General features: G+C 40.1%; 1 protein-coding gene across 4 annotated transcripts; it reads left to right on the forward strand.

Annotated features, from left to right (window-relative positions):
* Positions 1 to 8,397: 8,397 nt before the first annotated feature.
* DPB (Transcription factor DP) lies at positions 8,398 to 72,267 on the forward strand. 4 transcript variants are annotated; one of them, XM_087687667.1, is made up of 11 exons: positions 8,398 to 8,705; positions 27,977 to 28,096; positions 29,711 to 29,975; positions 30,054 to 30,133; positions 30,656 to 30,699; positions 58,387 to 58,449; positions 58,533 to 58,679; positions 58,767 to 58,835; positions 58,940 to 59,041; positions 71,033 to 71,103; positions 71,461 to 72,267. In XM_087687667.1, exons 1-11 carry the CDS (start codon positions 8,693 to 8,695, stop codon positions 71,753 to 71,755), a joined length of 1,269 nt encoding a protein of 422 aa, XP_087543793.1. In that variant the 5' UTR covers positions 8,398 to 8,692; the 3' UTR covers positions 71,756 to 72,267. The 4 variants fall into 4 exon arrangements, with proteins under 4 accessions (XP_087543793.1, XP_087543795.1, XP_087543796.1 ...); XM_087687669.1 differs by having other exon boundaries at positions 29,804 to 29,975; XM_087687670.1 differs by having other exon boundaries at positions 8,399 to 8,705; positions 27,963 to 28,096; positions 71,461 to 72,266.
* Positions 72,268 to 144,179: the final 71,912 nt, after the last annotated feature.

Consider the following 144,179-nt stretch of genomic DNA (forward strand, 5'->3'; position numbering starts at 1 on the left):
TCAAGCACCAGTAAGCGTCTTTCACCACACTTCCAAAGAACTATCTGACTTTTGTTTTAAAACACTTGATAATTTGACATGAATAACCCTTTTTTTTCCACAGAAGATAACAACAAAGCCATCATTGACAATATGCAATATGTTCGATGCTATGGCCAAGGATTGAACTTCACCACATATAAGAAAATGTTTTTTATATAAAACTTCCTTTCCACATAGAAATAGTAGAGCCTTAAATCCTTTACTTGTCAATGATTACATCCCAAAAATCTACCAATTTCTTCTTCAATTACTACTTCAAAGTAACAAGAATCTAACCACTTTTGACATAATGCATAACTATTGATTTCTTCTTTTGAAGAATCGCAATTAGTTCTTTAAACTGTGAGCTAATAGATTGAACTATATAACTAGGCAATTGACATGTTTTGACTTCCTCAAATACATGCAAGCAATGGGCTAGCACTTTCTTCTCTTTTAGCCATCATATACCCCAAGAGTACATCTATATGTTACCTTTGATGATGAAACCAATGGCTATAGGTCACATGCCATGGAAATGCCATCCAAAGAACACAAAGATGTACACCAATAGTGCTGCCATACCTTTTGAAATTGAAAAACTTATACTTTTGAGGTTACACAACCTTGATTCTAGTTGTACATAGTAGTTATGGTGTTTGTATCCAAACCAATGTACAATCCTTGGTTGTGGAGAAGGCACATTCAAGTACATTGCATATGCATAGCAATTATTCCCATGGATTTTGAGTGCATCTCATGGCCTTTGAAATTGACAAGATTTGCATGTGAGGAAATGGCCCTATGTGTGGCATGCCATCATCATCAAGTGGTAGATGGGAAGGCTACAACTAGCTTCATGGACGCATGGGCCCTCATTGTCAAAGGGCTTCCTATATCATTTTCTCCCTTACACGATAGTTTGGGTCTGATTGCAATAGATATCCCACATTCAAAATTAGTAGATATTGAGTATTAGGGACCTACATCAGAGCCTAATGGAGCAAGCAAAGTGTATCATTAGTTGGCTGGCAAAAGTTTGTGTTTCGATGTTGAGATTCTATAGTAAGATTCCAACCCTAGTACAAAGATATCTACTGGATGGTATCACGAGTTAGCTCTCCTGATCATCACTGTTTATAAGACATGAAGTCGGAATCTTTGCTTTTGTATATTTATGCTCGTCCTTAGGGTCAAGGATGGCTCACTTCATGGTTGCCTTGTCTCTTGCATATATGCTTGATGGAATGGTTAGTAGTGCATCACATTGAGTCCTTTATTCATGCATTTTGAGACCCGTAAGCATTGTCAGCCGCTTCAACTTCTTGGCCGCCCATTGTAAAGATAGTTATTGTCGATTCAACATGAATCCAAGAATGTGGTTATCTTTGCTACAATACTATTGAGATTGGACAATTTGTAACAATGCTTTGAAATGGTTCTTCACTTTTGTAAACATGTGCATGATTTGCCATTCTCTAGTTCACAATGCCTGGTGGGAGGCATGCGGTCTATCATGTAAGACTTTTGCACAAAGCAGGTGCAATACGAGTGCTTTGGGCAATATCTGCTATAACAACAATACTGCTTCAAGCCAAAATCTTTGCACAGATTGTAATGCACAACTTGGAACATTTTCTTATGGACCTCTCTACTCATATCCAAAATGGAAGGGTGAGAACAAATTAGCTTTGATACAAGGACATAAATGCCTCATAAATGGTGATCTCCTTTAAGCAAATGATGCCTAGAAGGCCATGGAACATGTCAATCTTTGTGGAAGGCATAGATCAAGGAGAATAGTTGAGATCTTAGTAGTGTACTCCATGGGAAGTTAAGAAGAAGAAGAAGAAAGTCTTCTTGAAAGAAAAGTAATAGCAGTTTTATCCATTCTCTAACTCTTGTGGTAGCCTCTTTTACCAAGAATCTTCAAAATATGCATAAAACTTAGTGACAATCTATTAAATTTCACTTGAGTATCTCCAACTTGACCATGACTCTTGTGAGATTTCCAAGAAAGGCTGCCATCACCTTGTGGTACTCCATTAAAGCTTCTTATAGCTCCTATCCTTGTTGTACCTATTTGAACGAAGGGTTTTTTTAAAAAGTAAAATATGACAAGATATGAGGAAAGGGAAAGAAGAAAGGATCAAAGACTGAAGCTTTGATACCAACCATAATGAAGGAGGTTGAGAGGAGAGACATAATGAGCAAAAGAGAGAGAAATAAAGATTAGAAAAAGAGAGAGAATGACAAGAAGAAGAGAGAGAAATATAAGAAGAGGAGAGAGAAGTTAGGGTAAGCCATGAAAGGTGAAAGAGAAGAAGATGAAGATGAAGATGAAAAGGGGATTCATATTAATTGCTTATGTAAAAATAAAACCCCATACATACCTAGCTATGTAACTTGTATTTTTTTCTATTTTCCTCAGGTATTTATATTTTCCCTTTTGTATAGCTACATCCTATCGTCTTATCACTCTAAGAATAAAAACTAAGTGTGTACATATATTAGGGTTAGTGAGCAAGCTATGCAACTGACCACATTGGCCTTTACCCCAACATTTTTAGTCAATTGACATTTCAAAATATCATGTTTCATGATTCAATTAAGGCTATATTCTCATGGGTCACTTGCTTGAGGGTTGGGACACTTTTTTAGGCTATATTCTTGTCGGTCACCTTGCTTGAGGATTGGGACACTTTTTTAGGGTATATTCTTGTCGGTCACCTTGCTTGAGGGTTGAGACACATTTAGAGGGTAGCCATTAGTAACTCCATACTTGCAAGTGGTCTTAGGAATGCTAATGTTTAATTTGCTCATTGAGGAGGTGAGCAGAAAGAAAATTTAGGGTCAAAAATCTCCAGTGCAACTTATTATGAGAGAAATGTCAAATGCCAAGTGAAACCCTTATTAGAGAGGCAAGTTAAGGAGTAAGTCTTGCAACAAGAAAGATGTGGAATGCTTCTTTTGTTATATGAAGGGATGTATGAAGAATTGTCACCAAATGGAAGAACAAGAAAAAGAGCAAAAAGTAAAATGAAGATGATTGCAAAAAGAAAGAGAAAGGCAAGGCAAAGATAGAAGGGATTGATGCATGTAGTAATGGTGATGGAAATGTCTTGATGTATCCTCTTTTTGTGATGCATTCTTGGTTGCTATGGATAATTGTGTGTTAAGAATTGGCTTTTGTATTCTATATCAACATTCCATGTCACTCCACATTGAGAGTGGCTTAGTACTTATGATGCTGGGAAATGGGGATGTGTCTATCTTAGTAATAACTACACATATAGCATTGTTGGTATTGGGGATATACATTTGTTGTGTAAAGCATGTCCCTGACTTGGTTAAGAGTTTGATTAGTATAGGATAACTTGATGATTGTGGCTACAAGGTCATCTTTGGATATCATCTATGGAAAATTTGCAAAGCGTTCTCTTGCTAGTGCTATCATTGAACAACCATCAGTTTTTTAATAGCATAACCATTTGGGACACATGTCAATTATTGAAATGAAAGCTTTAATGTACCATTTGAATTATCTTCCATCTTTGAAGTTGGTTTTTGTAAACATTGTCTTTTTTGGAAAGCAAACTAAATTGTTGTGTAAGACAGGTGATGGTACTAGAAGATCAAAGTGTATGGACTTGGTTCATAGTGATTTATATGGGCCCATGCCCATGGTCTCATTGGTGGAGCTTCGCATTTTATCCTTTACAAACTTTTATGCTAGTCATGGTATCAAAAGAGAGTTGCCAACTCCCAAGAGTCATCCTCAAAATGGTGCGACTGAGAAGATGGATAAAACCATTGAGGAAAGGTTTCATAATATGCTCTCTAAGCTAGTCTCCTAATGGGTTTTGGGAAAAAGCTATAAAGATGACAATGCATTTGATTAAAAAGTCTCCTAGTAAGCTACTAGATGGAAGAATTCCAGAGGAACTATGGTCTCGAAAGAGGCCCAGTTATGATCACTTGCATATCTTTGGCCACGAAGCATTTATGCATGTACCTAGGGACAATCATAGTAAGCTTGACCTTAAGTTCAAGAACTGTATCTTCCTTGGATATGGAGAGTCGAGAGAAATGGGATATCACCTCGATATCACTTGTGGAATCCTAAATACACAACCATGATGTCATTTTTAATATGAGGATAATATGCACATGTAGCTCATAAAAAATTTTAAAATTTGCAATGTATAGTTCAAGGAGGATGGGTAGCCATCACATGAGCTATATGTATCACCTATTCTAGACGATGTAGGGCCTCGGGCAACTAGCTAATGTTGAGGTAGTAGTTCCACAGTTAGGTAGATAGCCTCATGTTTTATAGGAAAGATAGGTGGGATAGCTAGAGGCTTTTGTTGAGCTGGTTCTACAATGATCTACAAGGGTTTCTAGACCATTTGGTGGTAGATACATTCCATCTCTCCAGTATGCCATGGTTTTATGGATTGTGTTGAGCCTTCCTATTATGTTAATGCTATGTTTAGTGGTGATAAGTGAAAGAAGGCTATGCATTCGGAAATGGATTCTTAAGTGAAAAATGCTTGGGAGTTAGTCCTTTGCTTAAGGCAAACATGCACTACCATGCAAGTGGATTTACGAGTTGAATGTATCTCCATAGTTTGATGCATTGCCTAGGTACAAGGCAAGATTGTTGCCAAGGGATTCAAACAAGAGAAGGGGATTGACTTTTGATGAGATATTCTCACCAGATGATCGGCCTTTTGTACGGTACTTGTGTTGGTGGAGCTAGTTTAGATGGATGTCACTATAGCTTTCTTGCATGGAAACTTGCATAAGGACGTTTATATTCATGGGGACTTGAAGGGTTTCTTATGGAAGGCAAGGAAAAGTGAGTGCGTAATCTGCATAAAAGCTTATATAGTTTGAAACAAGCTCCCAAGAAATAGTATTATAAGTTCAATGCCTTTATACTATCCCAAGGATATACTAGAAGTGAGAATAAATACTACTCTATATATTAGGGAGACTAGGATTAGTAGCATCATTATTTTAGTTCTCTATATGGATGACATTATTTCTGGGAGGTGAGTCATCATGGATATGGATGCACTAAACAAACATTGTGCAAAACCTTTGACATAAAGGACTTGGAAAATGCTAGTCACATTCTTGGCATGCATATCGTGCAAGATAGAGACAAAAATATACTATATTTGTCTCAAAATAAATACATTTGAAAAGTATTGGAGCATTTCAATATGAAGAGAGGGAAGATAATCTGTGTTCCATTGCCTCCATATTTGAAACTTAGTTAAGAGAATAACCCCAAGTTAGATGAGTATAAGGCTAAACTAGCCAATGTTTCTTATGTATCTATAGTTGGTAGCTTGATGTATGCTATGGTTGCTACATATCTAGACATTGCCTATGTAGTGAGAGTGGTTAACATATATATGGCTAACCTTGGTAAGAAGCATTGGGAGAGGCAGTGAAGAGTATCGTATGAGATACTTGAATGATACTAAAGGTATGCATATATGCTTTAGAATAAAGGATGCATTTGCTCTTGGATATGTAGATGCTAATTTTGTAAGGAGTGTAGACTCAAGGAGATCTATTACAAGGTTTTTATTTGCTTTCATAGGTAGTGTCTCTTGGGTCTCTCGATTGTAGCCATGTATGACTCTATCTACCATTGAGGTTGAGTATGTTATAGCAATAAGAAAGCTACATGGCTTACTTGTCTAGTAGGAGATTTGGATATCACAAGAGAGGTATCTATATGGCTTACTCGTCTAGTGGGAGACTTGAGCATCACAAGAGAGGTACCTATAATGCACTATTAGAGTGTTGTTCTCTATTGGCACAAAAACCCTGCCTCTCATGCAAAGGTAGAGAACATTGAGATGGAGTATCACTTCATCGAGGGGGTGCTTAGGGACAACCACATTGAGCTTGCCAAGATTTATACCAATGATAACCCTACAGATATTCTCACAAAGAGTTTACTTTTTGATCGCTTTGCACACTATAGAGTGTTGATGGGCATTGGATAGTATCTTTACTTTATTCTTATACTCCCATTAAGGTGCATTGGCCTTTAAGTGGGAGGTTGTTGGGGTAAACACCAACAATCGACAATTAGATGGGTACCCCATATATAAGTACACAACGTACAGTCATATCTAAGTGAAGATAACAAAGAATAAGTGTATCATTCATTATATCTACAAAACTCTCTCATGTGTTTATCTCTCTCAACCCTCTTGCACTCTATAGCTTTTGCCTCCCATCTACCCTTGCTCCCATATCAGGAAACCCTTTCTTAGCTCCTTATCTAACCTTACTTTCACTTGATTCATAAATCTACATAGATATGTTTTCATTTGCACTCGGCCTTCATCCACATCCGAATCGTTATCATCATTTAAAGAAAACTCGAGCTTGGCTTCCTTTGTCTTCTAATAGCATGAATTCACTCTTTAGAAAATATATTTTTTCATATCCTTCATTAGTTGTATCCTTAGATTTTGGCATAGATCACTTCAATAGTTCTTTCACTATTTTAACACTTGATTTTGTATGCTACATCATAGTGTTTTGTAGTAGGGATTCACATTTTCTTGCTTAGGCCCTTGTCCACCTAGAATACTATGAGGGCCATGCTTCTCATTGATATCTTCCCATAGGCCATACTCACAAGCCATCTTGTTGAACTTGGTTATCCCACTTCTCATTGTACTTATTGCTAATCTTGCCATTTATTGCTTGTAGCTTGTCCTTTAGGCTTTCCTGGGATCCCATAACCCACTTCAATCTTCTATCAAATTCTCATCATTAACCCCTCCCCCTGTGCAAATGGGCTTGTGTTTAACATCCAATTTAAACAAAATTTTCTATTCATATTGTAGTCTAATCTTGCATCTAGAAATTTGCACTTTTCAGTGTACTCACTTTCAATCTTCATTTTCCATGTGTCAACCTTGGCCAGTTAGAAAATTTTCATGTTCAGCCCATAAAGCGACCACCCCTAGCCATTAGATGCCTCCTTCATGCCCTAGAGGTAAGGCTTTGATTTGATTGTTATTTGTGCCTTTTCAATTGCTGTGAGAGTGACCTCTTTTGATGAGAACATGCATTTTCTTCCATAAATTGTACTTTCATTTCTCAATTGTCATTTGATAAGTTTTACTTGCGCCTTTTCAATTGTTGTAAGAGAGACCTATTTCAAGAACATGTGTTTTCTTTAACAATGTGTAATATAAATGAGATTGGCATGTGTATGCTATTAGATGATTGTCACTTCAAAAGCATTACTTGTATCTGCCTCCTAGGGTAGCAACCAAAGCTCGTGCTTTGCACGTTGGATATTTGAAAGGCCTATTGTAAAGATGGATCTTCGGGTGAAAGAGAGTAAGAAGAAAAGGAAGATGAAGAGAGCTTGAAAGTAAGAAGGCATGAATAAGTAGTATCAATTGAAGTGCTCTCTCTTCTAAGCATGAGTAGGAAGAAGCCAACAAGTGGAAAACCTATGTTTGTGAGCTACTAAGATTTTATGTGTATATATCAATTGAAGTGCTATCTCTTCTGAGCACGAGGAGGAAGGAGCCAACAAGTGGAAAACCTATGTTTATGAGCTACTAAGATTTTGTGTGTATATATTAGAACAACATGCAAATTGGCGATCGGGGGAGGGCATGAGCCTAGTCTTGATAGTATTTAGAGAATTGTGCTACATTTGGGGTTTGCATTGATAATTTAACACCATTGCACACAAACAATGAGATTTTTTTTAAATCTCTTGCAATCCTAAGACCTTTGTCTTTCCCATGTGGGAAAAGGGGCTCTTTTCCCTTGTTTTCTCCTATAGTGCTCAACAACATGAACTTCTACTCAAAAGGCATTGCATACCCAGTATGCAATTCCTTGTTTCACAAAAGCTTATAATGTTGTCGTTGTCACGATGTGGGGGTTGGCGGCCCCTTGCACCCACCCACACCTAGTTGGCTATGCGATCCCTCCCTTACAAAAGATCATGATGGCATCGTAATTCACAATGTGGGAATTGGGGGTGAGTGGCCCCTTGCTCCTAATTGTGCCTAACTAGGTATGCGATCCATCCCTTGTAGAAGCTCCTGATGTTAGTTGTAATTCACAATGTGGGAATTGTAGCGAGAATTTGTCTAGAAGGGAAATATAAGTCACCCAAATTCCCACTGCAATTCCCACAATGCAATGTACAAATTGTTTTCTAACTGCTAGCTAATGTGGGAATTACCTTTACATCGATAGAAAAGCTGCCCATCCGGGGCTGACCATGCAAGGGTAGTTTGCAATCGATAAGTGCCCAAGAGCACCTAGGTAATGCTAGGGCTGGTAGGCGCACACACGCTAGGCTACGAATTGTTCCCCCCTCCTTCGTTTCGAAATAAGCGATGTTCCCACCCTGAGACACAGAGAGAGAGAGAGAGAGAGAGAGAGAGAGAGAGAGAGGGGGGGGGAGGTTGTCCTTGAGTTATTCTTTCTCGCTCTGTCTGCACGAGAGGGCTTTTCTCTGCACGGGAGAGCGACGAAGAGAGATTTCCTCCCTGCTCGGCCCACATAGCTACTGAAGGCTGCCTCATCAACTCGATCAAAGTCGGGGCTTTTCCATCAAATGCATGGGATATAGCCCACCCCCCGCCCCCTTTCCAGCATGTTGCCTCGAGGTGCGTTTTCCCATCCCCCTTCTTTCTTTCTTTCTTTCTGTGCTGTGCTGGAGTCGCTTGATTTCGCATTTTCCATTCTCCTTGTTGTTCGTCTAATAATGGGGCTCGGCCAGAAATTTAACTGGTTAGGCATTCATCGGCAGAATTGGCTTAGAGAAAGATCACTTTAGTGTCTACCTACGGTTGCGAACAAGATATTGCTGTAATGCCACACTTGAACACGTCCCCGCGGGGGTGCACGCATACACACGTCCACACACACAGAGAGAGAGAGAGAGAGAGAGAGAGAGAGAGAGAGAGAGAGAGAGAGAGAGAGAGAGAGAGAGAGAGAGAGAGAGAGAGAGAGAGAGAGAGAGAGAGAGAGAGAGAGAGAGAGAGAGAGAGAGAGAGAGAGAGGCAGGCCCTCCCATTGTCAGGATTAGGCTTAGCATGTTCCATTCTTCTACTAGTTGCCGTGTTGGCATTTTGGGCTGCTTTCTTAGCTGGGTTTCGGCTTCAGCCTTCTACATCTACTTGTTTTTTAATTCATCGTTCTTCAGGTGGGAAAAAGAAAGGATTTCTCTATCGTAGGAGGGCATACTTTACATCACCCGAAAGATCTTCTTACCATATTGGGGCAGGTGGGATCCATACAACTGCACCAGAGAGTGGAGGTTTGCATCTGGTTTATGGGTTCGTCCAGTTGTCCTCATATGCTTGATTAGAACCCATATCTACTGTTGTACATGGTGAACCCATTATCCTTCACAATGTTCTAGTCCTAGTTTTTGCCTTCTCGAAATTATCCTTCAAGGGTGCGGCACTTCCATTATTTAATGTCATACTTGACTGAAGAGCTCTCTGAAGTTTACTGAAGGCTTTTATTACCAGGCAAGACATTCTCAGTGGTCTTGTCTCATCTTTATTTAAGGGCTAAATCCCTTCTGATATTCAAATACTGTGATGTGCTTCTAGATGTCCTTCTCTACCCATGCAAAAGGTAAACCTGATGTCATTGGATTTTACCATGATTGGTGAAATCAAGAGATATTAATGCTGGAATGTGCAGCTTCAGATCATCATGTTGTGTGCCATTGATCATGATATTGTATTTGATTTGTACAAGTAAAGCTCAAGCATGTAAAGATGTGTACCTATCTGAATTTTCAGATTCGTTGGCATTGAAACGAAAAATACTTGAAATGCTTGAAATGTTTCATGCCTTGAGTGAAACAATTAACTACACCAATTTTCCATCCCACACATTCATTCCTTTTGACACTTTGTCACTCTCTTCCACTTTCTTCTCTCCTTTCTCCATCCTCTCCACTCCCATACACACCCCAAGAGAAGGATATTAGGGTTCGTGGCTTTTGCATCTATCTCCAGTCAGCATTTTGCAGCTTGCATCATTTGACATTAGTCCTCCTCACCTAGCATCATCATCAGGCTTGCGTTTGCAGCATTCTTCCATGTGGTATCAATTTCCAGTATCCGGTGTCATTTGTTGAGCTACCTTTGGCATTTTTCTCCACCTCATGAATGTTTCCCACCTTTTGGTGTTAGCATTTGGGTTGCATTTTGCTGTCCAGAAACCTTCATTGGCTACATTTGGGGTTGGATCTTTTGATTTGGCAACCTATCCTTCTTCATCCTTTGGAGATCGCATCAATAGAGTTGATCTTCTTTCTTGACTCTGGTTGCATTAGAGGGCTGCTCCTTCGACAATTGTCTTTCATCTTTAGAATCTATTTCAATATTCTATTGCTTGAGAATTGTGTTTCGCTCCCTTCACTATGTGTAGATTTCCTTTAGTTAATGTCACCCTATCAGATAGGACAGGGCAATCATCTTTAGATCTTTGGCTTTGTTGTATCAGTTTGATTCACTTAGCATGATTCAATGATTCATCATTCATCATCTTTTTCTTTTGTGTTTCCTTTGAGTTTCTCCTTCTCTCAGTGTTTGCTGTGCACTTGGTGTTTCTCCTTGCAAACCCTACAATCTCTTTGATATGGTGTGAGTGCATACCATTTCGTTACATTATTTTGACATGGTATTAGAGTAGAGGTGCTTAGAGAGCTAAAGATTCTTTTCATTGAAGAAGGCAAATCAAGGTTGTGAACTTGGCATCACCTTTAGTTGTCTCCCTATATTCTATTGCATCATTGGGAGAGACAAGATGAATAGACCACTAGGTGCTTCTCCTACATCAAAAACAATCATACCATTGAAGATTGTATCGACCTTTGTTCCCTATCCCACTTGAGTATATGCGTCTTTTCCTTGGCGTTTGTCGTGCCACCTTACCCTTTTGGGCCATGGAGATCATCTTGTATTGGCTATCAAATTTTTTATGCTCATGATAATAAGATGCATCCAATGTGCACTAAGTCCTTATGAGCAAAGGAGAATCTAAGATTTCATTAGGCTCTACAATCTCTTGGAGACCCGTGCAAAGTGCTATGGAGATTTCCCCTATCCATTTTGGGGTATAGCAGATTTCTCGGCCATCGATTCTACAATCTACTCCAGTGAGAGGTTGTGGTTGCTGGGTATTGTCTCATCAATTCGCTCCTTTGCGCAGTAGCTGTTTGACTAATTCTACTCTTTTGGCTTCGCAACTTGCTCCACTGAGAGACAGTGGCAGTGGCCCACCTTTGGCTCTCTAGGAGCTCTCTATTTTCTAACCTCCCTTGTATTGCTCCATGGACACCTACTTCGATGAGGGCATCAAGGAGATTCTGTGTGATATCCCTCTCTCCACTCCCTCCTCTACTCAGGTTCAAGAGGTCACCTCTGGAAGTTGTCTAGCTTCTATTCCATTAGGGTTCAAGATACCTTCTTTGGCAATGCCAATGGCACTTCCTTCGCTGTTTGACACTCTAGAGGTTGCGATTCATGAGTTCCTTGCCTCCCAATTTGTCTTTGAGGGGGATTTAGGAGGGGCAAATTTGTGTTCCACCTTAGAGGGGGATCCCATTCCTTCTACTTCAGAGGGGGTCTCTACTCATCCTATGGATCTTCACATACCCTTCACCTTCTTGGGGTAGTTGACATCTCCATGCCATTTCATCCATTAATTCCTATGTCCATTGATTTCTATTGATACTCAAGATTTACCAATTCTTCTTAGTTTAGGGCTTTGGATGTTTTAGGCATGGCTTGGTGGCTAGGCCTTTGTATATCTTCTAGCATATGGAGTAACGGAGCTTGTGGCTTCTCTCTTGGTGTTGAGTTTTGGGTAGTATCAGATCATGTCTTTTTTCACTAGAAGTCACCTCATAGGTGGAATATTGGGATTTTAGGATTGATCCTCTTCTCTCTCTCTCTCCTTTTTGGGCTTGAGAGGGGGTGTTGAAACCAAGTCATTTAGTAAATTTCTTCTCCTTCATTCCTATTTTAATTTCCATTTATAGCCCCAAAAAGGCTTTATTTGGATCATTAGTTAGTGTTTAGGTGCCACTCTCGAGAGTTGGGATACCATTGGAGATAGTTTGTGCCTATAAATACAGCATTGGCTCCACCCATTTGCCATCCCACTCATTCATTACCTTTGACACTTTGTCACTCTCTTCCACATTTTTCTCTCCTTTCTCCATCCTCTCTATTATAGTACACACCCAGCGAGGACATTACCGTTCATAGCTTCTGCAGCCATCCCCACTTGGCACTGCTTGCATCATTTGGCGTCAGCCCTCCTCACTTGATATCATCATGCTTGCGTTTGCAGCATTCTTCCACTTGGTATAAGTTCCTAGCATCTCGTATCTTTGCTGAGCTGTGTTTGACAGTTTTCTCCACCTCGTGACAATTTCCCACCTTTTGGTGTTAGCATATGGGCTGCATTTTGCTGTCTAGACACCTTCTTGGCATCAACATTGGCTTCAAGCACTTGCTATCCCAAGAGCCTGCGCTTTGCAGCCCTTGCGCCATTTGGGGTTGGATCTCTTCATTTGGTAGGCTGTCCTTGTTTATCCTTTGGCTCCGTTGTATGAGCTTGGTTCACTTAGCCTTCACAATCATCTTCTTTTGTGTTTTCTGTGAGTTTCTTATTCTCTCATAGTGTTTGTTGTACACTTCGGGTTTCTCCTTGCAAAACCAACTATCTCTTTGATATGGTATGAATGCATATCGTTTTGTCACACTAATTTGACAATTATGAGACTTCATATACACAGAATGTGGCTCATGTAATATAGCAAACATAGATTCATTCTAATTCATGGTTTCATACAATGTAGATAAAAATTCAACATAACATGAATATCTACATGCATTGTGGTCCATTATCCATAACCAGCATTAGCTCTAACTATAGAAGAAGCCATCAATATGTACATGCATCATAAATTACTTAAACAAAACCTTGTAATCAATGCGAATGCCCATCACCATGTGTAGATAGAATCCATGATAAATGTTCATTACAAAAGATCAAATCTATTTTTCATGGTAGGGCTTTTTTGAAAGTTTAAAATTGGTGTTTCACAAGTTGATGAAACGGTTGAATATGAAACTTAATTCCTAACCTTATGAAATGAGTTTCTTGGCAACTATGACTAAGACAATGGACTGTGCAATGTACTTATGCTGGTTGTCAAACCTACATCATTCATGATCGATCTAGAGACAAGCTTGAAGTGTAAAAATATTATAGCCAATAGATGGTCATCTCATGCGTAGGATGAAAAGGGGCAGACTTACCAAGGACATAAGTAAAGGTACTAACATGATGTAGTAGATTGGATTCTTGTGGTCAGTTGGATGGCTAGCTTAAATTAGTGGGGGATACTTGAAATTACTAGCTGTTTAGTTTTGTTTGTTTTTAAGAAGTTCAAGATTCTTTTCCACCCATCTGTTTTGCTCTTTCAACCACCAAACTAATGCGGATTGTGTAATAGAAGCTTGGTTATGTTTGTAATTAGATGGTAGAGAGTATAGGTTGGTATGCAGGAGTGGACTATGCAAAAAAGCTGATTTTCAATTCAATAGTCTATTAAGAGCTCAATCTCGTTGACTAAGCCTCTAGGAATTTGCATGTTGTTCGTCATATCAGCATGCATTAGTAAATCTCAAACTAGAACATCTAGAAATGCACATTACCATAAGGTTGAGTAGTTTGACCTTTGGACATTCTGCTTGGTTGTGGCAAGTATATTTTTTTGCTTATCTTGTACATTTTGCCATGCTGCAACTCTCACCCTTAGCATCATGTGAGAGCTTACTTCGTCAACCTTCTCATTGATCTTAGGTTTCAAGTTTGCTAAATGACAATATTGTTGCTTGATGTTTTGTGATACTCTTTCAAAGCAGGCTTTTGGAAAGCTACTTTAATGATGAAGGACAATAGTAGAGCTGCATTGACTCAACACCTAAATATGGTTTCATGCTACCAATAAAGTAGGAATTCTAGTTTGTGTAGTGGGCCACCAAGGCAGATATCTTTGAGGTTGTTCAGATGGGTCCAATTCAAAGGGGCCCTTGATTTTGCCATTTTTTTTTCTCTTACGTTTATTAATAAATGACAAAGGAGGCTATTTATGTTAGTGCTGAAAATTAAAGCCTTCCTAGGGAATCCTTGGTGTCAGAGTACAACGAATGTGGAAGTGTATTGACAAGATTGAAAGAAAATGAACACGAGAGAAAGGGAGAGAGAAAAGAGATAGAAAAGTGCAAAAATTTGCAGTCAATGAATTTTGAAATGAAGAGGGCAGATAAATAGGGGATGTTGATGTATCTCCTCGAGTTGTATCGCTCCCATTAGCATTTGAAAAGCAAGTGAGGAGGGTTGGTTGCCAATTGGGCCTAAATAGGAGGAAATAATGCAATAAAATAATGTAGGCGGCCAACAAAATTGGCCGACGTGATAAAAAAAACCCGTTGATAGCTACACAAACGATTAAAATAATCGGCAATCAGTCCTCCAGCTACAATGTGGTATCATCGCTTGATAAAGTGCCCGTACATTGCGATTGCTAGACAAACCCATAAACTGACATGAATAATGAATAATGCCCTCCAAGAGTATCGTTGAGAGAATTTATTGTACCAATGGTAACTCACATGTGGTAGAAGATGCCGCTCAATACTTCACCTTTGTGGAAGAAAGGGCAACAATGGGTTGCTTCTTGCTATTTCATGAGATAACACTTGCACCCAAAGTAAAACAATATCCTGTCGTTGACCTTTGATGGTCAATATCTCCAGCCCAATTTGAATCTATCCAGCCTGTAAAAACCAAAGGTGAATCTCGAGTATGTGTTGGATAATGAATACCAAGATTGGGGGTCCCCCTCAGGAACTACAAAATCCTCGTAGCAGCTTGCCAATGTACCATCTTGGGTTCACTTATGAACTTGGCCAATAGACGTACAAGAAAACACAAATCAACCTGAGTGTTGAAAAGCTAAATTAAGGATCCAATCAATTGCTTGTAGCAGGTAGCATTTGCCGTCGAAGAATTTGCATGGGCCGTAGCCTTCTAGTTTGGATCCATAGGAGTAGAAATGGCCTAACATCCCTCCATCTTAAATGTAGCCAAAAGCTCTTGTACATACTGTTGCTGGGAGATGAAAATCCCCCTGGGAGTTTGGTGAATCTCATGGCCTAAAAAGAAATGAAGAAGGCTCATATATGTCGTTTTGAACATCTTGCTTAGTGTTGCCTTAATCTCCTTGACCTTTGGGCATGATCACCTGTCAAAATAAGATAATCCACATAAAGCATGAACAATGCATGCCATCCAGTTGAGGTGTGGACATACAATTGGGGATCAAAAGAGGAACGATGATATCCTAGCTTTTGTTGGAGAAACGAGTCTATCTTTTATTCCAAGCACATGGAGCTTGCTTTGAGGTTGTAAAGGGCCTTCTTCAACCTGTACACGTGTCCATCTGATGAGGAAAAGCAAGGAGGCTGCTCAACAGAGATCTCCTCCTTCAAATCACCATTTAGGAAGGTGGACTTTACATCAAGTTGATAAACCGGCCATCTCCTATGGTTGGCTAAGGCAAGAATTGCTCTAATGGTAGCCATCCGAGCTATACGTGCAAAGGTGTCATGGAAATCCACCCGTAGAAGCTGTGCGAAGTCCTTTGCAGTGAGCTGCACCTTGTGCTTATTCAAAGTACCATCACTATGATATTTGGTCTTGAAGACCCATTTTACATCAATCACCTTCCTTGTACGGGCCAAGGTACAAGATCCCAAGTGTCATTTCGCTCAATAGTATCCAATTCTTGCTCCATAGCCTTTTTCCAATGTTGTGATTGCAAAGCCTCCTTCACGGAGGTGGGTTCCCTATCTTGTATGGCATGGGTCATCAAACAATAGTTAGTATAAACAAGATTGGTAGCATGTGCCTGGTTCCTCCGAGACCGCCATGGACCATCATGCGGCTGCCACTCCTTTTCAAGGACTCCCTCAATCCTTAAATCACAAAGTGTGTCTCGTGTCCAATGAGGAGGAGGCCATATCTCTCCTCTGTGCGCACCATTTGTTGAAGTCTCTAGAAACATCCATCGGTGGTGGCTTAGTTAGCGAAGCCAGTGGGAAGGCAATATCCTCATTCAAAGAGGACGTATCTCCACAAGGCATGGGCTCCAAAGGTGCAATCGCTAGCACCTAAGTATCCCTTGGATCTCCAAGCACGGGATGCTCCTCACCCCCCTCTTAAGGTTGGAGCCTCCACAAACTGAACATCTCAACTCGTGTAGACATCTTGCTTAATGGGATCATACAATCGGTAACCCTAGGACTGCGAGTTATAGCCCACAAACACCTGTCTTCGAGAAGCTGCTTCAAATTTATCACGATGTGTCTTTTAGATGTGGACATAGGTGTCACACCCAAAAACCTTAAAATAAAAAATATTAGGCTTGGACCCAAATTACACCTCATAGGGTGTCATACCAGCAATGACCAAAGTGGGGGAATTGATTAAGGACGTGGACTACAGTAGCCATAGCCTGGGCTGCCCAAAGATGTTTGTCTATGCTCCATCATGGTGCGAGCCATCTCAATCACACTTCGGTTTCTTCCGCTCCAATATGCCATTTGCTTAAGGTGTGTTGGTGTTTGCAAACTCTTGGTGGATATTGTGATTTGCACAAAATCTAGCAAGCTCATTATAAACAAATTCTCCTCGCTTATCCGATCGTAATGTCTTAGTTTTTGGCCTGATTGGTTCTCCTCAAAGAGTAACCAATCCTTGAAGTGGGAGAAAGTCTTCGACTTCAATTGCAAAAAGTAAGCCCTTTTCAAGAAAGGACGATGATGATGCACCTTGCCAACAAACATCGGTTCTACAGTCCACGTAGAACTTAGATGGTTCTTGTTATGTGACGTTCTTGGAGGCATCCTTAGAAGATGAGTCCTCGAGTCAAGAAGTAATTAACTCTCCCACAAAATTCGAAACAGCCATGATTCTATTTTAGCATCCCAAAGAGCTAGCCAAGCCCCCATGGAAAGAAGAAGACACTTCCAACAGAGTATCGGACGAGGTCACTCCCTTGAAGGACTCAAATCTATACCTGAAAGAAGTCTGCGGGACTTTCATCTGAGAAGTGGAAGGTGAAAAGCAATTAACTTTTGTGGATGTAAATGGTACTGAGTGTCACATAGGTCCACGTAGATTTGTAGAAACAAGCTCCAAGGGTGTTAAAGACTATCTTGAAGCCTTGTTGGGAATGGCATCACGATGTTGATTTCCACGAATGTAAGATACACGGGGTTTCTCGCTTACCACAATGTTTGGCATACCTCGAACAAGTTGTCCCCTAGACTTCTTCCAAAGATAATCATAATTTAGGTGGCCAAACCGAGTATGCCAAAGCTTGAATTGTGTTTGAGAGGTAAGAAGCAGAGGTCAAGGCAGAAGGAGACCTTAGCTTGTAGATTCCATTCTTCTCATAACTAGAAGTAAATACCTATCTTGATCCACTATCAAGAATTTGAAAGGAATCCTCGTCAAACTCAACCAAGAGACCGAGGGTACAAGTATTGTGTACCAAAAGCAAATGGTAACCCAAGCTTGGCACATAAAACACCTCTGAAGTATGAGTATCACCCTTCCCATTTGGGATAAGTTGTATATTACCCCGCCCTTGGATAGGGACATAAGAGCTATTGCCGATGAGAATCAGTCCATGTGAAGGTTGCAAATGTGTAACACTTGCTGCAGAAGGAGTTGTGTGGAGAGGCATAATCAATGATCCACTCATGAGGGTGTGAGGCCGTCGACGTAGCATCAGAAGGCCTCAATGCCTCAATCTCTCCAAGTGGTGGAAGGTAGTTGACGAGGGAGTAGGCATCGCTCCTAAATCCTTTGAAGACTTTTCATTCTTCTCCTGTGACAAGTGGAATCCTTCTCTTTGTCCTTTGATTGGTCTTCCTTCTTTTTGTCCTTCCCCTTCTTCGGAGAGTGAAAGGTAAGAAGGATTGAAGCTTGCTTGGGAGAGCTATGGGGGGAGAGCAAGAGCAAGAAAGAGAGAGAGACCAAATGGGACCTGTTGGGGGTGGATGTATGGCCAAAGGACCTACTGGAGTGGATTTCACAAAAACTGGCGGCGAAGTTTATGTATTGGAAGTCGCAAGCGTGGCCATTCCATGTCCGCCTCAAAGTGGCTCAGACAATCATGCTACCAATGCTAACGTATTTCCTGCCATTGTTGCCGTGGACGCCTACTACTTTGAAGGCTCTCACTCATCCCATTCGTTTCATGCTATGGAAGAAGGATTCGCTGCAGGCAGACATTTCGTGGATTTCATGGTCACATACATGTATCCCTAAACGCATGGGTGGTGGCGCTATTTTGGATGCAGAAACTCATATGCTGGCTCTTCGTTGGTCTCTTTTTCATGCCATGTGTGTGGATCATCACCCGTGGACCATCATAGCCTGTTATTTTCTTGAGAACAGCGGGCTACACCATGGTAACACACGGCTTTGAGCCTCCTGGTGGCATGTTCTTAATGCTGACTCGCGATTTTCCAGTCCCTCTTCCTCTTTGTTACTGCACTTGGTCGGCTCTTGGAAAGTGGTGCTCCAAAAGGCCCGTTGGCATCCAATAGGGGACCGCTTGCTGACTAACTCCTTTCAGCTGGAATTGTTGGCAGTATCGAGATTACTTTTCTGGGAAGACAAACATCAGCTCAGATCGAGATTTAACCGCATGGCCCGTTTAGGTGTGACTTCGATTGCGGATGCTACCCTTGCCACTCGCAATGTCCTCGCATCGTTTCGGACTGCTAGGAGACTTTTCAGGATCCCGCGCGGATATCGTGGTTTATGGGGAAAGCTTTTGTTGGAGCTTCAGGATAGGCAACCCTTTCTTGCCCTGGCTGTGGATCGTCCTTGGTAGGACTGGGACCTTGCAGGCCGGTTGAGTCTGGAAAAGGCCTCTACTAATCAGGTGTATCATCTTCTCATTCAGGATCACCAATGGCTGGGTGTGAAAGCTAATACTGTTTGGGGACTGCAGAAATCGCTGTCATGGTGGCAGGCAATGCTGATGGAGGGCTGGCTGAATAAGGCACCTTTCAAATGCAAGGTCTTTCTTTGGCGGGTAATGATTGGTGGTCTTCCTCTTGTCTCGGCCCTTTCCAAGTGTCGAATCTCGAATGGCAATTGTTTCTTCTGTACCACTACTGCGGAATCGGCCCGACATCGTTTTCTTTCTTGCCCGCTCGCCAAGAATATCTGGTCACTCTTGTCGCAAATCTGGCGCGCAGTGGTGGGGTCCTCACTAACTCCTTTCGATTGGGTTTTTGTGCGCCCAAAGTACCCCACACCGCCATAGTTACACATGAAGATCTTATTTCACTTTTTCAGATACTGGGGATGTTGGCACATTTGGACCACGCGCAATGCTTTTCTCTTTGATTCAGCCTCTAATGTACCGAGACATATTGCCAGGCTTAAAGGGCTCTTGCATTGGCAGTTAGATCTCATTCGGCACTCTGACTTGCTCCCTTGGGAGGATTTGCATCCCTGGCATATGGCAATTGCCGCTGGGTCGTTGCCATGATTGGTGTAACCTTTTTAGTGCATTAGTACGGGGGATTTCCCACACGTTGGCCTAGGGCCCTCGTGTCTCTTGTAATCATGTAATCATGTAATCTTGTACCTTTTTTTCGTAATTAATACAATTATCTTTTACGAAAAAAAAAGAGACCAAATGGGAACTCCAACAGTCACAATATGTGACTGGGCCTTCATTTATTCAAACTGCCACTAAAAGAATAAAGAATAAAGTGCAGGTGACGAGCGCCCGCCACTTGCAGTGTGCAGTGGTGGGTACTGTCAGTGTAGTAATACATGGGCAGCTAGGCGGAGGCGTCTTTACCCCCAACAACCCCCCACTTAAAGGCGAGTCCGCCCTAGTGAGGAGTGAAAAGAAAAAGAAAAGACAGTACAATGTACACATGTACAACAAGATGAGGAAGAACGCCATCTCATCCAACGCCCATCAATCTCGTGAGGAAGGCAAAGCGCTCAGTAGTGAGGCTTTTTGTGAGCAGATCTACAGGATTTTCGTCAGTGGAGATCTTGACAAGGTCAACAGACCTATCCTCCACGACCCCACGTATGAAGTGATATCTCACCTCAATGTGTTTCATCTTCGCATGGAAGATCGGATTCTTGGCTAGCTGAATAGCACTCATAGAATCCGAAATGCAGTGTAGGTATAGAATCAATCCCAAGGTCATGAATCAAAAGGCCCAATAATATGGCTTCCTTGCAAGCCTCAGTGGTTGCAATATACTCCCTCAATGGTAGAGAGAGCCATACACTTCTAAACCTTGGACATCTAAGAGATAGGAACTCCAGCATAGGTGAATACATAGCTAGAAGTGGATTTCCTACTATTTGCATGTCCTGCATAATCGGAGTCTGTGTACCCCACAACTTCTGTATCCTGGTTGCCATAGTAAATACACATATTTGCTGTGCCTTTAATGTATCTCATGATACCCTTCACGGCATCCCGATGTTTCTTGCTAGGTGTAGCCATATAGCGTGCCACAACACCCATTGCAAAGGCAATATTTGGATGAGTGGCTATCATGGCATACATCAAATTGCCCACGGTTGACCGATTGTACATCAAATTAAGCTCCAACCATACGTCTCGAGCCATGGTTAAGTGCTTGATGTGAGGGATGACGGCTTGAGTGCAAGAGAGGAAAAAATGGATGCATGCATTTAGTTTATCCCAATGGGCTTGTACTTCTATCAACTCAACTTTCTCATCTGAAGAAAGCTCGGAGGCATCATGAGTTGGAGGGCAGTCTATAGCCTTGGTCACGTGCTCCACCAAATCATAAGACTACAAGATGGCAAGCATCATTATGCGCCATATGCGATAATTCTCCCCATCACGCTTTTGATTTGAAGGAAGAGCTGGCTACATGGGGACCTTATGATCCATAATAGGTTGAAACTCCACGTCAATTGCAGTTGACATTGTAAACAGAATGATCTACACAAAAACAAGGGCAACACCCTTTGACTCCATGCACTGTGCCGGTGCTTGCTAGGGCTTCCTCCACTTGTCCTCAAAGAGTTTCACTTACCGGAGGTGATGAAAACTCAAAATCTGTAGCAAAAGATTAAAAGCGCAGCCTTTCCTTCTCCATGAACAACAAGGACTTGCAAAAAACAGAAACTTTGCTCCTTCTCCACACACAACTTGCTCACCGCAGCCTCCAAGGCTGAAAACTCAAACTTATGTTGCGAAGAATCCTCCCGATCAGGTTTGCCCATGATCAATCAGCCCTTCTACGTTGCTTTGATACCATGTCAAAGTGCAATGAATGTAGAAGTGTATGGACAAGATTGAAAGAAAATGAACACGAGAAAGGGAGAGGGAAAAGAGAGAAACAAAAGCAGAAATCTGTAGTCAATGAATGCTGAAATGAAGAGGGAAGATATATAGGGGCTGTTGACGTTGTGAGAGTGCGCAATGGAAGAAGGAACACAAACACAGAGAGAGAGAGAGAGAGAGAGAGAGAGAGAGAGAGAGAGAGAGAGAGAGAGAGAGAGAGAGAGAGCAGAAAATGAAGGAAGAAATACTGCATTGACTGAAATGAATGCTGAATACAAAGTTGTGGATTGATCACTGCTTGCATGCAGCCCAGAGCGTTAGTTAGGGCACCAGATCAGGCTGATGATGATGGCAGCACCGAAGATGGAGTTGGAGTGTGCACCTGCCAAGGAAGGAGGGAATATGATAATACAATTGATTGCCAAGTGGGAAATGGCTATAAATAGCCAAAAGCCCAAAAACTGGCCGACTTGAAATTTGAGGCCAAAAATATGTCCGACAAGCATTTAATGCTGGTAAAAATACTAGGAATGCTCAAAAAAATCCCGGAAAGGGTGGACAATGTCCGGCAGGTGAGGCTGCCTGAAGAAAGCAGAAATTGCCCCCGAGAAATGCACATAAAATCCTGACTAGAGGAGAAAATGCAATGAAATGCAATAAACTGAGTGCTCTAGAATGAGCTATCTCCTTTGTCAAAACAAGTGATAGACAAGTTAGAGCTCCTAAACTTCCTCGTTTGATTCGGATTGAGGCTCACAGGTAGGAGATGACAAGGCATGACAAACATGACTACTAATAACAGACGTATCTCCTTGAGCCGTATCTCTCCCACCAGCACAATGTGAAAAGCAATTGAGGAGGGTAGGTTGCCAATTAGGCCTAAATAGGAGGAAATAATGCAATAAAATAATGCAGGCGACCAACAAAACTAGCCGACCTCATCAAACAAATGAATAAAATAATTAGCGATCAGTCCTCCAATTGTCGCGTGGCGTCATTGCTTGCTTGATAAATTGCCGTACACTATGTTTGCTAGACATGCCCACAAACTGATAGGAATAATGAATAATGCCCTTTGAGAGTACCTTCGAGAGAACTGATTGCACCAATGGTAACTTGAGAAATACTAGTCCAGGGGATGACTAATCTCTAACTCTTCGCTCCTAAAGCTATTGGAGAATGCTTTCTAATTATATGGTACGTGAAGTTTTGGTTGTTAAGATTTGAGGGCCTAATTAAAATTAACTTTTACCATGGAAGATTGACCTTGGTCAAAAGTCTTTCTAAACTAATTATAAAATTTTAAATATTATTGCATTCTTTAGTTGGAGATGTGATTTTGATTCTCCAGAGTATGAGGCTAGTGTGAGTCTTGGGTTGAGCCTTGAGCTCTAATGTGAATGGAACCAATGTCATTAAAACTTTAAACATTTAATTCGAAAGGGCCCATGAATTTTGTTAGAACTTGAAAGTGAGGTTTGTGAGTTGTTCTAAATTTTTTTTGGAATGCATCTTAAAGACTTGTTTGCTATTGTCAGAAGTGGGTGCAACAAGCAATGGAAGTGTAGAAGATTGCTATAACACAAGAGAATGGAAAAAACAAAAGAACACTACAAAGCAATGAGAACTCAAAGATATACTCGGAAAATGGAATCCATATACCGAACTTGAGACAATTGTGTACAACAATGAACCATTGGCTATGGCTTTCTTTCTCTAACATGGCTTGCATTAGAATGTGCAAGTGATGAATGATGACTCTAGAGAAGGGAGCCTAAATATATATAGGCTATAAATAATGCTATCAATGTATCATGTCGGCTAGCATTAAATGTAGGTTGGCTAGTCATAAATGCCAAAATAACCATAATAATGACAAATGAAAAATACCTAAAATAACTACAATGCTTGGTCTACTAAACCATATGCCCGGATTCACTCATGAGCTGACAAAACCGCTAATATCTTCTCTTAGATCATGGGTGATCTAATATAATATGATGATGCAATGATAATGACTCATCATAGTCCATATAACAACGACCATAAGAATAGGACCATGGATATCCAAGTAATGGGTGATCAAGCCATCACCAAAGTGCCTTAGAGAGAACTTGATATCGATGCCGATCATACTAGAACATGAAAATAGGGAAGAATTATAGCAATTCTCTGTGTTTGTCAAACAATGGATCGCAGTAGCATACATGACCATCTTGTCAAAAATGCTTGTGAGTATACGTGAACATGGATTCCTTGCCTTTGGCCAGATTGCCAAAGTGTCCCCTCATGTGAGCTCAAACTTGGAGCCAATCTTGCTCTCTATCAAGTAACAACCCATCGTGAACTTGGAAGTCAATCCCAGTTCTAGGATTTGAAAATCTGCTAGACTTTAGTTGATGTGTTAGGGAAGTCCCTTGGAACTTGTATACCTGTATATCTATATAGATGAGGCTCACCGGCCCCACTATATCACCCTCTCACACACTCTCTTTCGCACTAGAGAGTCTTGAGGAATGACCGCATCACCTATACTAGAAAGTGGCAAGAGGGGCAGCCAAGCCCTTTGCTTGGCTTAAAGAAGAAGACCCATTTCATGCCTTGGCCTTCGTCTTGGCTAGGGGATTCGAGTCGGAGTCGGAGGATGTCTTGGCAAAGGAGTCTGTATCTTGCTTCTTCCTCGAAGCCCCCAACTCTTTGCAATCCTTGTACAAATGTCCGTTCTTACCATAGTGATAGTATTGGGCCTTCGACTTCTTCTTGTCACCCCTCTCTAAAGTTGCAAATGCCTCATTGGACCCACCATACGGAGATGGAAGCCTCCCTTGTAATTGTAAAGATGCCTCATGCTCAAGCAACATCAAGGACGTGTGTAAAGCTCACTAGCATTGTGATGTCTCGGCATGTAAAGCATTGGCCACTCTAGTAAACTCCGAAGGGAGCTTATAGAGCATAGTCCCCACAAGATGAGCCTCTCGAAGGGTGGACTGCATGTGATGAAGCTGATCTTGTACGTGTGTAACATGAAGCAAGAATGACTAGATAGTATCCTTAGGCTCAAACTTCATCTATTGGAGTTGTCCATAGAGGGTAATGGCATGGTGGTCAAGGGAGCCTCGAAAATCATATGAAGTTTCACCCATAAGCTGTCTTGCAGGAGGTGACCGCTAGTAGAACCTCTTTAGAGATGCAGAAGAGAAGAGTAGAATATGCACGAGCATCATCGGAATCTGAAGTAAGCACAACTTCCTCATGGTTGGCCTGGTCCCAGTCATTAGGAAGAGTGGGAGGTTGAGGATGCTCAATAGCTCTAGAAACCATGTACGGCAATTGCTTTTTGCACAAACCATGCCATCATAATAGCACTCCATGCTAAGTAATCAGGGTGGTGAAGTTTGTCATTAGCAGGACTTCAAGGAGCCATTTGGTGAGGATGGGAAGAGAAGATGAAGAATAGAGAGAGAGAGAGAGAGAGAGAGAGAGAGAGAGAGAGAGTACAGCCAAACACAACATTGATGGCAAGAAGTATGATTTCACATGTAGTGTCAAAGGAAGCTGATCACAAAATGTTTGCAGAATCTGGGAGAATCAGAGTGGCAACAGCCAACAAACATTGGCAGAGGCTGAAAACACTGTCACCCAATCTGTAGGAGCATTTTTCTTTTTTTTGAAAAAAACCCAGACAGCAGAAGCATTAAAGGCATACTTGCAGCATAAAAATATTACAGAAAATTAAAACACAGACTGCAGCTTATAAACACAGAAGATTGAAGGCTGAAACAGGCTGAAAACTCCCAAACATTTGTCGCCCAGGCTGCAATAGACATCAAGGTAGATCAGCACCAGAAAACTGTAAGGGCAGACTGTCCACAGCAGAAAACAGCACCCAAAGCCCGAACATAGACATTTGATACCATGTCAGAAGTGGGTGCAGCGATGGAAGCATAGAAGATTGCTGTAATAGATTCCACAACACAAGAGAAAAGAGAAAATAAAAGAACATTGCAAAGGGAGAACTCAAAGATATGCTCAGGAAATGGAATCCATACACCAAACGTAAGGCAATTGTGTAGAAGAGTGAGTCATTGGTTGTGTGGACATTGGCATTGGCTCCCTCTCTCCAACCGGGCTTGCAAGTGATGAATGATGATTGTGGAGGAGGGAGCTTGAATATATAGGCAATAAATAATGCCGTTAGTATATCGGGTTGGCTAGTATTAATGCTGGTCAGCTACCCATAAACACCAAAATAACCATAATAATAACAAAAAAATGCCTAAAATAACTACAATGCCTAGCCAACCGAACCACATACCCAAACTCCCTCATGAGCTAGCAAAACCACTAGCAACTATCCACCTTTACTATGCTTAAACATCTATTAATAAAAAATTGAGAGAACACGAGAGGAAGAAAATAAGAGAGATGAGTGCACAACATTGCACATTAAGAGAATGGTTGTATTCTTCTCCCATGTATGAGTGAGCACCTCCCTCACGTATGTGTTTAGTAAATTGTATTGGTTTGCGTACTGTACTTAAAAGTAAAAAAAAGTCTCCTTTTGGGCATTTTGATTTCCTTGTCTAAATAAATTGCGTTTGTTGACATTTGTTAAGGCCTAAATCATCTTTCTAACCTTAAAAAAATAATTATCTTGTCATAAGGCCATAATATAAAGGTTACAATAATAATGAATAATCTTATGGATAAGTGCACTAATGATTAATAAATTTGTGCACCCGTGGTGCAAGAATAATGATCCGCTCACCTAAGATACTCCACTGGTAAAAATGAAAATCACTCCATTTGCATTTATTTGGCTACTAATAGGTTGCTCACTAGAAATACAAAACATATTAATTTCTTACCTATTTGCCTAATACAATATGTGCACCACATGTATATACATGCAACAACTCACTATTATGTGATGAATAGAAAAACAATAATAAAATGTGAAAAATAAACCCATTATATAACTAAAATAAGCTAAATTAAATATCACAACTTTGCTTGGGGGTTAGCAAGCAACTATCCTTAGTTGAGTAAAAACAAAACAAATAGCATGGGTGGCCAATGACATGCTATTGTCGTTTCATGTAGTAGATGTGCACTAAATGAAGAAAAATATATAATCCCAATATGTAAAGACCAAAGGCAACTAGACCGTTGAGCTTGATGTTTTTCTAGGTCTCTCCCTCTCTCATGTGTGCTTGTAAAATGTATACTTATTTTCTCAAAAGATTTGTTTCATGAGAAAGAGTTTGATCTCCTACAGAATATACTGCTTCAGTGTATATTTAATGATACATATGGTGTTAGGGCATCAACACCAGGGCCGATGGATCAGCCAGGTCACAGTTGAGAAGACTCCATTACTGCACTGCGAGCTTCAAGAATTTTGAGTGTGGCAGCCCTTAGGGTGTGGTACTACAGTACCTTATGTTTGTACCTTCATTCTATCATTCTCACAATAGTGGAAGTGACGTTAGTGGAAGTGACGTTCCAGCACTCCTTTCTCTTGCTGTTGCTCACTGTAAGTGTGCATCTCTGTGTGCGCATGCAGCAAAGCTTCAATCCAACAGTGGTATCCAAGCCACGTCTCATTGTCTCACTGCCACCATTGGACTCTTGAGAGCCATTGAGCTTTCCACTCAGCTTCTTCTCTTTCTCAGTCAACTGTCCATCTCAGTCTTCAGCTGCCATTGCCTACTCAACCACCACTGCCACAGCTGACAGCGGAGTTAGTTGCTCTACTGCTCAACACTGTTTCCAACAGTGCCGGTGTCTGCACCCACTTCACATTTGAAGTGCTAGCTTTCAGTGACACAGCAGTAATGCCAAATGGAGCTGTCGTTGCATTAGATGGAGGAGATTACGGTTTCATTTGAGCTTCTTGCTTACAGATCAGTTTATTGTTTCTTGAGTTTCGGCTTCAGAGGAGCCCATGAAAGAGTCTCAAATGCAAGGATATCCGTGTGCAAGTATTTGGGGCCTGAGGTAAAATCACAGTAGTCCAGCAGTTCTATAGAGTATATGCTTTTTCCTTGATCTTTGCATTGTAGATGGTGATCTTGGTAGGTGCCTAGAACTAATAAACGGTTTTACCATGTATCCCTTATCTGTCTTTACTGAAACCTCAAATGGATGCAATTCAAATTTCATATTTTTACTGGTTCTTCAAAGTTTTCTTGTTATGCTTAAATACATAGAGCTTATTTACATAGTGCTTAAGCCCTTAAAGCTTATTGAAAGCCCTTCAGCTCCGGATTTGCACATTGTGCTTATGTATTTCGTTTGTGTAACTGCTGTGAGGTACCACAGCATTAAAACTATGTTTGTTTTACAGTTTAGGGGATCAAGGATTTCAGGAGTTTTGCCCTCTAAAGCTTTCAGCCCCTCTTTTGCTTGTAACTACTTTAAGTCAGCTTACTGATATTGGTGGCAGTTTTTAACTATCAGGGTCAGCCAAGAAGGGGAGCACCAACTCTGGAATCAAAACTGGACCAAGAACAAAACATGTTGTTCCTGCAGCGACTTCTAATGGTAGAAATTTTCAAAGCCTTCAAGATGGATTTCCAAGTGAGTGTCGTGACTCCTTATAAATGCAGTGCAATATTAGGAAGCCATGAAAAATGGATATGTTTAACAATCAAAGATGGCTTGAGAAGGATGTCTTGTGATTACTGTTTTCAAGCGAGTGTATTATACAAAAGCAGCTGCATTGCTGACAGTAATGGGGCATTGTTAAAGATGCTTATGTTCAGAGAAGCGAAAATGGCTTGAGAATGACAGCTATTTTGTGGGAAGGTTGCAGCAGTTTTTTATATCATCAGGGAAAGGAATCGGATGTTGTTAAGGAAGAAGTGCTTGTAATCATAATACTCACCTTTCATAGGATGTGATCCATGTTTGAGTCATAGTTCTAGAGGTTTGTACAAGGTGAAATTACGCAATCAGTGTTTGTGCCTGAACAAGTATTTTCCTGGACATGTGAGCAAAGTCAGAGCAAATTACTTTGTTCACCTATCCTTCACACGCAAGCGAAGTTAGGAGACTTGACTGAACACCTAATCTCTGGTTTAGCTGGGGAGATGCTCGACTTCGGTTTGTGGTCAACCGTTTGGAAACGTGCACAATTAAAAAGCAGATGTCTGTGTGCCAACATACAGTTGTTCTTTTTTTGTTTCAATGAACATGGTTTATGGTACTGATAGTGAAAACAGACTGACCGACCTAGATAATTGGTTATCAAAAGTCAGCATTTCATTTGAACAGCAGAATAATTTTCTTTTCTTTCATCTCTGTTTGAACCTGAAGTGATAGCTTATGGCCTATTGCAGCAAGAATTCCCTTCTGTGACTAGTTTGATCCCTTCTCTGATCATCCAATCTTAGTCGAAGAAGATCAGGAAATGCAAGGCTGCTATTTAAGTATATTGGGGTTGCAATAGATGTCTCTACTGTATGTTTAGATTGTGGTGCTTTAGAGACTGCTGAACCTCAGTAGAGTTATCCTCCCTACATGGGTTTTATACAAGATCGAGAACTTTTAAGTTCCTTCTGCAAATTGACATATTAGGACTCCATAATTTGTCATGTAGGTTGATAAGAAATTTTTTGCCAATTTTACTATGTCTTAAGATGTTAAAGACTTGTGTTCATGATTATAAATGTCAGTAATGTACCTGTCTTCTTTTCCTAGTTTGTGATGAGCACGATCTGCTATTCCAACTACACACAATTTTAGTTAGTCGTAACATATCCTTCTTAAGGACTCTAAAACATCTGGTGGACAAGAGTTATGCTGATGTATATCTGTGTCATGACTGTCTATATTTTGCTTCAGATCTGTTGTTCCTATGAATGATTTTGTCTTTATGTTTTGCTTGCTTCTTGTATTCTTCAAGTTTTGTATGATGTATACACTTCTAGATACTTTATCACCAGGCTGTAGTCATGCCTTTTCCATGGAGTCCATATGATTTCAAGTCTCATGTGCACAGTTTCCTCCTGCGGCTCAGTTATGCTTATTTAAGTTTGTAAAAGGTGTTCAATGTATTGACTTTGAATTTTTCAACATTGGAATACTCTTTTTGTATTCCTATGCTGGTTGATTAAAAGGAGCAGAGGTAACTTATTTGCTTGTCAGCAGTTTTACATGTTCGTAGCTGAGAGATCATTTCAAAAATTCCAGGATTTTCTTTGGATGGCAAAAACTTGGAGATGTGTGTAAAGGAGTCAAATTTTCTATCTACAACTTCAAATGGCTATGGTACATCCTTACCAGGTAGATCTCAGATGGCACCAGGTCTCTCAGCTTCTGTGGACAGTGGAAGTATGGACTCTCCATCTCTTGGCAGTGACTCAGTGATGATCAACCATGGAACAAACAGTGTAGAAGCAAGGGCTCAAAATGTTGAAAGTCTTGGAGATGATCTAGAATCTCCTGACTATGCCGGGTCAGTTACTTCACTGATTATTGCAGAGTATTTATTTCCTTTTCTTTTAGTGTTTATTTCATTGATTTTTTGGGACAGAGGCAGAAAGAAAAAACGTGGTCCAAGGTCAGGAGCTGGCGAAAAAGGAGGTCGAGGACTCAGGCACTTCAGCATGAAAGGTTGGAAGGGCTGCCATTCATAGCCTATGTGTTTGTTATCAATTCTTCCATGAAAATATTATGAGCTATTCACTCGGTGTGAACCTCAAAGCTAACCTAACTACTGACATTCCCAATACATTAGAAAAGCTGTCCCAAAACTAGGTAAATAGTACCTCTCCATTGACATTCATCCCTTGTCTCCTCTTCCTCTTATTTTGGTCTCTTGTGTTGTTTCTAGAGTTATTCTTATATTTGTGCCCATTTTGATAAGAATTCTTAAAACTCTCTCCCTAATGCTTAGACAAACAATTTGTCGGTAATAGATATTGGAGTGTACACATCTTATGTTCTAGGATGCAAACTTTTGTTTTGATGCAACTGTTATGTGCCAAGTATGGAGTGTACACATCTTATGTTCTAGAATGCAAGCTTTTGTTTTGATGCAACTGTTATGTGTCAGGTAGTTTCATTGTAAGACACATGAATGTTTGATTATATGTATGAGGAAGCTTGTCTATTGAAAGCATTCTCTTTTTCCAGTTTGTGAGAAAGTTGAATCGAAGGGACGAACAACCTACAATGAGGTAAAGTAATGGATTTTCAATTCTTTTATGTTTGTTAAATGTCACATCCTTATCAAATTGTTGCACTTTAACATGGTATTGGAAAAACCTATTTGCATGGAATTTTGTGTCACTCCCTATGAAGCTTTGTTGTAAATGCTATCGTGTTTGCAACCTTTGAAGTTTCTAGTGAATGTTTATTCTCTGTAGAGTCTAAATGCTCTCTTTACTTTTGTGACACTAAAAACCCTATAAGTTTGCAATTGAATCTAGTTAATTTGCACTTGCAAGCCCCTTAGGTCCACAACACGACACCCATACTTTGCAGTCCCATTTTTCTCCATGCATTTTAATATCAACATTTTTTTTGGGTACTTCCATTAACCTTGAAAATAGCCTTCAAACTTTGATTGTTCCATTTGTGGGAGCTCAATAAAGTAGGTTCATGGATTTTATGTAATTTTGAATTGCAAATATGGGCACTTCAGAAAACCACTACTAGGGGATATTAGCTAGCTCTATTCAAATGGTCTCATGCAGCACTATTGCTTTGTGTATATTGTCATGGTGATTGTTGAATTGGAAATATGGGCACTCTAGAAAACCACTATTAGGGGGTATTAGTTAGCTCTTCTCGAACGGTCTCATGGAGCACTATTTCTTTGTATATATTGCCATGGTGATCATTAAAAGCATTGGTCTAACCATCATCCATGCTTCATCCACTGTGGAAATCAAGACCTTGAAGTAGCTATACACATTCGGGTGGGTAAACTAGTGTATTAAAAGTCATTGTCTTCAGATCTTGGAATTGGATTTGGGCATATTTTCTTTCTAGAGAAGTGAGGGTTGCAAACCCTTGTGCGTGTTGAGCTAAAACATGCTTTAGAGTTGATTACATTTTTAAACAGCCCCCCATGCTTAATTAATAAAAAATACAAATTTGGTACACGGTTCGAGAGAGTTTCTGGTCCCCCAAAACCCTAAATTTTTGGGGCACCCTTCAACATCTATAAATAGACCAGTTGCCCACCATTCAGCCTTATCCTTTTGTGTAGGTCTCTCACTCTATCGTGCAGATTTCAGCCATCAGCCACCTACCATCTATTGTCCAGCCATCACAGATTGTAGCCCATCACTATCTGGGCCTAGGCGGCTTGTTTTCAATCATCACCGTGCTATTTGGAGGTCTCCATCTACTGCGGCATCATAGCACTTGATCAGCTTGTATTTTCAGCGTTTGGTGCCAGGCGATAAGCTGTTGCCATCTCTCCCACTGGGCGATTGTTGTAGTACTTTCATTTTTGCTGTCCAATAGGCCATCTACATTGGCAAACACCTCTCCCATTGTTGCCTGATAGTTTTCTGATTCCGATGATTAGTTTTCGGCCTTCCTTTGGTGGTACACTATTGTGTTTACTAGATTTCAATTTCCAACTGTTGTGTTTTGGTGACCAGCTTATTGCCCTTCATTATTCAGCACTCTCTCATCTCCGATTGGTGGTTACTGCACTTGGGATCCGTCTCCGGTGGACGTCACTCTCTGACGTTGCATTGCTTTGCCCTTGTGCATTCTGTATGCTCTTATATTCATTTACTTAAGAATTTCTTCTCTTTGTGTTTGAGTTTTGAGTTTTTGCGTTTTGCATTTTGCACTTAAGTTTTGCTTGTCTCTATCTGAGTCATTGTATTTTAGTCTTAGTCGTACATGTATTGTCTAGTGTAAACCTTATCATATCTTTATATGGTATCAGAGGTGGTGCTCTTTTTAAAGAGTATCCTGCAATGATTGTGAACACTGGTCTTTGTGTGAGACTTAGATGCGAATTTTGACTCATAATGTCTCAGAGACCTTTTTCTTACAATTCTATGATGCCCTATCATGCTTCTCCATCATTGGAGGCTTTGAGAAGGCATTACGGTCTCAAGGAGGAGATAGGCTCACCTTTATATTTACCATATTCTTTTTCTTCTAGTTTTGGTCATCTCACAGATAAAGAGTTTGAGAAGCACTTACGCATCATGTATAGTTTGGTTTATACTCCTCCAATGAGTGCTACTACTTCATCTGGAGAGATTGGTGAGATTGGCCATCTCTCTGATATTGGAGGGATTATGACATTCGGCACGTCTGGCGATCCATCTCCTTTATCTTGGCAAGGCCTTGTGTCTGGTTCTTATAATCCTTTTGAGTCGTATGAGTCAAAACCCTCTCTTGTTTCTTTTTTTATTGTGCAGGATCCAGATGATTTTTAGTATATCAACTTTAATAGAGAAGTCTCTCGAAGCAGCTTACCTTCACGAGGTATATCTTTACCATATGTTTCATTTGAGCAAGTAATTACACTTCTCAACTCCTTGCCATCCCAGCACTCTCTTCACATTTTGATCTATTCATATCCTCATTTCAAACTCTTGGATTACATTTTACTTTTGCTGAAAGCACACTAGGGGTTGGATCTTCATCTTTGCTCCTAACACTTTCTCTTTTTCTATCCCACTATTTACCTATCCTCCAGTCCTCCATCTCTTGGCGCATCATTCAAGGGAATGCCATCCTTTAACATTGTACCTTCCATATACCCCAACTTTACCATGTCCTTTCACTTTAGGATGGTTGTGATGAGCATTTCCCTTACTACCTTGAATACTTATAAACTTCCCATGACCTTTCAGATGCAAGGATATCCATTCTTTGCTTATGAGTGCTGTCACATATCCCTTGGGTCACTCCTACGCAAGGATTTCCATCCTTTGCTATTCGTGTTTCTAGCCCTTCACCTTGGGCTTCATAGGCGGTTACCATGCCCATTTCTAATCCGACCATGCCCACATTTGGATACAATGTGTACACTTTTTGTATGCATAGTGGGCACTTTGGGATTATTTCCCTAGTGTACTCCACTCTACCTCCCTGTTCTTCCTATCTACCCTACCTCCATTACACATCTCCATCTTCTAGCACTAGCAATTCCATTGCCATAGCCAAGAATGCCTTCATGAGCCTTGAGTTGAGGAATGATCCTCTAGAAGAAAGCAAGAGGAGATATGCTTTGTATTGAGAGATCGGGGGACTCCAAGCAAGGTATGTCCTGTAGGTCACAATTGCAAGCTATGACAACGATTGAGAATTTTGACAATGTTGAGCCTATGGTTGCTTGATGTTAGTGATTGAGGTGACAAAAAGAAGCTCTCAAAGCAGGAAACACTTTTCTAGAAGAAAGCTCCAGGAGATTTGACTTGTGGAGTGAGATATAAGATCTTCAAGCTGACAGAGTATAGTGAAGGTAGAGTTGAGAGATGAAGTCATGGGTTGGAACTGAGCTGACCAGAGTTGAAAAGGGATTGAGAGAGAGCAGAGAAGAGCTAAGCCGAGCTGAGCTATGCCCGACTGGGCTCTAATACCATGTGAAAAGACGCGGGATCTAGAGCATGGCAGTGGCTGTGGTGGATTGAAGATGAAGATTAAGCTCATGATGACATAGACAAGACTTGACCTGTTACACAAGTGAATTATGTTCCAAGATTGAGACTCGGACTCATAAGCACAATCTTGTGTATAAGACTGACAATGACCAAGACACTAACTGAATTGGAAAAGCATCATGATATTGCATTCATCATATATCAAAAAGTGGTAGTCAAGTACAATGCTTTATAGTTGTTGGATGGGTAGCAGTTTCCCTTTCTATGCATATGGGATTCAATTTACTTGCATGTCCTAAGCTCAGAACTGCCTCATACAAAGAGGCCATAGTGGGTGTGATTGTAAATATCTCAATAGGTCTTCCTCTTAGAAAACTACTGCAGACTGTTGTGATTGTCTCTACTCTTGCTAGCCAGCCCAGTGGGGCTATGCCTCCCGCTATTGCTATCAAAAGATGACGTACCAGCGAGACAGTAGGGTTTGCGGGGGGAACACGGAGTGAACTCGGCAAGCATGGAGAAGAGAGAGAAGGAACTTTGATGAATGGAATGATGAAGATCTGAATCATGGAGTGAATGTGATACAAGGGAACAAGGGTGCCGTAGCACAAGAAAGATGATGAAGACAGCCACGAACCACACACCACAACGTCCTCCTGGAGGGGTGTGAGGGTAATGGAGAGGTTGGAGAGAAGAGGTGACAGACTGAATGAATCAGGGTAAGGAATGAATGAGAGAGTGGCCTATAAATAGGCATAGTTAGTCCAGGATGGTGCTCCTTTTTGGGGCTGTAAAATGCAAAATGCAGAAATTGCGGATAAAGGGTTTCTCAACATCCCCTCTCAGGCTCAAAAAGGGGGAACAAGAGAAGAGTGAGGTGGAGATGCAATGCTACATGTTGAAGAATGCTCATGCAATAGGTGCCACTTGGACAGTGTCCCTTGTGGGGAAATTGTTCACTTGCCCAAGCACCCTAGTACAAAGATGATGAAAACATGCAATGCATAGGAGGAATGTCGGACTTTGTGTCGTGCCGAGAACCATAAGGATATGCCCATACTCCATCTTGGGAGGTGGCTCCATGTTGACCAAGTGACCAAGGGAAGAAGAGAAGAGGAGGAAGAAAATGTAGGGGATCTCGAAGATCCAAGATTTCCACCTGATAGGTAACCTGCAGTAAAGAAGAGTAGACAGAGTGAACTGGAGAACCCAAAACTCAACCTCGAGAGAGAAGCCACTAGCTCTGTGCATCCACACTCGAAGAAATACGAAGGCCTTGTTACTAAGTTGCGGTTGAACCTCCGAGGTCCCGATCTAGGTGGTACCTGAAGATCTTGGGTATCAGTAGAAGAGATGATTGGTCGAAGACAGCCACCTCAAGAAAGTAGAGGATGGGTGAAGAACTTCATGTGGAGTAGGTTCCCTCTTTGAGGTGGGAGATGGAGGGGCCCCTGCCAAAGTTGAAGAAGTAGATGCCCCCTCTGAGGGCAAAGAAATAGCATCCCTCTTTGAAGTAGATAGGGAATCGAAAAACTCATGGATCACGGACTCCGAAATGTGTGATGACAAAGGAAGTGCCACCAGTCGTGCTGAAGAAGGTATCTGGGGTGTCGAAGAGCTCCTAGAGGTAGCCTCTCGAACTTGAGAAGTCGAGGGTGGGGAAGGGTGGGGCTTAGAATGAGCAAGAGGTGGGCAACAATCGCTATCTCTTAGTGGAGCAGACTGGGTAGCCGAAGAAGAGGAAGGAGTCGAGTAGCCATTGTGTCTCGAAGGAGTAGACTGACGAGGAGACGGTATCAAACAATCACTGTCTCTCGATGGATCGGACTGCAGATCCGTAGGTCATGGAAGCCACTGTACCTGAAAATAAGTAGGAGAAGACCTCCGCTAGCATTGCGACGATCTCCAAGAGGTCGTAGCGCCAATCAATCCTCCATGTGCTCGAAAGGACTTAGTGCGCATCGGATGTGTCTTATTGCCTTGAGCATAGTACTCTGATAGCCGATGCAGAACGTTCTCTGTGACCCAAAAAGGAGAGGTGGCACAAGGAGTGCCTGGTCGAAGACACATATACTCCGGGGGGTGGGGAGCAAAGGTCGAAGTCGACAGCCTTCAGTGGGATGACTGTTCGTGCCGCAATAGGAACAACCAGTAGAAGGGCAATGTGTCGGGGGAGACGCCATGGTACCGGTGTGGCAAACTGGAGAAGGGAGGGATCAGCCACAAACCACAAGCCACAATGTCTACCGCTCAAGGGGTGGGAGGGTAGTGGAAGGGCTGGAAGTGAGCTGCCAGTGGGAGGAGGATGTGATTAGCAGTAAGAGATTGCAACCAGTAGAAAAACGCAGGTGAGAAGAGAGAAAGACTAAAAAGGCAAGCAGGACAGCTTGCAGGAGAGAGAAAGACTAAAAACGCAGGTAGGACAGCTTGTAGGAGAGAGAAAGACTAAAAACCGCAAGAAGCAGCAGGACTGTGATGATGTGGCAGGCTGTATGGTAGCAGGTCTGCACAAGAACAATAGTTGCCTGGCTGGAATCAGCTTCAAACTATGTGAAGAGGGTTGGAAATGAGGCGCCAACTGATGGAGACAGCAATGGATAGCTTCAATTGAGATATCCTCCGCGAACGGGGTGTGGGCAGCAAGCTGAAACACGTGAAATCTACAAAAACGAGATGTTGATGCAGTGGAAGAAGAGGAGAAGAGGATGTCGAACCTGCCACCGGTCTTTGCCTTCATTGGAGTGGAGGATCTTTGCCGTTGTTTGAGCAGATCCAGCTATGATACCATGTCAAAAGATGACGTACCAGTGAGACAGTAGGGATTGCGGGGAGGAACACGGAGTGAACTCGTTAAACATGGAGAAGAGAAGAGAAGAGAGAAGGAACTTTGATGAATGGAATGATGAAGTTCTGAATCATGGAGTGAATGTGATACAAGGGAACAAGGGTGCCATAGCACAAGGAAGATGATGAAGACAGCCGTGAACCACGAACCGCAATGTCCCCTTGAAGGGGTGTGAGGATAGTGGAGAGGCTGGAGAGAAGAGGTGACGAACTGAATGAATCAGCCGTAAGGAATGAATGAGAGAGTGGCCTATAAATAGGCATAGTTAGTCTAGGATGGCGCCAAAAACCCTAGGATGGCGCCCCTTTTTGGGACTGCAAACCCTAAACGCAAAACACAGAAACACAAAAATGCAAAATGTGAGTATAGGGTGAAGGGTTTCTCAACAGTTGCATCTTGTGCTGCTCCATTTTCCTCAGCAGCTACTGGATATGTGCATGTGGACTGCCTCAACAACCTATCTCCTTCGCCACTCTTGAATGATTGGCTGATTGGTCCGCTAGCAGCTCACCTATTTAACTTTATGCATGCATTCCTAGGGCATCCATTGCACCTTCTAGGATCACTTTACCACCTCGCTGTATGCGATGGTGGCTAGATAGTTAGCCTTTCCCTTTTTAAACTTTCGCTACATACTCACATACTCATTGCATTAGACTTAGCTTTGCTTTCTTTTATTTTCAGTTTTGTTTTTTGGAGCATCTTTGTACTCATCTTTGTGCTTGTAGATTTTGATCTCTTTTGCAAGGTTTTGTATTTTAGCGTAGGGCTAACATACAAGCTTGCACCAGTGCTTCTTGAGTTGGAGACAGGAGATGTGGGTCTTTTCTTTCATGGTTCCATCTACTTGGAGTTTTGCTCTTCTACCAACATGGAGGCTTCGCCTTCGGAGGCGGATTGTGCAACATCTCTCTTGATGCTATCATGGCAGTGTTTTCTATCCTTGCTCTTCCAGTAGGAATGCTTCATCATCTTCATCCACATGGTTCTCGACACCACATGAAGACTGACATTTTTATTTTCCTCTTCCTTTTTCGGCATCGACATCTAGGTTGAGAGGGGATTCCTACCCTTCTTGGTATTCCACAACTTTTGGCACAGGTCTTCGACATCGTTCTTTCCTCCTTGTTGTACCATTTCCTATGCATTGCATGATTTTATCATCTTTGTATTAGGGTGTTTGAGCTAGTGAATAATTTTCCCAGGAGGGACATTGTCCAAGTGGCACCTGTTGCATGAGCTTTCTTCAATATATAGCATACTATGCATCCCATTGTGCAGCACACCATTGGATGGATCCTATGTTGTTTCCACTAGCAAATTATACCACCATCCTTCTTTACATGATACTACTACTTCATCACCTGTTTTCTCGTCAGCGACATCCTCAAGTGGTTAGGTAAGCTTGTACTATTTTGTGATCTGTTGGTTGTACCATCCCTACTCTCCTCTTTTGGGTCACTGTTACTTAATTGGCCGCCACCCTTGAAATTAACTTTTCATCACCACAAAAAAAGAAGAAGTTCAATGTGGTTCCATTTGCCTTTGCAGGGGTTGGTATATAGCTGATTACATTTTTAAACAGCCCCAAAACACACGTAATTAAGGAAAAATGCAAATTTGGTACATGGTTCAAGAGAGGTTCAATGGTTCCCCAAAACCCTATTTTTTGGGGCACTCTTCAACATCTATAAATAGACAAGCTGCCCACCATTCAACCTTATCCTTTTGTGTAGGTCTCTCACTCTATTGTGTAGATTTTAGCCATCAGCCACCTACCATTTGCTATCCAGTCATCACCGATTGTAGCCCATCACTATCCAGCCCTAGGCACCTTGTTTTTAGCCATCGCCTTGTTGTTTGGAGGTCTCCATCTGCTGCGTCATCATAGCACCTGATCAGTCTGCGGTTAGCCTGCTGTTTGAGCATCTAGTGTCAAGCAACAGGCTGTTGCCATCTCTCCCACCGGGTGGCTGCTGTAGTACCATTGTCTAGTGCGAGGTGATAGGCTGTTGCCATCTTTCCCACCAAGCGATTGTTGCAATACTTGCATTTTTGCTGTTGGATGTTAAGTCCCTTCATCTCCGTGTAAAGTTATATAGGTGTGAACACACTCTTATTTGTACCCTAACACCTAACATATAATAAATACATTCTTTATCCTTTGTGTACCGATACAATCTGGTACACTCATCTTGGCATTCACACACACACACACACACACTCTCTCTCTCTCTCTCTCCCTCTCTCACTCTCAATACTGTTATTCCACTTTTGACTTGCACTCCCATTGCGCACTCTTCCCTTCAAATTGGTATTAGAGCTGTGGCTAAGGTGTGCACACTTCTAGAGTCTGTGTGTATGAGCTTCAGCTTGTTCGCGCGAAGAAATGTCAATTGAGGACATGTTGAGTGTAGACAACAGCTTCTAGGCAATCGATACGACAAGGGGCAAGCAATGGTAGGTTAGGCGACTGTTTCCGAGGGTAGCGACATGTCACACGGGTCAATGTAGGTCATGTTGGCAAGGTGTAGGTAGTAGAGGTCACACGAAGGCAGAATCAGTGCAGGCGAATCAGGCAATAAGTCAATGGCTGCTCACGCCATGCTTTTTCAAGGTAGATTCATCATTTTTTTAATATTTTAGCAAGCAGTCCCCCTTGCTCATCATTGACAAGGGTTGACGTGTATAAGCACATTTCAAAGATTTGTGCTTGAAATTTGGGGCTTTTTCCAAATTTGATGCAGTTCATGCACAATAGTGACATTTTGACTTGGAAATTGCACACATAGTGCATACTAGCTCTGAAAAATTTGGGGCTTTTCATGTAGCAATGAAATTTTTTTCAGCTGAGCTGAATTTATTGACATTGGTGCACATTTGGACTTGAGAAATTGGGGTTTTTGCAAAAATTTGTGAAATTTTGCTAAATTTGCTCGTTTTATGCTCTCGGGAGCACGTATAATGCAATTGGGGCAGATTGGTTAGTGAAATTTTTGGGCTTTTGCTGAGATTTGTGGATTTTCGCAAAATTGATGTGTGAAATGCATTTTGGGGACTTTGCTGAAGCAATCTTGGCGATGTAAGTAGTGTAATTTGAGTCTTTATCTCCCACTTGTGAGATTTTGGAGAAATTGCAGAGAAATTTTGGATAATTTTGTGTACCAAAAGTTGATTTGGACACATCTGTATGCAGTATACATGTCAAGCAGCTCCTATTGAGTTGATGTATTGCTGAATATTCATGGTGTAGCAGTCTTAGAGGTCATTTGCAGATCTGGGATTGTTGTAGATGTAATTTTTTGGTGACATTGCTGAAGTGGGAGTCACTTGGCAATGATGTATGCATCTAATGCATGCTGAAATTTCAGTTATATTGCTGAAAGTCATTCCCTCTACTGCTGTACTTGTATTTAGGCACTGGCTGTAATATAGTGACACTGAATCTTACCCATTTTTCCTAAAAATTTTGGGTTGAAATCAGCTGAATATTCAGCCTGTTGTTTGCTGTCATAAATTACAGCTTTGGTACTTGGTACTTTACTGACAAATGGCCACTAATGCTTCTAGCAGTAGTGACATTGAATCCCTCCTTGAAATCAAGAGGTTTGATGGCATTGGCTTTGATCTATGGAAGGATATGATGCAAGGCATTTTGGTTCTCAAAGATTGTGATGATGCTTTATAGCTATGGTAGATGAGGATTGGGCTAGACTCAACGAGGCCATTGCATATATTAAAACTGTTGTATTTGATGATGTACTTATAGACATTAAGTGTCTTGATACAACTTATGCTATATGGAAAAAGTTATTGGATACTTATGAAAATACAATTTGAGTAAATCAAGTGCATTTCATGCACAAGCTTGTGAACATGGAGTTGGATGAGTATAAGCTAGCATTTGAGCATTTGAGTGTTTTCGCAGGAATTTTGAGTCAGTCGCAGGACTCTGGTTTGCAGCCCTTCAATGATAAAGTAAAAGCTATTTTCTTGTTGATGACTTTACAACATTTGCTTTAACCTTTGATGGTGTTAAGGGCTCTATCCTCAATGAGGAGATGAGAAGAAAGTCCAGTGGAGAAAGCGGTGGTTTAACCTATCATCTTAGAGGTAGGTTGGAGAAGAGGGGTAATGCCACAAATAAAGGCAAATGCAGAAGTAAAAGCAAGGGCAAACAACATGATGTTACTTGCTATCAGAGTGGATGTAAATGGCATAAAAAACTTAGAGTGTTGATATTACAAGAAAGAGTAAGAAAGAAAGAAACATGAGGGAAAGAAAAATAAGGATGACAAGAAAGATGATGATAACTCTCTCTCAGAAGAAGTTGCAAAGGCAAATGTTGCATCTAGTGTGGTCATTGAAGAGCTCTCTGACACTAAAGAGATACTTGTTGCAACCTCATGCAATGTAGACATTATGGCAGCAGTAGATGATATGCACATCACTAAAAAGGAAGTAATTGATGTCTTACTTCAGCTCATGATGGGCTATCCCAATCATGGATAGTGGACAACAGTGCCGCTTTTCATGTTACTCCCTCCTTGGAGTCATTTTCTGAATACACTGTAGGTTGCCTAGGCAAGGTTTACTTAGGCAACAACTATGCATGTGAGATAGAGGGTGTAGGTACCATTCATTTGGTTCTTGAAAACAGCCAGGAGCTGATTTTACAGGATGTCAGATATATACTTGGCTTAAAGAAAAGTCTACAGTTAGTTGGGCAGATTGATGCAAAAGGGTATTTTACTACCTTTGATGGTGGATCTTGGAAGGTCCACAAGGGCTCTATGTTGATTGTTAAAGGTAGCAAAAAAGAAACTTTGTATTATTTGCATTGTAAAGCATTACTTGGAAAGTTCTTGGTTGTGGCCAAAGTTCATTCTTAAGTGGAACTTTGGCACAAAAGCCTTGGCCATAGGAGCTAAAAGGGCCTTTTGATTCTCTCCTCTTTAGGGAGATTTGATGTAAAAGGCTGTGGTCTTGAATTTAGTAATGATTGCATATATGGAAAACATGTGGAGTCTACTTATTACTTTGGTGTTGTTAAGAAGTCCAATGCTCTTGATTTAGTACACTTTGATGTGTGTACTATGCTCGTTATTTCATATGGGGATGCACGGTACTTTGTCACTTCCATTGATGATTTTTGTAGAAATTCATGTGTGTATGTGTTAAAGAGCAAAAAGGAAGTGTTAGATACTTTTAAAAGGTTTCATGTTTTTATTACCCCACAGAAAGAACTTAAGTTAAAAGCTATAAAAATGGATAATGGGGGCGAGTATGTTTCTAATGAGTTCAAAAAGTTTTGTGACATGCATGGCATTAAGAGGGAGTTGATAGCCCCTTATAATCCTGCACCAAATGGCGTGATTGAAAGTTATAATCGCACACTTTGTGAGAGAGTCAGATGTATGTTGTCCACAACTAATCTCTCGTAGTAGTTTTGGGGAGAGGCTCTTAAAACTGTAGTTTTATGTATGTAATCACTCTCCAAATCGTGCATTGGAAAATGGCATTCTTGAAGAGGTTTGGTTTGGCAAACCTGCTTCATATGAGCATTTGCGTGTCTTTGGTTGTGATGCCTTTGTGTATGTGCTTGTAGATTAGAGGACCAAACTAGACATGAAATCCATCAAGGGTATCTTCATGGGATATGGAGGAGTTTTCCATTAAGGAAGGGGATGATCTAAACATCAAGTTGGTTGAATATCGACGGTTACTCGCCGAGTTCGCCATTACTGGCTCTTCAAAGTTAGATCCGATTGTATTCTTGTTGAACAAGTTGCTTGCAAAATACTTCCACTTCATTCAACACATTATCTTGTTGCCTCGATTGCCGATCTTCTATGAGTTTGTGTGTTAAGTTCTTGTGTTACCCATTGTTGTGTGATCAAGCCCACTACAAGTCCTCCATATATTCTTATTCAAAGAGAGATTTGGCTATCTCTTCTTTGCATGGGAAAACCGGAGGTGGTAAGAACTCTCAAGATGTGAAGACACCTCAAAACAAGAGTGACACCCCTTTCTCCAATGGAAACAAAGAAACAAAATCCATTTGGTAACAACTCCCTAAGAAAAATAGGTTTTGTATACACTGTCAGAGATTGGGCGATGTGGACGAGGTGTGTCATATCAAGGTGTAGAGTCTTTCTCCTAAGAAACCTTAGTAAACCATTGTGATTGCCTACACTCCTACTTGACAGTCTAGTGGGGCTACGCCTCTTGCTACTGTCCCATCTGCTCCTTTTGCCATAGTGGCCGTTGGACATGCACCACTCGATCAATCTTATCAGGCTATATCTTTCAGTACCCTTGAAGGATTAGTTGATTGATTTGCTAATTTCTCACCCATTGCTCTCTTTGCATCCATTCTTAGGTCATTCTCTGCACCTCCATCTAGGAGTTAGGACCACTTTCCACCTTGTTAGGCATTTCATTGGTGGTGACCTGTCGATGGATGTATGCGATGGTGGCCACATCCTTAGTTTGTCCTTCTTTAATCTTTCGGTGCAGTCACTCATACACAGGTATTGTTGAGCTAAAACATGCTTTGCAGCTGATTAACATTTTTAAAGAGTCTCAAAACATACATAATTAATGAAATTCAAATTTGATGCGCGGTTCAAGAGAGTACTAGTGGACCCCCAAAACCCTAATTTTTTGGGGTACCCTTCAACATCTATAAATAGACAGGTTGCTCACCATTCAGCCTCATCCTATTGTGCAGGTTTCTCACTCTACCGTGCAGATTTCAGCCATCAACCACCTACCATTTGCTGTCTAGCCATCACTGACTATAGTCCATCACTATTTAGCCCTAGGTGGCGTGCTTTCAGCCATCGCCCTGCTGTTTGGAGGTCCCCATTTGCTGCATTATCATAGCACCTGTTTTCAGCCTGCATTTTCAGCATCTAGTGCTAGGCGATAGGTTGCTGCCATCTCTCCCACTGGGCAATTGCTACACTGCTTGCACTTTTGCTGTCCAACAGTTCATCTACATCAATAAATACCTCTCCTGTTGTTGCCTGATAGTTCTTTGCCTCGGGTGATCAATTTTCAGCCTTCCTTTGGTCATCACTATTGCATTTACTAGATTTCAGCTGTGTTTTGATGACCAGCTTGCTGATCTTCATTATTCAGCACTCTCTCATCTCCAAGTGGTGGTCATAGCACTTGGGATTTGTCTTTGGTGGATGTCACTCTTCAACATTGCATTGCTTTGTCCATGGGCATTCTGTACACTCTTACATTCATTTACAACATTCATTCACTTCAAAGTTTCTTCTCTTTGTGTTTGTCTTTGTGCTTGAGTTTTGAGTTTTTACGTTTAGGGTTTGAGTTTTGCTTGTCTGTGTTTGAGTTTTTGTGTTTTAGTCTTGGTCGTACATGTTGTGTTTCCTCAGTGCTGTCAGAGTGCAGCGGTGCGGAAGCGTAGGACTGAGAGAGAGAGAACGCAGAGAGAGAAGTGAGAGAAAGAGACAGTGGAAGATGAAGATTTGCTGTATAAAGTGTGCTGAATACAAAGATATGCAGATATATACACGGGCGCAGTGCGCTGGACTGCGTGTCTCCACGTCGACGATGCAACTTGCTGTTCACCTCGAAGTCCGCTGCAGTCTGGACTGTCTCCTGTCTGAAATCTGCGAACAGAGACGGAATCTGTGCGTGTTACCGGTCTGTAATCTGCGAGCAGAGAAGTGTGGGATACTGCTGGAGATGTGAGCTATTTATAGCCAGAAATCTGGGAAAATAGGGCGCTAGAAAACTGTCTGTCGGCTGCATTAAATCAGGTCGGACTGCCACGTGGCAGTCCGACTGCATACTGCTGTACTTGTCCAACTGCACCTGCTTGACCTGCCTGGCTGTGATCTCTAACACCCCCTCTCAGAGCCTGGGCAGGGCAGAAGCCTGAGGGATTTGGAATGTCTCCGAAGTAGAGCTTGGGGAAGTGCCTTCGTAAACAAATCCGCAAGATTGTCCTCCGTCTTGCAGTACTCCACAGTGATGGTCTCATCCAGAAGCTTCTCTCTGATGAAGTGGTACTGGATCTCTATGTGCTTCGTCTGGGCATGAAAAACAGGGTCTCGTGCCAAGGCAATGCAACTCTCATTGTCACATTGTAGCAAAGTAGGACGAGTTTGGGGGCACCCAAGCTCCTCCAATAATCTCCGAAGCCACACAGCCTCACATGTGGTGGAAGACGCGGCTCGATACTCCGCCTCAGTAGACGAAAGGGCTACCGTGGGCTGCTTCTTGCTACTCCATGAGATAACACGTGCACCCAAGGTAAAACAGTAACTTGTAGTAGACCGCCTGTGGTCCACATCACCGGCCCAATCCGAGTCGCTCCAACCTGCAAGTACAAGATCTGAACCATCTGTCCCTGTGGGGTAATGAATCCCTAAATCAGACGTTTCCCTCAAATACCGAAGTATCCTTTGAGCAGCCTGCCAATGCACCATCTTAGGTTCACTCATGAACCCTGCCAAGAGCCCAACAACAAAACAAAGATCAACCCTAGTGTTGAGAAGCCAAATCAAGGACCCAATCAACTGACGATAGCGGGAAGCATCCGCCATAGGAGAAGCTGAATGGGAAGTGGGCTTCCAGTTCGGATCCATAGGAGTAGAAAGGGCCCGACAATCCTCCATCTCAAAAGACACCAAGAGCTCCTGTACATATCTCTGTTGAGAGGTGAAGATCCCCCTCTGAGGTTGATAAATCTCATGGACCAAAAAGAAATGGAGTAGACCCAAGTCCGTCATCTCGAACGTCCGATGTAAAGCTGACTTCATCTCTTGGACCTGCTGTGCATCATCACCTGTGACAATCAAATCATCAACATATAAGACAAAAAGCACACAACCATCCTCGGAAGTGTGAACATAAAGCTGGGGATCGGCCTTGGAACGCCGATATCCCAACTGAGATTGGAGGAACGAATCAATCTTCTCGTTCCATGCACGCGGAGCCTGCTTGAGGCCATACAAGGCCTTCTTCAACCTGTAGACGTTCCCATCTGAAGATCCAAAGCCAGGAGGCTGCTCAACATAGATCTCCTCCTTCAAATCACCATTGAGGAAGGCCGACTTCACATCCAACTGGTAAACAGGCCATCTCCTATGGCCAACCAAGGCAAGAACAGCTCTAATGGTCGCCATACGAGCTGTGGGGGCAAAAGTATCATGACAGTCAATCCCTGGGCGCTGTGCAAAACCTTTAGTAACAAGGCGAGCCTTGTGCTTATCCAAAGAACCATCGCTAAGGTATTTGGTCTTGAAGACCCACTTGACGCCAATCACCTTCTTATGCGGGGGGCGGGGCATGAGTGACCAAGTGCCATTCCTCTCAATAGCCTCCAACTCGGCTTCCATAGCTTTTTTCCATGGTGCGGAGTGTAAAGCCTCCTTCACGGAGGTAGGCTCTCGATCTTGCATAACACGGGTCATCAAACAATAGTTAGAGCAAACAAGCTCCGTAGAATGTGCCTGGTGCCGCCGTGACCGCCGCGGACCATCCTGCGGTTCCCACTCCTCAGGAACCCCCTCGATCCCTGAATCACGAAGTGTGTCACGGGCCCAGCGAGGAGGAGGCCGAACCTCCCCTCGTCGCTCTCCATCAGCAGAAGACTCTGGAATATCCACCGGTGGTAACTCCTCAGAGGTGACCGGTGGAACAATAGACTGTGTGTCAGAAACGGAATCATAATCAAAAGGCACGGGCTCCAGTGGAACTGTAGAAGGAGCCCAACTCTCCCTTGGATCTCCAAGAACGGGATGCTCCTCACCTGTTGATATGGCCGGAACCTCCACAAACCGCACATCGCGACTAGTGTACACATCCCGCTTGACGGGATCATACAAACGATAGCCTTGGGACTGGGAGCTGTAGCCAACAAATACCTGTCTTCGGAAAGCTGCTTCAAATTTATCACGGTGAGCCTTGGGAATGTGAACATAGGCATCACACCCAAAGACCTTGAAGTAAGAAACATCTGGATTGGTCCCAAAGTAAGGCTCAAACGGGGTCATCCCTTCCACGGCCGAAGGAGGGGATCGATTAAGGATGTGGACGGCAGTAGCCACAGTCTCAGCCCACAGAACTTGAGGGGTCTGTCGGTGCTCCATCATGGTGCGCGCCATCTCGATCACACTGCGGTTCTTCCGTTCAAGAATGCCATTTTCTTGAGTAGTGTTGGTATTGGCAAACTCCTGGTGAATTCCTTTATCTGCACAAAACCGAGCAAACTCATTAGAAACAAATTCACCGCCCTTGTTGGATCGCAAGGTCTTCAACTTCCGGCCCGATCGGTTCTCCTCAAAGAGAAGCCAATCCTTGAAGTGTGAGAAAGCTTTTGACTTTAATGCCAAAAAATAGGCCCATGTCATCTTGTTGTAGTCATCTACGATCAGCATGAAGTACGAGCTCCCACGCAAGGACTCATTCCTCATAGGGCCACATAGATCCGTAGATACAAGCTCCATCGGTGAAGTAGACCGCCGCGAAGCTGTGTGGGGAATGGCATCTCTATGCTGCTTCCCTCGAATGCAAGAAACACATGGCTGCTGGCTCACCACTATATCCGGCAACCCTCGAACAAGCTGTCCACGTGACGCCCTTCGAAGATAATCATAGTTAAGGTGACCAAACCGAGCATGCCATAACTCTGACTGTGACTGAGAGGTAAGAAGAAGAGTAGAGAGGGCGGTGGAAGACTTCAATTTATAAATGCCGTTTTCCTCATATCCGGATGATAGAACCTTCCTCGATCCACGATCAAGGACTCGCACCGTAGTACTGTCAAACTCCACCAAAAGGCCAAGGGAGCAAATCTTATGAACTGACAGGAGATGGTATCCTAAGCCTGGTACATGCAAAACCTCTGAGGTATGGGTACCACCTTGTCCATCTGGAATAAGCTGCATCTTACCCCGACCTGCAATAGATATTGAAGAGCTATCTCCAATGAGAATCTGCCCACGCGAGGGTCGCAACTGGGCAACACCATCTGATGAAGGAGTCATGTGCCGGGAGGCACCACTATCAACGATCCACTCTCGAGCCTGGGGAGCTGTCATCGCAGCATCAGAAGCATTTGGTGAAGCGTCCTCAATGACAGCTAGATGAAGAAATGCAGCTGATGAGGGTGCAGCCACCGCTCCAGAATCCTTGGTGTCCTTGTTGGTGTCCTTCTTGTCTTTGTCAGGGCAATCCTTCTTCCAATGGCCAGTCTTTCCACAAATATGACATGTGGAGTCTTTGTCCTTGTCCTTGTCCTTCTTGGACTTGTTATCCCCCTTCTTCTTCTTTTGGTCCTTCCCCTTCTTCTGAGAGGCTTGACCTGTCAGCGCCTCCGTCTTGGAAGCATTCTGTCCCTTTAACTGTTCCTCTTGGTCCAAGACCATAGGAACCAACTCTTCTTAGCGAAGAGTAGACTCTCGCCCCGAAGCAATAAGGGCAGAGTAAAATGTACCGAATCGTGGCGGCAACTGGGACAAAAGTGTGATCGCCATGTCTTCGGAGGAAATGGGCTTCCTTGCATTCTGAACCTGCATCTGAAGCTGCCTTAGCTTATTAATGTGCTCCCGCAGCGAAGAAGACTTATTTATGGACAAGGTCCGCATCTGTACCTCCAAAGAAACGCGCTTCATAAGGGTCATCCGATTGTACATCTGATCAAGCTCCAACCATATCTCCCGAGCCACCGTCAAGCGCTCGATGTGAGCGAGCACGGCTGTAGTACATGATAGAAAAAGAAAGGAACGAATCTTAGCATTGAGTTTGTCCCAATGAGATTGAGCCTTGGCCAACTCCGCACGAGCATCGGAAGAGAGTTTGGACTCATCTCTTACGGAGGGCCGGTCGATCTCCTCCTGTACAAGCTCCGCCAAATCATAGGACTCAAGGATGGCCAACATCATGACGCGCCAAATGTGGTAGTTGTCGCCGTCGAGCTTTTGATCTGCAGGAAGAGCCGGTAAGACAGGCACCTTCCGGTCCATAATCGACTGGAACTCCAAGTCAATCTCTGTAGACATCTTCACCTGTAATGCTTTCACAAACGCAAAAGCAGTCCCCTTTGACTGTGAAAACTCAGCCTGCTAAGGCTCTTCCGCGTCCTGAAACTTCTTCATCCGCCGGAGGCGATGAAAAAGCAAAACCTGCACTTGTAGGCTGAAAACTCAAACTTCCTCCGCGTCAAACAGCAGTAAACAGCAGCAAATCCACCACCTGGACTCCTTTCCTATGCGCCCACACTCGCTTCAGCCTTGTTCCAAGGCGCAGCCCTCCTGTCTGCCCTTAAACGCAAAAAACACAAATTTGTGTCGCGATAGAAACTCCTCTTCAGGTTGATTCTGTGCTCAGTCAGCCCTCTAACACTGCTCTGATACCATGCCAAAGTGCAGTGGTGCGGAAGCGTAGGACTGAGAGAGAGAGAATGCAGAGAGAGAAGAGAGAGAAAGAGACAGTGGAAGATGAAGATCTGCTGTGTAAAGTGTGCTGAATACAAAGATATGCAGATATATACACGGGCGCAGTGCGCTGGACTGCGTGTCTCCACCTCAACGATGCAACCTGCTGTTCACCTCGAAGTCCGCTGCAGTCTGCACTGTCTCCTGTCTGAAATCTGCGAACAGAGACGGAATCTGCGCGTGCCACCGATCTGTAATCTGCGAGCAGAGAAGTGTGGGAGACTGCTGGAGATGTCGGCTATTTATAGCCAGAAATCTGGGAAAATAGGGCGCCAGAAAACTGCCTGTCGGCTGTCGGCTGCATTAAATGCAGCCGACTGCCTGCACAGGTCGGACTGCCACGTGGCAGTCCGACTGTGCAGTCCGACTGTATACTGCTGTACCTGTCCGACTGCACCTGCCTGACCTGCCTGGCTGTGATCTCTAACAGGTGCACCCTAACATATCTTCACATGGTATCAGAGTCGGTGCTCTCCTAAAGAGTATCATGTGGTGATTGTGGAGACTAGTAATTTGTGCAAAACTCACATGTGACTCGATTTTGACTCATAATGTCTCAAGTGCCTTCTTCTAAGGATCCCATGATACCCTATCAGGATTCTCCATCATTGAAGGCTTTGAAAAGGCATTATTGTCTTGAGGAGGAGGTAGATATATCTTCACCTTTACTATCTTTTTTTTGTTGTTTTGGTCATTTTACAGATGAGTTTGAGGATTACTTGTATATCACATACAGTTCAGTTTACACTCCTTCAACGAGTGCTACTACTTTGTTTGGACCGATCGGCGGGACTAGCCAGCTCCTTGATCTTGGAGGGACCATGATGGTCGGCGCGTTTGGTGATCCATCTCCTTCATCACAACTAGGCCTTGTGTCAAGTTCATATAATCTTGTTGAGTCGTATGAGTCAAAACCCTCTCTTGTTTCTTTCTTTGTTGTGTAGGATTCGGATGATTTTTAGTATGTTAACCATTTGGATCCTCTATGCACACTTCTCGTATGCATGGTGGGCACTCTAGGATTCCTTCCTGCTAAGTGTACTTTGCTCTTCCACCCTGTCCCCTCTGTTCACTCCTACTCCATTACAAACCTTCTCCATCTCCTAGCACTATGACTTGTGTTGCAACGACAAAGAATGCCTTCATGGATAAGACTCATTTTAATGGGTCAAAATTTCACCACTTGGTCAAACTTCATGCAACAAGTACTTGAATCTCAGGGTCTTTGGGACCTCGTCGTTGGTATTGAGATTATGCACCCTCGATTAGCTCACCTCGATCACATCTATCAATGGAGAGCCTGCAATGCCGTAGCCAATGTTGAGTTAATGCAAGGGTTGCTTTCTGAATAGCATTTTCCCCTCGCATTTGAGCGTTGGAGTCATCTCATTGACTACTATGCAGTTGGAGATCACACTCGACATATCAATCTTGATTTTTTGCTTAAGGAGTTTTCCATTAAGAAAGGGATGATTTGAAAGTCAAGTTGGCCGAATATCAGAGGTTACTCACCGAGTTTGTTACTATTAGCTTCCCGAAGTTAGACGACAATCAAGTCATGTTCTTCTTAAACAAGCTGTCTAATAAATATTTCCATTTTATCTAGCACATTATCTCACTATCTAGATTGCCAATCTTCTATGAGTTTAAGTGTCAGTTCTTGCGTTACGCGAGGTTGCACAATCAAGTCCATAAGTAGTTCTCCACACTCATTCATTCAAAGGGTGGGGTTGGTTGCCTCTTTTTCGGTAGGGAAAACCAATAGTGGAAAGAATTTGCAAGATGTGAAGGCAAGCCAAAACAAGGGTGACAACACTTCCTCTAATGGAACCAAAGAAACACGACCCCTTTGGCAGCAAATTTCTAAGAAAAATAGCTTTTGTACACATTGCTAGAGGTCGAGCCATGTGGACAAGGATTGTTGTACTAAGACTGAGGGTCTTCCTCCTAGAAAACCACCGCAAACTATTGTGAATGCCTCCACTCCGGCTGGTCAATCTAGTGGAGCTACGTCTCCCACTGTTGCACCGTTTGTTCCATTTGCCCCAGCAACTACTAGATACGTGGTACGCAGACAGTCTTAGCAGCCTATCTCCTTCACTACTCTTGAAGGATTGGTTGATTGGTTTGCTAGTGACTCGCGCATTGCACTTTACATATCCATTCTTAGGGCATCCACTATATCTTCTAGGACCCCTTCTCCACCTCATTGTATGCGATGGTGGCCACACGCTTAGCCTTTTCCTTTTTGGCCTTCCATTGCATACTTACATGCTCATTGCATTGCACTTAGCTTTGCTTTATTTATTTTTCAGTTTTACTTTTTGTTTTTTAGAGCAACTCATGACTCACCTTTGTGCTTGTAGATTTTGATATTTTTTGTAGGGTTTTATATTTTAGTGTAGGGCTAACATATATGCTTGCACCAGTCCTTCTTGAGCTAGAGACAAGCGATGCATGCCGTTCCTTTCATGGTTCATCTACTTGGAGTTTTGCTCTTCTACTAGCATGGAGGCTTCCTCTCCCGTGGTGGATCATGCAGTATCTCTCTTGATGCTATTATGGCAGTGTCTTTTATCCTTGCTTTTCTAGTCAAGATACTTCATCATTTTCATCCACATGGTTCTCGGCACCATACGAAGACTGACATCCTTAGACTCCTCTTCTTTCTATGGCCTTGACATCTAGGTTGAGAGGGGGTTCCTACCCTTCTTGGTATTCTATAGGTTTCGGCACTTCTCTTTGATATCGGCTTTTCCCCCTGTTGTACCTTTCCCTATGCATTGCATGATTTCATCATCTTTGTACTGGGGCACTTGGGCAAGTGATTTCCATTGGTAGATTACACCAGTATCCTTCTTCCCATGATACTTCATCACCTTTCCCTCGTCATCGACATCCTCAAGTAGTTAGGTATGCTTGTACCTTTTTGTGAAATGTTGGGTGTACCATGTCTTTTGGGTCCATGTTACTTAATCGGCCGTCATCTCCTAAAATTAACTTTCCATTAAAAAAAAAAGATTCAATGTGTTTCCATCTGCCTTTGTAGAGCTTGGTAGGCCATTGGGTAGTCGACGTGAATCCTTTGTTCGATGCCTTGGTTTCTTTGGGGTGGGATGCCTTGGGATAAACATTGCCGGCCTTTACTTTTAGGCTCGGTTTTGGGAGTGAGAGGGGATGTTGAACTAAATCATGCTTTAAAGTTGAATAGCACTTTTAAAAAGCCCCAAAACACACTTATTAAATGAAGAATGCAAATTTGGGGAGCAGTTTGAGAAAGTTTCAGTGGTCCCCCAAAAACTCTAATTTTTTGGGGCACCCTTTAACATCTACAAATAGATAGGCTGCCCAGTTTTCAGCCTCGTCATTTTGTGAAGGTTTCTCACTCTACCGTGCAGATTTCAGCCGTCAGCCACCTACCATCTGTTGTCTAGCCATCATCGACTATAGCCCATCATTATCCAGAACTCACCGGCTTGTTTTCAGCAATTGCCTTGCTGTTTGGAGGTCTCCATCTATTGCGTCATCATAGCACTTGATCAGTTTGCGTTTTCAGCATTTGAGCGCTGCTGCCATTTGTCTCATTGGGCGATTGTTGGAGTAGCTATGTCTTTGTTGTCCGGCAAGTTGTCTACATCAGCAAACACCTCTCTTGCTATCACCGGAGAGTTCTTTGCCTCGGGTGATTGGTTTTCAGCCTTCCTTTGATGACACATTATTGCATTTACTAGATTTCAGCTTCTGACTGTTGTGTTTTGGTGACCAGCTTGCTGTCCTTCATTATTCAGCACTCTCTCATCTCCAACTAGTGGTCACAACACTTGGGGTCCATCTTCGGTGGATGTCACTCTTCGCTACATTGCTTTGCCCTTGGGCATTTTGTACACTTTTATATTCATTTACATCATTCATTCACTTCAGAGTTTCTTCTCTCTGTATTTGAGTTTTGCATTTGGGTTTAAGTTTTTCTCGTCTTTGTTTGAGTCTTGGTTGTACATGTTGTGTTTCCTCATTGCAAACCCTAGCATATTTTTACACATACTAATCACACATCTTTCATTTAGCTTTACTTTTTTGTTTTCTTTTGCTTTCGCACATCTCTTTACTAACCTTTGTTTTGCTGATTCTGATCTCTATTGCAGAGTTTTTGTATTTCAGTGTAGGTCTAACATACAGGTTTGTACGAGTTCTTCCTTGGTTGGAGACATGGGCTACCTACTATTCCTTTTACGGTTTCATCTTAGGAGATTTGCTCTACCAACATGGAGGCTTTCCTTCCCAAGACAAATCATGTAGTGTCTCTCTTGATGCTATCCTGGTGGTGGCTTCTACCTTGCTCTTTCTATTGAGGTATTTCATCTTTATCTTCATCTATCATCATGGTTCTTGGTACCACACAAAGGAGGACATTAGGCTCCTCTTCCTCTTTCGATAGTGACATCCAAGGTTGAGAGAGGATTCCTACCTAATATCCTTTCATGGTATTATTCATTATTCGACACTTGTTTTTGAGATCAGCCTCCCTTTCTTGTTGTACCTTCTTCTTTGCATGGCATGGTTTTATCATCTTTGTGAAGGGCTCTTGGGCAAGTGAACAATTTCGGTGCAAGGGACATTGCACTTGCTGCATGCGCATTCTTATCATGTAGCATTACTCTATTGTGCAGAGCCCACTTGGGTAGATCTTGAGCTATCTTCACCGGCGGTTCTTCACTATCTTACCACTATAGTATATCTCATCATTCTTGATTACCCTTTCCCTCGTCGTTGACACCCTCAAGATGTGTTGCATGATGCATCAAACCATCCTATCTCATTCTCCCTACCGAGTGTAGTTACTTAATAGGCCCCAAACCATTGCTTCTCATCATCCCCTCCCCTCTCCCTCGCCGCCGCCTTCCCCCCTCCCAACCCACCCAAAAAAAAGGAAAAAGGAAAAAAAAGAAAGTTGAATGTATTTTCAATCTACCTTTGCAAGACTTGGTAGGCTATTGGGTGGCCAATGAGCACCCTTTGTTCAATGCCTTGTCCTCTTGGGGGTGACTACTTGAACTCCCTGGTAAGATAACCATTGCCTTTGTAGTCTTGGTAGGTCATTGGGCAATCGACATGCACCCTTTATCCGATGCCTTGCTTGCTTTGGGATGGGATACCTTGGGATAAAAATGATTTTGAGCTTTTCTTCTAGTTCCTTCTTGGTTTCGGTTTTGGGCTTGAGAGGGGGTGCTAAGCGAAGAATTCATTACATATTGACTAGCTCTTTAAAACATGCCCAAAATAGTAAGTTACCAAAAGTTTCATTAAATAGGGAGTGGTTCTAGAGAGTTTCTATCTCCCACATGCAAAACCCTAATTTGGGAGGATCCTTCCATGTCTTTAAATAGACAAATTGCCCACCATTCAGCCCTATCCTTGTCTTGCAGGTATCAGCCCCCATCAGCTCTCTTTCACTAGTTATCCATCCCCCAACGATTGCTGCTATTTGGCCTATAGTTGTCGCCCAACCTCCCATTGTTGTTGATGATTAGCTTCCATCATCTACATCATGTCGTTTTTGTGTTTTCAGCACTTTTCTTCATCAGTCTTTGCTCCGATTAGTGGTTACTACATTCGGGATCCATCTCTAGTGGATGACACACATTGACACCTTCGTTAGCCTACTCTCATGAGAGCCATCAACTGGTGGACAGCCTTGACTTCATCCCCAAATAGGAGCTTCATATAAGAGTGCTGGTGGAATGTGTGTCAAAGAGCTAAAGCTTTGTTCGAGTTTCTTGGAATTGTGTATGTGCACTTTGGTTCTCCATGGCTCCTAATGCTGCATAACCTTAGTTCAATCTATCCTTAGTTGCTCTCCTCATAGTAAATCTCGGCCCTGCAAAAGTAATCCCCAAATGGATGTGTCTTTGAACCTGTTCTATTGTCTCCCCACCGTATGTAAATTGAGGCAATGATCGCCTAATACATTGGGTGGTGCTAAACACCATCACCTTGGTCTTCCCAAGGTTCATTGTGAGATCTCTCTGTTGGCAAAAGGTGTGTAGTGCATCTAGGTAGCATTGCAGCTCCTTTAGGGTGTTTGAGATGAGCACAATATCATCTACATATAGTAGTACAAGTATCATCTAGATCCCCAAGGCTAGTTCTTCTTGTTAGCTTGCCGTTTTGTTAGTTTGTCATCTCTTGGTTGTGAGCTCTATTAGAGTCCAATGGGGACATTGGAGCTCTGACTGGTTTTGCCCATTCAGTTTGTTTGTATTTCTTTTTCAGTGAGTGTCAAGTGTGTTCACATTGTACTTTAGACAATTTTCCAACTGTTGCAGTGGTCAAGCAGCTTGGATATTTGTGATCAGGTCAGGTCAGCCTTTTTCATACTTGCAGCAGATTCAGGTCGGCCAGATTTGATGATTTGCTTCTATTTATAGCAGCCAATGTGAGGCAGACCGTTCATTTCAGTTTTCTGCAGGTTATGCACACTTTGACATTAGACTCCCCTGTCTCAAGTACTGCCTTTATCATCAGCCTAATCTGGTGCCTTCATTGATGCTTTGGGCTGCATAAGTGAAGGACTGATCAGTTCACTTTTGTATTCAGCATTCATTTCAGATTCAGTGCAGATTATCACTTCATTCTGTTCTCTTCTTGCTACTTCTCTCTCCTCTTTCTTCTCTGTGTTTGTGTTTCTCTTTTGTTGCAATCTCACATGGTGTCATTGCCTAAGTGAGGATGCAGAGGCTTCCACAAGAGGTGACCACATCTAGATTGCTGTTTGGAGCAGATTTGTCGGGGAGAACGCGATCTTGCTGCTGTTTTCAGGTCTTCTACCAAGCTTGTAGGACATCTACAATCTTCCTTTACACAGTGTAGCTGATTTTCCCTCCGTTTGGGCATCTTGATACCAAAACACAAATTTTCTAGTGTGTTGGCAGGTCTATTATAGAGATGGAGTACCACCGGTTCAATGCATTTGATGACTCCGATGAGGAAACTATCCTTTCCTCTTAAGGATAGGGGTTCTCACTAGTTAGAATGTCCTGAAGAGTGACATGAAGAATGGAGATCTGAGCCTTGTTCCAAAACAGAACATCATTTTGACATGTCTCAAAGATTAGAGTGGCTTGTCCAATGTTCCACAAGTTCTGGGAATCTAAGACACATCTATAGACAGCAGTGAAGGAAGAAATGACATGGATATATGCCTTCTTGTCGTACAACATGGATATGGTCTAGGGTAGTTAATATACTTAGGCTAAGTAATTATTGGGTTAATGGTTGGACTAATATGTTTATGGTGGTAGGTTAGTAGATATGTAAATTAGTAGATTATGAGCAATAGCAACAGCAGTAGTAGTAGCAATACTAGGAACAGGAGCAAGAGTTGGAGTAGAAGTAGGAGTAGTAGTACTAGCTTACATTAGCAGCAACAACAACAACAATAGTAGCAGCAGCAGCAGCAGGTGGGTTTAGTAGGCTAATAGCTAGGTTTAGTGGCGTTTGTAAGCAGTAACTCTGTAGGTTAGTAGATTAGTGGTAGTACTCATAGAAGGTTAAGGATTTTTATGGCATTTGTGGATGGTCACTTGTTGAGTAACTAAATGCATTGTGGGCACCACTTTTAAAGGCACTTATGCTTGCCTTGAAAAAATTGCTCATATGTTATGATGGTCTCTTGTTATGTGGACCCAAATGAATCATGCACATGTGAATTTTCAATGCAAATATGGAAACTTTATATGGAAGCTTGGGCAACGAGCAAACCTTTTTACTGTTAAAAGCTAAAAGTTTTTAGCTTTTGCCTTTAGTGTATTGAAAATTGAGTTTTGTTTCTTACATTTGGCATTTGGTAAAATTGTGTTCTTTCTATTTTCTTTGGTTTTGATTACGATTTACTCCATTTCATCCGTATTAACAGGCATTGGATGGCAACTTGATGCCCTTGCATCAAGCACATTACTTGGTCGGAGGGCTACCATAGCATGGAAGGTCCATCTCACATGTAATGCAATATGTGATCTCAGCTGAAGTTTGAGGGTAGCATCTTTCTTGAGTATTGGGTCTTATTCCCTTCACTTTGAGTTGTGTTATAGAGAACTCACATTTTTAGCGGACCTTGTGCTTAGATAGCAATTTTCTTGAATGAGTCTCTATGACAACAATACAGGATATGGCTAGAATAGTAGGCCGAAGTAAAGATTTTGTAATGTTTTGTAGAACCTTAGAAGAGTGTTTACAAGTTGATGAATAATGTTTGGTATCATCTTTCGTATTTTAGGCCTATGCAAAGGCCTCATATTGATGAGTGAGTGTACCTTTGATTTTGAATGTCCCTCTCTCCCAATTACATCCTTAGAGATCTGAATGGATGCCAGTAGCATTGATCATAGCCTTGGGTCATAAAGTGACATATTGTGTGAATGCACTAGGGGGAATGTAGGGTTTGGGCAATTGAGTCCTATTTATAGGACTAAATGCCCATTGTGCACATCATTGTGTGATCACCATTCTTGGACTTTAGGCTTATTGGCCAACACATTTGCACATTGGGATGGTGTGATCTGGTATCCCATACTGCCAGCTTGCACTAGTGCAAATACACTAGGATCACTTCAGGGTTAAGGCAGCTTAGTCCTATTTATAGGACTGAAGGCCTATTGTGCATTTGACCTGTTGGGGCTGACACATTGGCACATTAGATGGTGTGGGCAGATGGTATGGGACATGAGCTGTTGGGACTTGGTTGTGACCTGATATGCTATTGGCACCCATCTGGATGTCAAAGAACAAAACAACCCGCAACACACCAACAACGGTGCCCCCCCCACCAAAAAAAAAAGCAACATTGATGTATTTCCATTTGCCATAGCTTTGTCTTTCACAGTATTGCACTCTGATTTCAATGCAACAGTGGAGATCTCTTTACTCATTTTCATAAACAATCTTTCCTTGTAATGCTTGCAGGTGGCGGATGAATTGGTGGCAGAATTTACCAATGGTGAAAATCTTCTGGTTTCACCTGATCAGGTACCTTACATGGATATGTCATATTCTCTCGAAATGAGAAACCACCCAGCTAATTGCTAAGTTTGGAACTTTTTGGCTTTCAGCAACAATATGATGAGAAAAATATCCGGCGAAGGGTTTATGATGCCTTAAATGTGCTTATGGCTATGGATATAATTGCAAAAGAGAAAAAGGAAATACAATGGAAAGGCCTTCCAAGCACAGAGGTTGATGATATTGAGCCATTGAAGGTCAGGGTTAAGTTTTCATGGTCGCTTTTGACAATGTGTGGGGTGCCAAAAATCCCTCTCTGAATTGTCTTTCAACATACTGCACAGGTTGAACATATGCAAGTGAGAGGGAGAATCGAAAAGAAGGCAGCATATTTAAGGGACCTAGAGGAGCAGGTAGCGTCTGATTGATATTTCATTAAAGCATTAGACCTTCTGCTTGTTTTTGATTTTGATCTTTATTGACATAAGTACTTTTTTTGGTTCCATTGGTTGTGAAGATTGTGGGAATTCAGAATCTAATCGAGCGGAATGAAAGTCTGTTTCAAGGAACGGGGAGTGTGCCTGTTAATGGTGTAGCTCTTCCTTTCATCCTTGTGCAAGTATGTTATCTATCCTTTGTTGCATGGGTTTCATTATGTAAGAAACTGCAACCATGATTTCAAGGACCTGAATGCTTTTGTAACTTCTCCTAAGACTTCATATTGGAAGCAGAATTGCAAGATACAATGGCCAAAAGTACGAGGATGTTGATGAGAAGCTCTCCCACAAGGAACAAGTGTCAAAATGAACAAAGAACAATGGACTAGTGCTACCTACATAGGCATCCAACATGTAGAATTTAGGATGGTCATAATAACCAAAAAAATGTCCTAAACCTAAATCCCTACAGGGGAACACTATAATAGGGTTCACACATAGGTTATGACCATGTGAGATATGCCAGCTACCATTGGAGAGACAGTTGGAGTAGTTTTGCAGCAAGAATGACATTCTATGAAGGAGTCTTGGTTAAGTTTGTGAGAGTGTGCAATGGAAAGGAATGGAAACAGAGAGAGATTGCAAGAAAAGAAGAATGAAATCTGCATTGAACAAGAAAGAATGCTGATACAAACGGGAAAGCAGGAGATTGATTAGTCCATACAAGCAGCCCACAACGTGAGGGCACCACATCAGGCTGATGACGATGGTAGCACCAAGCACGAGGAGATGGAGCATGAGAGTGAGCACCTGCCAAGGAGGATAGAAGACTGGAGAGGATGAATGACTGCCTAGTGGAGCTGGCTATAAATAGTCATAAAAGCCCAAAACTGGCTGACCTGCACCTTTAGATGCAATACATGCTGGCTGACCAGCTGTAAATGCTGGTTGCACTGGAAAAAATGTCAAAAAATACCGAAGGGCTACAAAAATTTCCCGAATGGCAAGAACAATGTCTAGCAGACAGAGGCAGATTGGGAAACATAAAAATTGACCTAGAAGTGCACACAGGAAGCCGACAATTGAATGAAATGCATAGAAAGGCATGCTCAAACAGAGCTGCCTCCTCCATCAAAACACATGACAAACATGTCATAGAGCTCCTAATGTCCTCGTCTAACTCAAACTGAGGCTCACATGCAAGAGATAACAAGGCATGACAATCATGACTACTAACACCCCACCTTTGAGATCCTGGATGTGTTGGAAAGACAAAGAAGAAACAGATCCTAGGGTGGCAAGAGAAATGTCAATGTCGAGGAAGTTCGTCTATGTAAGCTACCGATAAAGAAGCTCCTCGTGATCTCAAAAAACCCCCTATGAAACACTAGGGGCCAAGAAATCCACAACCGCATCACCAATATCGTCCGCCTTTGAAAGCGATGCGGGATAAAAGGGAACTACCGAAGGAGAGGGTGGGGGGATGGGAAGAAACCTACGGGATAGATGGTGCACAAGCGAGAATGGGTGTAGCAATAGACTATCAAGGAGGACCATGCATCGTAGAAAGGGGATGGAACCTATAAAGTTCTCTCCTGCCAACCTGTTGATGAGATAGCTCTTGTAAAAGAATCCTCAATAACAACAGCATGCTTGGTGAAAATCACACAGGTGTCAAACTATGTAAGGCTATAAACAAAGAGGAGGGTAAAGCCCAAGTCTGGAACAAATAGGGCTTTCGAAAAGGAGCACATCGCGTGGTCAGATAATAATGGCAAAGTGCCAACACCACAAATAGGCACCGATACAATGTCACCAATAGTCATTGAACCCTTTGATGGACGAACATCTTGTAACAAATCACCTCATGGATTCATATGATGCAAAGCACCATTGTCCACCAACCAAGGCTACTCAAAAGACTTGATAACCAAGCTCCTTCTCCAAAGCATGGATATGAAGGAACACTGACTCATGGGTAACAATGGGTGTAAAAAAGTAGAGGGCTCTGATGTAGATCCACCCTTTGCTCTCGGATGAAGGTAAGGGTACTTCTTTCAGCATTTCTCCTCAGGATGTATCCTCTTTCCACAATGTGGGCACTTTGACTGGTTCTTTGCCTTTGACTTCTTCTTTTTTTCTCCTCCCAAACTTGCAATAAAGGCTTCAGTGGAGTCTGATCACAATGACCGCCTTGAGGCGCTTATTATGCTCCAAGACAAGGGGTAATAACTTGAAACTCCTCCCAAAGAAGTGTCTCACGGATCCTCCATGTGATAAGGCTAGTGTAGCAAACATCGAACCAAGGAGAGGACAACTGAGTCAAAAGGATCATAGCCATGTCTTCAAAAGATATCCATCCGACCAAGAGAGACAAGCTCACCCCTCATGTCCTCCATCTTAGTGTTTTGCTCCTTCATGGAGCAGGAGTCATCAATATTGAGCATCTGTAACTTCTTCTCAGAGACGCAAGGTTGCTCCACACGTCTGTTGCAGTCTTCAATCTACAAACATAAACAAGGATAGAATCCTACAAACTCAAAAAGAGAAAGGATCGGGCCCTAGAATTCAGCCAATCCCATAAGGCTATGCAATCCATAGATGTACCATTTGTGGGATCCTCCTTGGGATAAGGGATAGGTGTTGGGAATAAAGGGCCATTGTGCCTTTCATATGTGCACGGGTGTGAACACACCCTTAGCACATTGTACTTTCATACATATATCTATCTAAAACCTAAAGTGGTACACTTGTCATTGTACCGAAAAAAAACGTGTTCACTCTCTACTCTGCTCACTCGCACTCTCTCTGTCTCCCTCATTGAGCGTAAGGTCTGTCTACCTCTATCTCCGTGCCTAATCTATTCCTTCAAATTGGTATCAGAGCATAAGGTGCTGCAGACGATCGTCAGTCAGGCTGAGGCAGTCGTGAGCTACAGAAAGCGGACAGGCTATGGAGAGTGTGCGAGTTCCAGGCTCCAACTGTGCGCCAAGGCTCGGGCGAATGTGGCAGAACGGTAGACGCGCTGCCTTGAGGTGGTAGTGAGGCCACGCGTCAACGGGTGAATGTGGCGGAACAGTAGACGCGCTGCCTTGAGGTGGCAGTGAGGCCACTCGTCATCGGGCGAGCGTGACGGGACCAACAGGACAGGCCTGACGGGGTGTGCGACGCCAATAGGCAAGGACAGGCTTGACGGGGCACGCGACGCATGACTGGACCAGCGGGACAGGCCTGACGGGTCAACGGATCCTTCATCCAATTTTTTTTTATAAAATCTTTAATAAAAAAAAAAAACTCCTCTCCTCCGGGCATTTGTGTGCGCAAGCACAATGTGCAGATTTGTGCAAAATTGAGCTAGAGATTTGGGGCTTTTCCCATATTTGGGGAATTCAATGTAGGACAAGCAAATCTGTCTCAGAAATTGGAATTTGTGACATTTTGTCCCTGACATTTGGGGCTTTTAATGTACATGTGCAATTTGGGCTGAAATTAACTCAATTTCTCAACATTGAGGCACATTGGATCCTGTGCAATTTGGGGCTTTTGCGATTTGGGCAAAATTTGAGCAACATTTGGTCATTTTATGTACATGCAGGTTGAATTCCGCAAAATTTGGACATCAACACTTGGTGAAATTTGGGGGTTTTACTGAAATTACTTTATTTTGGCAAAATTGGACAGTCCTATGCATGACAAAGGAAATGCAGATGTGTGTTTGATGCTTTTGAGCACAAAATTTTGGGGCTTTTGACGGTGCGTGTCAAATTTTATGCCCGTGGGTACATGTACAACAGAAATTGCAGCTGAAATTTTGGGATTTCTCATGTAATGTGATGCACATGCCCTTTGGAACAGCTGTAATCAGTTGGATAATGCTGTAGCACTTGGTTTGGTGCTTCTGAAAACTGAATTACAGATCTGAAATCTGTACTTCTGCGTGGTCATTTATCGCTGATTGGTACTTGTTTGTACCTTGGTCACTTGGGTGACAATTTGGGCCTGCATTTACTGGTTTTTTGGTCACTTTTGAGCTGAAAACCATGGCTGGCAGCAATGAAAGCAGTAATTTGATGCATATAAAGAAGCTTGAAGGCGCACATAATTTTGCAATGTGGCAAAAAACAGTGCTACAATATCCTCTTACAAAAGAAGCAGGCAAAGCCGATCAAAACTAAAGGGGCAAAGCCTGCGGACATGGATCAGGACGATAGGGATGAGTTGAATGAGCTTGCACGCTCAACCATAGAGCTATCGATTTCTGATACCTTGCTCTTTAACATTGAAGGTTTGGATTCTGCATATGCTATATGGACTAGACTGGAAGAACTGTATGCACAGAAGAGCGCTGCAAGTAAAGTGTATTGGCTGAAAAAGCTTATGGATTTGTGTATGAAAGAAGGTATAGCAATGTCTACTCACTTGAGTGAGTTTAACTCCATTTTCAGCCAGCTAGTTGCCTTGAAGTTCATGATTGATGAGGAATTTAAGGCTACTTTCTTGCTTTGCACTCTACTAGAGAGTTGGGATACATTCAGGATTGCTATGAGCAATTCTAATGTGATCCTCTTGTACGCTGATGTAGAGAGTGCTCTACTAATGGAAGAGATGAATCGGCAGAACAATGCATCCAGTAAGTCTTCCAGTGCTTTGCATACTAGGGGCAGATCATAGCAAAAGGGCAAAGAGGATGGCAAGGGACACAGTAAATCACATGGCAAAGATGTTGAATGCCATCATTGTGGCAAGAAGGGTCACTTTAAACGTGACTGCTACAAATGGAAGAAAGAGAAAGAGAAAGGCAAGAAGACAGATGATTACAAGGAAGAGAAGAATGACATTTAGCCTAAGAAAAGCAGTGTAAAAATTGAAGAGGTGAATGTAGTCACTCATGACAGTGACAGTGGAAGTGATGTACTCTTTGTCTCTTCACGTTTTGGTACACATGCTCTACTTGCAGATACAGATGATGACATGCATACCTGGATTCTTGATTCAGGTGCTTCCTTTCATGTCACCCCTCATTGTGAGTAGTTTTTTGCATATACAAGGGGTCGACATGGTGTTGTCCATCTTGGGGACAACTATGCATGTGAGATTGCATGTATTGGGAGTGTGCAGTAACAATTTCAATATGGCTGTCTTTACACTTCAGCATGTACAGCATGTACCTCAGCTCAAGAAGAGCTTGATCAGCACAGGGCAGCTAGATGATGATGGTTTTCATACCACCTTTGGTGATGGAAAATGGAAGATCTGTAAGGGATCTAGGATTATTGCCAGAGGTTGCAAGAGTGATACGTTGTATCCACTTCATGTATCTAGTGTGCGTGACCATGTTGTTGCCATAACCGAGCAGCCAAGTGTTTCTTTGTGGCATGGCCGGTTGGGACACATGAGTCAAACATGAATGAAAGTGCTTTCTCATTTGGGTTACTTGCCTTGTCTTCATTATGCTGATTTTAAGTACTGTGATCATTGTATTTATGGCAAACATACACAGACTTCTCACAAAAATTTTCTTTCTTTGAAATCTTCTCCTCTAGAGTTAGTACATTCGGATGTATGTCAAATGCCAAGATTATCTTTAGGGGAAAAGAAATATTTTGTCACATTTGTCGATGATGCTACACGGAAAGTGTGGGTTTATCCTATTCGTAGCAAGGATGAAGTGCTTGACAAGCTTAAAAAATTCTTGGTATTGGCTGAAAATCAGACAGATAAGACACTTAAGTGTCTTCGCTCTGACAATGGGTGGGGAATATGTGTCCAAAGCCTTTCAGGCATTTTGTAATAGCAAAGGGATAAAGAGGGAGCTCACTGCCCCTCATAATCCACCCCAAAATGGAGTTGCAGAGTGTATGAATCGGACCATGTAGGATAAGGTCCATACGATGCTGTCTCATGCTGCATTACCCCATGGTTTTTGGGCAAAGGCTATTATGACAGCCGTTCACTTGATTAATCGGTCACAAAACAGGTCTTTGGGAGGGGGAGTTTCCCAAGAAGTGTGGTCGGGCAAACCACCTTCATATGCTCATCTGAAAGTGTTTGGCTGCGAGGCTTTTGTGCACATTCATAAAGAAAAACGCAGCAAACTTGAGCCAAAGTCCTGTAAATGCATTTTTCTAGGAAATGGTGACGAGGGTGAAATGGGGTATAAATTGTGGGATCCCGAGAAAAGGAAAATAGTACGCATCAATGACGTTATCTTCCGGGAAGATCACATGCACAAACAACCCGAAAAGACTGAGTAGGTCCGTAGGGTTGTATTCCGGGAAGAAATACCTTTTGGACAGCAAAATGTGCCCACTGTACAACAGCAAATACCTGCTGTAAATGGACCTATAAATGCAGAAAATAATGCTGGAAATGATCAGCCAGCTATTGCCCATGAAAATGAGCCATTACATGTGCAGGAATAGCCAGGACAACAAGCTGTTAATGCTGATTTGCAGGCTGAAATGCCAGGACAATATGCTGAAAATGGAAATTTGCAGAAACAGCCAGCAAACAATGACCATTGGGTTAGGAGATCATCTAGAGCTACTAGACAACCTGGCAGATTTGTTCCTGATGCAATTAATGTGACTCAGTATGTCATGTTGATAGACTGTGGTAAACCGTCTTGCTTCAAGGAAGCAATGGACAGACAGGACAACAAGAAATGGTATAAAGCCATGCTGTAAATGAAGGTCACTTCTGGTTCCTCACCAAAGTACAAAGCAAGATTGATTGCAAAGGGGTACAAATAGGAGCATGGAATTGACTTTGATGAGATTTTCTCTCCTGTAGTCAAGATGACTACATTGAGAACCATTTTGGGCTTGGTTGCAGTTGAGGATATGGAGCTCATACAGATGGATGTAAAGACTGCGTTTTTACATGGTGATCTACATGAAGACATATATATGCAGCAGCCTGAAGGGTTTGTTGAAAAAGGGAAATAACAAATGGTATGTAAACTCAAAAGGAGCTTGTATAGGTTGAAACAAGCACCAAGAGAATGGTATCATAAGTTTGATACATTCATGCAATTCCAAGGCTTTCATAGAAGTCAAGTGAATCACTACTTGTATACCAAGAAGGCAGTAGATGGCAACCTGATTATCTTGGTTTTATATGTTGATGACATGCTGATTGTTGGTAGGGATACTCATGCCTTGGATTCATTGAAGCAAAGTCTTCATGGCAACTTTGACATGAAGGATCTGGGTGATGCAAATCACATTCTTGGCATGCGAATACTCAAAGATAGATCTAAAGGTTTACTTTATCTATCTCAGTAGGGAGTATATCTCCAAAGTTTTGCAGCGTTTCAATATGGAGGGGGGGAAAACAATTGGGGTTCCATTTCCTCCATATGTGAAACTCAGTGTAGAGGACAGCCCTACATCTGATGATGAGAAGGCTGAAATGGCGAAGATACCATATGCTTTAGTTGTTGGCAGTTTGATGTATGCTACGGTTGCTATACGTCCTGACATTGCTTTTGCAGTGGAAGTGGTTAGCAGATACATGGCAACCCTTAGCAAGAAGCATTGGGATGCAGTGAAAGGTATTATGAGATACCTTAAAGGCACAAAGGAGTTGTGCATCTACTTTGGAAAGCAGAAGGCATCTGTTGTTGGCCTTACCAATGCAGACTATGCTGGTTGTGCGGACTGCAGGAAGTCCACTTTTGGGTATGTGTTTACTTTCACAGGAGGAGCGGTCTCTTGGATCTCCAGGCTACAAAAGTGTGTTGCATTGTCTACTACAGAGGCAGAGTATGTAGCTGCCACTGAGGCATACAAGGAGACTTTATGGCTTTCACGTCTGATGGGAGAGCTTAACATCACAGAGTTACCTGTTCTCCATTGTGATAGTCAAAGTGCTATCATACTAGTACGGAATCCTGTCTTTCATGCAAAGACAAAGCACATATAGGTGAAGTATCACTTCATTAGAGATGTACTTGATAGCAAGAGCATTGAGCTTGTCAAAGTGCATATAGATGATAATCCTGCAAACCTTCTCACGAAGGGTCTTCCAGCAGAGTGGTTTGCTCATTGCCGACAGATGATGGGAGTTGGATAGATATATTTATTTCAGCTTTATACATACTTAGACCTAGCTTATTCTTTTCTCCTCTTAAGGCACATTGCCTTTAGGTAGGAGGTTGTTGGGAATAAAGGGCCATCGTGCCTTTCATATATGCACGGGTGTGAACACACCCTTAGCACATTGTACTTTCATACATATATCTATCTAAAACTTGAAGTGGTACAGTCGTCATTGTACCGAAAAAAAATGTGTTCACTCTCTACTCTGCTCACTCGCACTCTCTCTGTCTCCCTCATTGAGCGTAAGGTCTGTCTACCTCTATCTCCGTGCCTGATCTATTCCTTCAATAGGTTCAGAAACAAGCTCCCAAAGATCGAAGGAGTCCACAACACACTCCACCTTACAAGACCATAGAGAGCAATTAGAGCTGTCCAACCGGTCCTCTTTGGGCAGCGAAGGAAGTATGGATACCTGAATAGAGGGTGCTAAAGGTTCATCTTCACTTTGGATGGAGCCTTCTATGAAAGATGGATAGGAGGAGGATAGATATGAATAGAAGAGCCCTCCCTCCGATGATACTCACAATAAGAATCATGCTTCCGCTCAAAGAGTGTTGAGAATGATGATCCCCATTTGAGTTATCAGAGCTTGAAAATGAAAAAGGCGTCTTTCTCTTCTACAGTCGCCCACCCAAAAAATAAATTAAATTGTGTTTGGCTATAGACAGCCTCGAAACAAAAGGAATCAACTACAAGATACCAACATCTTGATGTAGAAGGTCCACCTGAGGGGAGAAGATTGTCACTTGCACACAGAAGGATGCAAAGGCACAAATCGCTAATGAAGATGTTGTCGCCTGCTCCATAAATGTCGCATTTGACTATGAAGGACTATTGCCACATACCAAAGGGCTGCATTTTATGCAAAACGCTAGTAGAGATGTGTTGCCTAATGCCTAGAAACAGTTGGCTACACTTGGATGATGTCACCTGGCCTCCTTATGAAGTCACAATCCACCAACTATCGGCGCCTAACCGTAGATGATATCGCCCACACACAGAAGCTGGTATTTTTAGCAAACGCAAGGCTGAATCATTGTTTTTCAGATGTGGATGGTCTTCGCTACAAGAATCAGAACCTCTGTCTCTATCTCAAACAATGGTAGCATGCTCTAATACCATGTGAGAGTACGCAATGGAAAGGAATAGAAACACAAAGAAAAAGGAACAAAGAGAGACTGCAAAAAAAGAAGAATGAAATCTGCATTGAACAAGAAAGAATGTTTATACAAACCAGAAAGCAGAAGGAGATTGATCAGTCCATGCACGCAGCCCGTAGCATCAATGAGGGCACCCGATCAGGCTGATGATGATGGCAGCACCAAGCACGGAGGAGACGGAGTGTCAGAGTGTGCACTTGCCAAGTGGGGAGATTGCATATAAATAGCCATAAAACCCCAAAACTGGCCAACCTTCAAGTGTAGGTGCAATAAATGCTGGCCGATCAGCATTTAATGCCGATTGCAATAGAAAAAAAATAAAAAAAACATCGGAAGGCCACAAGAAATCCCAAATGGCATGAACAATGTTCGGCAAGTAGAGGCAGACTCGGAAAAGAAAAAATTGACCCAAAAATGCACATAAGAAGCTGACAACTGAAGGAAATGCATAGAAAGGCATGCTCAAATAGAGCTGCCTCCTCCATCAAAACGCATGACAGACATGTCAAAGCTCCTAAATGTCCTCATCTAACTCAGAATGAGGTTCACAAGCAAGAGATGACAAGGCATGACAATCATGACTGCTAACAAAAGTTATGACAAGATTTGAGTAACTTGTTCATAGTGTGGAGCATCAAAGGAGACTAGAATACATCCTAGGAGGTTTGGGGGAGAGCGTTTATAATAGTGTTCAAAGACACTTAAAGCAAACAATAGTGGCTCGGCTATGGAGACACATAATCAAGGATCAGGACAATGGGCAGGACAACATGTGGTGTAAAAGGAGGACAAAAAGGGAGAATATCTATGTGTGAGAGGGCCCAACTAAACCGCCCTTGCTGTCCCAAAGCATCCTTGAGAAGGGGAAACTTCCCCATTCTACTATCCCCTTGTCCTGTTCGTGACAAGGGATCCCCTCAATTTGGGACATGCGCTGTTCGTGACAAGGGATCCCCTTGTCCTGTTCGTGACAAGGGATCCCCTCAATTTGGGACATGCCCTGAGACAGTTCGAAGAATATTGGAACAGGCCCATCCCCCTATTACTCTGGACTCGGATGCAATTGCAAGAGTCACTGAGAGACAACCAACTTGTAACTATAAGGACACCTAAGTGGATAATTTCTCATAGTAAATTACAAGTAAAAAGCAAAATAGATAAACATGTCCCACCTGCTCTCTGTTACTACAGACTTGGCGCAGTTCATCAGTCACTGAAAGACGACTTGTAACTATAAGGACAGCCAGGGGGATGATTTCTCATCGTAGTAAATCACAAGTCCAAAGCAATTTAGAATCGAGACTACTCAAGGACTCAATAGACTGCAGGATGTCACAGATGTGAGCCTATCTCAAGCATTGACAATATGCACATTTTGGACAGAATGCATACAGTTGGGACAGCCAGATGTGAACATACAGTCAAGGAGTCACACTCACCAATTTGGACAAGAATTACTCTTTAGAGTTCAACAAACCTGTCTGTTTTTAAATAATGCATGGTTTCAATCCCAAAAGGGCCAATTTTAGTATCGAACCTATGGTTTCTATACCAACACTGTGATATACCCAATGTGAAGTCTTAGGAGAAGTTACATTACTTTCCAATCAGGATGGTTTCGTATGTTTAGTATGATATGTTCAGTACATGGATATGTACGGTATGGAACATTCACAAAAAGTTTAAGAATCAAATACATTGTTTTGTATGTTCAATAAAAGAATACAAATAAAAAATATGTTCATTAAAAAATATGGGAGAGGGAGAGGAGAGGAAGAGAAGGTGAGGGAAAGGGATACAGAGAGGAAGTGGAATAGGGAGAGGGAGAGCAAGTGATGGAGCTTGAATGGAGACTTGAGCTCAAGAGAGGGGAGATTAAAGAAGATGAGAGGCTAATTTGTGTGATGAGAGGGGGGGTGCCCTTTTACGAGGGCTGAGGTGAGGGAGAAGAGTCAAGATAAGAACTTAGAAAGTTTGAACTTTGAAATGTGAAAGAGTAGATGAGATTTGAAAGAAGGGTGAAGTCACAAGTTTGAAGTTACAACAGCAAAAAAAGGGCCATTTTTTCAACAGAAAAAAGGCACCAAGAGCCACTTTGAAATGGTCGTTTTTTTCAAAACAGTTCAAACGCACAAAGCCTGTGCAGTACCATATGCGAACGGAATGCAACCCTCATATCTACTCAAATTTGTTCATTGCTTTCATGCCTTTGTTTGGAGCTTTCCCATCATGCATGTTTCACACATTCAGATGCAGTATCATGCATATTAGAAATGGTGTAAGAGCAAGAGGTGCCTTCTAGCAAAGATGTATGGACTTCAGTGAAGAGGAATGCAGCTGTATTTCAGCTTATAGCTGCTAGGGAGATTTGCCTTTGCTATGGTTGTACTTCCCTGTACTATGATAACACTGTCTATTGTTGGAAACACCAATTGCAACCCTTTGCTGTTGTTACAACTACACTTTTATTGGCATTTCATGTTAATAAATGGATTGCATAAGTAAAATGTTGGGTAAAATATAGACTTGGACTGTCAAAGTAATACAATTGGCAACTGAAGGTGTCTCCTTTTTTTAATGTTTGTTTGCTGCCACAGCTGGAGATGAGAAATGTGCTTTTTGGGTTAATTTTATGTGAATTCAATGCTGAGATGAACATTTAGTGTTAAATGTTACTATGCTGGCTTTTTCAAAATTGAAAGACTGTCATCTTTCAGTTCTTTCATCTTATTGGAAATCTATATCAATAAAGCTGTTCCCCCCTTTTAGTAAGCTCTCAAAATTTCACTCAAGAAGCCTACAATGTCATTTTGTTTGTGAGTGCAATGTCGAAATTGTTTCACACTTCAATTTGTGTTATGTAAATTTTGAAGTCACCTGTGGGATTGTCTTGGTCTCATGCTTTGTGCAGACAAGGCCACATGCGACTGTTGAGGTTGAAATTTCTGAGGATATGCAGTTGGTTCACTTTGACTTCAACAGGTAAGTCTTTTTAGCACTACCAAAATGATGGTAAATTCGGGTTAATTTCTAGAAACTCTATTTTATTAGCCTAAATATCCTCAGTGTAGGACAGTCCTACTAAATCATTCTTGGATTTCATTTTCTTGCTGAAAATGAAAAATCTACTCAATCAAGTTAAGAAGTGCACTAATAAGATCATTCAACCATATGCTTAGCTTCATCTCCTTCATTCTATCTGTGCCTACGTTCAACCTTCTTGACATTGAATATCATGTTCTTTTAAGTTCATTCGTAATATGCTCATCTTTTAAGCTGTCTAATTTCTACTTATGAAGCAAGCATTCTAAAAATTATGGGTGTCCTTTTTGTGTGCAGCACTCCCTTTGAACTCCATGATGATGCGTATGTCTTAAAGGCAATGAAATTCTGTGATAATGCAAGTGCTGCAACCCCTGATACAGCTGGACCTGGTCTGCAGTCTGAGTTTCTGAATTCTACATTTGAAGAGGATGGCACAGTGGCATTTTCCCAGCGCAATATGCACTATCCTTCTCCATCTAAAGGTTCTGTGAATCAATATCAGCTAGGATGTCTACCAAGCAAAACCTCAGGATCTTTACCGCTTCCTGGAATACTGAAGGCTCGAGTGAAGCCTGAGAGCCATCCTTAAGAGGTATTCCAGATACTTGAACCTTCAATAGGTATCCTTGAGATATGCTTCGTTATCCTGTTGTTATCTGTCTAAAAATCTCTTGCTCAGCTAGCTGACATCCAAAGTAAACTTAGCCTTGCTAAGTGACCATGGATGTTATGAAGCATGATGCTTTTTGGCTAGCTTATTTCCTCTCTGGGTGTAGTCACGGAGTGAGAGATGTGCTGATATTACAAGCATGCCAATGACATTTGTACAGTATTTAGACTTACTATGTGCTTCTGGCACCCATTTGTTATTGGAGGGGGGTTTTGGTTGTGTGAGCGAAAATTTGTAATTTATTGATATTATACACAAAAGAGCCTTCATCAATAGCACCTCTTTGGACCAATTCAGTATACTTTTGCACCCTTAGTAAGTTTCAGTCTCCCAATTCTCTGCTCTTCCTACGCAAACAATTCCTGTCTGAATTTTAGCTTTTGTAGTTGTACATGACGGGGCAAAAGTTCAAACTTCAGATTAAATCTATTGAGCTTAAAATTTCTGAGGGACTAGTTTCTATTTGTTTTGAATCCAAGATGATCAAAGTTGGCATATATGCACTTGCTTTAATTTATTATCAGTTGTAAGGCATGCACAATGTATGCTGCTCCATTGGAGATTGACAAGTGTATTAATCTGTTAAGCATGCAACGTTGATAATTGTATAAGAAAGTGTCTTCTGGGATCATGATAATTCTAATATGAAAAGGGGATGCTGAATGGTCATCTTCTGTAACTACTCAAAGAATACATGACTTACAAAAGAATGCTCATAAAATGAAACGACAGAAAACTGAACTAAGTGGATCAGTAATGAAATGAAAGACAAGATTCAAGTCTTGTGACTTGAGGTCCAGGGCCATTCAAGGTGCTGAATGAAGATGGATCGGATCAGCAGAGCTGAGCCAGTATAAGCTAACAGCCGTTGCTTGAAGCTGAACGATGCGGATCAGATGTGGGTAGACAGAAAGATTTGACACCGATGATAAGTTGTGGGCAGGCAAGGTACTCGAACATAGCCATTTCAGGCAGTGAGTGTTGAGATGGCTGCACATGATAATATGGCAAGGTTGGGTTAGCAGCAATAGCATTTCTCAGGCTGCAAAAATCAGCTGTAGGCAAGAAGATGGTGACTCCAGTGGCTGCCATTGATTGTGGCAGCAGAGGCACTGCATGAAAGTGCTAAGCTTGATGATGTCAAGGCAGTAGGAAAGTTGCTGAAGGTGAGGAGCAACATCACTCTCCAAGGCTGTCTGTGGGAAAGGCTGAATGTGGAAATGCACTTGTGGCAGGGTGTTAACAGTTGGCGATGATGGTAAAGAGTAATGCTGGTGATGGAAGCTTCAACTACAAGTTCCCTTGGTGCCAATAAATAGGACTTAAAAGCCATAGATTCTCCTTTATAAGATTTGCAATCTATGTTTTGGGATGTATTAGAGAATTAGGTTGTCAATAGGTTGAGTTTTGACAGCCCAAATCTCGTGGACCAACAACCCTCCCCCAGACCCAAAACAAGAATGAGTAATTGACAAGCCTGGATTCCCTCTTTTTTCACACCCAACTGATCCCACCACAAAGAGCGTTAACATGTCAAACAAAGGGTGCCACCAAGAGTTGTAGATCAAAGAGCTTGCGTCTTGATCTTCTCAGGTTTCTACTTTGGGCTGCAATGATGCCATAAAGATACATGTGGGATGTCAACCAACTAAAACATGGTCAAGAGATTCAGATACAAATAAAGGATAGAGGTTGTCAACCTTGGCATCTCAAGCAAAGATAAGACTCCAACAAGTAATCTTTCATACAGAACCATCGAAAGATACATAATAGCATGCGTCATCCAACTATCTAGCAAATAGATGGCTTTTGGTCAAAGCTAGTACATGATATATATTATGCAGTGTAAAAGTGCTACTTGAAGGAAACTACAATTGTACATCCCCAATGCCAATAATATCCAATGCCAAGTCATTTTCTAGTCTCACACCTTAAACTATCTAATAACTTAGCCCAAGTTAGTTGCATAATAAGACAATTGCATATGTAAACTCGAGAAAATTAATTCAAAAGACAAGATTTAGAGTTTCTTATAGGAAAATTGGCTTAGAAAAGTTTTACAAAAGAGTCTCACGAATAGATAATGATTTTTTCCTACATTATTTCCATTTCGTCGTTAGCTTTCATCATCATTGCTATCATTATCACCACCACCAATTATACTCATTATTGCCTCCATGCCATAAGCCATGTTTCCAAACTTCCCCATAGCTTTCATCATCATTGCTATCATTATCACCACCACCACCAATTATACTCATTATTGCCTCCATGCCATAAGCCATGTTTCCAAGCTTCCCCATCAGGTGGTGTGGGCTATGATTATCACCACCACCAATTATACTCATTATTGCCTCCATGCCATAAGCCATGTTTCCAAACTTCCCCATAGCTTTCATCATCATTGCTATCATTATCACCACCACCACCAATTATACTCATTATTGCCTCCATGCTATAAGCCATGTTTCCAAACTTCCCCATCGGGTGGTGTGGGCTATGATTATCACCACCACCAATTATACTCATTATTGCCTCCATGCCATAAGCCATGTTTCCAAACTTCCCCATAGCTTTCATCATCATTGCTATCATTATCACCACCACCAATTATACTCATTATTGCCTCCATGCCATAAGCCATGTTTCTAAACTTCCCCATCGGGTGGTGTGGGCACCAAATGGAGGTAGGGTGGGAAATGAAACTTCTTCTCAACTATCAAGGGGGATATCTTTCTCTCTCTCATTGTGTTAGGAGCCATTAGGCGGGGTGGTCAACAAATGGTGAGGTGGGGTAGCTTTGGAACTAATTGTCTTTGCTAGTTGCAAGCATCTGTCCATCTCCCTTGGTGCAAGATGTACACTATTATTTGGATTTTGAGGAGCATTCATTCTCAGTTTGCATGGGTAACTTTTAAAAGAAGCTCTTAAGGAGAGATTCCTTCTTTTGACTTTGTATTTGCTCTTGCATTGTTGTTAAAAGCCCTTGGAATCAAATTTTACATTAGTATTTTCACACATTTCTTTCCCTTATTTCTTGCAAGCAAGAGCCCATCTTTTTTAGGGAATCCCAAACATGTAAACCATCTAAGTTTGGTACGCTTCATGATGCATTTAGGTTTATTGGTGATGGAAACAATGGCATGCTACGATATTGCAATTGGATATATGTTGAGCAAGAATCAATTGCTTTGTTATAGTCATATAGCCATGGAAGTAAGTCAATGAAGCTATTGGAGAGCTTCGAAAAGCTCTATTGGTTTCCAATTGCCACAAAGGCAATTGGAAGGCCTTGAAATGTATGTTTTAGATCTTCGGAGGCACAACAATAACCCATCCATGCTTTTATTTCATGAATGATAGGGCCTCTTGGTGGGTTGCTTAGACACAAGGAACCTATTAGAAACTTTGTTAAGAGACAAAGCGAAGGGTAGTGCAAAAGTAGGTATCCATAAAGGAAAGTAGAAGCAAGGTAACCATTAGGGCAAAAAACACTTCAAAAAATACACTTGTTAGTCACAGGATTAAGAAAAGGGCTAAAGAGAGTTTGTCACGTGTGCAAGAATATGGTATTCTTGTTTCCTCCTTTTTGGAGATAGTAGAGTCTACTTCGTGATTTTTTCCTTTTTAGCCAAACTCTTTAAAGTTTGACATGTTTTGGTAGTCGTTAAGTTTTTATTTACTTTTAGAATCTAACAAACAATACGATAAATATGTTGTGAGGTTAATAATGATTTTTTTGAAAATTGAGAGTTTTTTTGTGCCCAATACATTTTCATTATTTTTTAATATTCATTTTTAGTTCATTCGCCTTTCTCGGTCAACTTCTTTCTCTACGACTTTAATCTAAGTATGGCATCTAGAAGGTGTCCTTTTTTTTTAGTAAACTTCTACACTATTTATAGCCAAGGAGTTGACAGAAATTGGGAGCCAAAAAACTTTTGCATAAACGATTGGGTTACCATGCTGTCCTCTTGTAAGGGCTCTCACAAGGTGAAAATAAGAAAACGAGAGGATATAAAACATCACTAGAAGAGATGTATCATTGCTTTCAAAATTATGTATGAAGGGTGGTTTATCAAAGTGCAACATGTTTACATGGCCAAGGATATGCACTTGCTTCCAAACTAACATGTTTTTTAACAAACATATTGTAAGTCTTAAGTTGATAACATATGTGATATTTTTTTCATTTAAGCAAGTACTAATAAGTCCATGATGGCTAGAAGGATCTCAAGAATACACCTGTTATGGTTCATTCCCTTGCATATCTTTATGGTATGCTTTAAAATAATAAATTTACAAAGGGCAAAGGTATCTTGGCTAAGTAGAAATTTAGCATAAGAGGAATTAGACAATATTATAGGAAGGCTTTGAAAATCTAGAGAGTATGACCATAAGGGCAATACCATGAGTTATATTGTATATTTCCAATTCTTGTCTTTGTGTTATAACATCGTACGGCAAACTCTTGCTTTAGGCTTCGATTATAAGAGATACAAACTTAAACTAAGCATTTGGATTCCCTTGGATTCTAATATAGATTGCATACCTTTCAACTTAAGGCACAAGTTTAAATTAGATATATGTGGTCTTACGGATGTAAGAGATACCTTGGAGCTACTAGACAGTACATCCCTTGGATATAAGTTTGAAGTCAATGGTAAAATAATTAGAAAAAGACTTGAATGCTCTTTCTCTTGTATGAGCTGCTTGCCTTCCATGATTGTAAATTTTTAGCTATAAATATGAAAATAATTAATACATTTTGAGCTATAAATAGTTGAATGCTCTTCCTCTTGTATGAGCTACTTGCCTTCCATAATTGTAAATTTTAAGCTATAAATATAAAAATATTTAATACATTTACATATGATAAAAAGTTTTTCATTGAATTAAGAATTACAAAATTAAAGGAAAAATATACAAGGATACAAAATAACAATGGAGATTCCTCCTACTTTTTGTTTGTATCTATTTATATTCTTTTGATATTATAACTTCTTCATCACTTTTTACAAAGACCTCTAGTCTCCTTATAGTGGCTTTTTTCTTTGGTTGTTGGAAGAATTTAACTTTGATAGGGATCCTCTTCTCTTCAGGCTAAAGAGGAGATGGATGAGACTCCATAGGGAAAAGTGTTGGCATTTCTTTCTTTTTGGAGTTTACTTTACTAGTCATTCTAGATGGCTTGCCCTTGCCCTTACTCTTAGTTAAAGATTTTTGTGGAGGCAAGTCAGGATCAACTAGTGTCATTGCCCTATCCAAAATCAACTCAATACATCACTCTCTTATCCACTACATATATGAATCAGGGTATTTTTTGCACTGCAAGAAATCATATAATAAGTTGAAAAACTAAAAAAATAGTTTCTAAAAAGACAAACAATATGAAAAATACTTATATTCACCCCATCTATCTTGAGTATCTTTGAATCTATTGTCTTGCAGACATTTGAAATCACTATTTATCCACAAGTATGTGTATCACTTTGCAAGGGTACTTGTTGGAGAAAATTATATGGTTTTTGAGGATTAGTAATATCCTCATATGTGGTATCCAAGAAGGTAGCCACGAGCCTACTAGCACTGCAAATGGAAACATGTTACTAAAATAGACAATCAAATAAAATAAACAATTAACCAAAAAGCAAGTAGTATTCCATTCAACGCACATTTTTGCTTATCCATGGATACCACTTAGAGAGTTCATTATGATAATTTCTCCGGTGAGTATATCAATATATATATGAGACTCTAATGTCCTCTCCAAAGTGAAATGTTAATAAGTAATAAATACAACAAATAAGTATACATTAACCATTTTGGAAAATTGTATACATTTTGTTGTAAGAAAAAAAATATGGTAGTTTGTAATGGGATCAAACGTTTTGAAAAATATTTCTATGTTTGAATATGATATTGAAAATTATTTCACTAATAAATGCTAGATTAATAATAAATACACATTTAGAGATTTCTTGGTTGAGAAAGCAATCAACACCCTAAAATCAATATAAAAAACAAAGTAGTATTATTTGCAATGAACATCACCATCATTCAATATACTAAAAATTTTGAGAGTCAAAACAACTTATCTTATGTAACAATAGATTACATAATCTAACAATTGAATGTCTTTTTTAACAAGCATAGACTTGTCCTTAGGAGATATACTAAGATAGTCCTCTTTCTCAGAGGTACAAGAAACATTGAAAACCATTTGTTCATACACCTTACCCATTCTCTTATAATTGACAGGGCCAAGCACAATAATTTTTCTCTTGCAAACTTAATCCTTAGATTTTATGACCTCTTGCCATTTTTCTTGTTGGACAAACTCTTGTTGGGATGTGATCTTTGTTGGGTATAGATGTGTCACCTCCTCGATCTTTGGCCCTTTTGCTCTCCTAGACAATTTTGGCGGAACATTAAGGATCTCAAATGTTTTTTTATCAATAGTGGGAAAGAGCCTTAGTACCTTGTCGAACATATACCTAATTCTGATAACCATACTAACTGATAAAAGCTATCTTTGGAATGACATGCTGTGTAGCTTTTTGCGCCATCCTTATCTCACTAAAACACATTTGAATATAGTAAAACCCAGACGTTCTCTTTCTCTTAGGCTTGGAAGGCTCTCCTCCATGAGCAAAAGAGGGTCCAGGTTGCTCTGTTTGCTAAATAGGTGCTCTAGGGGAAGTTGGAAACTTGGCATTGTAGGAGAGGACTGTCTAGCAAGATCACATGGTTGGTCATTAACCACATGGAGCTTGCCATGGGTAGGAGGAGAACACATAGTCTTTGCACTTGTTGATTGCTTTGATTGCATGGCAAGAGATTGAGGAAAACTAAGGGTAGGAGGGATCTTAGGAGAAAAAGCTTTTGGAACCTTTGATGGCCTTGCCTTTTTCTCACTATCCTTGCTATCTATATAGACATTAATTGCTATTTGCTTTGTCCTTACCATCACCTACTAGAAAATGATAAGAAGACCAATCAAAAAATACAAACCACACATGGTAAGATACGACACAAGAGGAGGAAAGTGTGATCTCATGAAGGGTCTATTCGCGTTGTATCGTAGAGCTGCAGATATGGCATGAGAGGACGGAACTGTGATCTTGCAAAAGACCTATTTGTGCCATATCATGGAGCTATAGATAATACATCATGAGACTCCATGGGAATGTGATATTATTCAGGACCTATTCATGTCGTATCATGGACACGAAAGTGAAAAACCAAATGCAAGAAAGACGTGAGGGTGAACTAGCTAATGCGACGTGATCGAAGCTATTCTTACCTTTGGAACCGTTTCTCTCACTTGGTATTATGGAGAAGACAATACGACGTCATGCTCTACAATGTATTAGCTTTGTAGAAGGTGCTCTTGCTCTGTATCGTGAAGGAGCTGATATGACGCGATAACAGAGAAGCATCAATGCACTGTAAGAGATCTCCTCACTCTGTATTGTGGAACAACAAATAAGCACACACAAAGCAAAGCATATATGGCATGAGAGGCAATCTGCAAGGGGTTGTTTTTGTGCGTTGTATGGTGGATGACTAAAATGAGCCATGTAAGCCAGGATCAGTCTTATATACTTGTGTGGTGCGTGACACGTGGCATTGTATTATTGACTAGGGTTTGCCATAGGCATCCATGTGACCGTCCACATGACAAATTCTTCCAGTTGTCTATAAATATGTATTACAAAGATTATTTTTACTTTTTTACTAGATTTTGTACTCCGAATTGTTTTAGTTCTCTAAAACTATTTTCGAGTTCCTTGTGCTATTTTGGATGCTATTTCCTTTTTAATTGTTGTGGGAATCACGATATGAAGTGAGAAGTGTTGTTCGTTAGGTGATCGAGTTTGTTTTCACGCCATATTAGCATTTTACAATACGAAGCAAGCAGACATTTTCAATGTGGTCAGCTTCATCTATTCGTGCCGTATCCTATATCTAATGTTTGAACCAAAAGATTTTGTGGGCTCCCAAGATGTGATCACTCCAAAGAGGAAAAGAAGAAGGTTGTCTTCAAGGTCAAGGGGTTCTAGTTGTCTTGCCTTTTCTCTTGAAATTCCCATTGCTTCTTCTCCTTTCTCAGCACAAAGTGTGGGAATGTCTAAGAAGTCTCCTGCCAAATATAAGTCACCATTGAGGGTTCTTGGATTGTCTCACATCACAAAGGTTTCTCTTCCAAAAGGCTCCTACACTTTCTTCTTCACAATGGCATGGAGTTATCTAACTATGGAACTGCAAAGGATATTTTTAATCTTGATTGGGATAATGACCATGTCATGAATTCCTGCAAAACAAATTTTGTAGAGGAGTTTGCTGAGTTTGAAAGTCTTGCATTGTGCGTGTGGCTGAAAAGGATGCAAAGGAATATGTTCATATACCTATTTGAAGTTCACCTTTAGAGAAGGCACTATTCACAAGGAAGCATGGATCTCATTCTCTCGACACATTTTGTGCACCAGATGTGTTTTGTTCTACTCATTCTAGGAAATGCAAGCTTATGTCTAAAGCAATTGCATTCATTGTGTATACTCTTGTTAAATATCATGTCAATTTGATGAACAACAATTGGAGAAACCAAAATGTTTCAACTTTTGCCTTTTGGATGAGGTGGCAAATGAGAAGGATGCAGAGGAATGTTTGGACCCTAGCAAGAAATATATATTGCTAACAAACTAGATGTTGCCCAATTCAAAACTGAGAGCATAATTGAAGAAAGCGCGTAAATGTAGATATTGTATGTGACTCCTCTTCTTTCTATATTGCTCATTTTCTTCCAACTTTCCCTATTAAGGACAATGAATACATTTTACTATTAGACATCCAAAGGCTCTTCAATCTTAGGGAGGATTATTGTTTAGTGATCATCATTGTAGAGGCTTTTGATGCTACAAACGGCATTGTTGATGTTGAAAATGAATCAAAAGAAGAGTTACTTAAACTAGACATTGAAATTACATATGACAAGTTTATTGATGCAAGGATGCCCTTTCTATTTTTTTCAACAAGGGAAAGGATGCTGATAAAGAGTTGGGGATTACTGATGAGGAGTTTGTGTTCTTCAAGACCAACATCGAAAGAAGAGTTACTTAAACTAGACATTGAAATTACAGATGACAAGTTTATTGATGCAAGGATGCCCTTTCTATTTGTTCAACAAGGGAAAGGATGTTGATAAAGAGTTGGGGATTACTAATGAGGAGCTTGTGTTCTTCAAGACCGACTTGGAATTTTCAATTTTGGAAGAGAGGAATCGAAGTATGTTAAATAATTTCAAGATACCAATGAGGCACAATCATCAATCAATACATGGAATTCAACTAAGCTAGAGAATAATGAAAATCAATTGATATTATTATCTCCAACTTTGTAATATACTAATATGTTTGATTTCAACTTTCATATGACATTCATATTTTTTGCAGTTGAAGATTCAAGATTTTGATAACTTCTTGGGATGGAGAAAAGGGCCGAGAGCTGGTGCTAGTTCATTCAAAGATGTTGCACGTGGCCATTACTTGTCAAGGATTGATCCCCATGTTTTCTTGGTATTCCATAACATCTTCTCAAAGGAAGTAACATGGCCTATACTATGTATTAAGACACTTACAAGGCTACTTGGTTTCTCTAGGTTACAATATAATAATGCACACAAGGTGATGCTTTTGAAAAAGGCAGCAACGATTAGGGTTTTTGGAGATGGTCTTGGTTTCTCTGCTTCTAGAGCAGGATAGTTTTTGACCCTCTCATCTTATGCTTTGACAGCAAATTAAATTGATATAAAATCAATAGTTGGCTGCAAGAGAAGAAAATTTCTACATTATAGAGGAAAGATTCCTGAGGAGGAGGAAGATGTAAAAGCTCTTGAAAGCTAGCTTTGTACTTTTCTATCTTGAAAAATATTATGAATTCTTAATCTTCATTGTCATCTTTAGTATTCATTGTTTGAAGGTGTCGTCGAAAAAACCAATTGAATAGCTTCTTAGGAGCATTGATTTTTGTAGCTCCTCCTCCATGTCTTGTGCTTCGAAGAAAACTTGTACGCGCTTGATAGTGAGATTTTTCCATGCCTTGGCCACTATAAGTTGGTAGGGGGCCTTGCTCCTCCACAAAGTAAGGCCCATGGATATAAAGAATATGTTGCAAATATAAGAGAGTAACAATCATTTTACACAATTGGAAAATTTATCAAAGAAAACTTGGATTAAATATTCACTCTTACCAAATAAAATGTGTTATCCTTTTCTCCCCATGCCTCCTTTATTGCTTGAATAAGATTTGTAATTGAACATTTGAACTCTTTTGGATATGTATAGGTTGTCTTTTGTTGCTTAAGGAGCTTTAGAAAGACATCCAGGTGTCTCCAAATCTTCATCCTTAGAAATGCAAGTCGTGGTGTGCTTGCAATGTTTGTTGTTATCCCACACAACTCTCTCAAACGCTCCCAAGCAATGGTCACCTATTTTCTTATACGGTTTCCTAAAAAGCGTTTGGCTTTTAAGCCTTCCATTGAGACATCAGCCAATACATCTCTTGTTTTCCCTGAAAGTGCTGGATCTTTTTTTAAGTGAACTTGACCTCTATGAAAACCCATTTTGGAGAGTAATGCCTCACATTTGTCAATACACTCATCCAATAAAGACAAGGGCTTAATCAAGTATGCATAGTCAAGATGCGACCTAAGAAGTTTGTTAATTATTCTAACCTCTGCATGCAAAGTACATATATGAACATTTCTAGGAGGAATTGAAAGAATGGGATCCCATATGTCTTCTTTGTTTTTAAATTTACTCAAATCTATAGAGTCCATAGTTGGGGCTCTTCTTGTAGGGCGCAAGTTGCTCCAATCTTTAGATCGAATACTTTCCATGCAATAAATACAATGATATTTTACATTTGCCCCATTAGATATTCCAAGCATACATTTGATAGTTTTTAAGTCAACGTTCATATGTCATTCCACATTAAAATTACCAATCCCATCAACCACCAACATTTCTCCTTCACTTGGAGACTTAATAATGTTTGAAATACCTGGATGAATAAACAATCATCTCAATGTTTGATGATTCTCAATTGGTACATAAGTTGCATCAACCCACCAAATCTCCATCTCATACTAGAAGTTATGCACTAGTGCTTGACCCCCACCATTGCTATAGTCCAATACCCTGTTCATGATGCAAATGCTGACTCTTTCTATCTTTTTTTCTTTTTGAATTTGTGCTTCATTTAACTTCAAGGAAAACTTCAAAACATTGTGACGTTCCTCTAATGTGAGTTTATATATGTGAACCATTACAATTTGTACTCTTCTTAGATTAACCCATATATTGTTAAACACATTGTATTCAAAACTACATTTTCGTTTTGTCTTTTCGTATGGCATAGATGCTCCAATATGAATGTATTTCCCAAAAACATGTGGAATCTTATGATTCATAGTAGTCCTTGTAATCGATACCGCAAGGGCTCGGAGCAATCCAAATGCAGTTATTTTATTACATTTAATATTTTAAAACCATAATCTAAAGATAGCATGATAACCTTTTCGACTAATACCCACCATATCACATGTCTCTATAATTTCGTTTGGTTTTACTATGTCCTTTAAATCCTTTACCAATTCTTTGAGAGTTGGGTCTCTCAAATCCACATTTTGAGGCGACTTAAGAATCCTCAAAATATTGTTCTTATTCATTGTCTCTTTTAAAAGAGAGATTCTCTCCTCACTCTCCTGAATATTAATGCTTGATGATATGTTAGAGACATATTTCTTTGCAAGATTCAATCTTTTTTTCTTTATTCACACACACAAGCTAGTTATATTTTTTAATGGTCTCTTCCTCTCTCTAAATCCTATTGGAGTTTCCTTTAAGTGTGCTAGCTTGTCTTGTAATGACTTATTAGCATTTTCTAGAATGTCAATCTTATTTGTAAGCTCAGAAATGCTTGTTTGTGCAAAGGAATAATGCTTTTCTCATTTTGCTTATTTGAGCCATGTATGTGTAAGATGCAAAGCATAATCTTGTACAGCAGCTAAGCATCTTGTTATAGCCTTTCCCAACATATCTTATGTAGTCATGAATATTAAAAGAATTAGGAGGTTTACTTGTGGACGGATCCTTGGGATAAATATTTCCATCTACCCACAAATCTATATGTTTCTTTCCTTGAGTTTGCAATATGTTAGCCTCCATCTCATCTCTTAGTATCGACGATGTATACTTCTCCAAGATGTATAAATTGGATCTAGTTGGATGGTAAGTTTGTACTTGCATGTGCTTGCATTTGTATTACTAAACATTTTGCCAAATCAACCATAAATGAATCTCACTGTGATAAGAAAGTGAGCACAAAGAAGAGAATGGTGGAAGAGTGGTTGATGTGTGAAAAGAAGATGCGAGAGCAGACGAACACGATTTTGGTGGACATATCTCAAAAATACAAATCCTCCCAAGTTTCAAGACTAAAACGATCGAAAAGATGGCCCTGACATAAATTAAAAGGTGAGGGCAATTAATGGCTGATCCCTTGAATGAATTAAATATTCTCTTATTAATCACATATGAGCAACCAAATTCAGTAGTGTTATTCTTCCAAAATCTCAACTAATCAACAACTCAATCATTTTCTTATAAGTGCCTTTTTTGAAGCATTTTTGGCCCTAATAGTGTTTTTGTCAAACATCAATCCAAATTAGGAGCAAATCTTGTTAATTGTGTTGTACGCAGTGTATATTTGCACTTTGCATGTTGAGAGAAGAATATTTGATAAGCTATTTGCTTTACATTTAAATTATGCTTGCTATGTCAAGCCTACATCACTATAAACCACATGCATCAAGAAATGTAAATAACTTTCTAGTATGGACTTCCATGGGACCTATATGCAGCTCCAAACAATGTACAACAATCTGGAAGGTCAAGTAGCATGCTATGCATTATATACATGGGAGGTATGACAACTTGAAGGTTTCTTTCTAACTCTGATAATTTCCCAACATAATGCAATTTGGGAATGTTGAAGAGAATTATGCAAATTTATCACAAGCATGACCATTGATCTAGTAATAGCCAATGAATGTATCCACATCCACATCTTCATTCAACAATCTCATCCAGCTCTTGATCCCTAGGGGTTATTGTTTTGATTTCAAGAATTCAATAAAGTATTGATCAATACTATTGTGAAGGCTTGGCCAAAAAAGGACATTAGGTTGTTCTACTTAATAAGTAATTTTGCATTTAGTTTGTAATCCATGCTTTTTCTTTTTCTTGTAAAGCACATTTTATTTGAAACATGGTGCATACATTGTGGAGAGCTATAATTTGTTGTGAATATGGTTTGGATATTTCCCTAAGGAGAGGAGGTAAAAGTGGAAAATGGATGAGAACTCAAAATAAAAATTGAATTTAAGGGAAAGAATGAATGTGTAAAAATGTTGGATTGATTGGTGTGAGAATTCTCATTTTATGGGTTATATCCTTCATCATTGGACACTAATCTTTCTAGTCATTTTACCTTCCATACAAGAGATGCCTTTTAAAGAGAACTAATTGTGGGCTATTGTGTAGTGATAGGAACCTAAATGGCGGGTCAAGAGGATAAAGCCAACAAGCTCCCCTTCTTAGAGGAGGAGCATAGAAGATATGGATTAGCCATGGAAATCTGAGCTTTCAATCAATTAAAATACTACAGCATCCACAATTTAGAAGGAGTGGTGGCATCCAAGGAGGCAGTGGCATAGATGATAGAATGATGTAATCTTGCCAAATACCTAGAAAAGTTGGGACAAGACATTGACCACAACAAGTATACATAATTCCTAAGAACTTTTGATGTCCAAAGGAATAGCAGCAAAGTAACAATTAGGTAAGGAGGAAACCTCTAGAGAAGGGTGGAAGTTACCCGCAATCCAAAAATTGTGGAGAAGGCCCTAGGATTAGTAGAGAAGTCAGAGAAGAGGCCAAAGAGGGACATATGTGGGATGCTAGGAATGGACAGAAAGAAGGTCTACACAAATGATGGGATTAGACATTCCTAACCCCACTATCTAGCTATAGGTAAAAATGGTCCATACCCTCTTCTCAAGCCAGAGATATAATGCTCTCATGAATAGAATAGGAGTAATATTGCTAGATAGCCTTGAAACAATGCCCTAGATGAGGTAAATTGGAATGCCTACATTCAAAAGACAATAGAGGCATCGATAAAGGTACTAGCCATAGCACCAAGGGTAACAAGAGGGAGTCTTTGGCTACCACAGCAAAGTCAAAGATGAAAAACCTACCTCCAAGGTTTCAACCATAGGCTTTGGAGGAGTACTAATGGCCATCATTTAGGAAGCTCTAGGGAGGTGAAAAGAGAAGTAGTAGAGGAGACCCCAAAGTTGTCGCCTATCCAAGAGGAGCATCGCTCCCCTACGCCAGCAAGCTTGACTATCTCGCTTTCAATAAGAGAACATGATGAGGATGAATTCCACAAGGAACATCAAGACAATACAGATAGAGTTGTTAATGAAAAGGAGACTTATTGACCCTCTCAATAGCAAGGAACCTCGAGTGAGAGGACAGTTAGCGAGCAGCAATGCTCAGAGTTGTCGAGCCAAGGGGAGAAACATGTCACTCTTAAAATCCCCATAAGAAGAGCCCGGTCCACCTCTGAAAAAAACAGAGAGCCACATAAGGTAGAGGAGGAAACCAAGAGGCTTGAATAAGAACACAAAAAAAAGCAAGAAGAGGAGGAAGAGCGACTGAGGCAACAAGAGAAGGAGGAGATAGCCCTATCCATTCGGAGATTAGTGGAGCAACCCTCCTGATCTCAAGAATTGGCAATGATGAGCCCAGCACAAGATGGCATACCAAGCACAAGCATAGCAATAGAAGAGGCAAGACCAAGACTAGTGGTGGAAGGCAAGGGTAAAGCCCCTCTACATCTTACCTCAACAATCATGGAAACCCCTACAATCACCCCTACAAATGGAACTATTGAAGGGGTGGTCATCAAAGAAAGCAATATTATGGCCCGGGTGTAGTACCTAGTAAGTAAATTGTAAGAAATTGCACTTGCACCTAGCGAAGGAGTCCCTCCTTGTAGGAACAAAGAGGCCAGCAATAGCTACAACCAATGCAGAATCACGCCAAGGGCCAAAGGTACCTCATTTGGCGCCTTCAGCCATGCGCAATACTAAAAACCAATGACAATTTGCTAAAAGAGCTTCAAATCCAACTCGACAAGATGACAGAGGAGAAAAAGGCCACACCTGTAGAGCTAGAAGAGGAGAAGATCACCTTTGCAACCTACATGGTGGAAAAAAACGAGGGTGATGACCATCATCAATAGGGAAATGATTGCATTAAAAGAGGCCTTAAAGGCAAGGGAAGGAGAAGAGAGCTTAAAGGAATTGTATGATGAAGAAAGAAAGAATCGCATTTCCCTAGAGAACATGTGCACCTTCAACTCCATGGAAAATAAGCATCTAGAGTGGAAACAAAGGAGTTGAAGAGGCAAAGAAAGAAGAGGCACAGATAGAGCTGCAGGTGGCAAGGACCTAAAGAGATGAGGAGACCATGAAGAAGTTGGCAGAGCGGCACAACCGATTTCAAGAAGCTCTCCATGAGCAAGCCATATTGAGGGAACAAGTAGAGCGCAAAAATCAGGAGCGGCAAACACATGCACAAGAGCGCAAAAATCAGGAGCGGCAAACATATGCACACATTGTAGTGGGAACAATAGCAAGTGATTGTCACCCTAGCCTATTACCAAAATCAAGGGCTAGAGCAGATGAAAGAGAAAGTAGAGGAGTGGGTAGCCAAGAATGAAGACAAAGTCAAAGACTTAGCTTATAGGCTAGCCCAAAGTGAATGCCTCTTGGAGGAAAGCAAGGCTATGGTTGTCGAGATAGGAATGTTGGAGCAACATCATCACACATTTTTTAGCACGGTGTTGAATGTCACACAGTCAAATGGAGAAGTAACACTAGAAGAAGTAAAAAGAAAGCTAGAACTGGTAAGAAGGGTGTTGCAACATGGACTTCAGGACAAGGCACCAAAGCCTAGCACCAACTTGGGATTAGAGGAGCAACAAGCCCATCTAATCTCAGCTAGCTTAACCTCACAAGAACTCGCCTTACTAGGGCTTAGGGATCCGAAGCAGCAAGTGTAGCCACCTCAACAAGACCCAATGGAGCTGATTCAAGAACAAGGGTCTAATTTTGAACAAGACCAACAAGAGGGAGAAGAACAAGTGTAGAAACCAAGTCCCCCCTCTATAGCCACAACTACAACCAAAAGAGTAAGGAGGAAGTTGTGCCACCTGAATGGATGGTGAATGTAGAGGCAAGCGCATAACTGCCAAGACCCACGGATTTCTTATTGTTCAAGTGTTTCAAGTGAACACCTATGGCAATCTCTCACCTAGATGATGCACCTTCGATCCTATTGGAGTGTAATGAGCTTACCTTGAAGCCCAAATGAGTTGCCTCCTCCCTCAAGCACACTGGTAGCTCCACTATTTGTGATGCAAGCTCAAGTAACCTCAAGCCTCCACCTTCAAGCTCTATCCTCCATAGCCGCATGTAACACAAGAGAAGAGAGGAGAAGAGAAGAAGAGAGGAGATATGCAAAACCTAAATCCCTTTTGGGCGGTCATCCCCTTATTCCCTTTTTGCATGGTCGGTCGTGGGGCCTAGGCCCTTTTTCCCATTGTCCTCCTATCTACCTAGCTTCCTTTTTACCACCTATCTTCCTTCACAATTTGCACAAGAAGGAGCCTGGTACTCTTTTACAAAAAGTTTTGGGGGTGCCTCACATTTAAAAATACACTTTTTCCTTTTCCTTAGCTTTTGAGGCCACCCTTGCGCTTTCAGCCATTTCCCTTCTTGATTCTTCCGTTGTGTCTGATTTCCTTCTGAGCTGTCTCTTTTGGGTCCCGGCTTATACATTTTCACCTTTTCTACCTTTTTTCCACTTTTTCTTGTGCTAAGGTTAACATTATCTCTCCTAGCCTAGTGCAGTCCCATGGCACTGATGGATAGTAGTTGGAAGGTGAGATGGGTGTAGCCATATGGCTTTTTTTGAGTTTGTATACACCCTTCTGGGGGATGATGTTGGATGGATCAGCCCTTAAAATTAAATATAGTGTTGGGGTTGATCCCTCTTTGACACTAACGATGGGTTGATCGGTCCTTTCAAATTGCAGCTGGTGTTGGACGGTTGGATCCCTCTGGGAGGTTGGCAAGTGGGCAGATTTGTCCTTAAAATTTAAGGTGTTGGACAGATCCCCCTAGGAGATTGGTGGGTGGGCAGATCTATCTTTCAAAATTCACGATGGGTTAGATGGATCCCCCTCTCACCCTTCGAGATTGCAATGACACGAGCTTAACATGACTTTTCCCTATTCCCTTCAAGTTGTCTTATCCCTTCACCCATGCCCGCCCATTTAGACTTTAGCACTTGCATAGGAGGAAACCTGGCACTTTTTATAAAATGAATTACATTGTGCCTCACGCTTTCCTTGTGAGAGAGTTCGGAGGTGCTCCCTCCTCCTTGAGAGAGCCTTGCTAGAATATCCGGTGCTTTCCTCCATCTTTTCGAAGCACCTTGTTAGAATCTTCAGGGCTTTCCTTCATCCTGGAGAGAGCATCCTTCATCCTTGATAAGACCTCCTCATCCTTGAGAGGACCTCCCTCATCCTTGAGAGGACCTCGCCAAAGTAGTCGAAGCTCCCCCACATTTTTTGGAGGTTGCCATCTCCTGCACTGTTCCTGATGAGCTTCTTCATTCACTTTTTGACTTGGGCTTCCTTGGTCTACCTCTACTTTGTTTTGGTTGCATGATGACATGTGCAACAATGGTAGTGTAAGTTGATGATGATGTGGTTGCATGGGGATTGGTCTTTGGAAGAAATAGATCAACCCATTGAAGTGGTCAGGGCCGAGGGTGAATTGAGTGAATGATGGGGCCTCCAAAGTTGGTGGGTTGCATCATTTCGAGGTATTTGAAAAGAAAAGAAGGTGCACTCTCTAGAGGCGTGTCTACCTTATTGTGTGGTGCATTGTGCTCATGCTAGTGGAACCAAGAGTTGGGTTGACCCTGGGTGCCTAGCTGTAGTGACTATGACCTACATGCAAATATTTTTTTTTCACAAATTGATCTAGCCATTGCATAGATATCTTTGTCTGTGTTTGAGGTCAAGAAGAGTGGTGGGCATTGGCATGTTTGTCATAAAAACCACCTAGTAAGGAGCCATGGCTTGCTACCCCCTTTTAAAACTTGGCCATGCGTCTTTAGTTGACCTTCGTCTCTCTTCTTCCCCGTGCTCTAGTGGCTCTGCTTTTGTGGGCCCTACAATTTGCATTTGGACATGTAGCCCATGCCTTAGAGCCCTGCGGGTGATCTCTAACTTTTTCCATAAGGACTCAATGGTCTTCTCTTCCTCAGATTGTGTGGCATCCAGGAGAGTGTGGAGGAAGGCGCATTGTTGGGCTTCCAAAGTCATATGTACGGCCTCTGCCCTACTCTCTACTAACAGCCTGTCGCATTCTTCAAGAGCTATCCGATGCGCTAAGTTGCTCACTTTTTCTTCGCTCTTGTTCACCCATTCATCTGCTTTTTTATTCATTTCTTCCAAGATTTCATTGTGCCTGTAGGCTAACGCCCTTAGCCTCCTCTCTTGTTCCTTAATTTGTCTTTACAAGCATTGTTGCTCTCCAAGTTCCAAGACTAGCCTTTGTTCCAGATTTTCTATATAATTTTGGGTTCATCGGATTCTCTCTTCTTCTATTGCTAGTAGTTTCTCTGTAGCATCTCAAATCTTTTCATTTTCTTTTTGTAGATCTTTGTACAATGCCACCAGCTCATCGAAACTGTGTTATAGGCTCATGAGGCTAAATGCTTTCGCTACAAGTTTTGTTTGCCACCTCTCGTCTTCTCCATCCCTGGTCTTGAGCTTCTCCTTTAGCTCCTTGATCTCTCTTTGATAGATGGCCACTTGACGAGTTCTCTCTAATTGAGAGGCTGCCATTGCCTCCCTTTTGACCTTGAGCTCAGCCACCTATTTTCTTTTCTTTCTTTGCCCATTCTAGTTGTGTGACATGAGTTCCTACACATAGGCATCGTAGTTTGTGGACAATGGCAGGGCAGTGGGACTAGTGGTTGCATATGCCTTGATCGTCGACCGTTTGAGGTCCCATCTGGATTCCACGTCTGTAGCACCGCTGCCTGTCTTTTTTCTCCCGTCACAGGGGTTCCTACACTTTTACCTTGAGTTGCTTCTTTATTGACCAGGAACTATACCCAAGCCACAAGATTACTAGCATCTACCGTATAGAGGAGTCTTGGGTGGGTGCAGTGAGACTAGGGTGGCGGGCAGTAGGATGGGTGGTATAGGGTTGATCAAACCCTTGCCCTTTCCCTCGGTCACTAGGGGTGGCAGGCTTTTGGGTGTCTTGGAGATGGTGCTTGGACCTTCATGTTGAGGTGGGCTCATGGCTGCCAACTCTTCTTCTCTTGAAGGTTGCTCCACTGAGAGGCAAATAGCAAGGGCTATGTCTTCTTCCTCTTTCTTCCTGAGCTCCGTCTCTTCCTCCTCAACTCTTCTATTTCTCTCATCCTCGACTCTTCTAGATTCCTCTTTTATTCTCTTTGCCTCATCCCTTTATTCTTTCTTTCGTCATTCTTTCATGCTTTTGGACTCACTTTGTGGTTTGTGTAGGTTTGTTTCCTCCTTTCATCCTCACCTATGGTCCTTTCACTAGACTGCTCCTATTCCTTGGTGCGGAGGGGACCTGTCGGGTGTCTCATCGATGACTGCCTTGTTGTCTTGTGCTCCCTAGTGCCTCTCATATGATGGCTGTCAAGATTCCTCCGAAGCCAATGGTGGAAGCCTTTGAGGAATACAATTTATTGGCTTTGGAGGGCCAAGGACTCTCCCCCTACGGGTCTTTCGTTGGTGGCTAATGCTTTTGCCAACGTCTCTATCATCTTCCTTTACAAAGCCATTGAGACCGATGGGCAACAATGCTCTCTAGCATTAGTACGTTGATTCTGTTCATCAATGCATTATTGTCAAGAATCGCGAGATGGGGAAATTGCTTGAGCTGCTACACCAAACGCACGCTGTATACACAAGAGGAAGCTCACTCAAGAACACAAGAAGAGAGATGGAGGCCAAAACGTTTTCTTGCTGATTTTTTCTTCTTCTTCCACACACTATACAATATACACAAAGTATAGATAAGATACAACATAAAGGAAAGTGGCCTTCTAAGTCAAACAGTGCATAACCAACTACACTAATCGACTAGCGCTATATCTTTGGTAGTTATAGATAGGTGTAACAAACTAAATATAATAAGTGATAAGTCAATAGACATGTGAGTATCATAATGACCACCAACGTGCTAACTGTAGACATGCGAACTCATCTAGCCATGCGGTCCATCATCAATGTCCACATGTGTTGAGCTTGTCATCTCAACACTCCCTCTCAAGCTCAACTCTATCTCTGCAACTCCAAGTAAGCTTCGAAACTTTCGAGACTTCTCTGCACCCAATGCCTTTGTGAAAATGTTAGCTATCTGATCCTGTGTGTTGACATATACCAAGTCAATCTCTCCTTCAAGTACCTTCTCTCTCACAAAGTGGTGGTGCACCTCAGTGTGTTTTGTCCTGGCATGGAACACTGGATTCCTAGCCAACAGTATACTACTCATGTTGTCACAATGAATGTCAACTGGACCATCTCCCTACACATCCAAATCACCGAGCTGCACTACCAAGGGAAAACATGAATCCACTAGTAGATCTTATGTCTGACATGCTACCAGCCCAATCTACATCTATGTATCCAAAGACATGTACATCCTTATCTACCTTATAAAAAAGTCCATAGTGTAAAGTGGACTTCACATCTCAATATACGTCTAACAGCACCCAAATGAGGCTTTCTAGGCATTTGCATAAGCTGACTAACAAGGCCAATAGCATAGCTCAAGTCTGGCCTTGTGATAGTCATGTAAATCAAACTCCCTACTATCCTCTTGAACATAGTAGGGTTTTCTATCTCATCCCCAACGTCGGCACTCAACTTCACATTTTGCTTCAATGGTACTGAAAGAGGCTTGCATGATGTCATACCATACTTGGATAACATATCCAAGCGATACTGCCTTTAGAATAGCCATATACCATCATCACATCTCTGATCACTTCAATACCAAGAAAGTATCTCAGCTCACCCAAATCCTTCATCTCAAACTTCTTCTTCAAGAATTCCTTAACTTCAGCAATCCCATTGTCACTGTCACATGTAATGTAATGAAGCAAATTATCAACATGTGAGTTAAAGCCTATTCCAAGTATAAAACTTTGTAAATACTTGAGCCTAGAGAAAGAGGAATTGGGTTTTAGTATAAAAAGCAAGAAGTGCTAATGTAGCATCATTCTTGGGCATTATCAAAAATTTCATTCTTCTTGTCTTTCACATTTTCTTGTACTTGGATGATAGTCCATGGCTACAGCTACATTGTGCTATGGTAATGGAAGTTGTTCCATGGCATGGCCATGCTAGAATCTCAGTTTAGTTCATTTCTTGTCATTTGTAGCTTAGAGTATTTTTTATTTTCATGTTCATTTCAATTGTTAGATTAGTCCTTCTTACATTGGTATCAAAGCATTAGTTTAGATCCTGTCAGAAGTCATTTTCATACAATAGATTTAGTTGCAGTGACTAGGGAGTGAAAACTGCAATTAAAATTCAATCATAGGAGTTAGTTCTTCCATAATCGTGGTTTGACATGGAGATCTCTCACAAACTGTGACTAAGATGGAGGTTATTGGCATGAACCAGTGGATAATGGCAGGCTCCAACCAATTTGGCAACTCGTGACCAAGTTTTGGACCAAAAATTGGGGTAAGTTGGACAAAATGAAGGTTACAGGACTTAGTTTGGTTCAAACTTGAGTTACTTTTCAAGAACAGGGGTTTCTTCCCTTTTCTTTCAAGCTTCTCTCAAGAATCCATGGCCAAAGGCTGAACAAGATCTCTTGCTCGTGATTTCTATCATGCAAAAGGACTTCATAGCCTTGTTCTCCATCTCTCAAGCTTTCAATGGAATGGTGGAATGGCACAATATGCTTCATTTCTATCCAAGAACACAGCAGTAGGCGCAGCAGCGTGAATTGCACCTGTTGCATATTCATGCCTATTTCTTGCCAAAAATGAGCTATGGAGCTCAAGTTACTTATGATTAAGGCTCTGAAGCTTTAACCAAGTGCATTCCTTCAAGCTTTGGTTTCTCTCTATTGTGGACTCTCCTCTCTCCCATGGAATGCTATTATTGACAATTTTGAACATCAATTGAAAATCTCTGATTTCTTGAAGCAAATGAAGGGAGTATTCGTGGCGAATCGCTCCTGGAGCTTGCTTATGCACATGGCTTCAATCCAATGTCAACATTGAAGCAACATTGAAGCATCTTTGGGTTTATTATGATCTATGGAAGCTTTGGACAGCTTGTATCTTCAATGTCAGTATAATTCTTGGTTCTCTTGCCAATAATTGGAGTTTTCAGCTTATATTGGAGTTATTCTCTACCATCTTCCAAGTTCTTCATCAAATAGAAGAAGATTACTCCTTCATCAACCATCATTGAAGCATGTGGCAACAATGGAGTCCATATGAAGCTAGGAGCTTTCCTTACATTGAAGCTTGCTGAAATTGGGGATTTCTGCGGATCTTTATAGCTGAATACATTCTATTTTTGTGTGAGGACTCTACATCAACTACATTCATCAATCACAAGCATATGAGGTATTTTAAATCATCTTTAATCTCTCCCTTTTGAATCCAATTGCTAAGCTGATCCAATTGATGAATGAGGGATTAAAATGATTCAGAATTTCCAATTATTCTCTTAAAAGCACTTCATGAATAATCCATTTAGCAATCCTAGTGATTAATTTCTAATTGATCACTTACATTCATTGAAAATAACCACTTCCAATGCTTCAAATTCTCACCCATTCTTCTCTAACCTGACATTGAATTGTTTTTCTTTTGTCTCATTACCTTGAATAAAAAAATGTTGCCCAATGGTAAGTGAAATACAATTGTAAAGCAATGAGTCACTGCTATAGGTATTCCTTATCTAATCCTACTTCATTTTCAGTTCAACTTCTTCCATTCTCATGCATATCATGAAATGACAATCAAATCCTTTCCAATACATGCATTTCATGTTGTTTTCTTAGTCTAGCATTGACCTGCCATGTATCTATCCATGAGGAAAAGTGGATGTCGAGCGAGTTGGTAGGACAAAAGAGAGGTGACACTCCCCTACTAACAAGGACCGTGAAGGGGAGCACAAACCAGCTTGAGAGGGAAATTTGCACACCCCTCAAGTCTCGGATCCCACGCATTTAAAGTTCAGGTGCAGGTATCACTCAAGGGGCACAATAATTCAGCTTTTAGCATGATATATTTGGCATGGGTTACATGATGCAAAGGCAAATGTATGGCAACATAATACAATGCAATTTGCAAATGGGGATAGAGTTATGGTAAGCATTATGAATGCTATTGGTGGCATTTGTTATTTTGGTCAGCAATAAAGAGTTGGAACAGGGTTTTCAAGCAAAGTTCTATTTATTGGATCCTTCTTTTGCAGCATACAGTGGGACTGTTCAATCCTTGGTTAACTACAGAGGTTATTTTCAGTATTGGCTATTGTATGGAGCTCATTTGCAGGTCTACATAGTTGGTACATGCATGAAATTGATGCTACAAGTCATATAATGACCAGAACAGAGCATTCACAGGTTGCAAGAAATCCCAAACATCTACAATAAATTGCTTACAGAATTTTTTTTACTCAACCATTTTCAACATTTGATAGCTCATTTAAAAGGGGACATCCTAAGCTTTATATGGAGCCAAGAAGTTGGTCATTTGGATCATTAGAGCTCAAGATATTTGAGTTTTTCCTCTGTTGTACACTTGGGACAGGACGTCACCTATGGCTAAAAATAAAAGAAAGGAACCCATTATGGATACCATCAGTGAAGGATTAAGGGACTATCAGCTAGATAAAGAGCATGAAGCTTCACAAGAGGCTATTTACCTTGAGAACCATGATAATGAGGAGCTAGAGATAAGTTCAACACATGTTGTAGTAAACAAACAAGTGAATAGGGTTGGCACTACTCATGTCTTTACTGATTCTAATAGTTTTCAACAACTCTCCAATGACATTAAGGATATGAAATCGGGCATTGAAAAGCTTGTGGCTCTCTTGAGTGAGAGGATATTACCTACAGCTATTCCAAATGCTCCAAGTCTTCCCATTGTCCAAGAGCAGTCAAAGTCCACAACTTCTAAGGTTGTTGGGCACTTTGAAGTTGGAGAGCCATCAAGAGCTCAGCTCTCTCATGTTCAACCTCAATTTCAGCCCCTAAATCAACCCAAGACCTACACTAGCCCTTATGGGCAGGATTTGGAAGATAAGGCCCAAGCTAACTCAAGGCTTGATGATGACGCACATGGATGCCATCCTTTTTACAAGTCTTTTTATGGATAGCCTTCTACTATCCCTAAATCTACACATGAAGAGAAAGCTGAAGAAAAAATATCCTATCATGGTCAAGCAAGTGGAGGTAATAATTCTCATGGGCAACACCCATACAATGGACATGGTCATGTGAATTCAGTTCCAAATTCTTATGGACAGCAACATCATGTCAATAATAATCATGTATATAATCAACCCTCTAAACAAGGCCCTCATTCAAATCAGTTTTGGTCTCATCAAATGAATGGACAACAACCACCAATGAATGTCACACCAAATATACACTCTCCAATGTATGGACATCAAGTTTATGGACAGCCTCATATTGTTGGCAACTCTTTCTCTCTGCCACAAGGACAATTTGATCAGCCAAATGGGTTTGCCAATATTCATGGACAGCAACAACCATATGTTCATGGAACATGGAATAATGATGTTCAAAGACAAAATTATTTTGGTCCAAACTTTTATGGACAACAACACAATAATGGCCAATCTCATCCATATGAGCGGGAATACAAGGAGAAAATAGCCATTTCTAATTTCAAGGGTGAAAATCCATCCCCTACCGAATTAGAAGAATGGTTTGACAAGCTTGAGATGTATTTTTCTTTGTGTCCTAGACCGGAGAATGCTAGACCGGAGAATGCCAAGGTAAAATTTGCAGCCCTACATTTGGAAGGATATGCACACACTTGGTGGCGGTACATGTCAAGGATTGGTAATGAATTCTTAACATGGGATGCATTAAAGCGGGCAATGATCAAAGTTTTTTTGTGTCCTATTGAAAAAGAGAAGTTAGAGAAGAAGTGGTATGCTCTTGAGCAAAGGGGATTATCGGATAGAGATTATTCTAACCAATTCCTTAACCTCTCCATGTATGTGAATGGAGTATTCGACAATGCCAAGCTGAATAAGTATATATTTGGGCTTGAATCTTCTCTATCGTTGGAAGTGGGAGCTATGAAACCATCCTCTTTACAAGCTGCCATACAATTGATTGAAAGGTATGGTCAAAAATACAAGATTTTTCAGCAAAGAATAGGCCACATTTTCAGTCAAACTAGTCCACTAGAATAGCTGCAAATTATGGGCAATCAAAGACTAAATTTCAACAAGGAGGGAAGCCAACAAATACCTATAGCAAGATCCCTACATTCCCTATCGTTTATGGACCAAAACAGGGTAGTAATTTCAGGTTTAATGTTGAAAATAGATCAAATGGAAAGAGGACTAAAATTAGTGGCAAAAACTTAGCTCCTATGCAAGGAAAGCATGTGTCTAATGACAAGTTGAAGGACATGTATGCGAAAGGTCTATGCTTCAAATGTGGGGAGAAATTGTCTCCCGATCACAATACAAAATGCAAAGCCAAGAATGTCAAAGTGAGCATGATCTTTGAAGAGGAATCGGATGTTGAGGCAAATGAAGGCAATCTATCTCAGCTTGATTGTTTACCCACACTTGAGGAGAGGCACGACCATGATGAGGATTGCCATGAAGAATTCTATGACCCTATGGATGGTTTTCCATTCGACCCAGGTGGTTACTTTATGGATGATGCTTTGACAAAATTGGATTCATTGAAGCTTTGTTCCATCTCTCGTGATGCTTAGAATGGTTCCAAAGGGGACAATACATTATGCCTTAAAGGCTACATTAATGGAAATTTTGCTCATATTCTTATTGATATCGAGAGTACACATAGCTTCATTAATACACTGTCTCTTGATGGGCTGAAGTTGTATACACAAGAAATGCCTTCATCACTAAGAATACAAGTGGCAAATGGAGCTTATGAGAGCAATAATCTGATTTGTTCCAATGTTCCCATCACTCTATCATCATCTTGTATCACTTCGGTGAATCTTATTGCCTTGGAGATGGGTCCCATTGATGTCTTACTTGGCTGCAATTGGCTGAAAAGTATTGGCAGGTTTACCATGGATTTGAATAGGCTTCAAATGGAATTTCAATGGCATGGATAGCAAGTTACTCTTCAAGGGATTGAGAAGAAGAAGCTAGAGGTGATCAACACCAAAAAGATTAAGAGAGAGATTAATGCAAAGGCATGTATGTTTACCCTTCTCTATCAAAGATTGATGAGGATCAGCCCTCTTCTAATTAGCCCTCTACTCCTTCAAAAGATATGGATCCTTGTCTTTGTAAATTGTTGGAAGAGTATGATGATTTATTTCAGTCATCTACCTCTCTTCCTCCAAAGCGTGAAGTGGATCACCCCATCGACTTGCTTCCAAATACCAAGCCTATCAATAAACCTCCATATTGCCTTTCAAAGGTGGAAAGAGAAGAAGTTGAGTGCCAAGTAAAGGAGCTACTTGAAATGGGTCTTATACAACCAAGTCAATCTCCCTTTGCTTCTCCCGTTCTTCTAGTCAAGAAGAAGGATGGTTCATTCTGCATGTGCATAGATTATCGGGATTTGAACAAGGCCTCTATCAAAAATAGGTATCCAATACCAAGGATTGATTATCTTTTAGATGAATTGAAGGATGCCAAGGTCTTTTCAAATATCAATTTGTGATCGGGATACCATCAAATACGCATGAAGGAGGGGGATGAATACAAGACTGCATTTAGGACTGAGAGAGGATTGTATCATTTTATGGTTATGCCCTTTGGTCTTTCAAATGCTTCAGCCACATTCCGAGCTTTAATGAACAAGATACTTCAGCCACTTTTGTTCAAGACAGTTTTGGTGTTCTTTGACGACATATTGATATATAGTAGAGACAAAGAGGAGCATTTACAGCATGTTAGAGAAGTTTTTGACATATTGAGGAGTGACAAGTTATTTGCTAAAGCAACCAAATGTACATTCATGACCAAAGAAGTAGAATACTTGGGATGGAGAAAATGGCATCAAGGTTGACCCAAAAAGGGTCAAATGTGTGAGAAAGATTGTCCTACTCCAACAAATACCACTTCATTGATGGGTTTTTATTGGTTTATCTTCTTTTTACTGAAGATTTATCAAGAATTATGCTCATGTGGCTGCACCATTAACCGATAGGTTAAAGAAAGAAGCCTTCTTTTGGGATGAAATAGCCGACAAAAGCTTCAATGAGTTGAAGCAACTCCTCATTTCAGCACCCATATTGGTTTGTCCCGACTTTTCTAAGGTCTTTGTGATCTATGCGGATGCTAGTGGGAGAGAATTGGGGGCTGTTTTAGCCCAAGAAAATGGTGTCATTGCATATGAGACCAGAAATTTTGATGAAAAAGAGAGACAAATGCATGTATATGAGCAAGAGATGCTAGCTATACTACATGCAGTCAAAAAAGAGCATCATTACCTCTATGGAAGTCACTTTAAAGTGAAAAGTGACCATAGGGTGTTGAAGTACTTCTTCTCACAGCCTAACTTGTCTCCTAAGCAAAGAAGGTGGTTGGCAACTCTTCAATCATATGATTTTGATAGCATACATGGCTGGAAAAGACAATGTAGTGGCGGAGGCACTCTCTAGAATCTGGGCATGTAATGTATCTATTGTCTCCACTATATAGAAAGATTGGATAAATGATATACAAGAGGAATACATGATGGAGGAGCAGGCTACCACAATAATGCAGAAATTATAGCAAGGGGTAAATGAAGAATTTCCAAACTTCAAATGGCATAATGGACTTTTATGGTACAAAGGAAAGGTCTATTTGATCCCTCAAAGAAGTTTTAAGATGAAAGTCCTTCAAGAGATGCATTCTTCACCCTTGGCTGGCCATCTTGGTCTCTTTAAGACTTTTGACAAAGTGTACAAGAGTTTCTATTGGAAAGGCTTATGGCAGGATGTGAAGAAGTATGTTTCTCATTGCTTGGAATGTCAACAAAATAAAGATTCTTTTTTATTACCAGCCGATCTCCTTCAACCTTTGCCTATCCCACAAGGAAAATGGATCGAAATTTCAATGGACTTCATTATGGGCCTTCCTACCACAAGGCATGGTTGGAATAGCATTTTTGTGGTGGTAGATAGACTTACCAAATCAGCCCATTTTATTCCAACCAAGACACAATTTTCAGCAAAGCAAGTAGCTGGTCAATTCATGGGAGGAGTGTTCAAGTTACATGGTATGCCTTTGAGGATAGTGTCGAATAGAGACACTAGATTCATGGGAAATTTTTGGAAGGGTTTATTTATTTCCATGGGCACTACTCTTACCCCTAGTATGGCTTACCACCCTCAAACCGATGGTCAAACCGAAATGTAATCGATGGGCGGAAGTGTACTTAAGGCATTTTTATCATGACATGCAATCATCTTGGGATGATTGGTTGCATATTGCTGAATTTTGCTACAATAACATATATCATATGAGCATTGGGATAGCTGCATGCATGGTGCAAGAACTTGTTCACGATGTGTAAGGATTTTCCCTTGGTCTATCATATATCTTGGTGTCTCTAGGTCTATTGATCTCTCTCGATGTCATGCACTTGACATAATAGGAGAATGATCTTAAGGTATTGTGGCAAGGTTTGTCTTCCTTGAGGTATTTGAGATGGTAGCAAACTTGAGGTACTAAGAGGGTGATTGTATGATGGGGTAGCTCTACTTGAGGCATTAGTAACTCAAGGAACTCTAATTGAGATATTGGAGTAAGGTCTCTTCCACCCAAGGTATTACAAACCACAAGCCACTCAAGGTATTGGGTGTAGTGTTTCAAAAACAAGAAAATCAAGGTACCCCTAACACTAGAGATATTAATGACTTGTATAAACTTGAGGAATAGCAAAGAAAATTTTAGTTGAGGTATTTTAGGCACAGCCCGACTTTTTAGACACCCAACCGCTTTATTCTTTATTTGGGCAAAAGCAAACACAAAAGCCAAAGCATGCTAATTGTAAATTGGGCTATTTTTGAGCTTGGAGATGAATAAATTTATAAATACATGCCTTGAGAAGCGCTCACACAAGGCATGGGGGGAGATTGTACCCAATTTGTCTTTTTGCCTTATGTCATGCAAACCTTTCTTCTTGCTTTATGATTTTTAGTAGAGTTCTTTGTTCTTGGGGATCTTTCCCCGTTCACTACGCATGCATAGAGCATCCAATTTGCACACCAAGAAGGCATTGAAGGCTTTGGCAAAGCTAGCAAGGAGGAAGATGAGCCTCACTCAACACACAAGAAGACCTCAAACTATACTTGGAGGCCAATGCCCAAGTAGTTTCAAAAATCCTTGCATTAATGCTTAACAAAAATAGGGATAAGAGAATGGATGGCATGGCCAAGTGAGTCACATTCTTGGATGCAAAAAGGGTGAATCACAATGTATTACACTTTAACATGAGAGTGTTAGTGTTTTTCTTTACTAGGAAAGCTTTGAAAGCTCTTGACTTGGCTAGCTTGTTTCACATGATTCTCAAATTATAATGCGAAGTTGAGTAGATCTATAATAGGGGTAGGGGGTAAGGTGGTATTTAGTAATAAGGGTGCAATGCAAAAAATACTCAAAATTGGAGTCTTATTCTAAGTCTCAGAGCTCCTAGCCTACTTATGGAATATTTTTCTCAACATTGCTAGGGGCATGAGTAGACCCCTTTACATTCCCCCTCTTGCTAACCCTTAGAGAAATTACATTTTCATGCTTTGGAACATAATGGAGGAGAAGCCAAACTTCATCGACATTGACATTCCTATTTTGGGAAAACTACAACATAACATTTTCTAAAGTTGATTTGCTAGTGCATGTTGCCAGTGTGATTAATGGGGCCACTATTTTTAAGAATACCCACAAATCAAGGTACAGAATAATCACAAAAAGCAGCCAACTAGAGCACCTTTTGTGGAAACAGTTAATAATGTTGCAAATGATAACGATAAAAGTGTTGAAGCAACTAAAGAGGTGGATCAAGAAGGGTGATAGAAAATTAAGACTAAAAAGGATAAGAAAATCTCTCAAAAATAATCAACAATCCTTGATAGCATGCTCAAGAACCTACCTTAGATTTAAAATTTTTGGAATAAAGCTTCCATTTCAAAGGATATTCATGGTCAAATCAATGCACTTGCACAACTCAATGGAGTTCCACTAAAATAACTCAACATAAAGTTTCTAGGTTGGGATGCAAAAATAAGGTAGCCTCACATGGGCATTGCCATGAAGGAGATGGGAATAACAATCAAGATTGCTTCATGGCTCAAGTCAACTCTAGAGCTTGGGAGGAAGACATTAGGGAAAAAAAGGTTTAAGGAGCACTCCTACAATCAATATGGAGATAAGGGATATCAAAATTAGCCTAAATTGAATGGAGAGGTGAAGAAACTTCTTTTTTGGAAATGGATTACTAAGCATGACTTTGATGTTATTAATGCTTTGAAACATAAGTGACATAGATGGAGTAGTTCTAAGTTCCAACACAAGCAGTATTCATGCTACCTTGAGGGAGTCAAAAATGGTAATTTTGATTGCATGGCATAGTCAAATCAAGTAGAGACCCAGAATGCATTTATAGGTTTGAAGATGGTAGCATTTTGACTATCTCTATAAGGTGGGAAAAGAGAAAAATGAACATCATCAATGTCTATGGAGCTAATGACAATACAACAAAGGGGAAGCAATGGGCTCAACTACTTGATGTCTCACCCAGAATAGGAATTGTTGGGGGTGACTTCAACATGATCATGGACTAGCATGATGCATCGTCCTAATCTTCAATTTGCTCAAGTATTGAGCTTGATTCCTATAAGGAAGTATGACATAGTTGGGGGATGGAAGACATGGCAAAGGTGTCGCAAATCTTTGAGCTATCCTTTACCTAGAACTCATTCATTCATAAAAATTATTGGGCTTGACTATATAGGTGGTATTTCAGTGACCATGACTCATGGCCCCCTCCTAGTAATCACCACCCTAGAGGTGGATATTGAATGTCTTTTATCTAATCACCTACCTATTGGCTTTTAACTATATACTATTGGTGGAAATAGGAAAGCTAAAAGAAGACATTGGCAAGCAACAAAGAGACCTATGGTAGCAATTTTCTATCACCTTGTAGCAAATGATCAAACCTATGGAAATGTGCTAAAGAGAGGATGGGCAAACAATGGTTTTTTTAAAATTTCACGGATCGCCAAATGCAAGTCAATAGTTGAGCAAGAAGACCATGAAATTGATAAAGCACGATCCATTCGAGGATTTTATTTTTGCTAGCTTTCCTTTTCATTGTTTTGTAATCAACTAAGGAATTAATGTGACGTCTTAACAATCTATATCATTTGTGCATCATGCAAACATCTTCTATCAAAGCTTTAACTTAGCTATACTAATTCAGATAATTATTTTTGTTGTAGGAGTATCATTTTTCTCATGGCTAGTGTTGTAAGTGATGCAATCCATTATGGCTTGCCTATATGCAAAGCTATCAAGTGGTCATTTTAAAGGAAAGAAAGTGTCTCATACAACTCCACACACAATTACGATGTAGCTTGTGATCTATAGGTCCAAATCATGGTGGACTGAAGTGTTATCCTAAGAGCTCCTATACACACAAATGGATAAGCTACTAGAGTAAGAATTCACAACACCTTATGCCGAAATGGGGCATTAGTCAAGTCATGCTATTATTCAATACCTCATAAGCTCTTTTTCCACTATATCATAAATAGACTTTGTGCTATATAGTGCTAACCTCTATCATGTAGCATTGAGATCTTAGCTACTATAAAGCAATGATCTTTGGCATTTAGTAGAGCCCTTAGCAAATATGGGGCACTTATAATGGTATAGAATGTGTCCCAAGTGTCTACCCATGAGGCTTGGGTAGCACTAACAGTGTTGGGTGGGGTTGTATTGGAGTTATCAAGCTGCGATTTTGATCGATGGACTCGCTGAGGGTTGGGGTGGATAGGGTTGGACTCTATAGGTTTTGCAAATTGAGCTTTTTGCAACCTTAGTGCCTGATTTGTCGCGCGGCTCTGCATTAGTGGGTTTGAGGGTGGCGTTCAAGTAGTGTTGTTGACCAACTTAACTTTAGGCACCCATATCCAAGCATTGCCCTCATAATAGCCTTGCATTTGTAATAAGGTCTTGGGGATCCGTTGCGGCTTGACTGTTTGTCGATGCATATAGTTTCTTTTTTGCCCTCTAGGTCTCAAGTATGAGTTTCTAGACTTATGAGGTTGTGGTTGCCTACTCCTCGGTGACATTCCTTGATGTTTAGGTACCCATTTGAACTGTGGGCTCAAGGGCCTTAGCTTTGATCTCAACGGTGTGCTGACTGTGTGGCGTGGTGGGTTGTGAGAAGTCTCAACCCCCCTCCTTAGACTTGGTAGTGGGTTTCTCTACCGGTGGCCTCACAATCCTTGATGAAGCTGCACTGTCGTTGCTGAAAGCCATGACTATTCATACATTGCCGATGGCCAAGTGAATGCACTATGAGTTGTAGTCGACATTACAATGTGCTTGCTTTTTAATTGAGCGTCCTAACAGTGATTCCTAACTAGCATCTTTTGTGTTTGGCAACACATAAAAGATCCTGGGTATGCTTTCAGACTCGATAGAGGTTGCTACTTTACACTTCCCTAGAAGGGCATACAATTTGCCCCCAAATGGGCTAAGTTTGGCATTGGTAGGTTGTAGTTGTGGGCGGCCAATTTGAGTCCAATGATCGTGAGTTAAGATCTTGAAATCAGCTCCCTCATCAATCACAATGCGTTGAAGGTATGTGTTTGTTGGGCAATAGTGATCGTTATGCACAGGTATGCAGGTGCCATTGCCTCCTCATTTTCTTCCTCAACTTCCATTAATGTGGTGATTTGGACTTCATAGGGGGATCTAGCATGGGAGGCTCGTAGGTAGTACTTCTTTATGCGGCTCCCGTTGAAGAAGCCTATGCCCTCTCCCTTGAGGGTCTCAAGCTCTACATTGCCAGTTCAGCTACTACTGATAGTGTGAATTCCCTTAAGGGCCTTTTATTGAGTACAACAACACTGAGTCGCCTTGTTCAAATTCTTGCTGCTTGGCATGCTTGTCAAACCAACTCTTGTGACGTGCCTTTTCGTAAATCAGCACATGGGTGGCTAGAAGTTGAGTCTCTGACAAGCAAATTTGTTTCAATAGTAGATAGAGTGGTTTTGTGTTTAGAAATAAAGAGAATGCTTGGTGATAATAACACATTACTAGCAACGAATTGGAATATGATAGTGTAGGAAAGGGATTGACTTGGTGGCTAAGGTAATATGCTAATGTAGGAAGGACAAAAGTGGAATGATTTGGTCAAATCTCATGATTTGATAGATCCAACGTTTGCCTTTAGTCACAGTAAAAAACTAACCTTTACTTGACAAATTTCACTACTTGAGAGATCCAACATTTGTATTTAATCATGGCACAATGTTGCCCTTTACTTGGCGCAACATGCATGAAGGTATGACTTAGAGAGTTGCTAGGCTTGATCAACTTTATCTAAATCATGGGGCTCGATGGGGGAGCCCAATTTGCATATTCGACCTACTCTTGAATGTCATGTCTTGTTATCATATTCCTACAATGTGTGCTCTCAAAGCAGGTTTTAAGGATGATTTAAGCACTAGGCAATTGCCTTTTCTTTTTAATGTTTCTTTTTTTGAATGAGGGAAACTTTATTAAGTATTGAAATAGACATGGAAAGTAACTTGTGTTGAAAACTATAGTCTAGTAGAGAACTAGCTCAGTTGCATGAAGGCTATTACCTGAGCTTGGAAATGATCATGGTAAACATAAAGCTCGAGCAAGAAGAATGATGGAGCATAATAGTATCAATGCATACATGTATTTTAAAAATATATTGGCACTTGTCTTACGATATGGCATTGTGCTAGCTTCCTCAAAAAAGTTGAGCTTTTCAATAAAGATCGGGAATGGGTAAAGTGGAAGTTGTAGAAGTTCAGTTGCAAGCAAAATGGCTATTTTGGGTAAAAAGGAAGTTGTAGAAGTTCGATTGCAAGCAAAATCGGCTATTTTGGGTGATGCATCCACAAGTTTCTTCTTCAACTCTTTAAAGGCTAGGAACAATAGGGAACTTGTAACAATAATAGAGGATGGAGAGGGTAATATTATCTAGGATGAAGGAAAAATAATGAAACCTTTTACCAACTATCTCTTTGCTATAGTTAACACACAACCTAAAGTGCCTTCAAATTATTATTGGAAGCTCGCAACCTTCTTCGTTGTTGAAGAACCAATGATGAGTAAGGAAGAAAATTATTATTAAGGCCCTTTTCCATGGAAGACGTTATAGTTTGTATTGAGAAAAATGAAAGATTGCAAATCTCTAGGCCAACATGGTATTGCCATAGATGTTTTTCATGCTTTTTGGGAGGTATGCTTGTCTAATTTGTCAAATATATTGCATAAAAATATGATTGATGGGGGGGATCCATAAGGAGAATAACATTGGTTTGATTTAACCAATCTCTAAATAATTTACTTTGATAGAAGGAAGATGCCACAATGGAGGCCTCTAATGGTGTTGAATGTTGTTTATAAGGTGAAGGCCAAAGCAATGGCATGTAGAGTCAAGTTTTGCTTTAGCAAATGGTGCACCATGTGCATCGTGGTTTTTATTTATGGCAGGAGAACACATGGCGTGTCCTTAATTGGATATTCTCTATGAATCATACCCTTGGCTTTGGGGATATATTTTGTTCTTATTAATGTGGATGTATGACAAGGTTATTTGGTAGTTTAATCATTGGATCTATGAGAATCATAGGCTTTGTCAAAGGCTTCATAGGTATGGCAAAAATCCTATTTTCTAATGCTTCAACAATGGTACATGTGAATGGAATATTCTCTACAAAATTTCTTTGGAGAGGTCAATTATGGGCAACTCCCCACCCTAGCGGTCTAATGCTACAACAATGCTACAACAATGGTACAACAATAGTACATGTTTCAAGTAGATTGGAATAAGCTCAATGCTTAGGTACTTGGGTTGTGTTTTAGGTGTTGGCATTAGATCAACCTTGCCAGAAGAGAAGGTGGAGTCAAAGTGAATAAGGGAGAATGGAAGGGCCTTCAATGGTCTAATGTGATTACTTTGGGCCAAAAGATTCGAGGAGCCTTGAATGGTCTAATGTGATCACTTTGGGCCAAAATATTTGAATTCCAAAATCACATTGCCCAAGGGATGGTATCATCATGGATAGAGGTTTTTGATGGTGTTAAATAGTTTGGAGCATTTAACAAAAGTGATGATACCTCCTTGCAAGTTATATGAACTTTTAAGTTCATTTATGGTCCAATTTATTCCTTGGTTGAGGAGAACCTAAGAGTGGTGAGAATATTTTCTCGAAAATAATCTTGATGGTGGTAGAATGTATGGGATAAGTAGAGGCTTGAAATGTTACCCATAGATAAGATATTGACACCAATCATTTGGATGATAATGAAGTGTAGTGGCTAGCATAAGTCTCGAAGAAGAAGAGGCTTGATTGGATGACCACATATAGGGTTTGTGTAAATCATGTTTCCAAGTAATTTCATTTCCCCAACATGGTTACTTTGGAAGTGTAGAAAGAGGAAGAATTTCTATAAGAGTGACTAGAAGTTAGCTCTAAAGCATGATGCATGCGGCAAAAATGGTTTCCTCAATTTAAATATATGAACAAGTTCTCTCTAAAGATAGGCTTGGTAAATCAATGCAAGTCTTGCTGCTTTGTCCATTGTGCAAAATAGAGAAAGAAAATATTATGCATTTGTTTTGGAATTGTAATGAAGTTAGAAATATTTGAAAATTGCTTTAAAGGATTAGGTTCATAATGCAGGCTTTGCAAATGACATCATTGTTAAACAAGCAGTGTTTGATGACCAGGGTAGTCTAAATAAGGACTCCCTAAAAATGTAAGATCTTCAGAGTATAGTTACCATAGATTAGACTAGCATTTTGCGCGCGCATGGAGCACTAGGCCGCTTTGCGACAGCTTTGCTACCTCACAGCGACAAGCAAAGTTGCCCTGCTATCGCACAACGACTTCGCTCGACAATCCATTTCTCATCTTTCTCTCTCCTCTTTTCCCTCTCTGTTTCTAATTTTTATTCTCTCTCTCTCCCCTTTTATTCTCCCCCCTCTCTCCTCTCTTTTCCTTCTCTCCCTCTCCTCTTTTTTCATTTTTCTCTTCTTCTCTTTCTCTCTCTCCTTTTCTTCTCTTTGCACTTTTCTTCTCTCTCTCTCTCTCTCTCTCTCTCTCTCTCTCTCTCTCTCTCTCTCTCTCTCTCTCTCTCTCTCTCTCTGAGTTCTTATTGGACAGTTCTTGAGCATATCAGAGCAGGGATTCATAGAGATTCCGAGATATATGCAGATCTATATGCCACATCGATTGAGAGTTCTTATTGGATAGCTCAGGGTATCATCACATCAGCTTATGATTGAGAGTGGCAGAGCCAGTGGCATCCCACGGGAGGAGAGGATATGCCCCCTTTGCAGATCAGAGGTGGAGAGTGAGGAGCATTTTGTTCTCAGATGCCCGGCATACTCAGAGTTGAGATCTAGATACACATTGAGCAGCTCACTTCAAAGATGTATGATTGATATGGATCAGAGATCATTTGGCCATTTTCTAGGAGAGGCATGGCACATCAGAGAGCAGAGCACACAGCGGGTCCCAGTCAGAGAGGGGCCCACCCAGACGACTATTACATAGTTCTTTCAGACAGACAGAGTGAGAGCTACTGTACCAGCCTCCAGCCAGACCTCCGGGCTCACACTACAGCAGACTGAGGACCAGCGTACCCGACGCCGCACGAGGATCCGTGGGTTTCGGACCCCACAGCCACACCGACAGGAGATCCGGAGGATTCTTGATCTACATCGACAGCAGACTGAGATCCAACGACACTCGACACATTGGATCTCAGATCTCCAGTTTGCTCTTTCTCCACCGCCGATGTACCACATCCTGCATCCAGGAGGGATCACCTGCTATTAGCGACTTCGACGACTGCTACTACATCCTAGGATAGTATATCTCCCTGCATCTATTACATATACACATCGCGCCACTTTATCACAGCCGACAATTATTCCCTTATCACAGCCGACATTTGTTCCCCTTTTGTAGCCATTATCTGGAGTCACTCACAGCACCATATTTTCAGTTTCCAGTTTTTAGCTTTTCATTCAGCACTTTTATTTTGGATAGCTGGACCTCATCAGTTGTATCACAGTTTGTCTCATAGGCCAGTTTTGGTCTTTAGAAGACGTTAATATAACTTTCTCTCTCTCTCTCTCTCTCTCTCTCTCTCTCTCTCTCTCTCTCTCTCTCTCTCTCTCTCTCTCTCTCTCTCTCTCTCTCTCTCTCTCTCTCTCTCTCTCTCTCTCTCTCTTCTTCTTCTTCTTCTTATTCTTTCTTCTCCCCCCCTCAATCTCTCTTAAAGTATGTAAATTTTATCTTTTCCCTATATATAATTCTCTCTCTTCTTCTCCTCTCTCTCTCCCTCTCTGCCCCCTTTTCTTGTCATCCCCTTTCTCCTAATTTTCCTTTTTTTATTCTCTCCCTCTCTCTTTTAAATTTTATATTTTCTCTCTCTCTCTCTCTCTTCCCCCCTCTCTCCTTATTCTCTCTCTCTCTCTCTCTCTCTCTCTCTCTCTCTCTCTCTCTCTCTCTCTCTCTCTCTCTCTCTCTCTCTCTCTCTCTCTCTCTCTCTCTCTCTCTCAATAAATATTTAAATTTAAAAAAACTTCTCTTTTTTCCCATCTCTCTTTCTCTTTTCCCTTTCTTCTTCTTCTTCTTCTTCTTCTCTCTCTCTCCCTGCTTTTCTTCTCTCTCCTCTTTTTTCTTCTTCTCTTTAAATTTTTTTCTTTCTCTTTCTTTTAAATTTTATATTTCCTCTCTTTATAATTTTCTCTGTGTTTAAATTCTCTCTCTTCTTCTTTTCTCTCTCTGTCTCTCTTGCCCCTCTCTCCTCTCTTTTCCTCTCTCTCTTAAATTTTATATTTCCTCTCTCTATAATTCTCTTTCTCTATGTTTCCCCTCTCTCTTTCCCCCGTCTCTCCATCTTTTTCTCTTTCTTCTTCTTCTTCTTTTAATCCTTCTCCTTCTTCTTCTTCTTCTTCTATCTCCCTCTCAAAGTGTGTGAAAAACTGTCCAAAAAACTTTTAAAAATATTTAATTAAAAATTTTAATTTGAGAGAGAAAGAGAGAGAGAGAACCTAGGCCCTACACATGAGAGAGAGGGGGAGGGGGAGAAAAAATGCTTAGTTAAAAAAAGGCTATTCTCTCTCTCTCTCTCTCTCTCTCTCTCTCTCTCTCTCTCTCTCTCTCTCTCTCTCTCTCTCTCTCTCTCTCTCTCTCTCTCTCTCTCTCTCTCTCTCAAAGTGTGTGAAAAACTATGTTCGAAAAAATTTAAATTAAAAAAATTAAAATAAAATTTTAAATTAAAAGGATTAATCTAAGAGAGAGCATGTGTTTTGATTTAAAAATAAGTTTGATTTAATTAAAGGGGGGGAGAGAGAGAGAAAGAGAGAACCTAGGCCCTACAAATGAGAGAGAGAGAGGGGGGAGAAGAAAAATGTTTAATTTAAAAAAGACTATTCTATTTCATCTTCCCTCCTTCTCTCTCCATCTTCTTCTTTTTATCCTTCTTCTTCTTCTTCTATCTCTCTCTCAAAGTGTGTGAAAAACTATATTCAAAAGACTTTAAATTTTAAAAAAAAAGGTTTTTAAAAATATTTAATTAAAGGAAAAGTGTAATCAGAGAGAGAGAGAAAACCTAGGCCTTACAAATGAGAGAGAGAGAGAGAGGGGGAAGGAATTTAATTAAAAAAGGGAGGGGGGAAAGAAAGAGAGAGATTATAAGTAAGAGAGAGGAGAGGGGGTTTTAATTAAAAAATTGGGGGGGGGGAGCTTAAATGAAAAAAGGGAGGGGGAAGAGAAAATGAGAGATAACACGTGAGAAAGAGGGGAAGGGAAGGGGTTTTGATTGAAAAAGGGAGGTTTGGGCCCTTTCGAGCTTATAACGACAATAATATAGTAGTAAGATTTGGAAAGCAATGAATGAAGGAAGTTCTCATAGTTTTGTTGGGGTCTAAAAAGGAGAACAAAGTTTTTGGTGTTGTCTACAAAAGGCATTGTAAGGGTTGATGTTCACTCAAATACTAGAGAATTGTATTTGAATGGCACTTGTGAGGTATTGTGAACATTTACACCATTATTAATATACGGACTTAGGCATAAAACAATGATATGATATTCTTTGCTTGACTTGTATGGGGATTTGTCTCACAAGTGGTAATAATGATGCATTAGTATGAATACGAGTGTGGAACTTTAGTGCCTCACCCTTTCTTTGGTTGTGTGGTTTCATAAAGGAAGTGATTTACAAAATGTACTTAAAATCACAAATGTGATGCTAGTCATATTGATATGAGGCATAACTCAAGGAGCAAATTGTCCTTTAAATTAAAGTAACATATTAGTTATGACCCAACTTTAAAGTAAGGGGATGAAGTTGGTGGATTAGTTATGTTCATGTTATAGATATCAATGTGAATTGTCATTTGTAAATCTTAAGAACAACAAGTTCATAGAACTCGTCTTCCTATATTACCTTTTCAAGGGTATTGAATTCAAGGTGATTGACTAGTAGTGTTCAATAATTATGTTTTTTGCTTTATGGTCAACTTTGGGCAAGCTAAATTCATGTGGTTGTAACTAACATCTAGCTATAAGATATACACTATTATTAAGTAAGTAAACTAGTGTATGTAGACCTCATACAATGCCAATAATGAGTGTTGACCTCAAAGGATGCCAAATTAAAGTCTATAAGTAAGAATGAATAGGAGTGAAGCTAACAAATAGTTTTAATCTAGTAGTACCTAATATTGATAACAATAAAATTTATTTGCTCATCTTGGTGATCAAGAGTAAAATACTTTCAAAAGAAACTTTTGTGTCTCCATTGTAAGTCTACTTATAATTAAGCACCATGTATGTATGTTAGAATTGACATGTGCAAAAGAGGGCCGACATTCATTGAGTTTGAACAATTATTTTCTATTGGTAATTTCAAAGGGCAATCGCACAAAGTTAAGGCAAACTTCCCAAATTGCTTGTATGAAGAATTTGTAGCAATGCCCAAGTTAGCCTAAGAACTTTATGTTGCACATCCATAGCATGCATATGCGTGTACTTTATTGAAGGGATTGATAAACATGGACGTCTATCTAAAGAAAATCTAAACAATTTAATAGTGCATGCCACTAATGTCAATTTCAGTGAAGTTATGCAACATGTAGTTTCTCAACCTTACATTTCACATTAATATTGTCATGAAGGACGTGCCAAGGACAAAGCTTGGATGCCCCATCTATATTTATGTCCATGCATGTACAAAAAATTTACTAGATGATCGACAAGGCTCACATATAAATAAGAAAATGGTCTGCTACAAAGCATGTGAATTGGGTCTTTGAAGGCTCACACATTCCAAAGTGGACTCGTTCCTGTCCACCAAAGGCAAGAAGGCCAAAGGTAATGTCACATCAACACCTCACAAGCTACATCAATACCTCACAAGTTACATAGACCTATTAAAGCTCTCTTGGTAGTCTATATCAAAGCTTTTCTGGCCTTGAAAGCACCCCTTGCCCTTTACCCATCACATGCACCTCCTTCTCAATAAACGTCAGTCACACTTTTCAATAGATATCTAAAGGAACAAAGTATTTGACACTTTCCTTCCTCAAGAAATGATCCTTTGTTGGCACTATATTCAAGGGGAGCATAGAATACACCCTTTGGGCCTCCTACCTCCACTAGTAGTAGATGGAATGTGGAAGCTTACATCAACTTCAGTGGTGTAAAATGTCACCAGACCGAAAGGGACTTGATTGAGACATCTTGCTAATAGACCTCCCTATCCTTCAAAACTATCCTTGTGCACTTCAAAAGTGTACATGCCCTCCACTTTGGCTTAAGCACTTTGTTGCCAAGTGGCCATTTATTCAGCTCCTCACATCACCCATCATGTTGACCCTTTGATGTTTATGCTAAGTGACATTATTAAAAAGAATTAATGCTCAAAAAGGCTCTACAGATATGCTCCTTCGAAAAAGTCCTCATGTAGGCATGATCACAACTCACACATGTAGAATCAGAACAAGTCAATGCAGACATGTGCATCAATGTGTGCATGCGCATACAAATAATGTCAATGTGGACTATCTACAATTGTGTTACGACCAATGATTTTTTTAGTGCTTGTAATTTCTTAAATGGAAATGGAAGTTACATCTATGCATGTCAAGGAGGATTTTAAATGGGCGCTAAGATAAAAAGTTTCATGTAGTTACCATCAAGCTTCCGAATATCATTTTATTTGCAACCTTTTGCTAGTACATCCAAATAGTACTTTACTCATTGTTCTACTAGTGTCTACCTTGTATGTCACCACCCTTATGCCCCACAAAAATTTTATTTTTGGGGTCATCATCAACATTTTAACATGTTTAGTCAAGATGCAACCATTATTCCTATGGGTAAATGGAACATGCAAAATATTCTAAAGTAAAGCTTAACAAAGCATTTGAGTAAATTGGCATGATAAGATGTTTTACTATTGATCTCTCACAAACCTACATATTATAGAAAAGATATTTGAAATTTTCTTATTTGGACCTGACATGATGTTTTCTTGTTCGTGTCTCGCAAACCTAGACTCATATAAAAAGGTATCTCAAATTAAGTTTCTTCTTTGGACTTAGAGATGAATACTATTACGCTTGTCGTTTTCATAAGAAAACAATGGAGTCAATAAAGAAGAAGGAAAGATCCAAATGCCACAAAAGAAAGAATAGGCTATCATGGAGATTCATTTGTGAGGTGATAAGGTTGGCATGATCCACAATCTTCATCCTATTTATGGGTGAGTATGTTACAAAATCAAAGATCAATTATAAAGAAATAGAAGTGACCTAATAGTTTTATATATCTTGACTCGATAGACTTTTAGAGTTAGTTTCCTTAAGAGACCATCCCTTCTTGAAGAATGTGGCTAGCCTTCTAGATGTGCAAGGTGGCTCAAATATCACATCTCATTTTAGAAGAGTGGGTTAGGATGAATGAAGTCACTTAATACAAACATTTTCGCTTAGTTTTTCTTTGGTTGCATGTGTGTGTGTGTGTGTGTTGGGGGGGGGGGGGGTGTTGTTGAACGCATGACCTAACAAATGGAAGTCACCTTTCTACTGCTCCAGTACTTTCTAAGATTCATCTACGCATGAGGTATTTTTTGCTCATAAAGCTAAAGATGCATGTTGGGTACATTTGTCATAACTAGCACTCAAAGTTTAATTTAATGTTTGAAATGTGTCCTTTTTAAAATGTAAATGAAAAGTGTAAGAGCTTGTTGTTTTTTTCTTAAAGATAGCAACATTGCAACATATGAACATAATGCAAAATAATGCTTGGGAGATTAAATACAAGAGAAGGAGTTTATTTTATAAATGGTTATGAAAACACATTTTACGTGCTTATGATGTCAAGACATAAGTGTATTTTAAGAAAGCGCAAACATGTATGACCTATGTTCTATCAACAAATGAGGCACTCCTTATCCCTTAATCACTATGATCCATCATCACAAATGAGCTTTGAGCAAATTTTTGCAAAAGATTTGTTGTGACTTTTACAATATGTTCCATTTAGAATCATAATGCTTCTTAGAATTCAAAACTATAAAATTTCTTAAAGTGCAAAAAAATGTATGATGCGTGATTCATTTCACATCATTAATTGTACTAAGGCAAATGATTTGATACTCATAATATAGGACCCAATTTCCATAAGACGAACAAGTACTATACTACTAAAAGTGAGTGTATTTCAAGATTACATTGTCCAAATTTTCCCTTAATCAAATCTTTATAGTCTAAACTCTTTCTATTATTTTTGAAGCTATATTTTTGTAAATCACTTTAGAGGATTCGGCAACCATTTTTATAATGGTTCAAGGTGCTTTCACTTAATTTGAAGGTGAAATAAAGTGAAAGTCACATTTTGATGACTAATTATTTAGGTGTCATAGGCAATATAATTTTGCAAATTTTAAAGATGAAGTAGTTAGAGGTGATGTCGTGTCTCCAAGTGTAGTGGGGGCCAAAGTTGCATCATTTTGACCAGATTTTGCCTCAATTTCAAGAGAAAACTGTGCAAATAGAAACCCTAGAAGATGGGAAGAATGAGGGCCATTTAATAAATGAAATGTAATGAAAATGAAGGGTTCTATATGAAGAAATTAAGTGGAAGAAGAAAGTGGTATTAAAACATGAAATGAGGTAGTGATGTGATTTTAGGATGGGAGAGGGCACCATATAAGATGCATTGATTTGCTACTTCAGCAATGATAATGGAAATGGATACTAGATCTTACTTTTGTTTTATAGATTCAGAGAAAAAGAGAAAGAGACATAAACATAGAGCAAGCTTAGAGAATAGAGTACTTTCTGCCTCCTTCATTCTCATTATTCGTTCATTCTCTAACTCTTACACACTTCACTACAACGGTGTAAACCATAGGTCTAATGCCTAACCACACTACCTAACGGTCCTAACTCACTTATTGAAGCACACATAGCTAACAACTAATCTACAATTGTCGAGAGTAAATGAGCTTGATTCTTCACACTCCCCCTCAAGCTCAAGTCACCTCATGTATCCCAAGTAGCAATCTAAAATGAGTAAACTTATCTTTACCAAGTGATTTGGTAAAGATGTTTGCTACTTGGTCTTTTGTCTTCACATGGATGAGGTCAATCCTACCTCCAAGCACCATTTCCCTAGCGAAATGGTAATGCACTTTTATGTGCTTTGATCTAGCATGATAAACAGGGTTACTTGCCAAAAGTACATTGTTCATGCTATTATAGTATAGCTTCATTGGTTTATCCACCTATACTCCCAAGTCATCTAACATCTTAACTAACCAAACAGCTTCATATGTAGCTAAGGCTACACCTCTGCATTCTGCTTCAGTACTCCAGAGAGCCACAATGGGTTGTTTTTTACTACTCTAGCTAATCGTGCTATTGCCAAGATCAAATGCATACCCACTTGTCGATCTTCTATCGTATGCACATCCAGCCCAACCTACATCACTATATCCTATAAGATCAAGAGGCTTACTATACTCATAAAACAACCCATAGTGTAGTGTAGCCTTTACATACCCCATAATCCTTATCACAACATCTAAATGAGGTTTCCTTGGCTTTTGCGTGAACTTATTGATCAACCCAATTGAATAACTGAGATTGGGTCTAGTAATAGCAAGATAAATCAAATTACCAACCATCTGCTATACGTAGTCACATTCTCAATCTCATGTCATGTATCAATAGTCAACTTGACATTTTGCTCTAATGGAGTATCCATGGGCTTTCACTCCAAGATACCATACTTTTGCAAAATATTATGTGCATACTATTTCTATAACATCCAGATTCCTTGAGGTGTGAGTATGACCCCAATACCAATGAAATTTTTTAGCTCTCCCACATCTTTTATCTGAAACTCTTTCTGCAAGATAGATTTGATCGCAACAACCCCATGTATATCATCACCTATAATGACCAAGTCATCTACATAAACCACCAAAACCACATTGACTTTCTCTATCTTCTTAGTAAACAAGCTATGATTAGCTTTGCCCATTTGAAAACCATGTCTTTGTAAGTATGAGTTGATTTTTGCATTCCATGCCTGTGGTGCCTGTTTTAAGCCACACAATGGTTTCTTCAATCTACAAACATAAAATGGATATTCAGGATGTACATATCCTTCTGTGATCTATATAGACTTCTTCCATCAAGTCACCATTCATAAAAGCATTCTTTATGTCCATTTGATATAGGTTCCAACCTTTGGATGCAGCTAATACAATAACAATCCGTTGTCAGAGGGGTTTTTGTCGAAAGGTCGTATCCACCGGGGATCAGAGATAGAAGGAAGTAGAGATAGGAGATGGAAGAGAAGAAAAAGAATAGACAAGTGGTAAACATGACAAAGACAAAGCACAATGAATTGAATCAATATGTATTGACAAAACTTGAAATCCTTTGTCTAGCACTACTTAGAAGCAATCTCCAGGCATTAGATCTCCTAGAGCTCCTTCGTAGACCAAAAACATGCTTCAAAATAACAGCTCCTCTGCTGCTCAGAACCCAAATCTAATGGCTCCATTGGCTTCGGAAGGGGGGTAAAATTGCAAGACACCTGCTCCAGAATCTCCTAGTTCACTCCTTCTTCTTCTTCTTCTTCTTCCAGTTCCAAGTGTAGTTTTCAACCTGTCAACAGCGATCGCGACCCGTGCGATTTCGTCAATCTCTCTTTTTTATTGAAAATCCCATAACTGGCTGAAAAGCAACTTGCTTTTTCTTCCAATTCTGGCAACTCATATGTAGGAGATTCCCACCTCTTGAATAATTTGATTCTTGTCCTTGCTATCGGAAGTTTTATGGCTGTCCCATCCAGCTCATTTAATGCATAAGTAGCATTATCAAACACATGTCTTACCACATAGGGTCCAAACCATCTTTTGGAAACTTTACGCATGGCACCATGCTGATTGTCTAAAGTGCTATCATAAACCAACACCCAATCCCCATCTTGTATGGTTCTTGGCCTCAATCTATGCCTTTTGTCAAACCATTTCTTCTTCTGTATCCTTGCTAACCTTAACTTTGCAATTGTTGCCTCTATGTCTTCTGACTTTCTTTCCAACTATCTAATGCATAAGGCCAGCAACTCCTCTCGATTCAACTCCTCCTCCCAAGGTAGCACACTCCATGTGACTGTCATCTCTTCTATTTGCATGATAGGTTTTTAACCATACATCTATTCTGCAGGCATATATCTTGTAACAACACTATGAGTTGTTATGTTAGCCCATAAGGCATAAGGGAGCAATCGTGGCCACTCTTTTACCTTCTCTCCACATGCTTTTGCCAATGCCTTCACAATAGGTGGATGACCTCTTTCACTTTTACCATTTCCTTCAGGGTTATAGGCTGAAGTTAAAGAGCTCACCTCTATCTGCTGTAATTTTTCCAACACAGCCATACCTACAAAAGATCTCTTCTAAGAGAAAAGTACACATGGCATTTGTTGTCTTAGTACGTAGAGCTCTCCCTTGCACTTGATTAGTCAAGTCTTCACAGTCAAGCACAAGATATCTCATTTTCCAAAAACATGTAGGCATCATGACTAAATCCACCACCCACTTAAAATGAAGAGACAATGGATACATGGGCTGCAATCCATCTCGATGCCTCACAGATGAATACATTTGACATGTCATACATGTTTCCACAAAGCTAGCAACATCCTTATACATACCATGCCACCAATATCTTTGATCTTTGCAAAAGTACCCCAAACACCTCTATGACCAATCCACAAGCTTTCATGAAATTCTTGCATAACATTTATTTGTGAAGTTCTATCACCCAAAACTCATAATGGCATACCCTGTTTCTTTTTAGCATGTTTCCATAACTATCCATATTTTAAAGAAAAACCCATAGGCTTTCCTCTTGATCTTTTTAAACTCCTCATTTGACCATTCATCTATCTTTGTTAATGTACTGAGGTATTGACCAATTATCAGCCACTCTCATGCATATTTGTCTTCTAGAAACACTTCTACACAAGATACAAAACATCTTAAGTGTCTTCTCTTTGTTGTCCAAGCTTATGTTAATGCTGTAGCAACACCTTGCATTGCTAAATTCACTCTTAAAACATCATTTTCAGCCTCAAGAAAGTCATCTTCTTTCTCCTTATCCATCATCCCATCTTCATTCTCATAGCATGCCCGAGATAACATATCTGCCACCACCACTGGGTTATCTCTTCCTGCAATATGCTGAAATTTAGGGTTCAAAGATTTGATGTATGCAATCCACTGGAGCATAGCAATGTCCAGGGTAGCACAACTAGTAATCATACCCAATACCAGCAAACAATCGGTCTCAATGATTGCACGAGCACCCATAAAATACTCTTTATCACATTTAAGGGTTGTCACAATTTCCCATAATTCTCTTTTTACTTGTGGATACCTTCTTCATCGTTCAGTCAATACTTTAGCACCAAAACGTATTGCATATCTTTGCCCTTCCTCATCATCTTGCCCAATTGCCCATCCAATTTCGATTGGGCTTGTATCAACAGTAATAATGATAGGCTTTCCATGTGAATAGTCAGCCTTTCTCAATGTAGGAGCAGATTTTAAAAACTACTTCAATTTCTTCATTGCTTTCTGATACTTCCTTTCCCAATGAAATCTTTGACCTTTCCTCAAAAGCTGATATAGAGCATCAGCTAAATGTGCAAAGTAAGGAATCCATATCAAATAGAACACACATGCTCCCAATAATCTATGTGCCTCTAATACATTTGTGCATACATCTTGCATTCTATCAATCCCATCTATTTTTACTGGTGATGGTCTTCGCTCATAGGGTCCACACATATGCCCAATAATCAAAACCTCTTCAACTCCAAAGACAGACTTTTGTCCAGAAGGAGTTAAATGCACCTCTTCTAGACGCATCAAAATCCTCTCACAATCCATAATATGGTCTGCAACAAGCTGTCTGCATCCATGAGCATCCATCTCTTCATTCTTTTTATCCACTGCACACCCTTTGATTGGAACATCATCCAAGAAAGGCATTGTCAATTGTGGTATAAAATCCCTGAGTACCCTATTCATAGCATTTGTCATGTGTGCCACTGAGTTTGTTGCACCCTGCGGGAGAGTATACATCCGTACTAACCCCAAAGGAGTCTTCATAGTTGTGATATCCCTGCTTTCAATTGCAAGCTGAAATTGATCATACCCTGAGTAAATATCACCCAAAGAATAGATCGCTCTGCTAGCAAAATCCTCTGCAAATTCATCAACCACAGGACCTGCACCCACATTTCTTATGGTCACTTTATTGACCAGCTGCATGTCTTGAATAAATCTCAAAGCCCCATTCTATTTGGGCACAGTAAACCAACGATTTGAGTACGAGGCTGAAGAGGGCTCCAAGATCTTCATGTGAATATTTTCATTTAGCAAATCCATCAGGTTTGGCAAGTAAGCTTTAGGCACTGGAATAGGCCTCAAGTTTCATGGTACATGTGGCATAGTAAATATTACCATAGGAGAGACGACACTTGGATCCACACAACCTATTTTAGTTGGCTGAAATGCAAATGCCTTTCCATGCCCAGCCATAATCCACATAAAACAGTCTCTTTCAGCACAACAAGCAAAAGAAACCCTTCTGCACTAACTTCCAATTCCTTTAATGTTTTACATGTAAACTGATGACCTATATCTTTAGGATCCCGTAAGCTTGGCTGCCTTGACACTTTTTCATACAAATCCTCACTTTTTGGTGGATATGGCAAAGCAATTGGTTTCATCTTTTTGTTAAGTATGTTATACTTTGTCTCCACAAGTGCTTCAGCCCATTGTAATCCTTCTTGCTGAGCAAACAATGCTATAACATCATACATATCCAAAGAACATACTGGCAACACTCTATTTTCAGCCTCATTTTCTACATGTATAGTTGCTGAAATTTCAATCATAGTGTCATTAATATTCAGCCCATAAAAGATGCTTGAAATGCCTTTATTTTTAGCTAACAGCCCCAATGCTCTCAATTCCTTAGTAGCCTGTTTCATAGATATTCATTCAGCCTTGCACATAGCTTCCATAAGCTTAAACCAACATGAATTGTTTGCTGTAAACTGAGAATAACCAATAGTAAATACATGCTTCATTCCATCAAGAGGCGAGTACATCCTCTGAACAACACTACTATAGCCCCGCATTACATCAATGCCTAATGAAAATCCAGGTCTTTGAATTCCCTTGCATTTGGAGCCAAAGGAGACTCTCGAAGCGTATCACGATTCCTAGGATGATTAACACAAACAGTAAGAAATTGGACATCTTTCCTCCCATCCTTGCTTCTGACTCTTGCATAAGAAGAATCATCATCAAGCACCTTTGTTTCCATATGCACTCCTGTAATATAGGGATGTCCCAAAATCACTACATATGAGGAATTATCTTACACAAAGAAGTGTTGCTCTTCTTGTACATCACCAATCATCACTTTCACATTAGGACATGCAGCACAAAGCTCTCCCGAAATATTATTTGTGGCCCTCATACGCCAACCATGATTAATGTCCACAAGCCATGCACCATTCTTATACAATCTACTCTCAATGACATTTATCTCGAAACCATGGTCATGTAAAGCAACACAAGGAGTTTCATGTTCCCCTATTTTCACTACCATTTCAATGGTAGCCCTAGCCCAATGATTCCTTGTGTAATGACTTTGAGGAATAAATCCTAGAGTCTCTTTCCCATATTGTTGCATATGCCTTACTCCACCATGCATATTGCTACAAGACAATGCATTTTTAGCTACTTTTTTCTCTTTTCCACATGATGTCCACTAATTAGTAGCATCATGCATAGATAATCCAATACTTACTGCATGCTCATATTCAACCTAAATACCCAACAAACTAGTTTCCTCTTCAAATTGCAGCAATGCACTAGTAGTGCCACCAAGAAACTAACACTTCCTCTTAATTATGTCAATGGTCTCATCATGAAATTCTCGCTTGGTGATGCCAAGCACCTCTTGCAAGGTGGATTCCACCCGATTGTTTAAGATCCGTTCTTCAAAAACCTTCTTAAGATGTGTGGTTATCTCAATGTCAGACTACAACTTATATCCTGGTTGCTTGCCCTTCTTTTTGCCCTCTTGTTTGCTATCTTATTTTTGTTTCTGACTGAGCTCTTCCATAACATGCTCGGGAGGTGGCTAATTTGTAGCTTTAGGCTGATCCACACTTCTTCTTGTCATTCTTTTAGATGTCTATGCATTATCTTCATCTCTCTTTCATTTTTCTTCGACAAGTACATCCGTGTTTTGTACCTTTGCTGCTAAATATTCATACACTGAATATGCATCTACCGGTGATTCCCAACCAGTCATGTCTCGAATGTCTTACCTTGCACGAGACATTTCACTAACAATAACCTTTCTCTTTTTAGCTGCATGTAAAGCATGTGTCCATATTTTAGCCTTTGGACCAACCATCACTTGGCCATGCATTCTATCCAATTGTAGACCAAAAGTAGAAGCATGTACAACTGCATAAGCATTTCAAACAGCCAAGTTTTCCAACAACTTCTGCATACCTCCCTTTCCAAAATTCAAAGTAAGAGGCAATCTCGTTTCTTGTGCATGGATCTTGCCATCTTTCCAAAAGATGAGCTATCGTGCCAAGGCCTCCTGATAGATAGCACAATCCTTTCTCTCATGCTGCGAACTATCACACCACGTACATCTCTTATTTAGTTTAGGGGTTGCTACTTGTCCCCTTTCCTCTTGTCCTTTTTCATCCAATTTTGCAACCTTCAATTGAAAATCCCACATGCCTTTGACCAAATCATCTAATACATCTTCCCTAACAGAGGGAACAATAGCAGGTATAGCCATAGGGTTAGCCACAAAAGTAGGTGGCTTACTAGATACTTCAAGTGTTTTGCCCATAACAGTGGGCAAGCTAGAGACATGCAATCTTTCTCTTCTTCTATGCTTTTTCACAAGTGCAATAATAGCTTCCTTGATATGGATGTGATGATGATGTTGTGGGCTACTCAAGTGTATGGGTATGTACATATGCAAATACATTCCTGCAATTGAATAACTTCATCTCACACTTAACTGCTTGCAAAGCATTCATCACAACACTTTTTGTTTGAGCTGAAGCCTGCATCACCTATTGTTGTTGTACCTGCATCAGCATATTTATATTCTACACCAACTATTGTAAAACATCACTGGAGATTGTGTTCGAAGGTTCTCCCATCTTGTCTTTCCTTCTTCTGATGACCTTTCACATCGGGTTCACCAATGTCGGAGGGGTTTTTGTCGAAAGGTTATATCCACCAAGGATCAAAGATAGAAGGAAGTAGAGATGGAAGAGAAGAAAAAGAATAGACAAGTGGTAAACATGACAACGACAAAGCACAATGAATTGAATCAATATGTATTAACAGAACCTGAAATCATTTGTATGGCACTACATAGAAGCAATCTCTAGGCATTAGATCTCCTGGAGCTTCTTCGTAGGACTGAAAACATGCTTCAAAATAATAGCTCCTTCTCTGCTGCTCGAAACCCAAATTTGATGGCTCCTTTGGCTTTAGAAGGGGGGTAAAACCCCAAGACACCAAGACTCCTAGTCCAGAATCTCCTAATTTACTACTCCTTCCAGTTCCAAGTGCAGTTTTCAGTGTGTCAACAGCAATCGCAACCCGTGCAATTTCTTCAATCTCTCTTTTTTATGAAAATCCCATAATTGGTTGAAAAGCAACTTACTTTTTGCATGCCATCCTAATCTAGAAGCTTTTCTATATTTTTCAAATTTTTACAATAAATAATATCAAAAATAGGCTAAAATTGTCCAAAAACCTAGTATTTTTGGACCATTCATGCCACTCACAATAGTACTAATGACTCAGATCACATTGACTCTCTAGATCAATAAGAAAGTCGGATGATGATGCACTCCAAAGTTTTTCACACTATGTCCGCATAGTGACACGACACCGTACAGTTGCCATCTTCACAACATGACTAAAAATCTCTTCATAGTCCAGCCCATACTATTGAGCATAACCTTTCGCAACCAATTTGGCTTTGTATCTTTTAAGTGAGCCATTTGATTTGCACTTGACTTTGTAAACCTACTTGCATCCAATAGACATCTTGCCTTTGGGCAGGTCAACTAAATCCCAAGTTCCATTTTTTAGCAAAGCATCGTACTCTTCATCTATTGCTTTACATTAATTCTCATTCTTAATTGCTTCTGCAAATGATGTGGGTTCTTTGTACTTCATTACTTTTATCATGTATGCATAGTGTTTAGTTATCCACTGTAAGTAAATTTGTCAATAGGTTTTCTTTCTCTTTGTGATCTTTGTAGATGTGGTGCACTATGTGATTCCGCTCTCTCATGAGGTAGTACATACCTCTACTTGAGGTGTAACAACTGTCGGTATGCCAAGCTCACTATCCAAGCTGTCAATCGAATCATATTTCGATGTCAACAGACGTGTTACATCATCAAGTGCCTTCACTTTTCCATTATACATGTCCAATCTCCCCCTCACATTGACATATCCATGTAAGTGGAAGGAGATCCATGACTATGTAGTCTACATGTCCAAGGACTCACACTAAGAGATACATCATGTGTAGGTCCACTAGCAATAGTAGTATCCTACATCCCATTTTCAGTATATGTACTTTGCGAAGTCATCAAATACTACATCATGGCTGATCAAAGTCTCATGAGTAGATGGACCATAGTACTTATAAGACTTCTGTTCTTCTTGTGATAACCAATAAAGACAACCTTTACTACTTTTGGATCAAGCTTCTTCCATTTTTCATCATGTACATGCACATATACAATGCTGCCAAACACTTTCAAATGTCTAATATCAGACTTAGATCCATAAAGTTGTTGATACATTGTCTTCTTTGTATGCTAGATATAGGCGTTTGATTCGTGACATAAACAATAGTTAGAACTACTTCAGCCCAATAAGAAAGAGGCATGTCTTTCTCATTTAGCATTGCCCTGGCTGCTTCCATAATAACCATGTTTTTCCTTTTAGCTACTCCATTTTGCTGTGGAGCATAACTACATGTCAACTATCTCCTGATCCCATGCTTAGTCAAGTACCTATCAAACTCCTTTGATGCAAATTCACCACCACCATCAGATCATAAGCATGCTACATAATAGTTGAACTCTTTCTCTACATGACATTTGAAATCTATAAAGTTATCCAAAACTTCATCTTTATGCTTTAGAATGTATACTCAAGTATGCCTACTAAAATCATCCACAAAGGTCACATAATATAGAGACCCTCCAAGAGATACGTTATGTGTGGATTCCCATACGTCTGAGTGAACAAGCTGCAAGAATCTACTATTGTTCCGTGTATGTCTGACAAAGGGAAACCATGCTAATTTCCTAGATTGACATGTTGAACATACATGTCCTAAATCAACATATTTGAATTTTGGTAGACCAAAAACAATCTTCTTATGTTGCATATTTTTCAACGTTAACATTGATGTGTCCAATGCATTTATGCCAGATATCTATGTCTCTGACACTTACATCATCATGGGCAAACATTGTAGCTTTTAGCTCAAAAATATTTGCATCTAATGTACACATTCTACCATGTCTTTTGCCCTTTGCAATCAGCTTGTAACCTCTGCCATATTCCTCTATAAAACAATCATCTTTGTTAAAACATTCCTGTAAGTTTTTCTTAGACATCTAGCCAATAGATAACAAATTCTTTGTGATTGACTGAACATTCAAAACATCATATAGTTTCTTCCTCTTGCCATCGAGCATGACTAGTGGAATAACTCTTGTATGAGCTATGTCATGCAAGTTATGTCATGTTGAGTATCATCTCCAGTGCATACATAGCCATTTGCACCTACTTTCATTTCATCAAACCACTCCCCATGTGGTGTCATATGATTTGATGCTTTGAATTAATATACCAAATGTCATTTGTCTTTTTCTACTACTAAGTAGCCTTGTTCTATACATAAGTCATGGCAAATAACCTGTCACCACTCTCATGCTCTACATGATTGGATGAGGCATAATGACCCTCTTGTTTGCCTCTTTGATTGGCTTGCTTTTTCCAACATTTTTAGCAAGGTGGCCATATTTCCCAGAGTAACGACAATCATTATCCTTGTTTATATTATCATGCATACTCTATGACTACCAACCTCCTCTACCTCTAAACTTGGATCTCCTGCTTGCTCGGGAATATCCACCACCTCTAGCATTATGATCTTACTAATTTTGCATATGCTAAGATTCATTTTACTAAGTCCCTCGACCATGGAAGGAACCCTTGCCATGATTGCCATGGCCTCTTGGATTAGAGTAGAAATTTGCATTTCTACCTTTCGAGCTACTTGAGTTAGTAGTGAAACCCAGGTTCACTACCTCATGAATAATCAATAAGACTAGCTCATTAAAGTTTGGCATTTTAGATCTCACTAAAATGGATGTGTCAAATGTTGTATATTCAAGTCCAATACCATTCAAGGTCCCTGCAACCAAATCCCCATCTTCTACTTCAGTTCTAGTAGTGTCCAACTGATTTGCAATGACTTTGATCTCTATTTTACATACTCCAGAATAAAGCATCCTTTCCTGTCCATGGTATTGAATTTTTGTTTCAACTATATATTGCTTTCACTATTGGTAGTACCATAGTATTGCATCATGATATTCCATGCATATTTTGGTGTCTTGTAGTTCATAATCTGCATTACCATGGCATATAAAATACATAGTGACAACTTTGTGGCCTCTTTCCATCCAAACACGATGTGCCCTCAGTTGTTCAACAATTGATCGAGTCTTTTCAAGATACTTGAGCTCAGCTTCAACACTTGTTACTAAATCCCAATCACATTTCCTAATGAGAAAGCTCTCCATATGGAATTTCTAGATATCATAGTTGTTCTTATCTAGCTTCTCACCCACTATTTGAGTGATATTGTCTGACCTTTCAGCATTTGTCATGATGACAATTCTATGTATTTACTGTTGTCTTAATAGTCACTGTGCCTGACTCCCTACAAACCAAGTCAACCTTTCACTAATTAAGATATTTGTATAGAATCTAAGCAACACAAGTGCATCTATTTTTACTCTACAATCAATTCAGTTCAGCTTATTTGAGCATATTGCAAACATGGGAGTTCCAAAACTTTCATTTTGGATGCGTAGATAGCTCATTGTTAAAGTAGGATAGTTTCAGTCCACTAACTTTATGACATTAAAACTCTACAATAACCAATAAATTTTAGCTCAACACTTGTCAAAAACTTCTCCAAGCATGTGGCAAAACATCTATCAATAATAATACGTTCATGTAGACTTCATCTCCTGCATATCCCTTATGTAAACAAGTTGTCTAACTATAGACAAACAAGCAATCTAAAACCAATAGTTTGTGAATAACTAGCATTATATTCTCTCTTGAAATAAGGGAATGTTTAGCTCAAACCAACCTTAGAACTTATGTGACATGTACCATAACCATTGGGGTTCAATGTAGGGGCATATAAGCACCAATAGTTGTTCATACAACTAGTAGCAGTGCCAGACAAGTTTCCTACTAGCTATAACCCGCTAGCACTTAGTCATAACTAGCTATGATACAATTCAGAATTGAGCATTCAATGCTCAATGCAACCACAAAACATCCCCAAATCATGTGGCAAAGATCCAAGCATTTGCAGGTACCAATCAAGCTCTACAAAGCTCTAGAACTTCAAGTGTGAATTGACATATATTTAGATCAAATTTTAACCTATTGTTACCTTCCAAATTTGAGTATTTACTTTTGCTTAATCATGCCAAAATGTGTGAGATTGAAGCCATGTGCATTTCCAAGCATTTCATGATGGTTCAATATGACCAACTAAGCACTTAATAGTTGTAGGAGTGCTTGATCTTCCCCGATCACAAAACTAGGTCCAAATTTAGGATTGTCTACACTATCTAGATATGGTTGATGCATGGCTGCTTGTGCTATTGCTAACACTAGCCATTATTGGCATCCCGTTGAGCTACATAAGCTCCAGCACAAAGAGACTAAGTACCTACAATCACTAAGGCATAGCATGCTTGCCTTGATGACTCAATATTGCCCCCTTTTTTCATTTTTTAAAAAAGGCAAAATTTTCCCAGTCCACGGTGATTTGCTGCATGCTTTGCTATTTTTAAATGAGCTCATCAAAACAACTTGCTCTAATGCTTGCCATTGACCCTCTCTGCAAGCCTCCATAAGCTCTTCCAATGTAAGCATCAAAATCTATAATATATATGAGTCCAAGTATAGCTATGGTTTCCAATGACCCTTTGTAGGTCAAGTCTAGCTTCTATCTTCAGACTCCAACTCCCACGATACCAATGTTGAGCTCATAGGCTCTTAGGATCTCATGGCTTCATGGCTCTAATACCATGTTACTGATTCAATGAGAGAGAAAGAGATACACACACAAGGCAAGCTTAGAGAACAGAGCACTCTCTGCCTCCTTCATTCTTGTTATTCATTCATTCTCTAACTCTTACACACTTCACTACAATGGTATAAACCATAGGTCTAACTCTTAACCACATTGCATAACCATAGCTAGGAGGAATTAACTCATTAATTCAAAGTGGAGTCCAAGCCCCATGCTTTGGACCCATCACTCTAGATTAGCTCAATGAAGACCCAAAATTGAAGAGAGGGAGGACATAGAAACGAGAGGAAACTAAAAATCAACAAGTCCATGAATTATTACAATTTGATGGAAGAATAAAGTTCACCAACTCTCATAGCTATAGATTAGCTATCAATTATGTGTGCTTCAATAAGTAAGTCAAGACCTCCACTCTCTTACACAAGGGACTTTCTTAGTTGTCTTCAAGTTGGGCCACATCCAATATGACACAATCAGCTTCTTCAGCTTGTTATTCCACCATTTGTAATCATATCACTATTTCTTGGGATTGGGTATTAAAGACTTGCTCTTGAATCTAGCGAGAAAGTCCAGTTAAGCCTACTTTATCTCCTACATCCATCTTTAAGTTTGATTCAAGTGCTGCTAAGCCTAAGCGAGTGTATTACAAGGCTGCAATCCCTTGTTGGGTTTTCATTAGCTTTGGTTGGACATTCACCAACTCCCTCTAAGAGTCCCCAAGTTGGGCATTAATTGAGATGCCAAAGCCCAATTGAAAACCTTTTTCCACATATTCAAGTGCTCTATTGGCTACTTCTAGGTTGAATTCCCTAAGATATGTAACAAAGGGATCGAGAGAGTGAGTTGAGTGCACCAAAGTGGTTATCGCAACAAAAATTGCTCCCAATGCCATACCTACATGAGATTTTGATTGGTAAGGATAGGACCCCTTTGATGCTTAGCCACCCAAATCTTGCTGCAAAGAGGGCAAGCTTGGTCTTTAAATCCATCCCTTGTGAGGCTCTAGCTATTGTAGAGGAAGTGGCAAATGGGAACCAAAACTTGAGAGGAAACCTAGGTGAAAAAGGATCATCAAGGACTATTACATACATAGGGGCCCCTTTGGCCACCTCCTCTAAAGGTTTTTTTGCCACAATGCACTAGTTCTCTACCTCTTGTGCCACCCATGATGGTCTCTCTTAGCTCATTGCCAACTAATTTTGCTTCACCATTCCACAACTCTTATCTCAAATAATGAATGGCATCAACCATGAAGTCATCTAGCATGTGCAAAGAGAAACATAAGGAGCACTTGGGGAAAAGCGTGAAGGAGTGCATGATTTTCTCGAGGGGCAAGGGAATGAAAAAGGAGGAGGAGGTGGTGTGGAGTATAGAATCAAATGTGTGGGAGAAGGAGAGGGACACCAAGGATATGGAGGCCGAAGATATGGAATTAGAAGTGCTTGCACTAGACAAGTCAATATAGAGGTTAAGGATATGGAGTTGGAAGTGCTTGCATTAGATAGGTAATTTATTGGAAAGTCCATGTTGATCAAGCTAGTGCTTTGTAGGATGAAGCATAGGAACATGTTTTATAGATCGAGGGATGTCTCCAGACTTCATTCTCAATAGAGGAGTAGCAATAAGTGGTCTAGCAGCATGACCAACTATGTTATGCACTTCGAGTGGGAATGGAAGGCCATTGTCCACACCACCAAGCTTGCTCTCTACTTGGAAATTTTCCCCCCATATGATAAGCATCTAAACATGTTATTTTAGTGAATTAGTTCAACTAGTAGAGTTCACAATGTGGAGTGGGCCACCAAAATTGTGATTGTAATACCTCTTGAGCTACAGGATTGGTGTCAAAGTGGCCTACTATAATTTAGTAGGGCCTAATATTGATTGGAAAATGATTTTCTATAGGTGGTCCTTGCTTAAGAAGTTTCACAATGTTATCTATCCAATAGAGTGTTAGGTTTGCCTTGAATATTTGGGCCTCTTATTGTATTCTGAATAAGTGAGAGTTAGGAAGATTGTCAACAAGTCCCATTTCTTTCTCAATATTTGTCATTTGAGACTTGTTATTGACCATATAATATTGTTCATCTTTTTGCATGGTCATTGAAAATCATACTCCAATAGTAGTAGGAGCCATCGTACTATGTAGTGTGTGACACACGAGTTGTTCACCTAATATAACAATGCTTGATGGTCAATTGAAGATGAAGGGTGTGGCAAGTAAACAGTGACAAAACTTCTTTACCACATATGCCATTTATAGCTCTTTCCTTTTAGTACTTGAATAATTCATCTGTACATTAGTGAGTTGTTTACTAACAAAGCTCGACTATGTTATTTTTGTGAGAGATTTTGTGCTTTTGCAATTGAAACCGATTTTTTGAGCTTTTTGAAACAACCTTGAATTTTTTCTACAAATGACATTGACATTATAGTTCACTACATAAAGGTCATATCACACACTACTACTCTTTTTTAACATGAATATATATGATATATCATGCATGCATCACTGCTTGGGAGCTCCCAATGAAACATACACTATTCAAAATAGAGAAAACAATGCTACTAAATAATTGCTACAAAAGAAAACCAATACTAAATATGGGATGACCCCTCAAAAACCATCACACTTCAAAAATTTTCCTACATGGAGGGTGCAAAAAAGTCAATGTGAACCCAAGTTGATCCAATACAAATATCTTCCTAAAGATAAGTAGTTCCCATGGTAACTTCATAGTATTGACACATAGCAATTGTGCCAACATAAAAAAGGAGATTTGAGATTCTCATGTAATTGGGTGGATCTTTTGTGGTTGTCCAAGTATAAAGGCAATGTTTGTGGATGTGAGTATTGGCTAATGTATGATCATATTCTCCTTTGGTTTGAGACCAAGAATGTGCACATACACACAATACATGTGTTTGGAACCAATGTAATATTTTTGTATACTCTCTCTTTTTTGAAAATCAAGATAGGTGCAACTAGGATCTTCTTTAATGTGAACATCATATGAACTCTCTTTGAGTACTCGAAAATACTACATGCTATTTGTGTACTTTACATAACACAGTGTCATGCCGCTACGTGCACACCGTGTAAAAAAATCTAGAGTGTGGCTTCCTTTTAGATTTAGAGAGCCAATGCCACTTTAGGCATTAGTATTAAGTGTCCATGGTTCAAAATATTAGATTTTTTTGGATAAATCTTTAGTCAATTTTTGATATTCTAGATATTATCTCTTGTAAAAATCCATAAAACTATAGATAACTTCTAGATTAGGAGGACATGTAAAAGAAAGCATGTAGCTTTCAGCCAATTTGAGAGGATTTTATGTAAAAAAAGAGATTAGCGAAATCTTGCGACGCGCGATCGCTGTTTTCAGGCAGTGAACAGCACTCCGAAAGTGGGAGATGAACAAGGAGTGATCTGGCAGGATTCTGGTTAGGTGTCTAGGTATTTAACCCCCCTTTCGGAGCCATTGGAAGCATCAGATTGGCGATCTGAGTAGCATAGAGGAAGGTATTATTTTGTACACTTTTTTGTCTATTAGAGTTATATTTTCTCATAATGCTAAAAGAAACTCGCAGGCTTCATCTCTGTTAGTATTCTTCTATATTTTCTAATTCTTTTTTGGAAGTATTCATCTACATCTTCAATCTCTTCAAACCCCTTCTCTTCCGTCTACTCCTCTCCTTGAATCTACCTTCACCCTGCTGTCACTTATCTTCAAGAACTTGGCTTGAAACCTTCAACCCTTCTCTTATCTCTTCCATCTCTGGAGTCTAAGCTCTTGAACCCCCATACATTCTTCTCTTGCCAAACCCCTATGGTGACCTTCAACCCTACGTGTTGTGACAACAGACTCCTTGTAAACCTGAAAATTTAAAGTTGTTAATAGTTAGACCTATAGCCACCAGGTCACAATACTCAATCACATATATAGGGAATGGAGTACTCTTCTAGGTTGATGCAATCTTCTAGCAATGATAGTGTCCATTTATACTCATCTATGTATGCTAAAACCTTTTAACTATAGACTTGCTAGTGGTATGATATACTTAATTGCTGTACTTTAAGCCCAAACACATGGTATGCACCAAAGTCCTCATTGGTCTTGTGCTCAACAACAGGCATACTGATCTTTTAAAGATTTGCTTAGCATAGTTTTGGTGTTGTATTACTATTCTGATGAATCTATGTTGACAAGACCTTCCCAAAAGTTTGTGTTCGCATAAGCGTTGGACATCAAAACATATGCAGCTGTGGGATCAATCTCATCTATATCCAACATTACAAGATTAAAAATTTGCTTATCAAGATCCACATCACCCCACTTTTGACAAGCCCCTAAAATTGTATTCCATGCAACAGATTCATAAGTTAGTTGGTAGACTTTTCAGCATTGCAAAAGCTTCACTAAGTTGGCTCGCTCGACACATGCAATCAAGCATACAATTGTAATACTCAACAGATTTTGCAAAGTTATAGCTTTGACAAAGAGTCTCAAAGCATGTCCAGCCTTGCTTTATAAGGCTAGCATGGTTACACACTGAGAGCACATTAAGAAACATGATTCCATCAAGTTTCATGTCTTCATGTTTCATGCTTTCAAACAACTTCAAGACTACTATAGCCTCTCCTTGACAAGCATATCCTGAGATAACTGTAGTCCATGCGATACCACATCTCGCACTAACAAATCATCAAAAATTAAGTGTGCATCACTGAGTGAGCCACATTTGGCATACATACTTACCAAAGCATTTCCAACCAACTCCTCGTATTCAAACCCATCCTTAACAATATCAACATGCAAATCTTGACCTCTGCCTAATGCTCCAGTAGTGCCACAAGCCTTTAAGATACAAAATCTTGTGACTGCATTTGGATACGTACCCTCCACCTCCATCTTTGAAAGAAGATCTAAAGCTAACTTAGGAAGACCATTTTCAACATGCCGTGAAATCAGTGTATTCCACGAGCTAGTTTCTTTTATTGTTGTTCATCAAAAAGGTATCGCGCTTCCTCAATGAAGCCACATTTCATGTAAAAATTAACCAAAGCATTGACAACTAAAGGATCCAAATCAAACCCTTCTTCAATGATCTGTATGTGAATTTCTTAGCCCTTAGCTATGGCTCCCATTGTGGTACATGTTCCTAAACTGCAAATAAATATTCCTTTTAATATCATTTAATCAAAACAGTCCAGTGCTCTTCCACACTGCCTATGTTGACAATACCCTGTGATTAAAGCATTCCACGAGACAATTGTTTTAACTACTAGATCATTATGCAATCTCTCAGCTTCTACAAATAAGCCAGCTCTTGCATAAGCATCTACCAGTGCATTGGCAACAAATTCATCTTGCAAAAAGCCCTCTTTTACAATTTCTATATGTGTTTCTTGAACCCAGCCTAAAGACCCTAACCTCCCACCAACTTTCAAACTACACACATAAGTGACATCATTAAAAGGTACACTCTCAAATTTCATTTGCTTAAGACAACTTAGCATTTCCTCATTCATGCCATGTTCCATGTTCTTAGTAATCAGAGCATTCCACAAGACAACATCTTGGATGGTTGAGCTCTCAAACACATATTGCGCTTCTAGAATTGAACCTATTTTGGCATACACTCTCAAGCTCTTCCTTGACAACCTTTGCATGTGTGGCATGCACCTTCTGCATGTTTCCTGATATGTTACGTACTTTTAGCACATAGATATGTGTAATTATGCTTGAACCCAAACACATATTGCGCTTCTAGAATTGAACCTATTTTGGCATACACTCTCAAGCTCTTCCTTGACAACCTTTGCATGTGTGGCATGCACCTTCTGCATGTTTCCTGATATGTTACGTACTTTTAGCACATAGATATGTGTAATTATGCTTGAACCCAAACACATATTGCGCTTCTAGAATTGAACCTATTTTGGCATACACTCTCAAGCTCTTCCTTGACAATCTTTGCATGTGTGGCATGCACCTTCTGCGTGTTTCCTGATATGTTATGTACTTTTAGCACATAGATATGTGTAATTATGTTTGAACCTAGGCCCTCCAATTGCATCTTATCAAAACACTCTAAAGCTTCCTTTGCAAGTGCATGTTCAACATACCCAGAGATAAGTGCAGAGTCTAGCAAACAACATTTCTGACTGGTAGATCATCCAACACCTGATGTGCTTCTAGAAGCAGTCCACATTTCACATACATGTCTATCAAACTACTATCAACATCGAGATTTCTTTCAAGCCCCTCAATAGCAACTTCGGCATGGAAACCTTGGCCCCTACCTTTGGCACGTATGCTTCCACAACATTTGATATGTAAGTAGTAGCATCAGAAGAGAGACCACTTTTTATGAACTTTCCAAACAAATCGAGTGCTTCCTCACTAAGTCCCTCCTCAGCATAGCCTACAACTAATATGTTCCATGAGACAATAGATTTAACTATCAAATCATCAAATGCATCCTATGCATCTTCAAGTGAACCACATTTCATATACATATCAATCAAGGCATTACCAACCATAGAATCTTTTCACATCCTTCCTTCACAATCAAAGCATGGGCTTTTTTCCCCTCATCTAAAGCTCTCATGCTACCACAAGCTTTTAAAATGTAGATAAATGAGGCACCATCTAGCGAAGCATAATCTTGCACCTGCATGGCATTAAAATAATCCAAAGTTTTCTCACATCAGGCCCTTTTTAACAAAACCTGCAATCAATGCAGTCCAAGCAACTACATATTTAACTGGTAGGTCATCATACGCATCCTATGGTTCTGGAAATGATCCACATTGGGCATATGCATCAATCACACTATTGATAACATACTGATCCCTTTCAAAACCCTATTTCACAATCTCACAATGTACACCTAGAACCCCATCTGTTGTTCCCATGGTAGAGCAACATTGCAAAGAAGATATGAAGGCAACCACATTTCGTGAAACACCGTCCATCTTCATCCATTGCAATGTTTCTAATGCCTCATTCTCTAGACCATGGTCAATGTATCATGTAACCAAAGCATTCCACGAGACCACATCTCGAGTTGGAAGTTCATCAAATACTTCAAGTGCTTTTGCCAACAACCCACACTTTGCATACATATCCACCAGTGTATTGCCAATATATAGATATTTTTCAAAGCCTTATTTTGTGATTTCATTATGTAATTCCCGACCATTATCCATGGCTCCTATCTTAGCATAGGCTTTCGAGCTACAGACATAGGTGACACCATCAATAAATATACCCTAAATTTGCATCTCTGCCAAGCACTTTAGCGCTCCCTATGCAAGTCCATGTTCCACGTATTCTACAAGTAGAGTTGTCCACATTATAGCATCCTGGTAAGGCAACTCATCCATGACTGCATGTGCTTCCCCAAAGAGACCACATTTGGCATACATATCTACCAACCGAGTACAAACAAAAACATCCTTCTCAAACCCCTCATTGACCACATCCACATGTAGTTTTTGGCCAATAAGAAACTTTAGCTTTGTGCAAGCTTGCAATTGTGCCTGAAGTGTAAACGGGTTAGGATGGATAGAATATGCTTGCATCTTTTGGAACAAAGTGAGAGCACCTTGTATATCACCAAATTCAATCTTCCAAGTGATTAGCCTCACCACTTTGCCTCTCTCAAGCCATTCATTTATTCTTTTACAATTTCTTGTGGCATTGTGGTTTTCTATGATAGATTAGAGTTGTGTCATAGACTTTAGGTGACAAACCAACTTAACCGTGGATTTATGTTGCTTGTGGCTCTTCTGTGCATACACGAAGAAAATAAAAAATATACAAATTGTGACTCCAAGAGATCTTACAATTTGCACAGGATTAAGCCTACATCTCTCTTTTTACAAAAATAGTCTACCAAAATATGATAAAATCTAATTGAGATAGCTTACATGCAGATTCACAATGCCTATGATAAACTCTAAATTTTCTCAAATAACTATAATGGCTTCTAACATTTACTAGCTTTGGGCGCCCTTTTTTAATAATATCTAGCATTCGTTGACTCCTTATACTTTGACTTTGACTTGACTTCGATTTTGCAACCTTCTTTATTTGGGGTTAACATGTAGTATTACATGATTAGTGATGACAAGAAGGAGAGTACTATATAAGCTTACTCATTCCCATGAATTTTGTGTATAGTGACTTATGACATTGCTCATGAATGCTCTTTTTGAACTTGGGAGTGTACAATATCTAAAGTAATGTTGGATAAATCTTGAATTCAAATTAAGATTATTTGAGCATTGAGGAGCTTGATTTAATAAAATAAGGAAGAAGGAAAGAAAGCCACTATGATATTAGACATTTAACTAGATCGTGCTTTTCAATGGAGCAATACAATCCATAGCCCCCCAATCTTACACATCTAACATGATTGTGCTTTTCACTAGGCTAATGAAGTTGCAACCTTCCAATTTACTTTACAATTTTAGCTCCAAAATGAGTATTGATTCAATATTCGATGAAAAACAATTGCTAGTTTGCTTTTGATTTTGATATTGTTGTCCTTTTGGTTCATGATTGTACCCAATATTTTCTCGAGATAATATCATTGCATTTCCTACACTAAATCTCACAAAAATTTTCAATTTTCCCCTTCAATGCTTTTCTATCATGTTTCCCAAAGATGTTGCCCCCTCCCTCCCTCCCCCCCCCCTCTCTCTCTCTCTCTCTCTCTCTCTCTCTCTCTCTCTCTCTCTCTCTCTCTCTCTCTCTCTCTCTCTCTCTCTCTCTCTCTCTCTCTCTCTCTCTCTCTCTCTCTCTCTCTCTCTCTCTCTCGTATTGAAAAAATTCAAGAGGAGAGGACATTAAAAATTTAGAAAGGATACAAATTTGATTCAAAACAACCTACTAAGATGCAAATGAGAATTAAAGACATACTCAAGCCTTGTTTTTCAATTTATGAGTTTGAGTGAGTCGAGTTTCATGTAATTAGATCATGTTTTACATATGAGTGAAATGAAGATTAATCTTGTAGAGTGTTTCTCATGCGTCATCCATGAAAATCAAAATGAAGTTGAAAGAATTTTAGGAGATGCAATGTGTGTGACTCTTCAACTAATGAGAACAAAGTAGCGTTCTATCAAGGAAGTTGGTTTTGAAGAAGAGCTTTTAATACATGCAAGGAATTGGGATTTCACTTGTATTGGGATACTTCCATTGATTTCATTGAGCCATAGTCTTAGTAACTGAGATTTCACTGACACATAGTCTCAGTAATTGGGATTTCAATGAGCCATAGTCTTAGTGAGTGGGTTTTCTATGAGCCATAGTCTTAGAAATATCATCAGAAAGTGGATGTATATGCTATACAAGGGTTGAGCCAAAGCTTCTTTGTGGGGAAAATAAATTGTAGTTTTGTTTCTTCTATTTCTTATAAATATGTTGGACTTTGCCTTCATCACTACAAGAATTCTTGTCTCTCTTCTATAAACTCTTATTGTCACGACCTCAGTGGTTTTAGGCCAGACACAATAAATACCCTAATGGCAATCTCATTTTGACTTGGCTTTATGCAATTATATATATTGATATTGGTACTTTCTATGTTATGTATACATCATCTTCATTGGTAGTTATCCTATTCTAGTGTTTGCACAATCAAACTATCATAATAATAAGAGATAGGCCTTTTGTGTCAATTCCACTACTTGATTTGAATAAAAAAATAGCAATATGGAGCTTAAAATGTTAGTTTGCTATGTGATGCTTTCAATACATTCATGCATAAAGACATTTGGGCCTTTGCATATGTCTTAATACACCTCTTATCTTAATGGTTCTTTGAGTAAGTCTTTGCATTCCATGTCCAAAGAACTTTAATACCATGTTGCAATGCCGTGGGGAGTCTCAAAGTCATGCTCATGATGCACATAGGAAGCCTCTAGACCATGCCGTTGAGCTTTTCAGGCAAGTTCTGCACCATCTCATGGATTGTATAGCTTTTGAGCCATATTCAAAGGTTGCCTTATAGGACATGTCCTAATGTTTACAATACGAGACTTGAGTGTACTACACGTATGCTAAGGTTCATATGTATGATACCTATAGGGCTAAAGGACATGTTTCTCTTCGTGAATTATGTAGTAATTGATGATTTGTTCATATAGCAAAACTTAGGTAAGTCACTTTTCAATTAGGGATGTAACTTGCAAGAATGTGACTATTAATGTTTGAAACTGCAACCGAGTAATCTAATTCAAATATTCTAGTGATGGACCATATGTTCTTTAAAATATTCTTGAAATTAGAATAAGTGAAATATAAAATTCAATGTTATCATTATTCTTGTGGATTAATAAATGAGATTAAATACTTTTATATTGTCTAGGACATGCAATCCTTAAAGTAATACACTTTAAAAACACTATGTGCCCAAAAAATAAAAGGAGAACCAAATTTAAAGATTCTACTTGGGCTAAGTGATAGTATTTTGATTGATTTAATTGATTTACCCTATTTGACACAAAGAAGGAGTTGTGAAATTTTGGAGTTGTAACTCCCATTAAGAAAGTTCAAAATGACATGTTATGTAGTAGAGAACACTAGGTCAAGGTGAAGCCTATGAAAAGGTTTTTATAAATATTGCATTAGCACTATCTTCTAGGTGATTTCTTTCTCTTTTGTAAGCCTTCTAAACATGTATTCATGCCATATGGTAATATCATGTGCAATAAGTTGAAGTGTGCATTTATGCGATCCAAGATTGCATACTAGAAGAGGGAAGCCACATCTTATATTATCAAGGTGGCTTGGCCATATTGCAAGTTACTTTATAGAGAGAGAGAGAGAGAGAGAGAGAGAGAGAGAGAGAGAGAGAGAGAGAGAGAGAGAGAGAGAGAGAGAGAGAGAGAGAGAGAGAGAGAGAGAGAGAGAATTCAGTACATAAAGTCATGTTCACAAATGGAAGAAATACATGCTAGGGGATTAAATTAACCCATTACACTTTTGAGCCTTCTACTTCCACCAAAATGGATGGTCTAGTTTAATTGATGAGAAGACATACTAAAGATTTGATCATCTAACTTACAACCATACCCGACACCCATTTTCTTCCTTATTGATTTCACTGATTTGATAATCTAACTTACAACCATGCCCGACACCCATTTTCTTCCTTATTCTTTATCAATGAGGAAACTCACAAACATGATTGCCCATTTTGAAAAACAAATAAATGAAGAGGATGAAGTACTTACTTATCTTTAAGAAAACCAAGAAGGAAAAAATATCAACTCAATGGTTAACACATCAAATAGGTACTCCATCATAATTTAAGCAAACAAATCTTTTAAGAGGCTTTGAGATCAATATTATTCAATAAAAGGACAAACACCACGGGTTGAAAATAAAAAATTATTGGATTTTAGGACATTGAACTTTATTAAGATGTATGTATGGAGAGATAATGAGGTAAAGGTGCATCAACAACACTTAAGTTTGTAGTCAATTACAAGTAGAAGAATAAGAATTCATTTGAATATCATATTGTCATTAGATGAGAGCATTTGATATGCTGGAAAAATGTTTTTTTGGCTAGGACAAATTACAAGTCAATGAAGAAAAAATCCATTGATTCAATTTCCTAAGGTTTTTTTTTGGGTCAAGCATCTTAGAGCTAATAAACTACAACGTGGTCTAAACTTTGGCATGGATAACTACTCTATTGAACATTTTTATGTTGCAATAACTTGGAATCATTCGCTTGTTGAGCATCTTTCATGCAACATTGCATCAAAGGGATGCACCTATTTTGTTATGTATTCAATCCAATGTAAGCATGATACACATCATGCAATTCAAGTAACATTGATGATGTATGATTTATGCACATAAATAGTTGCATTTTTTTGTGTGATCCAAATTTTTTATCTCATTTCATTATCATGCAAGTTTTATGGTAAGGAATCAACAAGAGAAACTCACTAGAAATGTCATGTTGTCTCATAAAGTAAAATACTTTCTATCTTTCCCTACCTAAAATATTAACGTGTGTGTTGCTCTTATTCCCTGTCCAACCATCATGATTGAGATGCTCATTATAGTCTCGTACTAACAATAAGACATAACACCTTTTCATGCCACGATTATCCATATTTCACATTATAACTTCAAATGTTAGCATGTGAAAGCCCGAAGGGGTAAACAATCAATTTCCAATGCTTCTCTTTCAAACTCTACAGGTAATTTGAGCTTAGGTAATAGGAACGACTCATTATCATATTTCATGTTCTTACTTTTATGCTTTGAAATACGAGAACAAGGTACTACCTCTCCTTTTTCTTTTGAAAGGACATTTGATAGATATCTTACATATAGTGCCATGGAGGAAGGATGATGATCATCCCTTGTGTTATAACAAGTCAAGCGATCACATTGGTGCTAGTCACAAAAGAATTGATGCCTTCATGTATGCTCGCCATACTTCACAAAAACTAGTAAAAAGATTGTGCCTAGCATATACTTATTGGGAAGAAAACTTGGAGGTTAGCAAACTCATAAAATCTTCCAACATGAACACTAAGAACATGACAAGTTCATGAGCTCTATTAAATTGGTTCAAACAATCATTCCATATCTTTTAGAAGTTTACACAATACACGATTGTAGTTCCATTGAATCAACACCTTACCTAAGGTTTTGGACAACCTTTCCATATGTCATAAAAGGTTATGCAATACATAACCTCTAGTTCTGTTGAATTTGCACTGTGCTTAAGATTTTTTACAAATGGTTCCATTCATATTCTCAATACAATATATCATCTTTTAGAAATTATCACAAGTGGATACGATATTTAGTATTTAAAAGACATTGTGATCTATTTACATTTATGAACAATTTTCTTAATATGAGGTTATGCTTTATTTGTATATGCATGGTTGGGCCCACCAATCCTTTGGTGAAGACGTGTTTAATAGACCCAATTAGAGCTACCTAAAAGGGTGATATAAGGGTAAAATCAACATGTTGGTGCATGGATACAACAATTTGCAAACTCATATATAATAGAGACAGGTTCACAAACTCATGTTGTAGTTGAGGCTTAACATGCATCATGCCTATTTAGGATTAGGTTCAATATTTAAATATTTGAGACAAGAGTTGTGAAATGATCACAAATTGATGTATTTCCTAACCTTGATAGTTTCTCTCTACTTTATTTCATGACTTCAAGGGGAGCTTGTTCAAGGTTTGACTATTTACCCAAACACCTTGAACTCACATATAAATGTGGCTCTCAAAGGGAAAGCTTGTAATATAAATTTGAAGTATTGGGAAAACACATTTGGTAAATTGAACCATGACAAAAATAATGAATGAGGGAAAGTTTTGAAGTCAACAATAATATTCTCCTCTCTACAAAAAGATGCACTAAAGTGAAGAGACCTACAAAACAAGTTGTCAAGCACAAGTAGGGACTTGGCTTGATATAAAATACTTATTTGATTTGCTAAGTATAATAATTGCGAAGCATGGGTTGGGGCATGACTCAAGTTGCACTTTGGTATCAGACTTGTTCAATGACTGAAAATATAAATATTTGGAAGTAAATTTTTGCTTGTTTACATCACTATCATGTGCCCAATTTGCTGAAAGCAGTTATTACCAGAATATTTGATAAGTTGAGACTATGACATAACATGTAGGTGCAAAAATGTGAACGTATGAGTTATACTAACTGACACACTCGTACACATGCACACATGCATGCACATGTGCACCATGCATGCACGCACACACGCACACGCACACACGCACACACACGCACACGCACACGCACGCGCACGCACACGCACACGCACACGCACACGCACACGCACACACACACACACACGATCACTTTTGTAGATAAATAGATACACATGCACAAAACTATATCCCTACTTACACAAAACTATATCTCTACTCATTGAGGTCTAGTCACCTATGAAAGCAGGCTCTCGTAATCTTGAGAGATTTTATGAATTTCCCTCGCCTTCTCACAATGCACAAATTTTTGCACTCCATATTGCAGTAATAAAGCTACATGTATTGTTAACAATTTAACCAAAATCACAAATAGAAGTGCACAAGCATTTGTGTAAATTCAAAGCAATATATTTTTGCATTCATATTAATCTCCATTGTTCTCACAAGTATATCTAGGGCCAACTTAGTTTGTGGAATCGCCACATGAGATAAATCTTATAAGGATAAGCCATGCAGTGTGTAATCCTACGAGTCTATAGGTAGTCCTTTTTCTCCTTAGGAACCCCTTTCGATTGTGCTTCTCTCTTTATATCATGGATCAATATTGATCAATCAAAGTATTAGAAAACAAGAGTGAAAACATGTTACGATGTACATGCTCCACAAAAAGTCTTTAATATTTTGATTTACAATGTTCTAAAAATGCGGAGAAGATTTGACATTAGTAGACATCTCTAAATTCTATTCAAAATAGTGGCCCCAAAGATGTCATGTCAATCATGTTTTCATGTTGTACGACTAGTTTACTTTCCCATAGAACAAGTCCCTTGCCAATACACATTTATCTACTTTAAGTTTATTTACAATTAGAATAGGTCTCTTTCCATACAATAAGTTTGTTACCAATATGCATTTATCTATGTTAAGTTTATTACAAGTAAGAGTTTCCTAAACATGCTAAGTTAGACAATAACGAGTCAAATCATAAATTCCAAGTGGTCTTAAGTTCATGATAAGCTCATGTGTACAATCTAATCGCATTGCGAAAGGCTAATATTTTTACATAGACGTTTGTAGCTATGTCCTTGAGTTTATAAGGATGCCAAGTCTTAGCTTGAGACATGATATTGATAGCTAAATGGAAAAAGTTGAGTAATGGAGTAAAGTGTAACACGGCCATTGGAAACAAAGGGTCTCACTTCTCGAGAAAACCTTCCTTACCATCCTTGTATTTACAAAAGTTAGTGTGGCTTTTAATCACTAGTGGTTGAGATTCTACTGATGACTATGTATATTTTGTGAGTTGTGGCCCATGGAAAGCTTGTTGTCAATGTTGTTGGGGGTCTATGTGCCGTGTGGCTTGCAAATCTATGAATAGCAGGGAGTTGATAACAAGTGATTGAGGAGATGCACCACAAAACATAGTCCAATCCATCATCATGAGCACCTTCATACCATTTGGGCTTTGTCATTATTGATAGAGACGTGCTTAAAAGACACTGGAAAGATGAACAAGATTTGTTCCATTCACTTGCTTGGGAAGTTGTGAGTGGCTAGAAAAATGAGAATGACAAGGCAAGGTCTTGGATTTTATATAAGAGATTACAAATCACGAGTTTGTGATTTTTGGGGTAGTGACCTACCATACCAACCAACTCATCTTTTTGTTTTTGAAGAGAGAAGCAAATTCCAAAGACAATGGGCATACCTACAACACTTTAATGTTAGCATTAATATAAACATTGAGCCTCAAGTCTAGATGGATTTTATGTTTACTTATGATCAAAGTTGTGTATGTTTACTTGAACATAAAGTTATCTCATCTTTATCATAAAACATTGTAAATGTTTTTTAGAAGAATTTTTCC

The sequence above is a fragment of the Lygodium microphyllum genome, chromosome 11 (assembly GCF_053477565.2).
Source record: "Lygodium microphyllum isolate KBCC chromosome 11, Lygodium_microphyllum_v1.1.10, whole genome shotgun sequence".
Taxonomy (NCBI): domain Eukaryota; kingdom Viridiplantae; phylum Streptophyta; class Polypodiopsida; order Schizaeales; family Lygodiaceae; genus Lygodium; species Lygodium microphyllum.

Excerpts from the sequence above, each read along its gene's own strand:
- DPB (XM_087687667.1), top strand. Across the intron at positions 28,097-29,710 it reads CCTTCAAGATGGATTTCCAA|GATTTTCTTTGGATGGCAAA; the intron begins GTGAGTGTCGTG and ends CAAAAATTCCAG. Across the intron at positions 29,976-30,053 it reads GAATCTCCTGACTATGCCGG|AGGCAGAAAGAAAAAACGTG; the intron begins GTCAGTTACTTC and ends TTTTTGGGACAG.